Source organism: Trichosurus vulpecula, chromosome 4 (genome assembly GCF_011100635.1).
Source record: "Trichosurus vulpecula isolate mTriVul1 chromosome 4, mTriVul1.pri, whole genome shotgun sequence".
NCBI classification, from domain to species: domain Eukaryota; kingdom Metazoa; phylum Chordata; class Mammalia; order Diprotodontia; family Phalangeridae; genus Trichosurus; species Trichosurus vulpecula.
Window position 1 is genome coordinate 404293765 of NC_050576.1, and position 144179 is coordinate 404437943.

The 144179-nt window shown below is 38.0% G+C and overlaps 1 protein-coding gene across 1 annotated transcript; it reads left to right on the forward strand.

Annotated features, from left to right (window-relative positions):
• Nucleotides 1–36685: 36685 nt before the first annotated feature.
• Nucleotides 36686–102517, forward strand: LOC118847328 (max-binding protein MNT-like). Its single transcript, XM_036755801.1, is given in 5 exon segments — nt 36686–36766; nt 100520–101017; nt 101019–101159; nt 101161–102153; nt 102155–102517. Coding segments are annotated over 5 exon segments (2076 nt in total).
• The last annotated feature ends 41662 nt before the right edge of the window (nt 102518–144179 follow it).

Here is a 144179-nt window from a genome sequence, read left to right on the forward strand (position 1 = left end):
CTTGAGACTGGGTTCAACTCGGGGGAGCTGGGTCCCCTACAAGAGGATTAAGACTCCTTTCCTCACTCTCTGGCTCCTTGTGCCCTGACTCTAAAACTGCAGTGAAGATTACTATAAACTTAGGTTGATTCAAGTCTTGGATTTCTTTTTTTTCTTTTAAATTTATTTCTTTTTGGTTTACAATATTCAATTCCACAAGGTTTTGAGTTCCATATTTTTTCCGCCTTCCTCTCCTTCCCCATCCCCGCCTAAGATGGCAGGAAATGCAGTAGTCACATTAAACATATGTTCACAATAGTTAAGTTTAAAGAAGAATTATAGCCAATGGAATGAACCATGAGAAAGAAGAAACAATAAACAAACAAACAAATGAATGAATGAATGAATGAATGAATGAATAAAAGACAGAGCAAATAGTTTGCTTCAATCTGCATTCAGATTCTCCAATTCTTTTTCTGTATGTGGGTAGTTTTTTTTTTTTTTTCCATCATGAGCCTTTTAGAGTTGTCTTAGAACTTTGCATTGCTGAGAGGAGCCAAGTCTATCAAAGTAAGTCTCTAATTGTGGACAATGTTCTCCTGGTTCTGCTCCCTTCACTCAGCATCAATTCATGTAAGTCTTTCCAAGTTATTACGAAGCCATCTACTGCTCATTTCTTATAGAAAATAGTATTCCATTACATTCATATACCACAACTTGTTTGGCCATTCCCCAATTGATGGGCATCCCCTTGATTTCCAATTCTTTGTCACCACGAAAAGAGCTGCTATGAATACCTTTGTACATATGGCTCTTTTTCCCATTTATATGATCTCTGTCGAATACAGCCCTAGAAGTGGTATTGCTGGGTCAAAGGGTATGCACATTTTTATAGCCCTTTGGGCATAGTTCCAAATTGCTCTCCAGAATGGTTAGATCACTTCACAATTCCAGCAACAATGTAACAGTGTTCCAATTTTCCCACATCTTCTCCAACATCTTAAGGTTAATCAGGGTGGGACTTTTTTGCTGTTTTTTCTCTTGGAGCACTTATGTAATCAAGTGCCTTTGATAAATCTGGCCTTTGTTTCTTTGATTAAATCAGGAGTCTTTGATGACCTGCTTACCTCAAGCTAAAGCCTAGTTTACATGGGTTTAGTCTCATGTTTGTGACTCCCTTGCACCCTGAAGAAACTTTTAGGTCATGTGGGTTTGAGTCACATGGTTGTGATACTCTTTGACCCTGAACAGGGGATATAAGCTCAGAGGTTAGTGTTTTGTTGGGGGCTCTCACTCACTGGAAGAGTGTTGATGTGGAGACTCTGGGTGGCTTCTGGAGCCCCCCGGCTTTGAAGGAAATCAAGATGTTGGTGCTTATCTGTTTAATAACTATGTATGTGATGTCCTGATTAGAAAACAGGGTGTCTGGTGAATTGTTTTACTTGACCTGTCAATATTTTCTGTTTGTAATTTCTATTTGTATTTGCTCTGAAGTTCAGGGTGCTGGCTTTTCCTCCTGAACTAAGTGAATGATATATGTATGTTTGATTAAAGTGAGATTGTTAACCCCTCAAAGTTTCTTTCCTTATAAAAGCAGAAAAAAGAACTGTGCTACCAGCTCTTGTAATTGGTCTTGTTGAGTCTTACACCCTTACAGCAGCTGCTAGCCACATTGTTGTTACAAACATTTATCATTTTATGATTTTGTCATGTTAGCCAATCTGACAGGAGAGATGTGATACCTGAGAGTTGTTTGGATTTTCATTTCTCTAATCAAAAGTGATTTAGAGCATTTTTTCATATGACTATATGTATCTTTAATTTCTTCCTCTGAAAACTGCTTGTTTGTATCCTTTGATAATTTATCAATTGGAGACTTACTTCTATTGCTATAAATTTGACTCAGTTCCCTGTATATTTTAGAAATGATGCCTTTATCAGAGACACTGGTTGTAAAAATTCTGTGCCAATTTTCTGCTTCCCTATTAATTTTTGTTGCGTTGGCTTTGTTTGTAGAAAAACTTTTCATTTTAACATAATCAAAATTATTCATTTTGCATTTCGTAATGCTTTCTATCTCTTGTTTGGGCATAAATTCTCCCTTCTCCATAAATCTGATAGGTAAGCTACTCCTTGCTCTATCAAATTGCTTATAGTATCATCCTTTATAACTAAACTGTGAACCCAGTTTGACTTTATTTTGGTGTACCATGTACCTTGTTTCTGCCATACTGTTTTCCAATTTTCCCAGCAGTTTTTGTGAAAGAGTGAATTCTTAACCCAGAAGCTGGACTCTTGACTCTTTGGATTTATCAAAGACTAGATTGCTATATTCATTGACTACTGTGTCTTGTGTACCTAACTTATTCCACTGATCTACCACGCTATTTCTTAGCCAATACTAGGTAGTTATGATGATTACTACATTATAATACACTTTAATATCTGGTATGGCTAGGCCACCTTCCCTAGCATTTCTTTTCATAAATTCCCTTGATATTCAGGACCTTTTGTTCCTCCAGATTAATTTGTTTATTAATTTATCTAGCTCTATAAACAAGAAAGTAAATTCATTTAGGTAAAATTGGCATTTTTATTATATTAGCTGGGCCTAAACATGAGTAACTTATTTTTTTTCCATTTATTTATATCTGACTTTATTTGTGTGAAAAGTGTTTTGTCATTCTGTTCATATAGTTCTGGGGTTTCTTTTTGGTAGACTCCCAAATATTTTGTAGTGTTCATAATAACTTTAAATGGAATTTCTCTTTCTATCTCCTGCTGTTGGGCTTTGTTAGTAATGTATAGGAATGCCAAAGATTTACGTGGGTTTGTTTTATATCTTGCAACTTTCCTAAAATTATTTATTATTTCAAGTATTATTTTACTGGATTCTCTAGGATTCTTTAAGTAAATTATCATATCATCTGCAAAAAGTGAAAACAGTTTCTTCTTTGAATATTTTAATTCTTCCCATTCCTTTTTCTTCTCTTATTGCTAAAGCTAACATTTCTAGTACCTAATTGTAAAATAATAATAAACATCCTTGTTTCACCCTTATTATGGTAATTAGGGTGAGACTTTTTTTTTTTTAACTGTTTTCTCTTTCGGAATGCTGAGGTAATCAAGTACCTTTAATGAGTTTTGCCTTTCAAATATAATAGCAAGCAACGTGGACTTTTAGTCGTCTTTGTTTTGGAGTGCTTCTCAGCACTAAGGAATCTTTGATTGAATTGGGAGTCTTTGATGATCTGCTCAGGTCAAGGGAAGGCCTAGTTCTCAGATGATTGTGACACCCTCTGACCCTGAGCAAGTGTTTAAGTCACAAGAAGGCATAGGTCACATGGCTTTGAGTAGCAGGGTTACGATGCCTTTTGACCCTGAAGAAGTGTGTATAAACTCAGAGGTTAGCAATTTGCCTTCAGGGACATACTCATTAAAAGAGTGTTGATGACAAGTCACTGGAAAGCCATTGAAGCAGCTGACCCAGGCTTTGAGAACACATATGTTGGTGCTTCTCTGGCAACTAGGTATTGTGATTTGCTTAGACAGAAATGTTGATCTGTTTATATTGTCTCTGTTTGAAATTTCTGTTTGTATTTGCTCTGAAGTTCAGTATGCTGGCTTTTCTCCCTGAACTAAGTGAATGGTATATGTATGTTTAATTAAAATAAGATTGTTAACCACTTAAATTTGCTTTCCTTATAAAAGCAGATCAAAGAACCTGTGCTAGCAGTCTGTTTGTGTGCTGGTGTGGTTGGTCTTAAACAGCCACGGTATTGGCAAGGAGTATTGTTGTCGCAGCCCACAATCTTATTGGAAATGCATCTAGCTTATGGTATAATGCTTGCTGATGGTTTTAGGTAGATGCTACTTATCATTGTAAAAAAGAATTAAATTATTTCTACGCTTTCTAATGTTTTTTTTTGGAGGGGGGGGAATTTATCAAGTAATATAATATAGATCATTATCATTATGTGCTTACCATGCACTATGTTCCGGGAATACAAACACAGGCAAAAAGAAAGACATTCCCTGCCCTCATGGGGCTTGCATTATTTTTAATTAAGATTTTTTATTTTTAGTTTACAACACTCAGTTCTGCATATTTTTGAGTTCCACATTTTCTTCTCCTCCCTCCCCCCCACAACCAAGACAGCATGGAATCCAATATATCTTCTACATATACCTTCACATTAACCTTATTTACACAATAGTCAAGTTTTAAAGAAGAATTATGACCAATGGAAGGAATCATGAAAAAGAAGAAACAAAACCAAAAAATAAAATACAGAAAGGAGAGATCAAACAGTTTGCCTGAATCTGCATTCAAAATTCATAGTTCTTTCTCTGGATGTAGATAGCTCTTTCTATCATGAGTCCTTTGGAGTTGTCTTTGAACCTTGTATTGCTGAGAAGAGGCAAGTCTATCAAAGTCAGTCATCACAGAATCAATATATCTGTTGTGTACAATGTTCTCCTAGTTCTGCTCTGCTTATTCAGCATTATGTTGTGTAGGTTTCTCCAGGTTATTATGAAGTCCATATCTTCCCAATTTCTTATAGCACAATAGTATTCCATTACATTCATATATCACAACTTGTTTTGCTGTTCCTGAATTTATGGGCATCTCCTTGGTATCCAGTTCTTTGCTACCACAAAAAGAGTTGCTATAAATATTTTTGCACATACGGGTCCCATTCCCACTTGTTTGATCTCTTTGGGATAGAGCCCTGGAAGTAGTATTGCTGGGTAAAAGGGTATGCATATTTCATAGCCCTTTGGGCATAGTTCCAAATTGCTCTCCAGAATGGCTGGATCAGTTCACAGCTCCAACAACAATGTCACAGTGTTCCAACTGTCCCACATCCTCTCCAGCATTTATCATTTTCTTCTTTTGTCATGTTAGCCAATCTAACAGAAGAGATATGGTAGCAAAGAGTTGTTTTGATTTGCATGTCTCTAATCAGTAGTGATTTAGAGCATTTTTTCATATGCCTATAGATATCTTTAATTTCTTCCTCTGATAACTGCCTCTTCATAGCGTTTCACCATTTCTAAATTGTAGAATGACTTATATTCCTATAAATTTGGCTCAGTTCCCTCTATATTTTAGATATGAGGCATTTATCAGAGATAATAGTTATAAAGATTTTTCCCAATTTTCTGTTTCCCTCCTAATCTTTGTTTCATTGGCTTTTTTCATACAAAAAAAATTCAATTTAACATAATCAAAATTATCCATGTTGCACTTTGTGATGCTCTCTGTCTCTTGTTGTACCATGAATTCTTTCCTTTTGCATAAATCTGATAGGTAAACTATTCCTTGTTCTCCCTAATTGCTTATAGTATCAGCCTTTATTCCTAAATCATGAACCCATTTTTAATTTATTTTGGTATACAGTGTAAGATATTGGTCTATGCCTAGTTTCTGCCCTACCATTTTCCAATTTTCCCAGCAGTTTTTGTGGAATAGTGAATTCTTAACCTAGAGGCTGTATTCTTTGGGTTTATCAAAAAGTAGATTGTTATAGTTGTTGACTGCTGCATCTTGTGCACCTAACCTATTATATTGATCCACAACTCGGTTTCTTAACCAGTACCAACTACTTTTGATGACTGCTGATTTATAGTACAGTTTAATACCTGGTATGGTATTAAACTAGACTAAACTAGACCACCTTCCCTATCATTTCTTTTCATTAATTCCCTTGATATTCTGAACCTCTTTTTCTTTCAGATGAATTGGGTTATTATTTAATCCAGCTCTGTAAAATAATTTTTGGTGGTTTTATTGATATGGCACTGAATAAGTAAATTAATTTAGCTAAAATTGTCATTTTTATTATATTAGCTCAGCCTAAACATGAGCAGCTGATATTTTTTTTTCATTTATTTAGATCTGTCTCTATTTGTGTGAAAACTGTTTCTTAATTATGTTCATATAAGCCCTTGGTTTGTATTGGCAGGTAGACTCCTAAGTATTTTATAATGTCTACAGTAACTTTAAAAGGAATTTCTCTTTCTGTCTCTTGCTGTTGGACTTTGTTAGTAATATATAGGAATGCCAAGGATTTATGTGGGTTTATTTTATATCCTGCAACTTTGTTTATTATTTCAAGTATTTTTTTTATTTTATTCTCTAGGATTCTCTAAGTAAATTATCATATCATCTGTGAAAGTGATAATTTAGTATCTTCTTTGCCTATTCTAATTCCTTCAATTTCTTTTTCTTATGTTATTGCTACAGCTAACATTTCTAGTACCAAATTGAATAATAGGGGTGATCACCCCTGATCTTTTTGGGAAGGCATCTAGCTTATCCCCATTACATATAATGCTTGATGATGGTTTTAGGTAGATGCTATTTACAATTTTAAGGAAGGCTCCGTTCATTGCTATGCTTTGTAATATGAATGGATGTTGTATTTTTTCAAAGGCTTTTTCTGCATCAATTGAGATGTTCATATGGTTTTTGCTAACTTTGCTGTTGATATAATCAATTATGCTGAAAGTTTTCCTAATATTGAACCAACTTTCCATTCCTGGGGTATATCCTACCTGGTAGTAGTGTATTATTCTCATGATAAGTTGTTGTAATCTTTTTGCTAGTATTTTATTTAAAATTTTTGCAACAACATTCATTAGGGAAATTTGTCTATAATTTTATTTCTGTTTTGACTCTTCCTGGTTTAGGTATTTGTACCATTCTAAGGCATAAAAAGAATTTGTTAGGACTCTTTCTTCACCTATTTTCCCAAATAGTCTATCTAGTATAGGAATTAATAGTTCTTTAAATGTTTGATAGAATTGGCTTGTAAATCCATCTGGCCCTAGATATTTTTTAATAGGGAGTTCTTTCATGGCTTTTTTCAAATTCTTTTCCTGAGAGGGGTTTATTTAAGTATTTTGCTTCTTATTTTGTTAATCTAGGCAAGTTATCCTTCTGTAAATATTCTTCCATTTCCCTAAACTTGTCAAATATATGCATATACAATTGGGCAAAATAATTGCTAATTATGGTTTTAAATTCTCCCTCATTGGAGGTGAATTCTCCCTTTTTATTTTTGATACTGGTAATTTGGTTTTCTTTCTTTTTTTTAAATGAAATTGAGTGAAGTTTATAAATTTTATTGTTTTTTCTACATAAAACCAGTTTTTAGTTATATTTATTCTTTCAATAGTTTATTTGATTTCAATTTTATTAGTCTCTTATTTGGTTTTCAGTATTCCTAATTTTTATTTAATTGTGGATTTTGAATTTGGTCTTTTTCTACCTTTTTCAGTTACCTGCCCAATTCATTCATCCCTTTTTTCTCTACTTTATTCATATAAGCATTCAGAGATATGAAAGTTCCCCTAAGAACTGTTTTTGCTGCATCCCATTAGTTTTGGTATGTTGTCGCATTATTGCGATTCCTTTGAATAAGGCTATTGATTGTTTCTCTGATGTCTTGCTTTAGGTTTAGATTATTTATTTTCCAATTAATTTTTAGTCTATCTTTCCATGGTCTTTTATTACAAATAAATTTTATTGCATCATGATCTCAAAAGGATGCATTGACTATTTCTACCTTTCTGCACTTGATTGTGAGGTTTTTATGCCGTAGTACAAAGTAAATTTTTGTGTGTGTGCCATGCACCACTGAGAAAAAGGTACATTCTTTTTATCCCTATTCAGTTTCCTCCAGAGGCCTATCATATATAACTTTTTAAAAATTCTATTAACCTCCTTAATTTCTTCCTTCTTTATTTTGAGGTTAGATTTATCAAGTTCAGAGAGGAGGAGGTTGAGGTTCCCCACTAGTATAGTTTTACTGTGTATTTCTTCCTGTAACTCCTTGAACTTCTCTAAGAATCTGGATGCTGTACCACTTGGCATATGTATGTTAAGTAATGATATTATTTCATCGTCTATGGTGCCTTTTAGCATGATATAATTTGCTTTCTTATCTCTTTTAATTAGATCTATCTTTGCTTTTGCTTTTCTTAGATTAGGATTGCTACCATTGTTTTTTTTTACTTCACCTGAAGCATTATATATTCTACTCCAGCCTTTTATCTTTACCCTGCGTACACCCCTATTTCACATGTGTTTCTTGTAAAGAAAATATTGTAGTATTTTGGTTTTTAATCCATTCTGCTATCTGCCTCCATTTTATGGGAGAATTCATCCCATTCACATTCACTGTTATTATTACTATCTGTGTCTTTCTCCCCATCCTATCCCCTTGCATTTATGCTTTTATTTCTCTCTTCTCGCTTCCACCCCTCAAAAGAGTTTTGTTTTGACTATCAGCTCCCTCAATTTTCTGTCTGTATAAACCCCCTCCCTTATCTTGCCCTTTTCCATTGCTTTTTCTGCCTTCCCTGCTAACCACTTCCCCTCCTTTTCTTTCTCCTTTCCCCCGCTACTGCCTGTAGTGTAAGTTTGATTTCTACACTTGACAAAGTATGTTATTCCATCCTTGAACCAAATATGAAGAGAGTAAAGCTGAAACACTGCTCTTCTCCCTTCCTCTTTTCCCTCTGCTGTGTTTTTGTGCATCTTCATGTCATGTAATTAACACTTTTCTTACTCCTCCTTACCTCTTTTCCTATTATAATCCTTTTGCACCACTCAATTAGGTTTTTTATCATCACATCAATTAATTTATATCCACACGTTCTCTATATATATCCCCTTTAAATGCTGTAACAAATATACCATTCTCAAGATTAATAAGTATCATCCTGCCATAAAGGCATGTAAGCTTTTTCTTCCTTTTTTTTCTTGTTCACATTTTTATTCTTGTCATTTCTATTGTATTTCAATATGAAATTTTCTGTTGATCTCTGGCCTTTTCTTTTTTTTGTTTTTTTATATTTATTTTACTTAATATATTTAATTTCAGCATTGATTTTCACGAGACTTTGAATTACAAATTTTCTCCCCATTTCTACCCTACTGCCAACTTCAAGATGGCATATATTTTGGTTGCTCCATTCCCCAGTCAACCCTCCCTTCTGTCACCCCACTCCCCTCCCATCCCCCTTTCCCTTCTTCTCTTGTAGGGCAAGATAAATTTCTATGTCCCATTGCCTGTGTATCTTATTTCCTAGTTGCAGGCAAAAACATTTTTTTGTTGTTTTTGAACGTCTGTTTTTAAAACTTTGAGTTCCAAATTCTCTCCCCTCTTCCCTCCCTGCAAACCCTCCCTAAGAAGGCAAGCAATTCAACATAGGCCACATGCATATTATTATGTAAAACCCTTCCACAATACTCTTGTTGTGAAAGATTAACTATGTTTTGCTTCTTCCTAACCTATCCCCCTTTATTGAATTTTCTCCCTTGACCCTGTCCCTTTTCAAAAGTGTTTGTTTTTGATTACCTCCTCCCCCATCTGCCCTCCCTTCTATCATCCCCCCTTTTTATCTTCTTCCTCCTTCTTTCCTGTGGGGTAAGATACCCAATTCAGTGTGTATGGTATTCCCTCCTCAGGTAAAATTGTTTCTTTCTGGCTGCTTGCAGTATTTTCTCCTTGATCTGGGAGCTCTGGAATTTGGCGACAATGTTCCTAGGAGTTTTCTTTTTGGGATCTTTTTGAGGAGGCGATCTGTGCATTCTTTCAATATATATTTCACCCTCTGGCTCTAGAATATCAGGGCAGTCCTCCTTGATAATTTCTTGAGAGATGATATCTAGGCTCTTTTTTGATCATGGCTTTTAGGTAGTCCAATAATTTTTAAAATATCTCTCCTGGATCTATTTTCCAGGTTGGTGGTTTTCCACATTGTGTTCCACTTTTTCATTCCTTTGCTTCTGTTTTATAATATCTTGATTTCTCATAAAGTCACTAGCTTCCACTTGCTCCAGTATAATTTTTAAGGTAGCATTTTCTTCAGTGGTCTTTTGGACCTCCTTTTCCATTTGGGTAGTTCTGCCTTTCAAGACATTCTTCTCCTCATTGGCTTTTTGGAGCTCTTTTGCCATTTGAGTTAGTCTGTTTTCTAAGGTGCTGTTTTCTTCAATATTTTTTCAATATTTTTAGGGGTCTCCTTTAGCAATTCATTGACTTGTTTTTCATGGTTTCTCACATCATTCTCATTTTTCTACCCAATTTTTCCTCTACTTCTCTAATGTGCTTTTCCAATTCCTTTTTGAGCTCTTCCATGACCTGAGACCAGTTCATGTTTTTCTTGGAGGCTTTCTCTGGGAAAGAACTGAGGGTTGGAGGGATTGGAAATCTAACAGGTATAAGGATGTCTAAAAGGGTTTGGAGTGGCAAGGAATATTGAATTAGATATTTGTTTTAAAAAAATTGCTTCACACAGTGCCTGGCACATAGTTGGCACAATACAAATTCTTATTTCATTTCTTTCCAAGGGAAAGGAAAATATAGAATGACAACAGATTATGTCTAAATGTATATGGAATACTTGTAGGTGATAGCAACAACTGTGGTGGGGTGGAACAATAAGTCATGGGAAATAAGTAAGTTAAGGTAGAAGGAGGTTATGGTGTTTGTGGGAGTATCAATACACATATTGATGTACCCTTGTATGTGGGGAGGAGTTGGGAAGGAGAGAAAGACTCTGAGCCAGGTTCTAAACTCCTTGAGGAATATAATCTATTTGGAGTTCAGCAATAATCCCCTAACCTAAAGTAGAAACACACTGTTTCGGAGCCAACAACAGACATTAAGCTGTGAACTTAAGTAGAATAACGTGGGATAATTGTGTGCTGTATAAGTGACTGGGAATTGAGCAGATAAAATGTTTGGTTATTTTTCCAGAAGCTCATATTTCCTTAGTAAAAATTATACAGAATTCATAATTTCCCATGCCTGTTCCTTTATAAAAAAATCTGTTAATTTTCTTAGTCAAGCAATCCAGTCCCCTGCTGGTTTTTAAAAATAGATTTTATTGATGGTTTTTGTCTTTAAATCATGGTCATTTCTAGAAATTTTTCCTGTCTTTCACATTGAAAATTCTTCTGCAATGCAGAAAAATCATGAAACAAACACAGTTTAGTGGCCACATATGAGAATGTAAAACACTACTTTGTGTCTTTGCTATGAGGTATATTTTCTTTAGGTCGCTGTTGATTTTTGTTTACTTGGAGATCAAAGCATCTTTTAATCATATTTTTTATCTACAATTTTTAATCATCCATGTGGTCCTTTTGATTCTGATTATTATTTCGGTTTGTTAATGTTCATATAAATCTTCCCATATTTCTTTCAGCTCCTAATATTTGTCATAGTTACATCACAGTTTTTGTTTACATTCACATGCCACATTTTCCCAGCCATTTTCCCACTCTATTTTTATTTTTTTGCTACCACAAAAAGTATAACTATGGATATTTCCACATCTTTTGGATGTTTATATCTGTCTTTAACTTCTTTGGGGTATATACATAGTAGTGGGATCCCTACGTTAAAGGATATTTTGTCACTTTTGGTCACTTTTCTTGTATAACTTTAAATTAACAGCCAGAAAAATTGGGCTAAGTCACAGTCCCACCAATAGTGTATTAGTATGCCTGTCTTCCCACAATTCCAACAACAACTATTCCCATTTTGGTGATCTTTGCCAATTGAAACCTTAAAGGTGGTGAAATCATAGAAATGTTTTAATTGCCCCTTGCTATCTTTAATTTTAAAATCCTACTCTTTAGGATTCAATCAATCTTGATTACGTACTCTATTCCCTGAAGAATTTTATATTCCTTTGATCATTAGTTGCTCATGGAATAGTGTCATTTACTTTTGATATTATTATGACTTTGAGGGTAACATACTTTTGACTTTACGGTAAGTTAACCTCCATCTTTGTTGGCATGTATGCTCTGGGACAATCTTATGATATCATTTACTCAATATAATAGATGGTTTTGTTTGATGTACATGTTTGTTTGAAGTGCATGCCTTGATTTATTTTTTTCATGCCTTAATTTAAAAAGGAAACAAGACAAAAGAAACCTGTCCAAATTGCCTAATATTTATCAATAGAAATTTTGATTTCTAAGAATGAAATTAAATTTAAAAATTCTAACTTTGAAAAGAAATAAAGCACTGTCACACAGCTTTAATGAGTTTATATTGTTAAAAACTTGTTTGTTCCCTTGAGAGTCAGTTTGGAAATATGGAAAAAGTAGTTGCCATAGAAATAAGAATACCTCAGCCTAAGTCCTGCTTCTGATACATACTGGCTGTATTACCACGTAGAAGTCACTTAAAGTCTAAATGCTCTATGTAACACTCAAACACAAGAAACTGCAGGGGAAAATGTTGAGTTATATTGGTAGAAGTGGTTTCCTTTATCCAAAAACTCCCTATAGCAATAAAATTAGTGATCTAGCCCCTATCCCTTGTTCTTTTCTTGTCTCTTTCTGGTTTTATGTAGAACTGCTTTAAGACAGACAAGTGTAATATGAGCTAATAAAAGCTTGAGGTCAATGAAAGCACCATATAGTTTCCTATCAAATTCAGTTTGCTATCTTCCTCACAAGTAATTTTCCTTCATCACAATGGCAAACTGCTTTCCTAAGAATAGGTCTACAAGGTTTGGACTTCACTTTATAATAGCAATAAGGAGATTATATGTCATTCATCCTATCAAACATTATAGAATGACTTATTATGACATTGATATATATTTTATGCTGTATTATTTATTATTGCATATTATGTGTTATGTTATAAATTGAATATCGTGTAATATATTAAAGTAGTGAAGTCAGCAAAACTAATTCTTTGATGTTATAGTAACCAAGGACTTTTCAATAGTATTAGAACATGCTGGTTTTTTGGTCACATGACAAGCAAATGGCTTTCTCTGGAACGCTTTCATTTTCTAACTTTATGAAAATAAAAGAAAAGAAATCACGGGCTGGCAGTAGAAAAACTACAGTGATATGCACAAAACAAAGAAGGGACAATTGTAACAAGTAAGATCCTTTTTAATTGATGTCAGAGAACTCTAACACTTTAGGTTTTCACTCAGCACCTCTTCCCTATCAGCATCCATATTTCTGAGAAGAAGACACTAGCTGTAGGGACAATCAAGGTAGCCCTTCATCTAGTTTTAACAGTTCTCATGTAAAACTTTTCAACATGCCATATTTATGCCCCCTCAATTACTCATCTCCTACTTATTAAACTTGCTCATTTCTAATTTTCCCCTACTACTAGGTGGCTCAGTGGATAGAATGCCAGGCCTGAAGTCAAGAAAACTAATCTTACTGAGCTCAAATCAGGTCACAGACAGTTTCTAGTTCTGTGACCCTGGGCATATCACTTAAACCAGTTTGTCTCAGTTTCTCATCTGCAAAATGAGCTGGAGAAGAAAATAGCAAACCACTCCAGGGTCAGCCAAAAAAACTCTCTAAATCAGGTTATGAAGAGTTGGAAATAACTAAAGTAACTGAAAAATAACTATTATTCCACCCTATCTTAGCCAGACACAAAAGGTGGCATCTTTGAACTTGTCAGTTTATCATATTACCAAACTTGCCCTCCCAAGTCTGAAAATTCTATAATTCAAGGTGGGTGGAGCCAAGATGGTGGCTGGAAAGCAGGGACTTACCTAGGGGTCTCCCCCAGGACCCTCTGAACACTGATAAAAAATGGCTCTGAACAAACTCTAGAACTGCAGAACCCACAAAATAGCAGAGGGAAGCAGGGCTCCAGCCCAGGACAGCCTGGATGGTCCCTGGGTAAGGTCTATCACTCACAGAGCAGGGAGCAGAACAGAGCAGAGCTCAGCATGGGCTGCACCCGAAACAACCAGACAGGAAGCTGGGCAGAACAGGCCGTAGTGCCCTGAATGAGTGAGCTGTGGCAGTTACCAGACTTCTCAACCCACAAACACCAAAGACAACAGAGAAGGTGAGTGGGAAAAGCTGCTGAGAGAATGAAAGGAGTTCACATTTCAGCCACTGCCCAGGAGGCAGTGGAGGTGGTGCAGCTGCAGAACTACAGCTTCAGTTTCTTCCAGACCCAGGCCCACCTGTTGGGAGGAATTAAGTGTCAGATCAGAGTGGGAGTGCAGAGCCTGCTTATGATCTCAATCAGGTCCCGGTTGGCGGTTCTTGGGGGAGGAGGAGAGCTGGTGTGGCAAAGCTTGCTATATAGAAATAGCTGTGAAAACAACAGCGCAGCCTCTCAAGCTTGGAAAAAAGTACTCTTTACTCTACAAGCAGTCATACCCTGATGAAAAACTCAAGGGTCAAGTAGTAGGCTGGGAACATGGCCAGGCAGTGAAAACAGGCTCAGATTCAGACTCAGACTTTGAAATCTTTCTTTGGTGACAAAGAAGACCAAAACATACAGCCAGAAGAAGTCAACAACGTCAAAAAGCCTAAATCAAAAGCCTCCGAGAAAAACATAAACTGGTCTCAGGCCATGGAAGAGCTCAAAAAGGATTTGGAAAAGCAAGTTAGAGAAGTAGAGGAAAAAATGGGAAGAGAAATGAGAATGATGTGAGAAAACCATGAAAAACAAGTCAATTACTTGCTACAGGAGACCCCAAAAAATACTGAAGAAAAGAGCACCTTAAAAAATAGACTAACTCAAATGGTAAAAGAGCTCCAAAAAGCCAATGAGGAGAAGAATGTCTTGAAAGACAGAATTAACCAAATGGAAAAGGAGGTCCAAAAGACCACTGAAGAAAATACTACCTTAAAAATTATACTGGAGCAAGTGGAAGCTAGTGACTTTATGAGAGAGCAAGATATTATAAAACAGAACCAAAGGAATGAAAAAGTGGAAGACAATGTGAAATATCTCATTGGAAAAACCATTGATATGGAAAATAGATCCAGGAGAGATAATTTTAAAATTATTGGACTACCTGAAAGCCATGATCAAAAACAAGCCTAGATATTATCTTTCAAGAAATTATCAAGGAGAACTGCCCTGATATTCTAGAGCCAGAGGGTGAAATAGAAATTGAAAGAATCCGCCAATCGCCTCCTCAAAAAGATCCCAAAAAGAAAACTCCTAGGAATATTGTCACCAAATTCCAGAGCTCCCAGATCAAGGAGAAAATACTGCAAGCAACCAGAAAGAAACAATTTGAGTATTGTGGAAACATAATCAGAATAATACAAGATCTAGCAGCTTCTACATTAAGGGATCAAAAGTCTTGAAATATGATATTCCAGAGGTCAATGGAGCCATGATTAAAACCAAGAATCACCTACCCAGCAAAACCGAGTATCATGCTCCAAGGCAAAATATGGATTTTCAATAAAATAGAGGACTTTCAAGCTTTCTCAGTGAAAAGACCAGAGTTGAATAGAAAATTTGACTTTCAAACACAAGAATCAAGAGAAGCATGAAAAGGTAAACAAGGAAGAGAAATCATAAGGAACTTACTAAAGTTGAACTGTTTTGTTAACATTCCTACATGGAAAGATGATATGTGTAATTCATGAGACCTCAGTATTAGCATAGCTGAAGGGAATTTACATATATATATATGTATATATATATATATATATACACACACATACGTATACATAAATATATGTATGTATGTATGTATATATATATATATATAGAGAGAGAGAGAGAGAGAGAGACAGAGACAGAGACAGAGACAGAGACAGAGAGACAGAGAGAGAGAGAGAGACAGAGAGACAGACAGAGAGAGAGAGAGAGGGCACAGGGTGAGTTGAATATGAAGGGATGATATCTAAAGCAATAAAATCAAATTAAGAGATAAGAGAGGAATATATTGAGAGAGGGAGAAAGGGAGAGATAGAATGGGGTAAATTATCTTGCATAAAAGTGGCAAAAAAAATCAGTTCTGTTGGGAGGGAAGAGGGGACAGGTGAGGGGGAATGAGTGAATCTTGCCATCATCTGCTTTGACCTGAGGAGGGAATAACACACACACTGAATTGGGTATCTTACCCCACAGGAAAGAAGGACGAAGGGAATAAAAAAGGGGGGACGATAGAAGGGAGGGCAGACAGGGGGAGGAGGTAATCTAAAGCAAACACTTTTGAAAAGGGACAGGATCAAGGGAGAAAATTTGATAAAGGGGGATGGGATAGGAAGCAGCAAAATATAGTTAGTCTTCCACAACATGTGTTTTGTGGAAGGGTTTTTCATGATGATACACATGTGGCCTATGTTGAATTGCTTGCCTTCTTAGGGAGGGTGGGTGGGGAGGGAAGAGGGGAGAGAATTTGCAGCTCGAAGTTTTAAAATAAGATGTTCAAAAAAAGTTTTTGCATGCAACTAGGAATAAGGTATACAGGCAATGGGGCATAAACATCTATCTTGCCCTACAAGAGAGGAAGGGAAAAGGGGAAGGTAGGAGTGGGCTGAAAGAAGGGAGGGCTGACTGGGGAATGGGGTGATCAGAATATATGCCATGTTGGAGTTGGAGGGGAGGGTAGAAATGTGCAGAAAATTTGTAATTCAAACTCGTGAAAATTAATACTGAAAACTAAAAATATTGAAGAAACAAATAATGATTTAAAAAAGAAACTTGGATCACTTAAACCATCCATTGACTTTGCTCCTGCTAAAGAAAATCAAAATAGTGTGCTGATTGGGTCCACTACAAATTTATTTTGCATAACCTCAAATGGGTCTTTACTTCACCTCCCTACTTAACATACAATCCAACTAAGCACAGTGATTCTTCATCACTTCTCAAACCTTCCCCACCAATCATTCTTGAGTAATGAATATTTTTTGAGTAATAAATATTGAAGCTATTTGCCAAGAGCTGTATTTTATCCTCTCCCCTTTGTCATCTCATATCACTCAGACATCTTCTGCCATTATTTCTTCCTTTCACATGCAGAGCAGGCCCTTTACCTTGTGAAGACACCCTTCTAAATGTCCATGTGATCTCCCTCCATCCTGCCTCTTATCCCTTTTCTCTCATTTATCTTTCCCAGTATATTGACTGCTTCTCTACCATCTACAAACATGGCCACATCTACTCTACCCTTAAAAAATTTTTATAAGAATGTCAAAAAGTTCTGCTCTTTTTATAAAATTGACGTGTTTTTCTTTATTTCTTTAAGTAGCATTTTATAAGTGTGTTTGTGTGTGTGTGTGTGTGTGTGTGTGTGTGTGTGTATGTGCGTGTACTAGAGTCATGAAGACCTGAGTTCAGATTCAATCTCAGACCCTTTTTACCTGTGTGACCTTGCGCAAATCACATATGCTCTGCTTCATCTTTCTTATCTGTAAAATGGGGATAAAAATAGTATTAGCCTCAAAAGGTTTGACTAAGCAAAATATTCATAATGTGCTTAGCATAGCACCTGGCATATAGTAAGCACTATATAATGTTATTATCACTGCTATTATTAATTTTGAATGGCAGACTTAATACTAAGACACTGAAATGAATAGACTGCTTTAAAGGAGGTTACCTTCCTCTTTGCCATTGTTATTGCAAAAGGAGAAGGAGGCCACGAAAGACAATGAGGCCATTTTGTCTTTTTCTTTGATTCATAAGTTTTCATGGACAAATTACTCACTACCTAATTATCAGCTCATTGGTCACAAGCTTCTTTATAATACATTGTAAAATAATGCCCTTCTGACTCCATCATATTATCTATATTGTGATAATATATGTAACTAACTACATGGCAGTATGGGTGGGTCAACAGCTAACTGCACTTCCACTGAGCTCTGTGATAGATTTAGGAGAGTAGATCATATTTCTAAGTGGAATTAATTGTTGGGAAAATGGGCATTTAGACAGAAAAATGCCATTTTCTTACAAACTTATTCAAACCTGATTTTTTTGCTATTCTTCTTATAAAAGCAAGTACATTTTATTTAAACATCAGTGGTGTACATGGAAATAGGTTGGATTGGTTTGTAGTTTACTGCTTCATATTCCTGCTATAGAAAAAGGAATATAAAAAGGAGTGTAGCATGAGTTGGATGTCAAAATTGATCCAGTACTTTATTACTTCCATTGATAAGCATGCTGCTTTGAAATAGATAGCATGTTCCTATTCTAAAGACTTATTTTTAAAAAATTCTGAATTTCAATGCTTTGATGAATTATACTATTTCTTATATACAGTTCCTCTTTTGGACTGTGTGTAGTCTACTTGAGGATATCTTTATGGGTCTAGTGCCTTCTGATGGAACAGCTCAGTATAAATTTGGGGAGTAATTTTGTACTATTTTTCCCCTCGCTTTTTGGTTTAACCTTAAAAAACAAAAAAAGAACTTCACTAAACTCTCCCACACAATGACACATTTGTAAAGCTAGTTTTTAGAGGACATATGGTGAAGAGTGGTTACAGGGACTCAGTGTTTGCCAGGATCCCAAAGAATTCAGCACTGCTTGTGTGTCACACACATTATTGCTTCAGGGAAAACAATGACTTTCACTTGAAGGACATTTTTTGAACAGGTGTAGAACATATAAGCTTACGTGAAAGCTAAAGGACTAAAAAAACCCTCCAGACAATAAGATTGAATTCTTTTCTCTTGGTTCTTTTCTCATGGTTTTTACCTCTAGGGTGGCAAAATTTTAGCCTAAATGAAGTCAGCCCTGGAACTTCTCTGGGTTCTCATGACTTTGTTTTCATTTGAAATTATAATAATTGGGTTAAATAACCAATGTCATTGTAATGAATGCTATAGCTGCCTTCCTTGAATGGATTTACTGGTTTGCTATCAGGAATAATTAACCACTTTAATCCCTACATGCCCTAAAGCTTAATTAATCAGTCCGCATCTATTTGGCTCTCTTCCCATCCTCCTGGCTTCTGTCACAAATTTTATTCTCAACTGCCCTCCTCTCAATCAAAAATTTGATATTTTGTGGTAACAGAAAAATCTGGGGTATAAAAGAAGGGATTTACTGGAGCTCTCTCACAAATTCTGTCAGATACCTCTAAAAAGTGAATCTGAGAAGATTTGAGAGAGATAGAAGCCACTAGGAGACTGAGTGTGGCAGATTTCCAAGAAAAGAGAGTCCACAGAGTCTACAGGGCAGATCTGTGGACTGGGAGAGTGCTGAGCATGTGGAACTAAACCAGAATGGAGCACGAGGAGGAACAGGCTCAGGGCTGAAGTGCCTCCTACAGCAGCATTCCCCAGGCCTCTCAGCCCAGGATGGGGGTCTGTCAGAGCTACAGGAGACAGAAGCCCAGAGCTTGTAGGTGAGGCATAAGGTACTCCTGAGGCTTTCAGTCCACAGTCTATAGATTTGAAACTCACTTTCTTGAACTTCTGGGGACCATGATGACCAGGTAAAACAGCTCACATTCCTCCCTTCCACACCCAGAGAATATTTACTGGGGAGAAACCCAGGAATAAAGGAGCCAGAAGTGGGGCTTCAGTAGCCTTTTGCCTTGGGAGGATGGGGAAATGGCAATTCTTGTGGTGGCAGCAGTTCAGGAAGAGAGGTGACCCAGCAAGCCCTATCTCACCAGACCAGAGAAAGTTCCTGAGCCTCAGAGGGTGTGGAGCCAGCAAGTGTCAACACCAGGACCCCACAGGTGCCTACTCACAGCCAGGGGAAGTGGCAGATACCAGCACAAACAGCTACTGTACTGCATGCTGTACTGCAGCACTAAGGAAAGAGGAGATTTCCAGCATCAAGACCACCCCTCCCCCACACTTCACATGAGGAGTTTCAGTGTAACCCAGAAGAACTCAGGAAGATATCCACCTGGCCTCAACCTTCACACACCAGCCAGCTCCACCTCAGCACCGGGTGAGTATCAGCATTATATAGCCTCTAGCTGACAAAACAAGATGCCACAGCACACAAAACTAACTAGTATTAGTTAACTAGTAACATATACCAAGTCCACAGTTCCCACCACAAGAAGCTTGGGACAGAGCTCCCTGGGTCCCAGAGCGTAGATACATTTTAAAAGTCAGGAAAAAGACAACCAGCATGAAGAAGCAATCCAGAAAATCAAGGTCTACTGATTTGTATTATGGAGACAGGGAAGATCAAAATACCAATACATCTGAAACCTCAAGGGGGAATGTGAACTGGTCTTAAACCTGAAAAGCTTTCCTGGAAGAGCTCAAGGGTGATTTTAAAAACCAGAATAGAGGTAAAAGAAAAAAATGGAAAAAAAATCACCGAGGAGAAGAAATATTTAAAAAGTAAAATTGGTGAAATGGTTAAGGAGATTCAGAATCTAATTGGAGAAAATGACTCCTTGAAAAGTAAAATCAACTAAATGAAAAAGGAGGAACTGAAGTTAAATGAAGAAAACACTTAATTAAACATTAGAATTGTGCAAGTAGAAGCTAATGACTCTATGAGCCATCAAGAATCAGTGAAACCAAATCTAAAGAATGCAAAAATAGAAGAAAATGTGAAATATCTGATTGGAAAAAAAAATTGACCTGGAAAATACATCTAGGAGAGGTAAACTAAGAATTACTGGTATACCAGAAAGCCATGATGAAAACAAGAGCCTGGATAGTATCTTCCAAGAAATTGTCAAGCATATCCGCCCTGAGTGCCAAGAATGAGAGGGTAAAATAGTCATTGAACGAATCCAATGATCGCACCCTGAAAGAGATCCCAGATTGAAAACTCCAAGGAATAGTAATTAAGGTGGGACCTTTTGCTTTTCTTCTCTTAAGTGCTTTTAATGATTCTGGCGTTTGTTTGAATGGGGCAGAGAAAGTGGGATCTTTTTGTCTTGGAGTATTTCTCAGCACTGAGACAACTGGGAGTCATTGATTTGTATATGATGTGATCCTCAGATGGAGAACTTTCCCAGACCCAGCCTTGGAGCCCTCAGGGCTCCAAACTGAATATAATTGAGGAGAGCTTGGCATTTTACTTTTGGGGCACACTCATGGAAGATGTGTTGAGAATCTGGGCAAGCTGCAAACTGCCGCTTGGCTTTGCAACCCAGATGTTGGTACTGGTAACTATGTATTGTGATTTGAATCAGACAAGGTCTGTTTGTTGATGTTTGTAATTTCTGTTTCTATTTGCCTTGAAGTTCAGGGGGCTGATCTTTTCCCCCTGAGCTGTGAATAATATTTGTATGTTTGATTAAACTAAGATTGTTAACCCCTTAAAGTTGCTTTCCTTAGTAAAGCAGATCAAGGAATCTGTGTTGGCAGCTTTCTGGGTGCTGGTTGTTGGTAGATCTTGTACCCCCTAGCAAGATTGTTGCCAAATTCCAAAATTATCAAGTCAAGGAGAAAGTACTGGAAGCAACCAGAAAGAAACAAATCAGGGAACTACAATCAGGATCATGTAGGACCTTGCGGCATCTACATTAAAATACAGGAGTAATTGGAATATGATATTCTGAAAGGCAAAGGAGCTTGGACTACAACCAAGGATAAACTGAGCATAACTGAGCAACACTGAGCATATTTTTTCAGGCAAGGAGATAGATATTCAATGAAACAAGAGAACTCCAGGCATTGCTGATGAAAAGGCCAGAGCTCAATGGAGAATTTGATGTTCAAATTTGATGTAAAGAACATTAGAGGCATAAAAAATTAAATAGGGGGAAACAAGCTCGTTATTCAATAAGGGCAAATTGTTTACATCCTTGTATAGGATTATATACCTTTATATATGTTACACATATGTCAATTGTGAGAATGGTACAATTATTATGGCAATTAAAAGGGTTATACATAGACTGAGGGTGTCAGTATAAAGTAACTGATGTTTGTTAAGGCAATCAGACTTTTCCCTGTTCTTCCTTTTTGGGATGCTAAGACTATCAAGTCTTCAAGCCTCCCTTTTGTTTGAATGGTTGGGAAACCTTTTTGCTGTCTTTGCCTTGGAATTTCTCAGCATTAACACAATCAGGAATCATTGACTTATATATGATGTGATACTGGGGATGGGGAACTTTCACACACCCAGTCTGGGTGAGATCAGAGCCCCCAGGGCTCTGAAGAGGATATAATTGATGGGGGCTTGGGGCTTAACTTTTGGGGGAATACTCAAAGAAGGAGTGTTGAGACTTTGGGCGAGCCATCTTCTCTGGTAACTATGTATCATGATCTTAATCAGACAAGGTCTGTCTGTTGATGTTTGTAATTTTTGTTTGTGTCTTCCTTGAAGTTCAGGGGGCTGACCTTTTCTCCCTGGAATAAGTGAATGACGTATGTATGTTTGATTAAACTGAGATTGTTAACCCCTTAAAGTTGCTTTCCTTAGAAAAGCAGATCAAAGAATCTGTGTTAGCAGCCCTTCTGTATGCTGGTGTTATTGGTCTTACACAACCCTACAACAGCTGCTGGCAGATTGTTGCTACAATGTTATGATAAAAAATATAATTAAGTGGTACCAACGGATTGTTCTGTTAGAAGAGGTAAGGAAGAGGTAGAAAAGGGTAATTACATCACATGAAGAGGAAGAAAAACATATTATAGTAGGGGGAAAGGAGGGAGGGAGAAGAGCAGTGTTTGAGCTTTACTCTCTTAAGATTTGGTTCAAGGAAGGAATACCAAACTCAGATGAGTATAGAAATCTTACAGACAGAAGGAGGGGTAAGGCAAAAGAAAAGGGGGGTGGTTTGAAGGGAGGGAATAAGTAGCAAGGGGGAAAGGGTAAGATAAAGGAGGGGTGTAAATAGGGAGGGAAAATTGAGGAAGGTGGTGGTCAAAAGCAAAACTCTTTTGAGGAGTCGAAGGGAGAAGGGAGAAATTAAAGCAGAAACAAGGAAGGGAAATAGGATGGAGTAAAAGACACAGTTAGTAATCATAACTGTGATGTGAATGGGATGACCTCCTATAAAATGGAGGTGGATAGCAGAACGGTTTAAAAAACAAAATCTTACAATATATTCTTTACAAGAAACATATGTAAAACAGGGAGATAAGCAAAGGGTAAAGGTAAAAGACTGGAGTGTTATGCTACAACTGAAGTAAAAAAAAAAAGGTTAGCAATCCTAATCTCAAAAAAAGCAAAAGCAAACATAGATCTAATTAAAAGAGATGAGAAAGAAAAGTATAACCTGCTGCAAGGCACAATAGACAATGAAGTAATATCATTACTTAACATACATACACCAAGTGGTATAGCATACAAATTCTTAGAGGAGAAATTAAGAGAGTTATGGGAAGAAATAGACAGCAAAACGATACTAGTGGGGACCTCAATCTCCCTCTGTGTGAACTTGATAAATCTAACCTCAAAATAAACGAGAAAGAAGTTAAAGAAGTGAATAGAATTTTAGAAAATGTAGATATGATAGACTTCTGGAGAAAACTGAATGGGGATAGAAAGGAATATATGTTTTCTTAGCGGTACATGGCACATACTCAAATATTGACCATGTACTAGAGCATAAAAACCTCACAAACCAGTGCAGAAAGGCAGAAATAGTCAATGCATCCTTTTCAGAGCATTATGAAATAAAAAAAAATATTTGTAATAAAGGGCTGTGGAAAAATAAACTAAAAATTACTTGGAAACTAAATAATCTAATCCCAAAGAATGAGTGGGTGAAACAACAAACCATAGAAACAATTAATAACTTCATTCAAGAGAGTGACGATAATGAGAAAACATACCAAAACTTATGGGATGCAGCAAAGCACTTCTTATGGGAAATTTTATATTCTGAATGCTTACATGAATAAAATAGAGATGAAGGAGATCAATGAATTGGACATGCAGCTGAAAAAGCAAGAAAAAGAAGAAACTGAAAATCCCCAATCAAATACCAAATTAGAAATACTGAAAAAGCAAAGGGAGATTAACAAAATTGAATTCAAGAAAAATGATGAACTAATAATAAAAGTAAGAGCTGGTTTTATGAGAAAACCAACAAAATTGATAAGGCTTTGGTGAATTAAAAAAAAAAGAAAGAAGAAAACAAAATTACCAGTATCAAAAATGAAAAGGGTGAATTCATCTCCAATGAAGAGGAAATTTTTAAAAAATTAGAAATTTTTGCCCAGTTATATGCCCATAAATTTGACAATCTTAGGAAAATGGATAAATATTTACAAAAATATAAATTTTTCAGGTTAACAACAGAGAAAGTAAAATACCTAAATAACCCCATCTCATAAAAACAAATTGAGTAAGCCATGAATAAACTCCCTAGGAAAAAATATCCAGGGGTGACAGAAAATACAAGCACTATCTACCCCTAGGTCATAGCAAGTTACAATCTTTTCAGTCAATACAGAGTTTCCAAGTAAAGTCCTTCTTCAAGGTGCATCCTTCTCCCCACAGGTACCAGCATGCTTTAATGAGTAAAGTCCCAACACAAATAAAAAAGTCCAAATGAAGTTCTCTTGAGGGTCTGTTCTCCCCACACTGCTCTAGTCCTCTACTTCCAAGTCCTGAGGTGTAGCTGAGTAACAAAGCCAACAGGGTGGGTAATTGGGAGTCCATGGTACTTCCCCCCACCCACTATAGGCAACTCCATCTTCCCCCTGGGTCCCAAACCATCCCAGAAGAAGGCAGGAAAAAAGCACACTCAGTGCCTTGCTACAGAGCTTTCATCTTACCAGGTGATGAATTCTGAGCTCCGGGTTCCTTGTCTTCCAGCAGGAGCTACCCTCTCCTAGCTTATGCCTGAATCCCGATGCAGGCAGTTCTCTGTTTTTTCTCTCACCTCAGCAACCACTATTGCTGAATCTGTACAAAGGCAGTTCTCTGCTCCTGCTCAATAGCTCCACATACAATACAATCTCAGGACATTCACACCTCCAGCACAGTCTGGAGCTGGGCTAATTCACTCAAGCCCTGGCTCTAGCCATCTCCACCTGCCCCAAGCCTCTGCTTGTTTTACTCCAACAGCTCCTGCTCTGGTCTGTATCCTCAGGAGTGCTAGTGGGATAGGGAGGGGGAAGGAAAGATCATCTCCCAGGGATACTGCTCTAGGCACCAGGAAACTGTTCACTATTACTTGCCTGTTTTCCCATCAGGCTACTGCTGCTCCTGGGGCTCTATAGAACTATAGCCACCAAAACTTGGAAACAATGAACAAATATACCAGTCCCCATGCTTTCCTTTTAATTTGCAGATCCTGCCAACTACTTCATTTTGTAATAATGCTACTTGCTGCTACTGTGGCTGTGTAAGGCCAATAACACCAGCACACAGGAGGGCTGCTAGCACAGATTCTTTGATCAGCTTTTCTAAGGAAAGCAACTTTAAGGGATTTACAATCTCACTTTAATTAAACATACACATATCATTCACTTAGTTCAGAGGAAAAATCTGCACCCTGAACTTCAGAGAAAAAAATGAACAGAAATTACAAAGAGAGAAAATATAAACAGATCAACAGACAGGCTTTTGTCTGACCATAGCAATACATGCATAGTTACCAGAGAGAGAAGAACAAACACCTGGGTTTTCAAAGCCAGGGGGCTCTTAACATCTGGCCAAAGCACAAGACCACTCTTCCAATGAGTGAAAACCTCTAAAACAAAATGCCAACCACAGACCACACATACAATTCTCAGGGCCATGGGACTTAGTATATTCTCAGTAAAAGAGTGTGGGGCTTGGGGCCTGGGGATGTCTTGTTTCTAAAGCAGGTCATCAAAGGCTCTTGATTCAATCAAAGACTCTGATTGAAAGAAAGGCAAGACTCAAAGGAATTTGATTACCTCAGTGCTGAGAAGCATTCCAGAACAAACGAAAACAAAAATTCCCACTTTGCTTGTCATTACTTTTGAAAGGCAAGACTCATAAAAGGTATTTGACTGCCTTAGTGCTGAGAAGCACTCCTACAGAAAAAAAAAAAAAAAACAAAGGCAAAAAGTCCCACTCTGCTTCCCAGCACACAATTGCTCTCCAGGGAGGGGGGCGGGGGGGGGAGCCCTTCAACTCCTTTTTTTGATAATTTGGTATTTATTCAAAGACCCAAATCCATGCTTGCCTTATGTGATTATTATGAGGAAAACACCTTGCCAACATTGAAGCCATAAATAAATGAGTTATTATTATGATTTTTAAAAGATTATAGCTATTTACATTTAACTCCCTTTGTAATGTGGCCCCAACCTACTTTGTCAGAGTTATTATGCATTACTCCCTGTTTTATTGGCAATAATCCAGTCAATGACTTTTTCACTGTTACTCATACATGGCCCTCCATCTCTCACCTCTGTGGGAGACCGAAATGTGCACTTGCCCTGACTTTTTTCCATGCCTAGAACATCAACCTTCCTCACCTTTTCCTGAACCTTGTAGTGGCTAGCGCTATTATTCAAAACACCTCATCTATTTTGCATATACTTGTTGATGTACATGTTGTCTCCTTCAGGTGTAGTAGTGCTAGGACCCTGAAATTCAAGGGCAAGTGATCCAGGTCCTGCCTGCAATGAATTTGAATTAAGCCTTCTTTCAACCAGAGATAAGATTTATTAGAACACTGGTTTGGGTGGTGTAGCAACAATTTGGCTAGCTGCTGTTAGAGTGTGTAAGACCCAAAAAGATCATCAACAAGAGCTGCCAGCACAGGTGTTTTGATCTGCTTAACTAAGGAAAGCAACGTTAAGGGTTTAACACTCTTTAATATTTTATTATTTTTTAATATTTAATTTTCAGCATTGATTTCTACGAGATTTGGAGTTGCAAATTTTCTCCCTATTTCCACACTCCCCGCCACTCTAAGACAGCATATGTTCTGATTGCCCCATTCCTCAGTCAGCCCTCCCTTCTGTCACCCCACTCCCCCCATCCCCGTTTCCCTTACTTTCTTGTAGGGCAAGATAGATTTCTATGCCCCATTGCCTGTATATCTTGTTTCCCGGTTGCATGCAAAAACTTTCTTTTGAACATCTGCATTTAAAACTTTGAGTTCCAAATTCTCTCCCCTCTTCCCTCCCCACCCACCCTCCCTAAGAAGGCAAGCAATTCAGCATAGGTCACAAGTGTATCATTTTGCAAAACCCTTCCACAATACAGATGTTGCGAAAGACTATATTTCACTCCATCCTATCCTGTACCCCTTTATTCAGTTTTCTTCCTTGACCCTGTCCCTTTTGGAAAGTGTTTGCTTTTGATTACCTCCTCCCCCCATCTGCCCTGCCTTCTATCATCCCCTGTTTTTATCCCCTTCCCCCTTATTTCCTGTGGGGTAAGATACCCAATCGAGTGTGTATGTTATTCCCTCCTCAAGTCAAATCCGATGACAGCAAGATTCATTCGTTCCCCCTCAACTGCCCCCTATTCCCTTCCAATGAACTTCATTTTCTTGCCACTTTTACATGAGATAATTTACCCCATTCTATCTCTCCCTTTCTCCCTCTCTCAATATATTCCTCTCTCATCCTTTAATTTGATTTTTTAAGATATCATCCCTTCATATTCAATTCAACCTGTGCCCTCTGTGTGTGTGTGTGTGTATACATATATATATATATATATATATATATATATATATATATATGTATGTATGTATGTATGTATGTGTGTATGTATATTCCCTTCAGCTACCCTAATACTGAGGTCTCACGAATTATACACATCATCTTTCCATGTAGGAATGCAAACAAAACAGTTCAACTTTAATAAGTCCCTTATGATTTCTCTTTCTTTTTCACCTTTTCATGCTTCTCTTGATTCTTGTGTTTGAAAGTCAAATTTTCTATTCAGCTCTGGTCTTTTCCCTGAGAAAGCTTGAAAGTCCTCTATTTCATTGAAAATCTATATTTTTCCTTGGAGCATGCTACTCAGTTTTGCTGGGTAGGTGATTCTTGGTTTTAATCATAGCTCCATTGACCTCTGGAATATCATATTCCATGACCTTCAATCCCTTAATGTAGAAGCTGCTAGATCTTGTGTTATCCTGATTGTATTTCCACAGTACTCCAATTGTTTCTTTCTGGCTCCTTACAGTATTTTCTCCTTGATCTGGGAGCTCTGGAATTTGGTGACAATATTCCTAGGAGTTTTCTTTTTGGGATCTTTTTCAGGAGGTGATTGGTGGATTCTTTCAATTTCTATTTTACCCTCTGGCTCTAGAATATCAGGGCAGGTCTTGATAATTTCCTGAAAGATGATATCTAGGCTCATTTTTGATCATGGCTTTCAAGTAGTCCTATAATTTTTAAATTATCTCTCCTGGATCCATTTTCCATGTCAGTGGTTTTTCCAATGAGATATTTCACGTTATCTTCCACTTTTTCATTCCTTTGGATCTGTTTTATAACATCATGATTTCTCATAAAGTCACTAGCTTCCACTTTCTCCAATCTAATTTTTAAGGTAATATTTTCTTCAGTGGTCTTTTGGACCTCCTTTTCCATTTAGCTAATTCTACCTTTCTTCTCCTCATTGGCTTTTTGGAGTTCTTTTGCCATTTGAGTTAGTTTGGGGTCTCCTTTAGCAAGTCATTGACTTGTTTTTCATGGTTTTCTTGCATAACTCTCATTTCCCTTCCCCATTTTTCCTCTACTTCTCTTATTTGCTTTGCCAGATCCTTTTTGAGTTCTTCCATGGCCTGAGACCAATTCATATTTTTCTTGGAGACTTCTGATGTAGGCTCTTTGACTTTGTTGACTTCTTCTGACTGTATCTTTTGGTCTTCTTTGTCACCAAAAAAAGATACCAAAGTGTGAGTCTGAATCTGAGTCCATTTTCACTGCCTGTTCATGTTCCCAGCCAACTACTTGACCCTTCAGCTTTACGTTGGGGTATGACTGCTTGTAGGGTACAGAGTACTTTGTCACAAGCTTGAGAGGCTGCACTGCTGTTTTCAGAGCTACTTCTGCACAGCAAGCTCTGCCACACTAGTGCTCCTTCTCTCTCATGAACTGCCAACTAGCATTTCGGCCCAGATCCAGGCAGGGCAAAGCAGACTTAGCCCTCCCACTCTAATTTACCACTTAATTCCTCCCACCAGTTGGGCCTGGGGCCAGAAGCAACTGAAGCTGTAGCTCTGGAAGTGGCCTCACAGCTGTACCACCCCCACTGTCCCTGGGGCAGTGACCAACTCCTAACTCCTTTCAATCTGTCCCAACAGCTTTTCCCACAAACCTGCTCTGTTGTCTTTGGCCTTTGTGGTTTAAGAAGTCTGGTAACTGCTACAGCTCAATGATTCAGGGCCCTACGGCCTGCTCCACCTGGCTCCTGGTCTGGTTGGTCCAGGTGCAGCCCACGCTGGGCTCTGCTCGGCTCTCAGTTCCATGCAATAGACCCTTTCCAGCGACTATCCAGGCTGTCCTGGGCTGGAGCCCTGCTTTCCTCTGCTATTTCGTGTGTTCTGCAGCTCTAGAATTTTTCTGAGCCACTTTTTATAGGTGTTTGGACTGTCCTGGGGAAGAGCCAGAATGCAGATGTAGGCATTTCTCCACATTTGCACTCACCTCACCAAAGTTGGCTCCAAGGCAACTCATCACTCTCACCTTTCCAAAGTTCTCATGAGGCAATCAATATATTGACAACCACCTTCTGCTTCTCTCTCTCACCAGCTGCTCCCACCAAATCTGCATGAAGGCTTTTCTCCACTCCTGTTTCAAAACTTGTCATACAAGATAATCTCAAGACATTCACCCTTTCAGCATAATCTGGAGCTGAGCTTATGATCTCAAGCCCTTGCTCCCACTATCCACACCTCCTGCAAGCCTCTGCTTGTTCTCCTTCCACAGTTTCTGCTCTGGCCTGTCTCCTCCAGAGTGCTAGTGGGATAGGGAAAGGGAAGAAGTGGTTACCTCCAGGGTCCCTGTTCTGGACTCCTGGGAAACCATTCCCATCACTGCTGCTTGCCTGTTATCTTTCAGGCCTCTGGGGCTCCACAGAACCATAACCACAAATACAAAGAGCAACCCAATAACTGGGATACAACCAACCACTATCTCAGCACCCCACACTCCACACATTCCTTTTAATCTGCAGATCCTTCACAACTACCCCATTTGTAACAACAATATGGCTAGCAGCAGCTGTTGAGGTGTAAGACCAACAACAACCAGCACACAGAAGGCTGCTAACAGTTTTTTGATCTGCTTTACTAAGGAACGTAACTTTATGGGGTTAACAATCTCACTTTAATTAAACATACAAGTATCATTCACTTAGTTCAGGAGGAAAAGCCAGCACCCTGAACTTCAGAGCAAATACAAACAAATTACAAACAGAGACAATATGAGCAGACCAAGTCACAATTAAGAGTTACCAGGAAAGCATCAACATCTTATCTGTCTGGGTTACAAAGCTGGGGGGCAGTTACAGCTTGCCCAGTACCTCAACACTTCTTCCATGAGTGTGCCTTAAAAGTTCAACACCACGCTCCCCTCATTTATATCCAGTTTGGAGCCCTGGGGGATGTGACCTTACCCAGGTGGGTGGGTGAAAGTTCCCCGTCCCCAGCATCACATCACATACAAGTCAATGACTCCTCATTGTCTTAGTGCTGAGAAACATTCCAAGACAAAATCCTACTTTATTTGCCCCATTAAAACAAAGGCTAGAATCATTAATGGCACTTATGAGAAGAACAGGAAAATGTCCCATCTTACTATTACAAGTGGCCGAAATTTTAAGAATCCCAGCTAGTGGCCAAATTTTTAAAATCCGAGCATTTGTGATGGTTGTATTGACAAGAGGGCTACACTGAATCTGAGTATTGTCCAGACTCTTGAGGAATCTGAACACTTGTAGTGCCAATGAGATACCCACAGAGGCTGTGGCTGCTATGAATATGCTGGCATAGTTCTGATTTGCAAAATATAACAGACTCCACATGGAAGACAGAACGAAACCATTTATTCCAACACCAGAAAGCCAAATCCATCATAGCAACAAAGAACTCTATACACATTACTAATGCAGGGGCCACTGCCATCCCTAAGTCTTCCCTCTTTTATGGCCTCCCCATGAACAAGAGCAAAATAACTCCTCTCTCACTCACTCTAGCTACTCTGCCTGTGCCTGCCTCTCTCTCTCTCCAAGCTGCAACTCCCACTATTTCCCCTGAAGCTCTGACTGCTACAACTTCCTGCTCCACCCCTTCCTGCTCCAACCAGTATTCAGGCTCCTCCCACCACAGACTCATGGGACTCAGGCTTCCATGTGACCCAGGCAGGTCACATGAGCCTATTAATGGATGGGAAAGATCTTCCCATTTTCATTAACATAATATTAACAATACAGAACCTTAATGGAGGCAAAATGCACCTTTTTTGGGGAAGAACAAAGAAGATCTGGACATGATCTAGGGGTGGCCAAGTAGTGTGGAGTGACTGGGAGGTGACAGAGAAGGACCATGAAGGGCCAGGTGTCCCAAATGAATGTCAGGGACCTGAGCCACATGGAAAGGGTCTAGATGGAATTAAGGAGTGGTGGTCTAGGTTGTGGCTGTTGAGATTTAGGGAGCCATATGTTGAGGTTTAGGGGTGCCCAAGACCCCAAAATACTGACATTTCCAGTCCTGCTCAAAGGAATTTGACTCAAGCCTTCTTTTAGCCAAAGAGAAAAACAAAGTTTATTAAAGATTTGCCATATTGGGTAGAGTCTTAAGAAATCTCACCATTTGTTGTGCTTGTTTTGACAAACATGCCAGATTCAACTGAGGTAGATTGAATCTGAGCACTTTCATGGAGACAAGACGGATCTTATATACAGAAAGGTAGTGGGAGGGATATAGAACTAGTCTGGGGTGATGGGAAGAGGGGTTTAGGGAGGACTGGGATGACTAGGGTGAGGTCAGACTCCAGGGTGCTAAATAGCTGAAGCTACCTGAAGATAATAGACAACAGAGAGCTAGGGTGACAGACTTGGGTATAGATTTTTGATAGGATCAGGGGTGGGAAACACCAGAAGGCAATCTAGACATAGCCATACAATGAAAGGGTAGGCTATTTGGGTATGAAAAGCCAGATCAAGTGGGAAGATTTCAGGGAGAACTCAAGGGGGTTCCCAGAGTCTATATCCCATCAGTATCAGTAACATACACCCCATCAGGACCACAATGAAAACCCAGTTGAAAGGAATACTGGAATGGGTGTATGCCTCCTCAGGAAAATGCCAGAGACTCAGATGTGTGGGAAACTTCAAAGGAAGTTCAAGAGGGAATTTCCAGGGCCTATACCCATCATCCCCAGATAGAATTATAAACTCTTTGTGGTTGGGGACTGTTTCACTCTTGTCTTTGGAGCTCCAACATCTAAGGCTGTGCCTGGTATACAATAGATGCTCAATAAAGGCTTGCTGATTGATCAGTTTTTTGGTTTATGTGTTTTGTTGTTGTTTGTTTCAGCTGGTGTCCAACTCTTCCTGACCCCAATTGGGGTTCTCTTGGAAGAGATTCTGGAATGGTTTGCCATTTCATTCTCTAGCTCATTTGACAGATGAAGAAACTGAGGCAAATAGGGTTAAGTGACTTGCCTGGAGCAACACAACTAGTAAGTGATTGAGACTGGATTTGAACTTGGGAAGATGAATCTTCCTGATGCCAGTCCAAGCACTCTATCCACTGTGCCACCTAACTGAGATTTATGTCTTAGTTATACAAGTGAATTAGTATTTTAATGTATGTCATTATTATTATGTTTTACATGGGGAAATAGAGAGTGTGTAATGTTGGAATTTTTCTTTTTCAACTTTTCTTAGCAATTAAGGAGTAGGAAAACATAGTCTATAATTTGCTTTTGCTATCCTATCCATATGGAATTTCTTTTCTTTTAATTTATTTTTTAGTTTTCAACATTCATTTCCACAAGATTTTGACCTACAATTTTTCCCCATCTCTATCCTCCCTCCATCACAAGATGGCATGTATTCTGCTTGCCCCTTTTCCCAGTCCGCCTTCCCTTTGATCACCACACTCTCTCCCCCTGTAATATCAATTGAGTTAGGACTTTCTTACTGTTTTAAAATGATTAATTAAGTGTCTTTGAGTCTTACTAGGTACTAAGCCCCAGGCCCAAACGCCAATTAGGTGCTAAACCTATGTGGGTGTGAATTGGTAACAAAGGTGGGGCCACAGGTGGGGCTAATTAAGGGAGGGCCTAGTTTACACATGAGTTTGAGTGATAGGTTTGGGACATCAGAGGCTCTTAGACCACGTGGGTTTAAGTAGCCTCTTTGTGATGAGTTTAGGTCACATGGGTGAGTCACATGTGTGACTCACCCATGATGCTGAAAAAGATATAAAACCAGGGGTTGGCTTTCTCTTCCCTGGAGCTCTTACCCACAGCAGTGGTGGTCCGGTGACTCTGGGCCAGCCCTTGTTCTGAGCTCCCGGGCTGAACCTAGATGATGGTAACTATGAATCTGTATTTGGTCTGTCTGTCAATGTTTGTATTTTGCTCTGAAGTTCAGGGTGCTGTTTTTTTCCCCTGCACTAAGTGAATGATATTTGTATTCTGAATCAAAGTAAGCTTGTCAACCCCTTAACGTTGCTTTCCTTACTAAAGCAGATCAAAAGAACCTGTGCTTTTGCAGCGTGTTGGCAGCTTTCTGGGTGCTGGTTGTTGGTGGATCCTACACCCCCACAGAAGCTGCTAGCCAGATTGTTGAAACACCCCCTTATCCCCTTTCCCCTTACTTGAATTGAATTGGGGATGTTCCCAATGTATTGGAGAAGGCCTTTCTCTGGTCCTTTTACTATTCTCTAGGCACCAGTGTAGCAATCAAGCTGTTCATCTGTTTTTCCTTACACTTACAACATAACATTCTCACCACATTTTCCAGTAATATAGATCCTTGATAATGTCTTTTACACCATGTCTCACATGTAAGTCATCATTAGGGACATGCTACAGACTATTTACACCCTCCATATGTCTTTCCATTGCCCTCTGGGTCATCTGCAATTTTGTTCCTTCTAACAGCATAGCATTTGATGAATCACAGGCAGATCATCAGGAAAATACCAGAATGAAAAAGATGGATTTTTAAGCAAAGAAATGCTTGTGATTGTGCAAAGACCAGGGGTGAGATTAGACTATAATTGTGTTGCTCACTGGGAAGTGATCCCAGCAATTAGTACATTGAACAGAAAGCAGCCTTGAATATAGAATCTCAAGTAAAAACTGTAATGGAGCCTCCTGGGGAGGCAGAAAGAACTCATTCAATGAAAGTGCTATAATCCTCCCCTTCAGAGGAGAGGTTGGATAATCATTTCCCAATTTCAATGCATGGTAAACAGAATGTTGGGTGGCCCTGAATATAGTCAGAAAGGAAAAATAGATGGAGTAGGACATGAGGCCTAGAAAAGAGCAATAGAGATACAATGCTCAGTGGGGAGGAGTGGATTCATGATCAACCAAAAAATATTTGTTAACTTCTTCTTACATACCAGGAACTGTACTAGATGATGGGGATACAAATACAAAAATGAATCAATTCCTATGGGCAAGGAACTTACATTCTAATGGGGAGAAGTTCATTTGATATCATATCTAAGTATGTACAAAATCAAAATGAAGAGAATAAATACAAAGGAATTAAATACAAAATAGATAGGACTGGTATTAGCAATCAGTGGGATCATGGAAAGCTTCATGTAGAATATGGTACTTGAAAGAAGAGAGGGGAGGTAGAAGTAGAAGAGGTAGAAGTAAGAAGAAAGTTTTTTTCAGCAGTTTAAATTTAAGACCAGCAAAAGCAGATGATGGAAATAATCAAGGGCTGAGGTTTGTCAAGAGATAAGCAGCACAGAATGAGGAAATGAAGGATTTGAGAAGAGAAGACATAATAAACTGAAATACATAATTATAGAAACTATAATATTAACTAATGTGTTAATCAGTTAATTGATCAATTCTTAATCAATCAGGTAATTTTCCATCAACAAATATTGGGGATACAAAGAAAAAGTTAAAACAATCTCTGCTCCCAAGGACTATCAATAATGATGTCAATGCAATGAGTAAAATATCCAAAATGGAAGACTAAATGTATATAAGGAATTTCTTTTATTTGACTTCTACAGGATATGCCACCTTTGTCATTCACTAGTCTCCTAATTTTGTGCTTTGAGAGAAGATTATCTAACCTTAATCACTGACTGGATGCTGCCTCTACAAACTGAGACCTGGGAAAGACCTTAGCTTAAGAAGGCCAAGGTCTCCCAATGAATCTCGAGGGCCATCCCCAGTCCCCCTGATCTATATTTTGCCACTGCAACTGTATGGGTAGTGAGGAGAGAGGGAGGAGAGAGTGGTTTGCAAAGCCCTGCTTCGCTTAAATCCAATTCACTCACAAAACAAAACACCACCTTCCTGCTGTCATCAATCCTCCTCCAGAACAAAGGACAAACAACAACAACTGAGGTCCTCTTTGAAAATGAAGGAAAAACAACATAGAGATAACATACCCATTATCCTGAGATTTTTATGAATCTTACCTGTCGAAAGGGGCGGGGGGGCAGAGCCAAGATGACAGAGTAAAAGCAGGGATTTGCTTCGGCTGTCCCCCAAATCCTTCCGAACACCTGTGAAAATGACTCTAAATATATTCTAGAGCTATAGAACCCATGAAATCACAGAATGAAACAAATCTCCAGACCAAGATGGCCTGGATGGTGGTTGAAGGGTCTATGGCACTCTGCTGGGAGCTGAGTGCAGCCCAGTTTGGGCTGCACCAGCACGGACTAGTCTGGAGCAGATGTAGCAGTGCAGGCCTCAGGGCACTAATCACAAAGGTGTGGCAGTTTCCAGAATTCTCAACCCATAAAAGCCAAAGGCAATTTAGCAAGTGAGTGGGAAAACTATGCTGGACCTGGGTGAGAGAAGGGTGCTCTCTGCCCCAGTCCTGGGGTGGTGGACGTGGCTGCAGTTGTGGCAGCAGCAGCAGAAGTAGCAGCAGAAGCAGCAGCAGTACTGCTTCAGAAGCTCCAGGACCACAGACAGTGGGAGGAATCAAGGTGCTGATCACAGCGGGAGTGTAGGGTTCACTTTGCTGGAGCTGAGTCAAGATTCCCTTGCTTTGCCCTGCTTGGATCTGGTTCACAGTCCTGGTTTACAATCCAAGGGTTAAGAGGAACACTTGTGTGGCAGAGCTTGTGGTGACTGTGGAGAGGGAGTCCTCCTAGCAGTTTCAAGGCAGAATAGAGTGCTTGAGGTCACTCACAGACCAGAGAACACGCCAGTAGAGGAGTGAAGAACTCCCCCTGGATCGTACCACCTCAGAAAAACTGAAAATTTATAGGTACCTAGAAATAGCTTGGAAAACAGCAGCACAAAACCCTTGAAGCTTAGGACAGAGCACCCTGCATTCTGGAAGCAGAGTCCTACCTGGACAAAGAGCTCAAAAGTCAAGTAATTGGAAAAATGGGCAGACAGTATAAAAAACTCAGACTATAGAATCTTGCCTTGGTTACAAAGAAGATCAAAACATACAACCAGAAGAAGACAACAGAGTCAAAGATCCTACATCAAAAGCCTCTAAGAAAAAAATGAAATAGTCTCAGGCCATGGAAGGGCTCACAAAGGGTTTTGAAAATCAAGTGAGAGAAGTAGAGGAAAAATTGGGGAAAAAATGAGAGGGATGCAAGAAAGTCATGAAAAAAGAGGCAACAGCTTGCTAAAGGAGATCCAGAAAAAAATACAGAAGAAAATAATACCTTAAAAAATAGACTAGGAGTTAGAAACCACAAGCACTCTGAATGGGGCAAATTTCCAAGCCAGGAGAATCTGAAAGGCTGAAGGAATGAATCTGTAGGCCTGGAGTGCGCTCAGAGTGTGGAGCTGCATAGCACCAAAGCAGAAGCGGCCAGCCAGGAAACCAACATGAGAGACAGGCTGGGAGAAAGCTGGGTGCCTGAAACCGGTGGAGATCCCCAGGCCTCCCAACATGGGATGGCACTCTGTGGAAGCCATGAGAGGCAGTGCAATGCCACCAGCTATGAGACATCATCTCCTGAGGCTTGCAGCCCAAAGGTATGAAACGCATCTTCTTGAACTTCCAGGAGACATAATGGCCAGGTAAATGGCTCTAATCCCTGCCCCCCTCACCCAGAGAATTCCTCAGAAAAAAAAAGAACGCTGGAATAGAGGAGATAGAAGTGGGGCTTCAGTGGCCGAATAGTAGGAGTTCCTGAGTCCCAGAGCGGCAGAGCCAGCAGGGGTCAACACCAGGAGCCCAAATGTACTCTTGCTCCCCCAGGGGAAGTGCCAGAAACCAACTCAAACAACAAAGAGCTCAGACCATTGCTGAAGAGCAACAGTGCTGGAGAGCAACTGTAGGGGAAGAGACTTCAGAGAGCCAGACCCCTCCCCCACCTCTCAGGAAACTGAAGGCCATAATTCCCAAAGCCAACAACTAGACTCACAATCTCCAGAATAAGAAAGCTGGGACAGAGAGCCCTGAGCCCCCAAAACAGATATTTATTGTAAAGCCAGGAAAAGGCTAACCAACATGAAGAAGAACACAAGAAAACCAAAGACTATTGATTCTTTTTATGGAGACAGGGATGATCAAAATACCAATTTGGAAGAGGGTAGCAATGACACTATACCCACATCTGATACCTCAAAAGGTGATGTGAGCTGCTCTCAAGCCCAAAAAGCATTACTGGAAGATTTTAAAAATAAAATTAGGAAGATAAAGGAAAAAATGGAAAAAATCCACTGATGAAATCAAGTCCCTAAAGAATAAGATTGGTGAAATGTCTGTGGAGATTCAGAATCTAAATAGAGAAAATGACACCCTGAGAGGTAAAATCAGCCAATTGGAAAAGGAGACTTAAAAGCAAAATGAAGACAGTAACTCATTAAAAATTAGAGTTGAGCAAGTAGAAGCTAATGCCTCTATGAGGCATCAAGAAGTAGTAAAACAAAATGTAAAGGATTAAAAAATAGAAAAAAAATGTGAAATAACTGATAAGGAAAACAACTGACCTGGAAAATAGATCCAGGAGAGAAAATTTAAGAGTTGTTGGTCTACCAGAAATCCACAATGAAAAAAAGAGCCTTGACAGTATCTTCGAGGAAATTATCAAAGATAGCTGCCCAGAGGTCCTAGAACCAGAGAGCAAAATAGTCATTGAAAGAATTCACCGATCACCCCCTGAAAGAGATCCCAAACTGAAAACACCAAGAAACATTATAACCAAATTTCAGAATTACAAAGTCCAGGAGAAAATACTGCAAGCAGCCAAAAAGAAACAATTCAAATATTGTGGAACTACAGTCAGGATCACGCAGGATCTCCCAGCTTCTACACTAAAAGACAGGAGAAATTGGAATATGATATTCCGAAAGACAAAGGAGCTGGGACTACAACCGAGGATCAACTACCCTGCAAAACTAAGCATAATTTTTGAGGCAAGAAGATAAACATTCAACGAAATAAGGGAACTCCAGGCCTTCCTGATGAAAAGGCCAGAACTCAATGGAAGATTTGATCTCCAAATACAAAACTCAAGAGAGACATAAAAAGGCAAACAGGGGGAAAATCCCCACAAACCTTATTAATCAATAAGGGTAAATTATTTGCATCTTTATATAGGATCATATCATCTTATGTATGTTTTATATATATATATACATATATATGTCAATCTTGAGAATAGTACAGCTATTATGACAATTGAAAGGGATACACATAGACTGTGAATGCTTGTATAAATTAACTGATATAAGGATAAAAAACATAATTAAGAGATGTAAAGGGAGGGCTATGAGAGAAGAGGTAAGGAGGTAGTAGAAAAGGGTAAATTACACCAAATGAAGAAGCACAAAAACACCATTTTAGTAGAGGGAAAGAAGGGAAGGAGAAGAGCAGTATTTGAGCTTTACTGTCATCTGATGTGGTTCAAGAAGGGAATAACATACCTTGATAAGTATAGATATCTAATTTGTCCTACAGGAAGTAGGAGGGGAAAGGGGGAAAAGGGAGGGGGGTGGTCAGAAGGGAGGGGAGAAGTACCATGTGGGAAATGGTAAGATAAGGGAGGGGAATCAAGAGGGAGGGTAAACTGAGGAAGGTGGTGGTCAAAAGCAAAGCTTTGTTGAGGAGTGGAAAGGGAAAGGGAGAAATAAAAACATAAACAGGGGGGAATAGGGTGGAGAAAAAGACACTGATAGTTATCATAACTGTGAATGTTAATGGGATGAACTCTCCCATAAAATGGAAGCAGATAGGAGAATGGATTAAAAACGATAATCCTACATTATGCTGTTTACAAGAAACACATTTGAAACAGGGGGATACAAAACGGGTAAAGGTAAAAGACTGGAGCAAAATATATTGCACCTCAGCTAAAGTTAAAAAAGCAGGTGTAGCAATCCCAATCTCAGACAAAATAAAAGTAAAGACAGATTTAATTAAAAGAGATAAGGAAGGTATGGCATACAAATTCTTAGAGGAGAGGTTAAGGCAGTTACAAGAAGAAATAGAGAGCAAAACTGTAATATTGCGAGACCTCAACCTCCTCCTTTCTGAACTTGGTAAATCTAACCTCAAAATAAATAAGAAAGAAGATAAGGAGGTAAACAGAATTTTAGAAAAGGCAGATATGATAGACCTCTGGAGAAAACTGAATGGGTATAAAAAAGAATATACTTTCTTCTCAGCAGTACATGGCACATACTCAAAAATTCACCATGTACTAGGGCATAAAAACCTCACAATCCAGTGCAGAAAGGCAGAAGCAGTCAAAGAATACTTTTCAGTTCATGAAGCAATAAAAATTGTTTGTAACAAAGAACCATGAAAAATAAGCTAAAAATTAAATGGAAACTAAATAATCTAATTCTAAAGAAGGAGTGGGTCAAAGAACAAATCAGAGAAACAATTAATAACTTCATTCAGGAGAATGACAATAATGAGACAACATACCAAAACTTATGGGATGCAGCAAAAGCAGTTCTTAGGGGAAGTTTTATATCTCTAAATGCTTATATGAGTAAAGAAGAGAAAAAGGAGATCAATGAAAAAGGAGATGCAACTGAAAAAGCTAGAAAAAGAACAAATTGAAAATCCCCAATTAAATACAAAATTAGAAATACTGACAATTAAAGGAGAAATTAATAAATTTGAAATCAAGAAAACTATTAAATTAATAAATACAACCAAAACCTGGTTTTATGAAAAAAACAATAAAATTGATAAACCTTTGGTCAACTTGATTAAAACACAGAAAGAAGAAAATCAAATTACCTGTATCAAAGATGAAAAGGGTGAGTTCACCTCTAACGAAGAAGAAATAGAAACAATAATTAGGAATTATTTGGCCCAATTGTATACCCATAAATTTGACAACCTTAGAGATATGAATGAATATCTACAAAAACATAAATTGTCCAGGTTAACAGAAAAGGAAGTAAAATTTCTAAATAACCCCATCTCAGAAAAAGAAATTGAGCAAGCCATCAATTCATTCCCTATGACAAAATCTCCAGGGCCAGATGGTTTTACATGTGAATTCTATCAAACATTTAAAGAACAATTAATTCCTATACTTGGTAGACTATTTGGAAAAATAGGTGAAGAAAGAGACCTACCAAATTCTTTTTATGACACAAATATGGTACTAACACCCAAACCAGATGGAGTCAAAACAGAGAAATAAAATTATAGACCAATTTCCCTAATGAATATTGATGCAAAAATTTTAAATAAAATATTATCAAAAGATTGCAGCAACTTATCACCAGAATAATACACTATGACCAGGTAGGATTTATTCCAGGAATGCAAGGCTGCTTCAATATTAGGAAAACGATTAGCATAATTGACCATATCAACAATAAAAGTAGCAGAAACCATATGATCATCTCAATAGATGCAGAAAAAGCCTTTGACAAAATACAACACACATTCCTATTAAAAACACTACAAAGCATAGGAATAAATGGAGCCTTCCTTAAAATTATAAATAGCATCTACCTAAAACCATCAACAAGCATTATTTGTAATGGGGATAAGCTAGATGCCTTCCCAATAAGATCAGGGGTGAAACAAGTATGTCCATTATCACCCCTATTATTCAATTTGGTACTAGAAATGTTAGCTGTAGCAATAAGAGAAAAGAAAGAAATTGAAAGAATTAGAACAGGCAAAGAAGAAGCTAAATTATCACTTTTTACAAATGATATGATGATTTACTTAGAGAATCCTAGAGAATGAAGTAAAAAACTACTTGAAATAATAAACAACTTTAGCAAAGTTGCTGGATATGAAATAAACCTATATAAATCCTCAGCATTCCTATACATTACTAACAAAGCCCAACAACAAGAGATAGAAAGAGAAATTGCATTCAAAGTAACCGTAGACACTATAAAATATTTGGGAGTCTATCTGCCAAGACAAAACCAGGGGTATAAAAACATAATTATGAAACACTTTTCACATGAATGAAGTCAGATCTAAATAAATGGAAAAATATCAGTTGCTCATGGTTAGGCCGAGCTAATATAATAAAAATGACAATTTTACCTAAATTTATCTATCTATTCAGTGCCATATCAATTGAACTACCAAAAAATTATTTTACAGAGCTGGATAAAATAATAACAAAATTCATCTGGAAGAACAAGAGGTCTAGAATATCTAGGGTATTAATGAAAAGAAATGCTAGAGAAGGTGGCCTAGCCATACCCAATATTAAACTGTACCATAGAGCAGCAGTCATCAAAACTACCTGGTATTGGCTAAGAAACAGAGTTGTGGAATAGTGGAATAGCATAGCTACACAAGATGGAGAAGTCAACGACTACAGCAATCTACTCTTTGATAAACCCAAAGAGGTCAGCTTCTGGACTAAGCACTCACTCTTTCACAAAAACTGCTGGGAAAATTGGAAAATGGTAGGGCAGAAACTAGGCATAGACCAATATCTTACACCATATATCAAAATAAATTCAAAAGGCATTCATGGTTTAGGAATAAAGGCTGATACTATAAGCAATTTGGGAGAGCAAGGAATAGTTTGCCTATCAGATTTATGGAAAAGAAAAGAATTCATGACCCAATAAGAGATAGAGAGCATTACAAAATGCAAAATGGATAATTTTGATTATGCTAAATTGAAATGTTTCTGTACAAAAAAAGCCAATGCAACAAATATTAGGAGGGAGGCAGAAAATTGGGAGAAAATCTTTACAACTAGTGTATCTGATAAAGGCCTCATCTCTAAAATATAGAGGGAACTGATGTAAAGATGATATTTGTAATTCATGAGACCTTTCTCAGTATTAGGGTATTTGAAGGGAATACTTATATCTATATGTATATGTATATCTATAGATATATATTTTATATATATACATAAATATTAGATAGATAGATATAGATATGTAGACCTATATAGACAGAGGACACAGGATGAATTGAATATGAAGGGATAATATCTACGAAATAAAATTAAGGGGTGAGAGAGGAATTATATTGGGAGGAATAGGGAGAGATAGAATGAGGTAGTTTATCTCATGTAAAAGAAGTAAGAAAAAACTGTTATAATGGAAGAGAAGAGGATAGAGGTGAAAGGGAATGAGTTAACCTTACTGTCATTGGATTTGGCTTAAGGAGGGAATAATATACACATTCAGTTTGGTATCCTACCCTACAGGAAAATAGGGGGGAATGGGATAAAGGGGAAGGATGATAGAAGGGAGGACAGATTAGGGAAGGGGGTAGTCAGAAGCAAACACTTTTGAGAATGGGAAGCTTCAAAGTAGAAAATTGAATAAATGAGAATTGGGATAGGATAGGAGGAAATATAGTTAGTCTTTCCGAACATGACTATTATGGAAGTGATTTCATAACAATACATGTGTAACCTATATTGAATTGCTAGGGAAGATGGGAGAGAATTTGGTAATCAAAGTTCTAAAAACAAATGTTAAAAACTGTTTTTATATGGAACTGAGAAATAATATAGACAGGCAATGGGGTATAGAAATCCATCTTTCCCAACAAGAAAATAAGGGGTAAGGGAATAAGGGGAGGGGAGTGGGGTGATAGAAGGGAGGGCAGACTGGGGAAAGGGAGAAGAAGAATACATGCCACCTTGGGGTGGGGGGAGGGGAGATATGGGGAGAAAAATATGTAATTCTAAATTGAGAGGAAATGAATGTAGAAAACTAAAAATAAATAAATTAATCTTAAAAAAAAAACAACAGAGGAGCCAAGATGGTTCCTGGAAAACAGAGACTCCCTTAAGCTCTACCCCAAATCCCTCCAAACACTTGTAAAAAAGGCTCTAAACAAGTTATAGAGCTTTAGAACCCATGACAAAGAGGAAAACAAGTCTCCAGCCCAAGACGGCCAGGATGGCCACTGGGAGGGGTCTATCATACCATGCTAGGAGCAGGACACAGCCCAGTGTGGGCCACTCCAAGACCCACCAGACCAGGAGTCAGGCAGAGCAGGCATCAGGGCCATGAATCACTGAGCTGTGGCAGTTACCAGGCTTCTCAACCCACAGACCCCAAAGACCATGGAACAGATCAGTGGGAAAACTGCTGGATCTGGGTGAGAGAAGTGTGTGGTCTGGCCACAGACCAAGGGTTGGTGGAGGTGGTTCAGCAAAAGCAACAGGAAGCTCTTGAAACTGCTTCCAGAGCTCCAGTAGAGGCTGCTTCTGGTCCCAGGTCCACCTGGTGGGAGGAATCAAGCAGCAGAGCAGAGTCGGAGTGCAGGGATTGCTTTGCTGGCACAGAGGCCAGGTTACCTTGCTTCCCTCTACTTGGATTTGGGTCACGTTCCTGGTTGGCAGTTCTCGGGGGAAGAGGAGCACTGGTGTAACAGAGTTTGCAGTGACAGTGGAATAGAAGTAGCTCTGAAGACAGCAGCACAAGTCCCCTAAAGCTTGGGACAAAGTACTCTCTACTCTAAAAGCAGTCATACCCTGACAAAAAGCTCAAGGGTCAAGTAGTTGACTTGGGAACATGAGTAGGTAGTACAAAAAAAGAATCAGACTCAGACTCAGACTACAGAATCTTTTTTTGGTGACAAAGAAGATCAAAACATACAGCCAGAAGAAGTCAGCAAAGTCAAAGAGCCTACATCAAAAGCCTCCAAGAAAAAGACAAATTGGTCTCAGCCCATGGAAGAGCTCAAAAAGGATTTGGAAAATCAAATAAGAGAAGCAGAGGAAAATCTGGGAAGAAATATGTGAGTGATTTAAGAAAATCATGAAAAACAAGTAAACGACTTGCTAAAGGAGACCCAAAAAATACAGAAGAAAGCAACACCTTAAAAACAGACTAACCCAAATGGCAAAAGAGCTCCAAAAAGCCAACGAGGAGAACACCTTAAAAGGCAGAATTAGCCAAATGGAAAAGAAGGTCCAAAAGCACACTGAATAAAATACTACCTTAAAAATTAGATGGGAGCAAGTAGAAGCTAGTTTCTTTATGATAAATCAAGAAATTTTAAAACAGAACCAAAAGAATTAAAAAATGGAAAAGAAAGTGAAATAACTCATTGGAAAAAGCACTGACATGAAAAATAGATCCAGGAGAGATAATTTAAAAATTTTTGGACTACCTGAAAGCCATAAACAAAAAGAGATCCTAGACATCATCTTGCAAGAAGTTATCAAGGACAACTGCCCTGATATTCTAGTACCAGAGGGTAAAATAGAAATGGAAAGAATCCACCAATCACCTCTTGAAAAAGATCCCAAAAAGAAAACTACTAGGAATATTGTAGCCAAATCCCAGAGTTCCTAGGTCAAGGAAAAAATGTTGCAAGCAGCCAGAAAGAAACAATTTAAGTACTGTGGAAACACAATGAGGATAACACAGCATCTAGCAGCTTCTACAGTAAGGGATCGAAGTACTTGGAATATGATATTCCAGAGGCCAAAGGTAGTAGGATTAAAACCAAGAGTCACTTATCCAGCAAAACTGAGTATAGTACACCAAGGCCAAATAGGGATTTTCAATAAAATAGAGGACTTTCAAGGTTTCTCAATGAAAAGATCAGAGCTGAATAGAACACTTGACTTTCAAATACAAGAATCAAGAGAAGCATGAAAAGTTAAACAGGAAAAATAAATCATAAGGGACTTACTAAAGTTGAGCCACTATTTTTACATTACATTTCCATGGAAAGATGATATTTGTAACTTATGAAACTTTTCTAGGTATTAGGGTAGTTGAAGGGAATAGAGATAGGGCAGAGGATGAGTTGAATATGAAAGATTGTTATCTAAAAAACAAAATAAAATCAAGAGGGGGGAGAGGAATACATCCAGAGAAAGAGAGAGAGAGATAGAATGGGGTAAATTAGCTCACATGAAAGTGGCAAGAAAAAGGAGTTCTATTGGAAGGGAAGAGGGGGCAGGTGAGGGGAAATGAGTGAATTTTGCTCTCATTGGATTTGACTTAAGGAAGGAATAACATACACACTCAGTTGGGTCTCTTGCCCCACAGGAAAGTAGAGGGGAAGGGGATAAGACAGGGGGGATGATAGAATGGAGAGGAGATTGGGGGAAGAGGTAATCAAAAGCAAACACTTTTGAAAAGGGACAGAGTCCAGGGAGAAAACTGAATAAAGGGGGACAGGATAGGATGGAGGGAAAATAGGTAGTTTTTCAAAACATGACTATTATGGAAGTGTTTTGCATAATGATACATGTGTGGCCTATGTTGAACTGCTGCCTTCTCAAGGAGAGTGGGTGAGGAAGGAAGAAGGGAGAGAACTTGGAACTAAAAGTTCTAAAAAACAAATGCTCAAAAAATGTTGTTTTTTACATGCAACTGGGAAATAAGATATACAGAAAATGAGGTATAGAAATCTATCTTGCCCTACAAGAAAGTAAGGGGAAAGGAGATTTGGGGCTGACAGAAGGGAGGACATACTGGGGAAAGGGGTAATCAGAATATTTACCAGCTTTGGGCAGGGGGGGGGGGCGAGGAGAAATGGGGAGAAAATTTGTAACTCAAAATTTTGTGGAAATCAATGTTGAAAACTAAAAATGTTAAATAATAAAAATGCAAAAAAAACCCAAAAAACAAAAAAGAAACTACTGAAGGACTGAGATGATTTTTTTTTTCTTTTGAGGGAAAGGGGAAAGAACAAGCATTTTTAAATGCCTACTACATAGGCACACTATAAGCACATTACATACTTTTTCTCATTTGATTATCATTTTTTGTCTTGGTATCTCTTACATCTAAGAATGTCTTGCAACATAATGAACAAATTATTACTTATTGAATTAAATTGTAATTGGGAATTATCTGCTTTAGCTGGATCTTACCCTAAGCTTTCTGTAGGCTCATTTCCCCTTGCATTAAATTTTGAGATAATATTGCTTTTGGTTTTCTATTGTCCTCCTAAAACCTTTTTCCACTTGGGCCTATCCTCTAAATGAATATTTCTTTAACTGTCCTGCCTCTACATTTGGCAAGGAGATAGGTGAGTCAGTAATTTCTAGACTGTTTTGGCCTCCATGGGGTAATATCTCTTTAATATAAAATTAATTTCCCTAGGAAATAGTGATAAGCAAAGGCAATGACATTTTTTTTTTCATTTCCAGTTTTTCTCAAACTAAAAGTCTTTTATATAGGTTGTATTGTAACATTTTAAATTGCTATAAGAAGTCTTTCTCTATTAGGCTATGGGCTATTGTAAGCTTCTTGAGGGAAGAAATTGTCTCATTTTTTATTTGTATTCCCACTGCTTAGTGTGCCACATAGCAGGTCATGAACAAATGCTTCATTATTTATTCATTCATTCGTCATTTATTCTATACAAGATTTATGCAGAAACCTTAAGTAATAATGCCACAGGGTAATGAGGTGTGCAGGGGTTCCTATCTGCATTTGGAGAAGATTTAATGGTGATGATAATGATGATAAGAATATCTGACAGTTATTTAAAACTCACAACCCTTTACATATATTATGTAAATTAAACATCATAATGATCCTGTGAAGTAGATATTGCAGGTTCTCCATTTTACCTATGAAGAAACTGAGACTCAGGTTAAGTGACTCACTCTTTTATTGATACTTGATGAAATCACCCACTAAAGTAAAAGTAAGAGGTACTTGAAATTCTCTCACAGGAAGATAGACCAGGAGTGTGTGTGTGTGTGTGTGTGTGTGGTGTGGTGTGTGTGTGTGTGTGTGTGTGTGTGTGTGTGTGTTAGCAAGCTGCTTTTATGGCTATTGGAAAATATTGTTCTCATCCACCTATTTCATCAGGGGAAGTCTTCATGTACTTGGTGCAGACACTCCCGTAAGGTCTCTCTCAAGAACTTTGGAATTGATTGTGTGATTTTGGGAGATGCTGGCACGGAACCACTCATCATGGTGTGCCCACATCAGAGAAAGTGCTGTGCTCTGTGAGCAAAGAGAATTAAAATGGCTCAAAGGAAACATAGGATGTGCAAGTTTAGATTATCCACCTCAAATGTTCACACAGATTATTTGTGCCTGACCTATGGTGAAGCATTCTGACATCATATTGGTCTGATCAGCCACAGTTGGACACATTGAAACTTGACTCTAGCATAGTGATGTCATTTTGGTTCTCTTCGAGACCAAAGGACAACAACCAACCAACCAATCAATATACATATATTCATATGCATAAATATATATCTATATACAAATACGTATATGTACACGCATATATACATATGTACACATGTGTATATATAGGGTGTCCCAAAACTTTATGTTTATTCTACTAAAGCTTAAAACTTCACTGGGACATTTGGCACATCTTGTATATGTGGGTATATTTGTATAATATATACATAAAACATGCCTAATATGTATAAAACAAAATTAATATGCATAATGTCTATGTATCATATGTAAATAAACTTTTGTTAAAAGCAGTCAAAAACAGCTGTTTTCAAGATATAACAGAAACTTTGTCCTCTATCAAGTGGGAAAATTTGCCAATCATTCTTTTGATTTTAGAATCAAACCTATGACAATGAACCTATCAATGACAAATAAAAACCTTTAATATCAAAAGGAACAGAATTCAACAATTACTTCCCTTTTGGATATGAGACAGCCTACATTAAAAAGAAAAGATAAGAAAAGAAAAGTGAAAAAAATCACCTATAATTAATCATTATAGAATATAGTTAATCATAATTTGATATTCAATCCGTGTTTAGAATAGTTTCTTTTCCTCTTCCTGCTATTCCTTAGTCTACCTAACCTTCTATACTAAATTCATTCAACTTAAGTTGGACCATGGCACCATTTCATTCATACAAGTAAGACATCTTAAGGAACATTTTATGTAAAGAAACAATCAAACTGGTGAGGTCAAATGATGAGATGAGAGAATCCAAGAAGAGTTTCCATCTCAATTAACATTTTTGTCTAATGTTGATTTACCCACTTCTTCTTCCACACTGTCAGACAGTATAATCCAGAAACCACCTGATAACCTGTTCCCCTATAGCCCACTAAGCAGTTTAGGTGGTTAATAGACACCAAAGTTGCTCCTTTAAATGAAGCCGGTAGGTTAGCATAACATAAAAGCGTATCTGAACAGACTGCCGAGTACTGCTCTGAAGCATTGGATGTGCCAACACATGCTGTGAGAAAACTATTCTACATCAACATTAATTTTTTTAATACCTTGCTCATTTGAATAGAAAAGGCCAAATAGCCTCAGGGAGATAGATGTCCAATTTTGTATTGCTCCAGGAAAGCAGGAGGGAGAGGAGAATGGCACAGATGCTAGGGGGTGGTTATTGGATGAAGGTGTCACCTATGAAATAACAAGAAATGACTTTTTACGGATCCACCTTCTAGCTGCTGGTAATCAAGCTATACAACTCCTTGGCTGACTTCCTAATAAACTACAGGTGGGCAGGGGTGGAGGTTGTGCCATTACAGATGATCATCTGTTAGATCAAAGTGCACAGGGAAGAACTGCAGGTGTGTGGTATTAATAGCTATATTTATCTCTCCAGTCACTTAATAATTGCTTCTAGTGTGGCTTCCATGTAGCACATTGCCTCACAGATTCAAAGAACATTTCTGAGGAATTTTAATGTGTTCCATGCTGGCCTGGCTCTATGTGCTAAGTACATTGTGTGCATGCTCCTTTTCCTAATAAGGCCCTAGAAACATTGAAATTGTTATAGGAACCACCCACTAGTTAGTCACCATCAAGGATGCACTCAAGGGGCTCTTCCTTCCAAACTCACCCTATTCCATAATAAAAGAAATGTGATTCATCCTGTGTTTAGAAGTCTCTCTTTGCATTTGAGATGGATATGATTAACTATTTATGAGTAAATGAATAAGAGATATCATTATACACTTCCAATTTAATTTTTTAAAATCCATTCTTTTATTAATGATTTTGAAAATAAATTACTGTCATTTCTCAGTGACTCCCCTCACCACATACAGAACACTCATTTTTAAAAAGAACCAAAGTTAAGAAAAAAACGCTTTGGATATATCTAATATACATTTGACAAAGTATGCCTTATTTTGCACCTATAGTCCACAATATCTCTTCCAAGAGGAGAGAGATATGTGTCATAATTAAATTCTGAGAGACAAAGTTCCAGGTATGATTTATTGATTTATTAATTAGGTTAGCAAATAATCAATAAGTCTAGGTCAGTGATCTCTTGGTGATCAAAGATCCCAAGGGCCCATCCAAATCCAGGTCTGTCTTCATGACAGCACATTATTGGGACATCCCCTGACAAGCAAAAGGCAACTCTGATTGGTGGACACTTAATGAGGCGGTGGGCTAAGATCTCTCAATTCCTCCCAATTATTTAATCATTTTTGGGTGGAGGGTGGGAGGGATCCAGTTTAGGAATGTGGTCTGGTCATGAAATTCAGGAGCTTCCAGCAATCTGGGCAAGGAAAACCAACCCACTCAAGATCTCTCTGGCTTTTGATTAGAAATCAAGGACACAAGAGTTGCTTCTTAGTGGTGTTGGCTCATGTTTATTGGATAAAAAAATTAAGAGTCCTTGTCAAGGAAGATGCCTTGGGGCTGGTAATTGTTGTATTCCTCAGCTAGGGAGAGGTCTCTTTTGAGCTAAGAGATAAAGATTTTTAAAGAAAAGGGAATTATACAGATTGATATTAGTAATCAAGTGATACAGCATTAAAACTAATTTTCCTCACGTGCTTCACTGTTATTACTGTAAATTAAAGATTGATGACTTCATTCATCAGATCTCTCATATCTTTTGCTATGGCTTTCTTTTGTGTTATTACAGTGATTGAATTGTTTTCTGCATCTGCTTATTTCTCTCTCCATCAGTTCATACAAGTCTCATGTTTGTCTAAATTCCTCATACTCCTAATTTCTTATTGTTCAATAACTTAATTGCATTTATATATCACAATGTATTTAAGTGATTCTCCAATTGATAGACATCTACTTTGTTCTACCACACAAAGTAGTGATAGAAATATTTTTGTATATATAGATATTTTCCTTTTATCTTTTGCCTCCTTGAGGCTAAAGCAATATTGTCCAGGTATGTCCAAGGGTGGTATTGGGGGGGGGTCAGATAGCTTATGGAGTTTAGTAATTTCTGTAGATCAACTGTTAACTGGCACTACTAATTACTAATTTCACCCTATTCAACTCTAAAAATTTAAAACTGGGCAATCCCATTCTCATTGTCACGATTATGTGCATGCAGGGGAAAGCGCCAAACAAGTCTTAGGTTTTCTATGTTTCTCATAGACTGAGGGACTTGTCTTTCTAAACTCAGGCCCACCTCATTATGTAGGGGGTGAAGATTATTGTGGCTTTACCAAATCAGAAATCACCTCTTGAGCCCCACCTCCTGGCAAAATGATATATTTCATTGACTTCAATTATTTCTTTGAGTCCTAGTCCTGTGACTTTGGGATAATGGAGTCATTTTCCCCATAAGCCTACAAATATGCCTAATGGCATATAGTATTTACTCCTGGTACAATACCTGAAAAAAACGTGCACAATAGCAATAAAACAATGAAAGCAATATAGCATAAAACTTCTACTTATAAAGATGCTCCTGTAGCCTCTCTCAGATTTTGGTTATTTCACAGAACATATAAAATGCTTATAATGCAAAGGCTCTAAGAAAAGCACAATAAGTTTAGTTGTCTTCCCAGTGCCAGCAGAGAAACAAAGTATAAAATACAACACAGTTCTCACTCAATGTGTCACTTATGTACACAGCCAATTATCAGATGATTCAATAACTCTTCAGGAAATGGACCTGGGTAACACCACAGGAGGACAAGAATCCCAGATATATGAGATTTGGAATCTCTCTGACATGTATTCATAGACTTGAGTGAAGACAGAAGCTCTCCAAAATGGGGTTTTCCTCAATTCTATTCTGCTGCTGCTGGCAGAGAACTCTCACATTTTCTCACCAGGTATTGCTTCCTTGATGCCTTCATTTTTGTCGCTGGCTCTGATAACCATCTACTACTGCAATGCTGCACAACTTCCTATGACAAATTATCTCTTTCATATCTTATTCCTAAAGTAAAAGAACAACCACTTCTAAAAGTTGGGAGAGGAAAAGACAGAGAAAAGGTATCCTATATTAATATTGTTCCAAAATAGAAATTATTTCAAAATGAAGTTATTAGTGTGCCTCCTTATTATGTTTGTATTACCATATGAAAAGGCTGAAAATCAATAAGATGTTAGATTTGGCACTTTTATGAAATCCCATTAACTCTCACAACCCCCTTCCAAAAAAATGCAAGAAAGTATTTAGGTGACAAATGTAAAGCAACTGTAAGTAAATTCATGAGACAAAGAGAAGAGAACATGAACAAGGTAGAATCCTTATGAGCGAACAAAGTAGAACATTTATTCTTAGAGCTTAAGCAGTGTTCCTCCTCTACAATTCCCATATAAGATCTTAGATTTGGAGCTTAACCAAACTTCAGACTCCATATGGTTCATTCTACAAAATACATTGATTCACTATCAGGGGTTGCTCCGTATTCATGGGTGAAGTAACTGAGACCTGAGGAACTTAAATGACTTGACCAAGGTCAGATAGGGAGTATCCTGGCAGGGGCACACAAACTGATTGACATTTTGTGCTGCTGAGGACCCTTCTAGCACTAGGTCTATGATTTCATGATGCTTTGATCCTGGAGATTATTTTTTTTAAAGATAGAGGAAAAAATGATGCACATGGTTAAAAATAAAAAAGGAGCATCAAAAGATTTTTTTTTAAATTACATAAGAAGATAAAAGATGTAAAAGGAACTTGAAAATAGCAGTGGAGATACAGGAAAAACACTAAAACATGATTAACTAAACTGCACGACTCCCTAAAGGTAAACCAATGTATGTTGTGGAATCAAATTGAAAGGTTGGAAATTGCTTGCATAGGGAGAAAGGAAGGGGAACACAGAGGAGAACAGATAATGTACAGTGATGTACAATTTTCAAATCTATGGGTGACTAGCAAAGGATTCTTATAATTTCTCAGCAAGAAAATGAGTGGCAGGACAAAGGGAGACTCATCAGAAAGTAGGTTTGAATCTGGGGGAATAAAAAGAGGAGGTACTCAGTCAAATGAGAAGTCCCACTGTGGAAAATTCACAAAGTAGCAAAAGGTATATGAGAGATGGAGACTTCATGATGAGTTTAAAGAGATCTGATATACTGAGAGATCACATTCTCTGAGATACTGTTGTGTCCCTATGGACAACATTCTGGCCTAGAAAAAGGGCTATGTAAGCTCCTGGAAACAGTTAGCTACTAGAAAGAAAGTGGGGTAGGGAGGTAGACACACTAAGAGAGTTGGAATGTCTAGGAGAAAGGAAAATGATCATAAGGTGGGGGGCGAGAGGGTAGAATTGAGTCATAGGATTTGGAACACAGAGTTAATTCTACCACATGGCATTGCTTCTCTTCATACTTCTCTCACACATTGATACCTCCATGAATGAGGCACAGTAGGAAAAATGAGATGATGGGAAAAATTTTTAAAAGGAAAAAACAGAAATTGGTTAGAAGGAGCTCAAGCCCAATACTTCAGAAATTTTAACACTATATGGAACACAGATTTTAAAAAGAAAAATAATGGAATATATAGATCACATACAAGAGAATATACTTCACAATAGATTAGAAGGAAAGATAATAAAGAGAACAGAGCAAAGAAAAAAAAACAGAGAAATCAGGAAAAATATTAACAAATATAAGTATTTGGAGGAAAAAAAGAAAAAGATATTTTGAACTAGCCACATAAATGCAAGAGGAAAAGGGAATGGGGAAGAGGGGAAGAAATGAATAACTAAATAGACAAAAGAAAGAATAAGAAATAAAATATAAAATCATGAAAAGGGTTGAGTTAAGGCAGAATGGGAATGGGGCATAAGAGTTGCATCAAAGTAGTTTAAACAAGACTAAACTTAGGGATAAAGTATTGATTTAAAAGAGGAGTGGAATAAAATAGATGTATTTTTAAAGGAGGAAAGCAGAAATCTAAATTTAATGATGTGAAATGAAAATAGAATAAAGAATAAAATGAGAGCCTTACAATATGGATAAGAAAATAAGATCCAATAATTTGTTTTTTATTAGAAACATGTCAAAACCACACACACAGACACACGCACATAAACACACACAGGGAAAAGAACACTAAAGTTTGGGAAAACATTTCCTATGCATCAGGTGAATCCAATGAAGCAGGAATTGCAATACATTCCAAATAAAACTCACAATATCAATAGAAATAAACAAGGAAATTACATCATGCTCAAAGGAAAAAATGGCAATGCACCAATACCAATATTAGCTGCATATGCAACAAATGGTATGCCATACAAATTCATAAAGAAAAAAAATAACTGAATCACAAAAAATAGCAGTAATAATAGCAGGAGACTTTAATGTTCCTCTCAGAGCTGGGCAAATTTAGCAAAAATGAAAACAAAAACCCTCTTAAATCAGAACCCTTCATACACACACACACACACACACACAGGCTGTAGAACTGATAAAATAAAATGAAGACCTGATTCCTTAAGAAGTTTAGCAAAATTGGTAAAGCTTTATCCAACCCAATTAAAAACAAGGAGAGCAATGACATGAGCACATTAAAAAATGAACAAGATGAAATTACAGTTATTCCTACTTTCTAATGACATGGTGGTTTACTTAGAAAATCCTAATGAATCAGCATAGAAATTAATCAACATAGTAGGCTAAATCAAACTATAAGCTGGTGGGGGGTGGGTGGGAGGGGGCACAGAGCCAAGGTGGCAGCTGGAAAGCAGAGACTTGCTTAAGCTCTCCCCCAAATCCCTCCAAACACCTGTAAAAATGGCTCTGAACAAATTCTAGAACTGCACAACCCACGAAATAGCATAGGGAAACAGGTTTCCAGCCCAGGACAGGTCAGATGGTCGCTAGGAAGGGTCTATCACATGGTGCTGGGAGAGTAGTGTAACACAGCATGGGCTATGCCAGGACCAACAAGACGAGGAGTTGGATGGATGTTTCAACAATCTGCTAGCGGCTGCTGAAGGGGTGTAAGACCCACCAACAACCAGCACACAGAAAGCTGCTAACACTGTTTCTTTTTATCTGCTTTACTAAGGAAAGCAACGTTAAGGGGTTAGCCATCTTACTTTAATCCAGCATACAAATATCATTCACTTAGTTCAGGGGAAAAATCCAGCACCCTGAACTTCAGAGCAAACACAAACAAATTACAAACATCAACAGACAGATCTTGTCTGATTCAAATCTCGATTCATAGTTACCAGACTTTAACCAAGTCTGAACATCCAGGTTTACAAGCTGGAGGGCTCTCAACTACAGCTGCCCAGAGTCTCCACATCAGCACACCCCCTAGAGTGAGAGCCCTTTGCAAATAACTCTGTTCTTTCTTTATATACACTCTTTAGCCACCATCAAACATCATCTGAGCGACTAGAACTCAGTCTCTTACTATTGGCTCTGGCCTTAGCAACTCCCCTTAGGACCCTAAGGGCTTCATGCCCACATAGGCTTAGCACCTAGTAGATAGGGGTTTGGGCCTGGGGTTTAGCACCTAAAAGACTCAATCAAAGACACCTAACTCAATTGATATTACAGTGGAACAGGCGTGAGGGGCATGAATCATTGAGCTGTGGCAGTTACCAGACTTCTCAACCTACAAACACCAAAGACAATGGAGCAGGTTAGTGGGAAAACTGAGCAGATCCAGCCAAAGCCCTGGGGGTGGTGGAGGTGGTGCAGCAAGTAGCAAGAAAATCCCATGGCTGCTTCTAGAGCTCCAACATCAGCTGCCTCCTGAGCCCCTGGGTCACACAGTGGTAGGAAACAAGTGGCAGATCTGAGCAGGAGTACAAGGAGTGCTTTGCTGGCACAGAGGCAGGTTCTCCTGCTTGGATCTGGGTTGCAGTCCTAGTTGGCAGTTCTTGGGGGAGGAGGAGCGCTGCTGTGGCAGAGCTTGCAGTGACAGTAGAATAGAAGCAGCTCTGAAAACAATAGCACTGTCCTTAAAGCTTGGGTAAAGGTATTCTCTACTCTACAAGCAGTCATACACTGACAAAAAGCTTAAGATTCAAGTAGTTTACTGGGAACACGAATAGGCAGCAAAATGGACAAAGAGTATTGAATCTTTTTGGTGACAAAGAAGACCAAAACATACAGCCAAAAGTCAACAAGGTCAGTGAGGTTACATCAAAAGCCTACTAGAAAAATATGAATTGGTCTCAGGAAGAATGATGAGCTCAAAAAGGATTTGGAAAAGCAAACAAGAGAACTAGAGGAAAAATTGGGAAGAGAAATGAGAGTGATGCAAGAAAACCATAAAAAACAAGTCAATACACCCCCCAAAATACTGAAGAAAAAAGCACCTTAAAAATAGACTAATTCAAATGGCAAAAGAGCTTCAAAAAGCCAATGAGGAGAAGAATGCCTTGAAAGGCAGAATTAGCCAAATGGAAAAGGAGGTCCAAAAGACCACTGAACAAAATACTACCTTAAAAATTAGATTGGAGGGGCAGCTAGGTGGTGCAGTGAATAGAGTACTGGCCCTGGAGTCAGGAGGACCTGGGTTCAAATCCAGCCTCAGACACTTGACACATGTACTAGCTGTGTGACCTTAGGCAAGTCACTTAATCCCAATTGCCCTGCCAAAAAGCAAAAAAAAAAAAAATTAGATTGGAGCAAGTGCAAGCTAGTGACTTGATGAGAAATCAAGATATTATAAAACAGAACCAAAGGAATGAAAAAATGGAAGACAAGGTAAAATATCTCATTGGAAAAAACACTGACCTAGAAAATACATCCAGGAGAGATAATTTAAAAATTATTGGACTACCTGAAAGCCATGATCAAAAAAAGAGCCTAGATATCATCTTTCAAGAAATTATCACGGAGAATTGCCCTGATATTCTAGAGCCACAGGGCAAAGTAGAAATTGAAAGAATCCACTGATCACCTCCTCAATTAGAGCCCAAAAGAAATCTCCTAGGAATATTGTTGCCAAATTCCAGAGCTCCCAGATCAGGGAGAAAATACTGCAAGCAGCCAGAAAGAAACGATTTGAGTATTGTGAAAACACAATCTGAATAACCCAAGGTCTAGCAGCTTCTACCTTAAGGGATTGAAGGGCTTGGATTATGATATTTCAGAGGTCAAAGGAGCTAAGATTAAAACCAAGAATCACCTACCCAGCAAAACTGAGTATCATGCTCCAAGGCAAAATATGGATTTTCAATACAATAGAGTACTTTCCAATTTCCTCAGTGCAAAGACCAGAGCTGAATAGAAAATTTGACTTTCAAACACAAGAAACAAGAGAAGCATGAAAAGGTAAACAAGAAAAAGAAATCACAAGGGACTTACTAAACTTGAACTGTTTTGTTTACATTCCTACATGGAAAGATGATGTGTATGATTCATGAGACCTCAGTATTAGGGTAGATGAAGGGAATATGCATATACATGTATATATATATATATGTATATATATGTGTGTGTGTATGTGTGTGTGTATGTATGGATATATGTATGTGTATGTGTGAGTTGAATATGAAGGGATGATATCTAAAAAAATAAAATCAAATTAAGGGATGAGAGAGGAATATATTGAGAGAGGGAGAAAGGGTGAGACAGAATGGGATAAATTATCTCACATAAAAGTGGCAAGAAGAAGCAGTTCTGTAGGAAGGGAAGAGGGGGCAGGTGAGAGTGCATGAGTGAATCTTGCTGGCATTGGATTTGACCAGAGGAGGAATACCCTACACACTCAGTTGGGTGTCTTACCCCACAAGAAAGAAGGAGGAAGAAGATAAAAAAGGGGGGATGATAGAAGGGAGGGCAGATAGGGGGAAGAGGTAATAGAAAACAAACACTTTTGAAAAGGGACAGGGTCAAGGGAGAAAATTCGATAAAAGGGGATAGGTTAGGAAGGAGCAAAGTATAGTTAGTCTTTCACAACATGAGTACTGTGGAAGGGTTTTACATAATGACACGCATGTGACCTATGTTGAATTGCTTGCCTTCTTAGGGAGGCTGGCTGGGAAGGGAAAAGGGGAGAGAATTTGGAACTCAAAGTTTTAAAAACAGATGTTCAAAAACAGAAATAAAAAAAAGAAAAATCAAAGGCAGCAGTCCCCTTAGCAAGTACAGATACAGCACCTTAAAGGACTCAGAAGTCTGGTCTCATACAGCTGTCTAGGGTGGGGAACATGATCTGATGAAGTTTTCTGGTCTGGGTGCTGGTCCAGCCATCTCCAGCACAGCATCTTCATGTCATCTTATTGCAGAAATGCTCTTTTTTGTATGCATTTTCCTTCAAAATTGATCTTTATACAATTTTAAATGACCATTCAACCCTTATGTCTCTATTCTTAAAAAGTCAAAATTGGAACCTTGGCCAATACATTCCCCCATCAGGAGGTTGAGATTCCACTAAGGAATTAATAACAGGTTCCGATACATACATAAATATATTAAGTAATAAATTTTAACACAATACATATCATGTCATAAAGCAATTCCAACTTCTGTTCATGTTATGCTTCTTTTAAGGCATTTACAAGACAAACCACAAATGATTCTTCTTTTAACATTAACTAATTGTATCAAAACTGAGACAAGTATGACATTAACTAGGTAACAGTATAATATCCTGATTTCACAAGCCATTAATCTAATTATCTCCATACCATTACAAAGAATTAAAGGACCCTAACTTACACCAGAACATATATATACATATACACACACACTACTAACAGATGTCAAGGCTGAATAGTTAGCTGTTATTTGGGCTAAAATTCTAGGCCAAAATAGATAAATCTTATGTTTACATTTTACTGTAGTAATCTCGGATGTTCTAGTATCAATTTATTACTTAACAGATTTGTTATTGTGCTTACAAAACTGTTGATTATAGAAATTTGCCACAGAAGAGTAGGGACTTGACTAAAGTAAGGGAACAACATTTGCCTAACTTTATGTCAGTTCCAGGCAGAAATTCTATAGACTGCAAACTGCATTGGGCCAGGTTTAAAGTCTCCCAGGTATGATAGTGAGGAAATTGAGTCAGGAGAATCCTACCTCAGCTCATGTGAATTAGTCATTCCTCCAACCTTCGCATGCCCTCTTTGGTTCATAGATTCATTTTATGGACCTCACATGGTTGTTGGCATCATGGATCAATGGCTCAACCTTATTTCCTGATAATCTTACCTGGTATCAGACTCATAAAACAGTTAGTTAACAGTCCCATAAAGTTTTGAATAACAAATTCGAGTAATCAGTTTCAGGTGTGATTATAATCTTACTTGGTTAGTGAACATCTTTAAAGTGAGCCTTAAGTAGCTTGCTTGCATTTCTACACTTGTTGTGGTTCCTGATTAAATAATAATATAAATTCAAATTTCCCACTGAGATCATAAGCCACTGTTCTAATAGATATGCATCTATTTCTCAAGTTTATTTATCCTTCTCTAACTGTGTTCAATCTGAAGAATGAAATACTTCAGGAATTGAACCTTATACATATGATAAGTTCAAACAGTAACTTTTACACACTTTTAGGTCATGAAATGAACCACCCTTGTTCTATTCCCTGCTCTCCCAGTTTGCTTGTAGTATCAGCCTTTGTATCTATATCATGTACCCATTTTGACTTTATCTTGGAATAAGGTGTAAGATGTTGGTCTATGCCTAATTTCTGCCATACTATTTTCCAATTTCCCTCACAGTTTTTGTTAAATAATGAGTTCTTATCCCAGATACTGGAGTCTTTGGGTTTATAAAACAGCAGATTAATGTAGCTGTTGATGGCCATGTCTTGTGTACCTAACCTGTTCCACAGATCCACTACTTTTATTCTTAACCAGTACCAAATAGTTTTTTTTAATTTTTAATTATTATTTATTTAATATTTTTAGGTTTCAGCATTGATTTCCACATGAGTTTGAATTAGAAATTTTCTCTGCATTTCTACCCTCCCCCCACTCCAAGATGGCATATATTCTTATTACCCCATTCCCCAGTCAGCCCTCCCTTCTGTCACCCCACTTCACCCATCCCCTTTTACCTTACTTTGTTGTAGGGCAAGATAGATTTCTATGCCCCATTGCCTATATATCTTATTTCCTAGTTGCAAATAAAAACTTTTTTTTAACATCTGCTTTTAAAACTTTGAGTTCCAAATTCTCTTCTCTCTTCCCTCCCCACCCACCCACCCTAAGAAGGCAAGCAATTCAACATAGGCCACATTGTGAATCATTATGCAAAACCCTTCCACAATACTCATGTTGTGAGAGACTAACTATATTTTGTTCCTTCCTATCCTGTCCCCTTTTATTCAATTTTCTCCCTTGACCCTGTCCCTTTTCAAAAGTGTTTGCTCTTGATTTCCTCCTCCCCCTTTCTGCCCTCCCTTCTATTGTCCCCACATTTTTAGCTCCTTCCTCCTTCTTTCCTGTGGGGTAAGATACCCAATTGAGTGTGTATGTTATTCCCTCCTCAGGTCAAATCCAATGAGAGCAAGATTCACTCATGCACTCTTACCTGCCCCCTCTTCTCTTCCTACAGAACTGCTTTTTCTTGCCACGTTTATGTGAGATAATTTATCCCATTCAATCTTTCCCTTTCTCCCTCTCTCAATATATTCTTCTCTCACCCCTGTTTCAACAATCCAGCTAGCAGCTTCTCTGGGTGTGTAAGATCCACCAACAACCAGCACCCAGAAAGCTGCCAACACACTGCAAAAGCACAGGTTCTTTTGATCTGCTTTAGTAAGGAAAGCAATGTTAAGGGGTTGACAAGCTTACTTTAATTCAGCATACAGATATCATTCACTTAGTTCAGGGGAAAAGACCAGCACCCTGAACTTCAGAGCAAATACAAACAAATTACAAACATACATTTGTAAACAGACCAAATACAATCCATAGTTACCAATATCTGAGTTCAGCCAGGAGATCAAAAACGACTGGCCTGGAGTCCTGTATCACTACTGCTGTAGCTCAGAGCTTCTAAGAAAGAAAGGCACCTCCTGGTTTTATATATCTTGTTCATGGTCAAAGGTGAGTCACACATACGACTCACCCACATGACCTAAAATCCTCACAAAAATGTGACTTCAACCCACGTGGTCTAAAAGCCTCTGTGTCACAAACATGTCATTCAAACCCATATAAACTAGGCTTTCCCTTGAGGAAAGGAGGCCATCAAAGACTCCTAATTTAATCAAGAAAACAAAGGCCAAACTCTTCAAGGGCACTTGGTTGAGTAAGTGCTAAAAGCCCATCTTGATTCCCAATACACAGCCTTACCTTCTTTCTTGTTTATTTTCTTGTTAGAAAATACTACTTCTGAGAGGTAGAGGTTGAAGTTCCTTACTAGTATCATTTTGCTGCTTATTTCTTCCTGTAACTCACTTGAATTTTCCTTTAATAATTTGGATGTTGTACCACTTGGTGCATATATGTTTAGTATTGATATTACTTCATTGTCTATGGTAGGGTGTAGTATGTGATTTCCTTCATCATCTCTCTTAATTTGTATTTTTGTTTTTTCTTTGTCTGAAATGAGTATTACTACACCTGGTTGTTTGTCTGTTTTTCACTTCAGCTGAAGCATAATATATTCTGCTCCAACCTTTTACATTTCCTCTTTCTGTATTTCTCTGCTTTAAAAGTCTTCTTTAAAATTAATTAATTTATTTTTTAGTTTTAGTCTACAACACTCAGTTTCTCAAGCTTTTTAATTTCAAATTTTCTCCCCCTCTCTCTCTTACACTCTCCCCACCAAAGATGGCATAAAATCCAATTACAGACTCTACATATTCCTTCACATTAAGCATATTTTCACAACTGTCAAGTTGCAAAGAAGAACTACAACCAATGGTATGGACCACAAGAAAGAAGAAACAAAACAGAAACAAAAACAAAAAAAAAAGAAAAAGACAAAGAGAGAGCAAATAGTTTGCTTCAGTCTGCATTCAGACTGTAATTCTTTCTCTGGATGTGAATTGTTTTTTCCATTATGAGTCTTTTAGAGTTGTCTTACAGACCTGCATTGCTGAGAAGAGCCAAGTCTATCAAAGTTGGTCATCACAGATACTGTGTATCTACAATCATGTATAATGTTCTCCTACTTCTGCTCCCCTTATTCAGAACTAGATCATGTGATTCTTTAGAGGTTATTATGAAGTCCATCTGCTCCTCATTTCTTATAGCACATTATTATTACGTTACATTCATATACCACAATTTGTTTAGTCATTACCCAATTGATAGGTGTCTGCTTGATTTCCAATTCTTTGCCATGAATAAAAGACTTGCTATAAATATTTTTGAACATATGGGTCCTTTTCCTCCTTGTATAATTTTAGGGGAATACAGCCCTAGAAGTGGTACTGCTGGGTCAAAGGGAATGCTCAGTTTCATAGCCCTTTCTGCAAAGTTCCTAATTTCTCTCCAGAATGACTGCATCAGTCCACAACTACAATGCATTAGTGTTGCAATTTTACCACATCCTTTCCACAATTTATGATTTTCCTGTTTTGTCATGTTAGCCAATCTGACAGGAGAGATGTGGTAGCTAAGATTTGTTTAGATTTGCATTTCTCTAATCAATATTGATTTAGAGCATTTCTTTTCATATGACTATAAGTATCTTTAATTTCTTCCTCTGAAAACTGCCTGTTCGTATCCTTTTACCATTTACCAATTGGGGAATGACTTATATTCTTATAAATTTGACTCAGTTACCTGTATGTTTTAGAAATGAGGTCTTTATCAGAGACACTGGTTATAAAAAAAAATCTTTCCCAATTTTCTGCTTCTCTCCTAATCTTGGTTGCTTTGGCTTTGCTGTAAAAAAAAAAAACTTTCCAATTTAATGTAATGAAAATTATGAACTTTGCATTTCATAACACTGTCTATCTCCTGTTTGGTGAAAAATTCTTCCATTCTCAATAAATCTGACAGGTAATCTATTTCTTGGTCTCCCAGATTGCTTGCAATATCAGCCCTTATATCTAAATCACGAACTCATTTTGAATTTATTTTGATATATGGTGTGAGATATTGGTCTATGCCTAGTTTCTGCCATACTATTTTCTAGTTTTCCCAGTAGTTTTTTTTGTCAAATAGTGAGTTTTTATCCCAGAAGCTGGATTCTTTGGGTTTACCAAACAGTAAATATCTATAGTCATTGACTACTGTGTCTTGTGTACCTAACCTATTCCACTGATCCAGCAACCTATTTCTTAGCCAGTACCAAGTGGTTTTGATGAATGCTGCTTTAAAATATTGTTTCAGATCTGGTATGGCAAGGCCACCTTCCCTAGCATTTCTTTTCATTAATTCCCTTGATATTCTGGACCTTTGTTCCTCCAGAAGAATTTGGTTATTATTTTTAATAACTCCATATAATAAATTTTGGTAGTTTAATTGGTATTTCAGGTAAAATTGTCAATTTTATTAGCTCAGCCTAACCACAAAGCAACTGATGTTTTTCCATGTTTTTATCTGAATTTATTTGTGAGAATGGTGTTTTGTAATTGTGTTCATACAGTTCCTGTGTTTGTTTTGGCAGGTAGATTCTCAAACATTTTATAACGTTTACAGTAATTTTAAATGAAATTTTTCTTTCTATCTCTTGCTTTTGAGCTTTGTTAGTAATGTATAGGAATGCTGATGATTTATGTGGGTTTACTTTATATCTTCTAACTTTGCTAAAGTTATTTACTATTTCAAGTAGTTTTTTATTTGATTCTCTAGGATACTCTAAGTATATCATCACATCATCTGCAAAGAGTGATAGCTTAGTTTCTTCTTTGCCTATTCTAATTTCCTCAATTTTTTTCTTTTCTTATTGCTAATTCCAACATTTGTAGTACTATATTGAATAACAGTGTGATAATAGATATTATTGTTTCACCCCCGAATCTTATGGGAAATGAATCTAGGTTATCCCCATTACATATAATACTTGCTGATGGTTCTAGGTAGACGCTATTTATCATTTGAAGAAAGATTTCATTTATTCCTATTCTCTCTGGTGTTTTTAATAGGAACGGGTATTGTATTTTGTCAAAAGCTTTCTATGAATCTATTGAGATAATCGTATGTTTTTTCTAGTTTTGTCGTTAATATGATCAATTATGCTGATAGTTTTCCTAATATCGAATGAGTCTTGCATTCCTGGAATAAATCCAACCTGGTCATAGTGTATTATTCTCATGATAATCTCCTGCAACCTTTTTGCTAATATTTTATTTAAAATTTTTGCATCAATATTCATTAGGGAAATTGGTCTATCATTTTCTTTCTCTGTTTTGACTCTTCCTGGTTTAGGTATTAGTACTGTATTTGTGACATAAAAAGAATTTGGTAGAACTCCTTCACCTATTTCCTCAAATAGTCTATAAAGTATGAGAATTAATTGTTATTTAAATATTTAATAGAATTTACTTGTAAATCCATCTGGCCCTGGAGATTTTTTCCTAGGATGGCTTGATGGCTTGCTCAAATTCTTTTTCTGACATGGGATATTTAAGTATTTTACTTCCTCTTCTCTTAATCTGGGCAATTTATATTTTTGTAAATATTCATCCATTTCTCTAAGATTGTCAAATGTATTGGACAAAACAATTCCCAATTGTTGTTTTAATTTTCTCTTCATTGCAGGCGAATTCACCCTTTTCATTTTTGATACTGGCAATTTGGTTTTCTTCTTTCTTTTTTAAATCAAATTGACCAAAGATTTGTCAATTTTATTGGGTTTTCATGAAACCAGTTCTTAGTTTATTTATGAGTTCACTAGTTTTCTTAGTTTCAATTTTATTAATCTCCCCTTTGGTTTTCAGTATGTCTATTTTTTGTATTTAATGAGAGATTTTTAATTTGTTCTTTTTCTAGATTCCTCAGTTGCATGTGCAATTCATTGATCTCTTTTTTTCCCTCTATTTTATTAAGTATTCAGAGATATAAAACTTGCACTAAGAACCACTTTTGCTGCATCCGGGAGGTTTTGTTTTGTTGTCTCTTCATTGTCATTCTCTTGAATGAAGGTATTGATTGTTTCTTTAATTTGTTGTCTGACCCACTTATTCTTCAGGATTAGATTGTTTAGTTTCCAAATAATTTTTAGTCCATCTTTCTATGGCCCTTTATTACATATAATTTTTAAGGTATATTCCTTTCTCTCCCCCTTCAGTTTTCTCCAGAGGCCTATTATATCTACCTTTTCTTAAATTCTGTTCACCTCCTTATCTTCTTTGTTTATTTTGAGGTTGGGTTTAACAAGTTCAGAGAGGGGGAGGTTGAGGTCCCCCACTAGTATAATTTTGCTGTCTATTTCTTCCTGTAATGCCCTTAACTTCTCCTCTAAGTATTTGGATGCTATACCACTTGGTGCTTATATGTTAAGTAATGATGTTACTTCATTGCGTATGGTGCCTTTTAGCAGGATATACTTTCCTTCCTTATCTCTCTTAATTAGATCTATCTTTGCTTTTGCTTTGTCTGAGATTAGGATTGCTACCCCTGATTTTTTTACTTCAGCTGAAGCATAATATATTCTACTCCAGCCTTTTACCTTTACCTCATGTGTATCCCTCTGTTTGAAATGTGTTTCTTGTAAACAGCATATTGTAGGATTATGCTTTTTAATCCATTCTGCTATCCTTCTCCTTTTTATAGGAGAGTTCATTCCAATCACATTCACTGTTATGATTACTATCTACCATCCTATTTCCTCATCCCTGTTTATGGTTTTACTTCTCCCTTCCCCTTCCCCCCCAAAAGAGTTTTGCTTTTCACCACTGTCTCCCTTAATCTTCCCTCCTTATCTGCCCCCCTCCCTTATCTTACCCTTTTCCATTACTACTTCTTCCCTCCCCTCTAACCACCACCTGCCTTTGCTTTCCCCTTTCCCCTAGTACTGCCTGTAGGGCAAGCCAGATTTCTATACTTAACAGACTTTGTTATTCCCTCTTTGAATGTAAACCAGTGAGTAAAGCTGAAATAGTGCTCATCTCCCTCCTTTCTTTCCCTCTACTATGTTTTTATGCCTTTTTATGCGGTGTGATTTACCCTTTTCTGCTTCCTCCTTTACTCTACTCCCATTACAACTCCTTTGTACCCATTAGTTAGGGTTTTTTATCATCCCATCAGTTCATTTATACCCACACACTCTATGATATATATCCATTTTAAATGTGATAATAAATGTACAATTCTCAAAATTAACAAGTATAATCCTCCTATGTAATAATGTAAACCATTTGACCTTATTGAATAACAAGTTTATTTTTCCTATTATTTCCAGTTTACCTTTTTATGAGTCCTGTATTTGAAGATCAAATTTTCTACTGGGCTCTGGTATTTTCATCAGGAAGGTCTGCAAATCCTTTATTTCACTGAATGTCCGTCTCCTTGCTTGAAAGATTATGCTCAGTTTGCTGGGTAGTTGATCCTTGGTTGTCATCCAAGCTCCTTTGCTTTTCAGCGTATCATATTCACCCCTCCAATATTTTATTGTAGAAGCTGCAAGATCCTGTGTGACCCTGACTGTAGTTCCTTGATATTTGAATTGGGGTTTTTTGGCTGCTTGTAGTATTTTCTTCTTGACCTGATAATTCTGGAATGTGGCTACAATATTCCTTGGAGTCTTAGATTTGGAATCTCTTTCAGCAGGTGATCAGTGGATTCTTTTGATGACTATTTTATCCTCTGGTTCTAGGACCACAGGGCAATTTTCCTTGATGATTTCTTGGAAGATACTGCTCAGGCTCTTTTGTCATCATGGCTTTCCAGTAGACCAATAATTCTTAGATTTTCTCTCCTGGATCTATATTTCAGATCAGTTGTTTTTCCAATGATATATTTTACATTTTTTTCTATTTTTTCATTCTTAAATTTTGTTTGACTGATTCTTCATGCCTCACAGAATTAGCTTTTACTCACCCAATTCTAATTTTTAACAAAGTATTCTCTTCAGTAGGCTTTTGTACCTCCTTTTCCATTGGGTCATTTTTTTTTCTTTCTAGGAGTTATTTTCTCCAAATATGTTCTGTGCCATCTTATACATTTGGCCAATTTTACTTTTTTCTTTCTATTTATTTATTTAAATGTATTTATAACATTCATTTTTGAGTTCCAAATTCTCTCCCATCTAATAGCTCTTCTGTTACCCATTGAGAAGGCAAGAAATATGATACCCATTATACATGTTGAAGTCATGCAAAAATATTTCCATATTAGTCACATTACAAAAAGGCAAGAAAAATGAAGAAAGTGAAAAAAATATATTTAAAACCACACTCAGAGTTCCTCCGTTCTCTCTCTCTTGATTAGATAACATTTTTCATCATGTCATTTTGAATTGTCTAGAATCATTGCACTGATCTGAGTAGCTAAGTCTTTCACAGTTGATCATGATTAACAATAGTTCTATTGCTATGCACAATGTTCTCCTGGTCATGCTTGGTCTTGAATTTTTTTTTCTGCAATTTAATCTTATTTTAGACTCAAGGGCCAGAACACAAATACAGAACAGAGAATAGAAACAAAACATATTATAAACTTAAATATTGAAACAAATCCAAAGTAAGAAAGGAAAAAAACATGTCGTGTGCATAGCAAAACAGAAGAGAGGAATCAAAATATATAACAAGAGATTTTCATTTCAAGAAAGCCTATATGATAAATAATAAATGTTGTTTTGAGAACTGTCCATCTTTTCTTTGCTTTCTTGTGAGTTTTATTTTGTTCCTTCCTGTGCACTTTTTTACTTTTTTCTTTTTATTTCCCTCCTGCAGCCCCTCAGAAGGCTACAATAAAGTTTAGATAAGTTTCTCTATAGCTATAGATATACACATACACATGTACATATGTACATAAATATATAGACACATACTTTCCCAAACATACTCTACTTCAATCTTTATTTTTATGTTAGTGTATATTTTTTAGTTTCGTATTCCTCTTGACTCCTCTACTTTACTTCTGCCTATGACCTTGCCCTCCTATTATTTGCCTACCCCACTCCAAGAATCCCTCCCCTATCCTCCCATTGTCATAAATCTAAACACCCTTTACTTAATCCCTCATTCTCCCCTCTAAAAATCCCTCCATTGTCTTCTCCCCCCTCTCTATACCCTTACCATTTTATTTCTTCTAAATTTAGAAGACTTTTATACTCGTCCAAATATATATGTGTTGTTCCCTCTTAAACCCATTCCTGATGAAAGTCAGTTACCAGAACTTTTAACTCTCGTCTGCCATCTAAGTGCTCTGTATCCTGTCTTCCTCTTGTACCTCATTTTTATAAAATAATTACTCTTTTTAGCTGTCTCTAAATGTTTTTATTTTTTAAATTCAAATCATAGTCCTTCTCATGAAGTTGACCCATCATTAATAAGAATCTTAGACATACATTTTATATTTTACTTTATATAAAAGGTAAACAGTCTGTCCTTATGAATTCCTTGCACTCACTGGGCCTGTGCTGGTTCCTTCTCACCCCCACCACTCTTCCAAGCACAGCTGAGTCTGGCATTCTTCATCGGCAGAGGTTCCCTCAATCTTCCTGGGCTCAAATACCCAACTCCCCCCACTATCCCTGGCTGAAAAGTTCTGTGGCTGGGGATGAGGCAGCCTTTCAAACCAACCAACTCCAGGACTTGCTGTTAGTTAATATAATATTTAAATTGTTTTCATCTTGATGCTTTTAATATTTTATCCTTGAGCTGGAGGTTTCAGAATTTAACTATGATATCCCTATGAGTTTTCCTCGTAGGATCTCTTTTAAGTGTTGATTGATGGATTTTTTCCATTTCTATTTCCCTACCTTGTTCTAATGCTTCAGGACAATTTTCATTAATTATTTCTTGTATTGTTGTATCAATATTCTTTTTTGATCATAACTTTCAGTTGTCCACTTATTTTTATATTTTCTCCTTTTGATCTGTTCTCTAAATCTGTTGTTTTTTCTTATAAGATGTTTCCCTTTCTCTTCTTTTTTTCATTATTTATGTTTTGTTTAATTCTTTTTTGACCTCTTATAATTTCTCTGGCTTCCCTTTGCCCAATTCTAATTTTCAAGGTATCATTTTCCTCCATAAGGTTCTGGATCTCATTTTCTAATTGGTTGACTTTCCTTTCATAACCTTCTTGTTTTTCTTGAATTATTTTTTTTCAGTTTTTCCTTCATCTCTGTCATCTGATTTTTAAAGTCTTTTTAAAGATCTTCTGTGAGTCCTTTTTGGGTAGATGACCATTTGATGTTATTCTTTGGGGGTTTCTTTACTTCATTATCCTTTTCTGAAGACGAACCTTGGTCATCTCTATTCCTGTAACAGCTTTCTATGGTTGGATTCTTTCTCCTTTGCCTGTGCATTTTTTTTGTGGTAATAGCTTGATTTTTGTAATCACCTCTAGGCCCGGGCCAGAAATGGTGAAATGGTGCCACTTGCCCCAGATCTTCAGTTCTGCCCTCTAGCCTGGAGCCGAAGCCAAATCTCCAACCTCCTGTAAGTGCCCATAGCCATGGGCTTTCTGCCCCACTGCTTCTTCACTCACTGAGCCTGTGCTGGTTCCTTCTCACCCCCACCACTCTTCCAAGCACAGCTGAGTCTGGCATTCTTCATCAGCAAAGGTTCCCTCAATCTTCCTGGGTTCAAATACCCAACTTCCCCCACTATCCCTGGCTGAAAAGTTCCCATGGCTGGGGATGAAGCAGCCTTTCAGACCAACTAATTCCAGGACTTGCTGCTTGTTAAAACAGAACCTAGACTGGAGGTGTTTACTCTTTGCAGGGATCAAACCTGTCCTGGGGTTTTTCTTCAGATCTTCTCAAATTGTCCCAGGACAATAAAATTGTCCCTATGTTGTGCTCCCATTCTTGTTTGTCTCCACCCACACTTTGTTCTCCCTAAGCTGCTATTTTAACTGTTTTGTGGGGGAAAATCTTGAGAGCTTGGAATTTTCTGATCTTCTCTGCCATCTTCCCAGAATACTCTGCCAACTTTACTTTCAAAAAAATTGTGGTTTTGAGTGATTTTTTTCATTTTTTTAATTTGTATTTTTAAAATTATTGGTCAATTTTTGTTCTACCTCTCTAAATTGGTTTGTAAATTTCTTCTTGAGCTCTTCCAAGAATTCTTTTTGGGCTTGAGACCAGTTCATATTTGCTTTTGAGGTTTCAGATATGGGTATGCTGTCTTCTTCTGAATTTGTATTTTGATCTTCCCTGTCCCCACAGTCAGAGTCTATGGTCTTTATTTTTCTAGTATGCTTCTTATTCATGGTGCTTGACTTTTTCTTGGCTTGTAAAGTGGATCTGTGCTTCTGGAGCACAGGGGGCTCTGTTCCATGCATCTTGTCATGGGACCTAGAGCCCTGATTACTGCCTTTGTGTACTGCAACCTCTGGTTCTGTCAGCTAATAGGTATATATACAATGTTGCTGTTCACCTAATGCTGAGCTGGAGCTAGCTGGTATGTGCTGAGGCCAGGTCTTTCTGAGTTTCCACAGGGTTACACTGAAGCTCACAACATGAGGTGTAGGGGGAAGGGTAGTCTGGCCACTGGAAGTCACCTTTTCCCCTGGGGCTCGCTATGATCAGCCCCTGGTTCATGGACACTCTGGTGTCTGCCAATTCCCTTGGCTGTGCAGAAGCATGCCTAGGGTCCTGGTGTTGGAGCTTGCCAGCTCCACCCTCATTTGCCTCAGGATCTCCTGCTGGTCTGCTGAGGTGGGGCTTACTGGAAGGACTCTGCTTCTGCCCTGGACCTGTTTAACAACCACAGGAAGGACCCTTTCCTTCAACCTCCCTAGCCTCCTGAGCTAAAAGATTGCTGTAGTCCTAGGATCCACTATTCCAGGATTTTTCCTGGGGCAATATTCTCAAAGTTTTTCAAAGTTAAGAAGAGGGAAAAGAGAGTACTTACTTTACTCTGCCATCATGACTCCAGGAATTTCAAGTATGTGACTTGTCTGTGGGCTGATATCCCCAGGAGCAGCTGCTGTCATTACTGTAGGCCCTGTGGTTCTGACTCCCCCACTTCCAAGACAACCCCATCCTGTGCTGAAAGGTTTGTGGATCACTACTGCTACCACTGATTAAGTTCACCAGGGCCAGGCCTGCTTCTGCTCTGCCATGGCCGGATCTGCCCTGCCATGGCCGAATCTGCCCTGTGCAGTCTGCAATCTCCCAGCCTGGCCCAACAGATCCTTCCTGTTGACCTTCCTGGCCTGTCCTGGGCTGGAAATCTACCACACTCTATCTCCCAGTAGATTCTGTCTCCTCAAAATTTGTTCAAATTCTCTTCTTACAAGAACCCAACAGAATTTATGGGAGAGCTCTGGTGGGTTGCTGCTTTCACTCAGCCATCTTGGTTCTGTGTTTCTTGTAAACATCTGCATGGTAGGATTATGGTTTTTAATCCATTCTGTTATCCACTTCAATTTTATGGAAGAGTTCATCCAATTCACAGTTATGATTGCCAAATGTGTCTTTCTCTCCATCCCTTTATGCCCCTGTTTATGCTTTTCTTTTCCCTTTCCTTCCCCACAAGTGTTTTGCTTCTGACCACTGACTCCCTCAGTCTGCACTCCCTTCTATCAGTCCCCCCTCCTTTTTCTTTCCCCTTTCCTTTGCTACTTCTTCCCTCTCTTCTTCCCCCCTTCTATCTACCTCCTCACTTTTCTTTCCCCTTTTCCCTCTTACTTCCTACATGGTAATATAGATTTCCATACCCAAGTGTGTGTGTGTTGTTACCTCTTTAAGTCAAATTTGATGCAAGTAAGTATCAAGTAATGCTTGCCTCCCTCCCTCCCTTTCCCTCTACTGTGGTAGGTCTTTGCATCTCTTCATCTGATATAATTTACCCTTTTCTGTCTCTTCCTTTCCTCTTCCCTCATCCTTTTTCACTCCTTAATTATTTTTTTTGTCATCACATCAAAGTAAACTTATACCCCCATCCTCTGTCTATGCATACCCCTTCTAAATGTCATAATAAAGATACAGCTCTCAAGAGTTACAAGTATCATCTTCCCATGTAGGGATGTAAACAGTTTGCCCTTGTTGAATAACATGTATTTTTTCTTTCCTGTTTACCTTTTATGTCTCTCTTGAGTCTTGTATTTGAAGATCAAATTTTTCTGTTGAGCTCTGGTCTTTTCATTGGGAAGTTTTATCCCTCTCCTTCTTTGAAAGATTATGATCAATCTTGCTAGGTAGTTTATCCTTGGATGTAATCCAAGCTCCTTTGCCTTCTGGAAAATCATATTCCAAGCTCTCTGATCCTTTAATGTAGAAACTGCTAGGTTCTGTGTTGTCCTGACTGTGCTTCTATGATATTTAAATTGTTTCTTTCTGGCTGCTTTGCAGTATTTTCTCTTTGACCCAGTAATTCTAGAATTTGGTTACAATAGCTGATTGCATTTTCATTTTGGGATCTTTTTCAGGAGGTGGCTGATGGATTCTTTCAATTACTGTTTTACCTTCTGGTTCTAGGACCTTGGGGCAGTTTTCCTTGATAATGTCTTGAAAGATGCTGTTGAGGATCTTTTTTTTTTGACCATGGCTTTCAGGTAGACCACCTTGCAATTTTCAAAAACTTTATTAATGCTGTATTAAAATTCTAATCTAACCCTTTTTATTGGATTCTCCCAATCATCAAATCAGTTCCATACCAAACAATCAAATCTATTTTTTTTCTCTTTTCCACTCATTCAGTGGCTGTCCTTTATAAAACCATATTGGAAAGGCAACGAAAATGTCAAGATCTTTGAAAATGCAAGGCACTAGGGCAGGGAGTCTTGGCTGTTTCTGTGCCATGGATCCTTTTGGTGGTCTAGTGAGACCTATGACCACTTCTTGGAACAATGTTTTTAAATAATTGAAGAAAAAGTTACATTTTACTTAAAGATGAGTGAAAAATCAAGATATAGCTGTTATTTTTCTCATTCTTCATAGATTCAATGATATTTCTCTGTAGACCCAAGGTTAATAACCACTGTGCTGAGAAAAGAATTTTCTATTAAATAGCTTACTATATTTACTTCACAAATTCTATTCAAATGCCTGATCATGGGGTGGTTGTGACTGGGTTCTCAAGAGCTCTGGGTAACAACAATTTGACTGGCAGATGCTGTAGGGGTGTAAGAAACAACAACAAGACCAGAAATAAGAGCTGTCAACACAGGTTCTTTGATCCACTTTTCTAAGGAAAGCAACTTTAAGGGGTTAAAAAATCTCAGTTTAATCAAACATACTTATATCAAGCACTTAGTTCAGGGGGAAAAGCCAGCACCCTGAACTTCAGAGCAAATACCAACAAATCACAGACAGAATATAAACAAACCAAATCACAATTCATAGTTACCAGAGAAGAACCAATGGGTCTGGGTTAGCAAAGCTGGGGGGCAGTTACAACAGCTTGCCCAGAGTCTCAACACTCTTTTCATGAGTAAGCCACAAAGGCAAAATGCCAACCTCTGAGAGACTCTCTGTTTAGGGTCAAAGGGTGTCACAACATTCTACTCAAACCCATATGGCCTAAAAACTTCTGGTGTCACAAACATGTGACTCAAACCCATGTAAACTAGGCTTTCCCTTGAGGTAAGCAGGTCATCAAAGACTCCTGATTTAATTTAAAAAAAGCCTAACTCATCAAGGGCATTTGATTAAATAAGTGCTCCAAAAGAGAAAATAGTAAAAAAGTCCCACCTTAATCACTTTAACACTCTCTCAGCTGAATCCAAGTTCTAGTACAGTTTACTCTGGAGAAAAATAAACCTTAAGTAAGGAAACAACAATTGATTCTGCTTGCTATTTAAGAAACAGTTCCAGTAATATCAGTAAGAAGAGGCATATTAGCAGTGCTCTGCCCATTTGGTAATTATTTCTTTGACCACCTTAATCCATGAAAAAATAACAGAAACAAACTAACCATCAACAAAATACAGGGCCCCAGCTTCTATAGTCACCATGGCAGAGTGGTGAAAAAGGTGAGCACTCAATACTAAGAATCACAGTTTTTAGACTATCTTGGCACATTAACTTAACTATTGAAATTCCACACATGAGATCCTTGTCCAGTGGCCATACTAATGGAGGAAATTAAGCTTATAAATGTTGGCCTTCTCAATATAAATGAAACCAAGAGACAAGGAGGAAAAAAGATGCCACTAAATGAAAGGATGGCACACACTCCCAATAGGTGTATTAGGTCCACAATTAAAAGGTAATAAGTTAGTGGGTTGAATTGCATTTCAATAATTGCATGGTGCTTTTAATGACATCCCAAGCCTCTCCCTTGCAAAGGTCCATCATTTTTAAGCAGCATACTGGTAATGCTTTATGGCCATGAGCTATGGAGCAAAGGAGTTATACTAAATTCTTGATTGGTCTTTATGATAACTTTATCCTTCATAAAGTGGAGAAGTCAATGGGAAAATTCTATTCTGGAACTAATTTTCAGTAATGGCAAGATGATAACTAGAGTTTGAGAATGATGAGATCTTGAAGAGGAATCACCGCTCCTTCTTAGAGTTTGTATTAGGGAAAGAGGTGGAAGACAGGTATAGTCTGACAATGGACTAAAGATTTTGAGACAGCTGATTTGAAAGCCTTCATAAAAAGAATGGGGAACATTCTTCAACTAAAATTCTATAGGAAAATTCAACCCAGGAAGGAATTATAAAGTCCAAAGGATGAAATTCTTTTCACAAAGGGAAGACACAAAGGGAAATGATCCTAAAGAGGAAGAAAAATAAGAGTTGCCTGAAGAGATTTATGTGAATTTGTGGAGAACTCACTGTAATGGCAAATAAAGTGGAACTTTTTTTTGTCTTTTGTTTTGGAGTGCTTCTCAGCACTAAGGCAGTCCAGTGCCTTTGAGTCTTGCCTTTTTTTTCCAATCAAGAGTCTTTGATTGAATTGGGAGACTTTGATAACCTGATTAAGTCACAGAAAGACCTAAGTGACATGGGTTTGAGCCACATGGTTGTGACACCATCTGACCCTGAAGAAGTGTATATATACTCTGAGATTAGCCTTTTGCTTTGGGCTCACTCGTTGGAAAAGTATGGTGTGATTTGACCAGATGAGACTCTGGGTAGCCCTTAAGGAGCCCCCCGGCTTTGAAAGACCCAGATGTTCATGCTTCTCTCTCTGGCAACTATGCATGTAATATCTTGGTTAGACAGCTAGAAGCCTGTCTTTTGATTTGTGTTATTTTGCTCTGTTTATGTAATTTTGCTTCCAATTTCTGTTTTTGTTTTCTCTGAAGTTCAAAGTTCTGACTTTTCCCCCTGAACTAAGGGAATGATATATGTATGTTTAATTAAACTAATATTGTTAACCCCTTAAAATTGCTTTCCTTAGAAAAGCAGATCAAAGAACCTGTGATAGTAAGCCCTCCTGTATGCTCGTGTCATTGGTCTTATACCCCATAGCAGCTGCTACACTACAGTTGTTACACTCACAAACTAATTCAATTTAAAAAAAAATATGTACAGATGTTGAGAACAAGAGCACATAACCTTATAAACTACTGTGACTTCCATTTTTACTCCATTGCAGTCATACACAGGGAGAACCATTTCCTTAATCATATCCCCACCCAAAACTCTTTTACTTCTTTTATCCTGAACACTGAAATATGTCATTCTTACTGTAATTTCACATCATTTTATTTTCTCCTCTCCTTTATTTATTTTGGATCTATTCTTCATTTTCCCTTTAATTTCCAGTTTTTTTCAATGCCTTTGCACTCTCCTGCTTTGGCCCCTATTCTACCCTGCACAATCTTGAAATTATACTTGACCAACTAATACATATATTATCAACTACCACTCTACCCTTGACTCCATGTTTTATCACAATTTATACCTTGCCAAATCTCAAACCTCTATGAATTCCACCATCCTACTGGTTTTCTCCCTGAAACCATACAGAGTCATAGAAACCAATCAGGTGCCCATGAGGTTTAAGTACACAGAAACAGCTGAACAGCTCTCAGCTAAATGAGTCTTTCTCCAGCAATCAGCAAAGCAATGCCTCTTTCCCAGTAAGTAGAACTTTCCAGACTCCACCAATACCACTGCTAGTAGTGGCCATGAAGGTGGTTGAAGCAGGTTCTGTGGAGTGCTTAGAGCTTGGTCAGGCAGCAGTGATGCCAGGGTCATCCACTGCATCACAGGCCATCACCAGATGTCTTGACAATTTTCTTGACGCTGGACTTTGATGACTGGAAGAGAGGGTAAGGCTGATAATTTTGCACAATTCTGCCTCACTTAAATCCAATCTCAAGGGGTCAAGGATAGAGTGGACCTATCTCTGGCTCACTCACAGGTCTACTTTTCTGTCAAGTGTGAGCCTGAAAGTCTTTATATGCTCTTCCCACAATCCCCAAACAGTTATTATATTTATAATTTTGTCAGTTATAATCTTCAAAACCTAAAAACATTCACATGAAAATATGATGAACCACAACTGCCTCCAGCCATCATTACCTGAATCATTGCTCTGACTTCAGGCAGAGTACATTGAAGTACATGAATTGTTCCTCAGAAAAATCAATGTTTCTCCTCAACAGTTATCTAAAACGTTTCTTCTTAAGTTGGTTTTGTTGATTTCTTTACCTGAATGTTCTTTTTCTGCCCATTTCAGCAACAAAACCTTTCATAAAATGTGTACTACCTTATACATACAATCATCTCTAATCTCTCCTGAATTTCAATCCTCTTTTATGAACTCTATGTTTAATACCTCCACATATATAGCCTATACTCATTTTAAACTCAATATGTCCAAAATGGAAAACACTATTTGTCCCCATTTCTGCTTCTCCTCAAAATTTCATTATTTCTGTACAGGGTACTGCAATACTTTCAGAGACTCAGGTTCAGAACTCTGGAATCATCCTTGACTCTTGTCTCTCATCCCACATACCCAATCCGTTACTCTGACTTTTTGATTCTACCCCCATAAAATCTCCCTGATCTGAACCATTTTTTATATTCATACAGCTCTGAATGTTGTCCATGGTTTTAATACTTCTTGCCTGTATTTATTCCATATCCTCCTAAGTGTTTATCCTGTTTCTAGTCTATCCATCTCCAAACCATTTTTCACCAAACTATAAAACTGATAGGACCAAAATCCAAATTTGAGATGTTACTTCCCTACTCAGAAAATTTTCAGTGACTCCCTAATGCAACTAGGATAGATGCAAAGTACTCAGTTTAGTTCTTTTACAATGTCTTCCATCTACATTTTCCATATTATTTCATGGGAAATGTTTTATTTTATCCACTCTCCTTTCTATTTTATATTTGTGGCATAACACTTCCCATTTCTAGCCCCACTGCCTTTGCATAGATTGTGACCCGCCCCAATTTCTGGAAAGCACTACCTTCTCACCTCTGCCTCATAGAATTCTCACACTATATGAAAATGCAACTCAGGTACCACCTCCTAGTGAACACCTTTCTTAATTCCAAGTCTTAGTGTTCTCTTATCCTTGGAACTTTCGATATTACCTTGTGCATACTTATATTTGCTTATCTGCATATATGTCATTTCCACCCCCCCCAGTCCAGGGGTAGGGAACATTTTTATGTTGGAAGAATATATTAATATTTAGCTGTAAGGCCACTTTCAAGAAACTTTAATTAGATATACTTTAAAATGTACATTATTTTGTAAAAATATAATTCCTTAATAATTTCAAAAAATGAAAATTATTTGTTAATTTTAAAGTTCGTTTAACCTTTTAATGACTTTGTTGTGTCTACTTTTTTTGGAAAGCATTTTAATATTTTATTGCAGCATAGAGGTGCACAGTTTCAATTGATCCTCTAGATGGCTGTGAGTCATTTATGAGCTTCAGGGCATCTTTATTTGCAAGAATAAGTGACTGAAAAGCAAGAAAGCATTTTTTTTCAGGCATGTTGCTGAAGGTGTGGGTATTCTCCTGCATTTGCTCATATTTCAATGGGATCCTTTTTAGAATCAAATAATGACTTTAAAATGTCATTTAATGAGAGCTCAAACAATTCTATCTTTAGTTCTTTAGGTGACTTTTTGATATCAACTAGGTCAGGTTGAAATATTAATTTGAATGTGATGGCATGATTTTTGAAGTCAGTGAACATTTCATTGTAGTCTCCAATTAATAGGTCTATAACAATTGTGTATTCTTGAAATGATTTGCATATATAATCTGGCTCATCAATGACCTTTACTAACTGGGGAAAATGTTCATCCAAAATTTCCTTTTGAAGGAATGTTTCGAAAAAAGAGAGCTTTTTTTTTTGAAATGCTGGGACTTTTAGCCACATATCTAATATAGACTTAGTTTTAACTTGCGAAGAAATATTCAAGTCATTTTGATTTGATATACCACACAGAAATGCAGCATTCTGAGAGAAATCTTTTTTCAATAATTCACATTGCTGATTCTATTGTTCATAAAATTTAACTACTTGTTCTTGAAGAGATAAAATTTTGGCTAACATCTGTCTCTGCTATAGCCAAGACACTAGAATAATAAAGCAAGTCCATGTTGAATACATCATTGATCAACTTTAGCATGTTACAAAACTGATGATGTTGTGTTACATTTGCATGAATATCATTCAAAAATACTTATAAGTTGTTGCAATATGTCAGTTAAAATAGTAGCTTTAGCATAGAGATTTTGCTAATGCAAGATACAATGAAAACAAATGAGAGCATCTAGATCTGTTAATACTTTTTTTTTAATCTGTGCAATAAATCCTTCAGGTTTTCCTGTCATGGAAGGTGTGCCATCTTTACACAAACTCACTAAAATTACCAAATTCAGCCAAACTTCACAATGTTTTTGGTGAAAGTTATTGAAGACTCCTAGTAATATTGTCACCAAATTCCAAAGCTCCTAGATCAAGGAGAAAATACTGCAAGCAGCCAGAAAGAAACAATTTGAGTATTATGAAAGCACAATCAGGATAACACAAGATCTAGCAGGGTCTATATTAAGGGGTCGAAGGGCTTGGACTATGATATTCTGGAGGTCAATGGAGCTAGGATTAAAACCAAGAATCACCTACCAAGCAAAACTGAGTATCATGCTCCAAGGAAAAAAATATGGATTTTCAATAAAATAGAGTATTTTCAAGCTTTCTCAGTGAGAAGACCAGAGCTGAATAGAAAATTTGACTTTCAAACAGTAGAATCAAAAGAAGCATGAAATGGTAAACAAGAAAGAGAAATCAAAAAGGACTTACTAAAGGTGAACTGTTTTGTTTACATTCCTACATGGAAAGATGATGTATATAATTCATGAAACCTCAGTATTAGGGTAGCTGAAGGGAATACACACACACACACACACACACACGCACACACACACACACACACACACAGAGGGCACAGGGTGAGTTGAATATGATGGGATGATATTTAAAAAGTAAAATCAAATTAAGGGACGAGAGAGGAATATATTGAGAGAGGGAGAAAGGGAGAGATAGAATGGGTTAAATTACATCACATTAAAGTGGCAAGAAAAAGCAGTTCTGTAGGAAGGGAAGAGGGGGCAGGTGAGAGAGAATGAGTGAATCTTGTCCTGATTGTATTTAACCTGAGGAGGGAATAACATACACACTCAACTGGGTATCTTACCCCACAGGAAAGAAGGAGGAGGGAGATAAAAAAGGGGGGCAAATGGGGGAGGAGGTAATCAAAAGCAAACACTTTCAAAAAGGGACAGGGGTCAAGGGAGAAAATTGAATAAAGGGAGATAGGATAGGAAGGAGCAAAGTATAGTTAGTCTTTTACAACATGAGTGTTGTGGAAGGGTTTTGCATAATGATTCACAATGTGGCCTGTGTTGAATTGCTTGCCTTCTAAGGGAGGGTGGGTGAGGAGGGAAGAGGGAAGAGAATTTGTAACTCAAAGTTTTAAAAGCAGATGTTCAAAAAAATTTTGTATGCAACTAGGAAATAAGATATATAGGCAATGGGGCATAGAAATCTATCTTGCCCTACAACAAAGTAAGGTAAAAGGGGATGGGTGAAGTGGGGTGACAGAAGGGAGGGCTGACTGGGGAATGGGGTAATAAGAATATATGCCATCTTGGAGTGTGGGGAGGGTAGAAATAGGGAGAAAATTTGTAATTCAAACTCTCATGAAAACCAATGCTGAAAACCAAAAATATTAAATAGATAAATAATAAAAGAAAAAAAAAGAAAGTTGTTGAAGATATCTATTCCTCATGTCCTATTCACAAGAGCGTCAAAAGTGAGTAACTCTTTGTAGCAAAGAAAATTTGCTGTTATGACCCGAATGAAGTATAAAACTTGTCTCAAGTCAGTAGTGTCAGTTGATTCATGGAAAGTGATTGAAGAATACATATTTTCCTTTTGGTGTATTGCATGAAGTTTTTCTGTTACATTGAAGGTTAATTCATGTTGCCAATCAGTTAGGAAAGAGGCAATTGTTCATACTTTGAAAGTTTATCGGGGACTATGTATCCTACAACTTTGAGAATGAATTCTTTCAAAATTTCTATATCACTGAATGGCTTCCCATTTCCCTGCAAGTATGTAAGCTACTTTATAAGTTGCTTCATTGGCATTATTTCTAGTTCTTATTTCTGCTTGAAAGAATTATCTTTGCTTTTGCTTTTCATCTTTTAATTTCTACAATACAACCTTACAGGCCTCTCCCTCTAATTTAAAATATTTGTGGTCCTTACAAGTGTTACAATTCTGATGACCATTGACTTTCTTTAATCTTGATATTGCAATGTCACAAAGCAAGCAAATCCTGTCGTCTTTAGCAAAAACAATATAATATTGCAAATCCCAATTCTCATTAAAAATCTGTTTTCCTCTTTCAGTGTTTTCTTGGTCTCCTCTCACATGATGGCCTATGAAGCAGACAGAATTGAAAGTTACTGTCGAAGGGGCAGAGCCAAGGTGGAGGAGTAGAAGCAGGGACTTGCTTGAGCTCTCCCCGCAAACCCTTCCAAATACCTGTGAAAAAAATGACTCTAAATAAATTCTGGAGCTACAGAAACCACAAAATGACAGAGTGAAACAAATCTCCAATCCAAGACAACCCAAAAGATCCACAGGAAGGATCTATCACACTAGGCAGGGAGTGGAGTACAATCCAATGGGGACTGTACCAGCACAGACGGGGCTGGAGTAGGCTTCAGGACACTGAGTCACTAGCAGTTGTGGCACTTTCCAGACTTCTCAACCCACAAACAATGAAAAAAACTTAGCGGGTCAGTGGAAGAATTGTCATGCCTGGGTGAGAGAAGAATCTTATATGGCCTCAGCCCCAGGGTTGGCGGAGGTGGTGGTAGTGGTGGTGGCAGCAGTGGTAGTGGCTGCTTTTGGAGCTCCAGACCCACAGATGGTGGGAGGAACAAGTGGTTGATTAGAGAGGGATTGCAAGGATCTCTTTGCTGGTGCTGAAGCAGGAATCTCTTCTTTTGCCCTGCTTGGATCTGGGTTGTAGTCCAGGGGAGTGGTCCTGGGGTGAGGAGGAGTGCTGGTGTGGCAGAGCATGTGGTGGCTGTGTAGAGGTAGTGCTCACAGTTCCAAGGCAGAAAAGAGTGCTTAGGGTCCCTCACAGGCCAGGGCGCAGCCCAGGAGAGGAGTAAACACCTCTTCATGGGTCATACTACCTCAGAAGAACTGAAAATTTACAGGTACCTAGAAATAACTCTGAAAAGAGCTTTGCAAAACCCCTGAAGTTTGGGATGGAGCACTGTCCACTCTGAAAGCAGAGTCCTATTTTGACAAAGAGCTCAAAAGTCAAGTAATTGGCTGGGAAAATGAGCAGAAAGTGTAAAAAAGCTCTGACTATCGAATCTTACATTGGTGGCAAAGAAGATCAAAACACACAACTAGAAGAAAGCAACAAAGTCAAAGATTCTACATCAAAAGCCTCCAAGAAAAGAACTGGTCACAGGCCATGGAAGAGCTCAAAAAAGATTTTGAAAATTAAGTAAGAGAAGTAGAGGAAAAACTGGAAAAAGAAATGAGTAGGATGCAAGAAAATCATTTTAAAAATGAGGTGACAGCTTACTAATGGAGAACCCCAAAAATACTGAACAAAATAACACCTTCAAAAATAGACTAACCAAAATGGTAAAAGAGGTGCAAAAAGCCAATGAAGAAAAAAATGCCTTAAAAAGCAGAAAGGGACGTATGGAAAAGGAGCTCCAAAAGCTCACTGAAGAAAATAATTCTTTAAAAATTAGAACAGAGCAAATGGAAGCTAATGACTTTATAAGAAATTAAGGAAATTTAAAACAGAACAAAAAGAATGAAAAAATAGAAGACAACATCAAATATCTCATTGGAAAAACCACTGATGTGGCAAATAGATCCAGGAGAAATAATATAAAAATTATTGGACTACCTGAAAGCCATGGTCAATTAAAGAACCTAGACATCATCTTTCAAGAAATTATCAAGGAAAACTGCCCTAATATTCTAGAACAGAGGGTAAAATAGAAATTGAAAGAATCCACTGATTGCCTCTTGAAAAAAATACCAAAAGAAAAACTCCTAGGAATATTGTCACCAAATTCCAGAGTTCCCTGGTCAAGGAGAAAATATTGAAAGTAGGCAGAAAAAAAGAATTTGAGTATTATGGAAACACAATCAGGGTAACACAAGATCTAGCACTTCTACATTCAAGGATCAGAGGGCTTGGAATATGATATTCTGGAGATCAAAGGAGCTAGGGTCACATACCCAGCAAAACAGAGTATAATACTTCAGGGGAAAAAATGGATATTCAATGAAATAGAGAACTTGTAAACATTCTTGATGAAAAGACCAGAGCTGAATAGAAAATGTGACTTTCAAATACAAGAATCAAGAGAAGCATGAAAAGTTAAACAGGAAAGAGAAATCATAACGGACTTATTAACCTGAATTGCTTATATTCCTACATGGAAAGATGTCTGTGTTTGTCTGTGGGGGCGGGGGGCAGAGGGCACAGGGTGAGCTGAATATGAAAAAGGTGAAATCTAAAAAAATAAAATTAAGTGGTGAGAGAGAAATATATTGGGAGAAAGAGAAAGCGAGAGATAGAATGGGGTAAATTATCTCAGATAAAAGAGGCAAGTAAAAGCTGTTACAATGGAAGGGAAGAGATGAATGGTGAAAGGGAATGAATGAACCTTACTCTCATAAGATTTTGCTTAAGGAGGGAATAACACACACGCTCATTTGGGTTACTTACTCTACAGGAAAGTAGGGGGAAAGATGATAAGAGGGAGCCAGATTATAGAAGAGAGGGAAGATTGGGGGAGGCGATAGTCAGAAGTAAACATTTTTGGAAAGCAACAGGGTCAAAGGAGAAAACAGAATAAAAGATTGGTGGGATAGGATGGAAGAAAATCTCACAGCATGAAAAAAGAGCCTACAGAACAGCACACCATGCCTGTGTAAAAGATAACCATGAGATTAAGAGTCACACTAAATTCAATTAATTGTTTATCACTCAAATGAAAAGAAATGCATGAAAGTGCCCTAAATTTAAAGTTTTACAATACAGAAATCCAACTAAAAATTATTGTTTACCACTTCTAGGGTTGTATCCCAAAGAAATCACGCAAGCGGGAAAAGGACCCATATGTACAAGAATATTTATAGCAGCTCTCTTTGTGGTAGCCAAGAATTGGAAATCAAAGGGATGCCCATCAATTGGGGAATGGCTGAACAAGCTGTGGTATATGAAGGTGATGGAATACTATTGTGCCATAAGAAATGGGGATGATGCAGACTTCATAACAACCTGGAAAAACCTACACGACATAATGCTGAGTGAGCGGAGCAGAGCCAGGAGAACTTTGTGCACAGCCACAGATATATGGATTCCGTGAGGACCAACCCTGACATACTGCGCTTTTCTCAGCAACCTAAGGGGCAAGGACAACTCCAGGGGACTCACGATGGAGAATGCTATCTTCATCGAGACAAAGAACTGCGAAGTTTGAATACAGACTGAGGCACACTACATGCTCGCCTTTTCTGCTTCTCTTTTGTTTTTGTTTTTGGGTTTTTTTTTTTTGGTTCTGTTTCTTCTTTCTCATGATTCATTCCATTGGTCAAAATTCTTCTCCACGACTTGACTAGTGCATAAATTAATTCAATGCGAAGTTATACATGACAGTTATATGAGACTTCATGCCGTCTTGGGGAGAAAGAAATTTTTTAAAAAAAAAATTATTGTTGAGCTATGCTCAACACAAATTCTGCTTCAAACAGAAACACTGTGTGCTGTAATCAAAAGCTGCTAATAGACTGGTATACTTGATCCCAATAAACTCTCACCAACCAGCCTTGTGTAATAGTGACACCAGGCAGGTGGGGAAAGTTAGAACTAATAATGAGCATAGCAGCCATCAGTTTTGCCCTTATTGTTTACTAGTAGTCTAATTGTGCTGGTCAGTCTGGGAGGATTATGTCATTTAAACTTTTTTTTCTTTGGTATTTTAAATAGTCCATTTAAAAATAAAATAAAATAATATGACAGACCAATAAAAATAAAAGGATTTGTTCTGTAAAATTTGGATTCAGCCAAAAGGCTACACTTAAGGACCTAGAAGGACACATGTAGCCTTAAGACCACACATTCCCCACCCCTGCCTTGTCCATGCTTTATCCTCCCTAGCTGAATGTAATCTTGAGTATAGGGTTAGTTTTATTTTTGTCTTCATATTTTCTGCTTAATATCATGCTTTGTATGTTGTAGATCCTTAATATATATTTGCTGAATTGAAATAAATTATCGAATTAACAGAATGACCCCTCACATTGGTCTAATGCCTTGTGAAGGATTTATTGGAGGATATGGACAACAGTCACAAAGGCTTGCCAACGCATGGAATAGCTTGTGATCAGCACTACTGGAGAGAATAGCCATCTAAATTGTTCATTGAAATATTGAAGTAACCATGTGGATCACCAGAACCCCAACAAACCTTGCAAGCAGGGATCTCTATGGAAGATCAGGTGCATCACCTTATGAAAGAGATGAGTAAACAGCCATATACAAAGCTTTGTTCATAGCAGAGACTCACTTGCACCTGTTAAACTATTTGAAATAAGGAAGATGTCTATTAATTTAAGCCAGAAGGTGTTGCTTTCTGCCAGTTCCACTGTGAAGTAACTTACAGACAGGTCAGCAAGCAATTCTTTCTCCCCAAGTCTCACTTAAAATAACTAGAGGGGAAACAAACAATCTGTCACTTTTGCCTATTTTTCCTTGCCAAGCAGCTGTATTTACAAAAAGCAATGGGCTGATTTTTTCACCTGGAGAATACTAATTGAGTAGTTTGGTGTTCTAATTTTTCTTGTACATCAAGTTCAACAAAAGGCTTAGGACCAGGGTGGCTTTGTACCTTTCTTCCTCTTTTTCTCACCCATGCCATTCCATCATTTATTATGAATCTTTCTATTCTTGCCTGACTCCACTGACATTGATGCTGGTGAAAGCAGTAGAAATAATCAAGTGCAGACTGAGGCTCAGCCAAAAAGCTACTCATGGCTACAAACAGATGTTTCTGTTTTGGAGGCCAAAGGAAACTTTATAGGATTTTTCCTCCCTTCCAGGGAAAATTGCCAAAACAGTCAAGAAATGGGAAATATATAGGCCAGCTCACATTTCTAAGCCTGGAGGGAAATTATGAAATCGGCTTGGTAAAAGGAATTTTGAAGAAGAGGAATTCCTGAAGGCACTGTCTCTCCATAGCTCTGTAAAATGTTCACCAAGAAAGAAGAAACTGAGAAAACTTGCTTGGGTTTGGATTTCACTGTAAATCAAAAGCTTATCCTCCATTTGAGGAGAATGTTTGAATCTTGGAATTAAACATAGTCCCCATTTGCAAGAAGAAAAAAAAAACTTACCTGTGACTCATCCTGGCTCCATCCACCAAATTTCAGAGATGCTGAAGATCCCAGAGCTGAGAGCATCTTCTCATTGATCCTGCCTCTTTGTCTCATGTGGACTAATCAAAAGTATGCACCCACTGGAGAGTGTCTGGGTCTCTATGTTGTGCATCATCTAGTATGTTTGGAAGCACTTCTAAAATATTATAATATAGCTTTTCTTTGAATGTGTAGCCATGTGATTCTCAGCTATGGTAAATTACTTTTACTTAATGTTTGGGGTTATTTTAGAATCCCCAAGGAAATCTGGATGGCAAAATAATGTAAATTCACATGAGAGAAAATAGTCATATGAATCTCCTACAAAGTGAAACCATGAAGTTGTTTGCAGCTCCAGTTCTGGTGATTAAAATGTTGACTTACAGAATAAACGCTGAAGTTTAAGGGAAAGGCCTATCAAGCCACTGAAAATCAAGTTTATATAATTGTAGATGAAGAAGAACCAATTAAAATATGGTTGGGGTGATTTTCAGTACTGTGATGTTCATTTCAACATCTAGAAAGGAATAACCTAACTCTATGAACTGATTTTCACCTCTAGCTCCCTTTTGTGTTTAGTCTTCCCATGTTAGAAAGTAAGTTCCTTGAAAGTAAGGACTCTCTTGCATGTTCCTTTCTTTTTGTATCATCAGCCTTTAACTCAGTGGCTGGGACATAATAAGCATTTTAAAAATCATTTCTCATTCATTCATTCAAGTGTTTCTATTTTATGATCTAATTGTATTCATATTGACACACATATTATTTATAGTTCTTGATTTATCCTATGAGGTCAATATGCTTATAAAGACATATTTTTTAGACAAGACGCATTTTTAAAAATTAGCATTTGACCGACATTTTCTTTTCTCTTCAGGCTGAAAGGGATTTGAAGGTGTAAGGAACTCAAATGCTTAATTGAAAAGGAGGGTAGATTCAATAGAACTCTGATAACTGAGCATTTTTTCTCATTAAAAAACTAATCTGTTGTGGATTCCTGGGAAAGGGATAGAATGGAAACATTTATAAGTTAATGTAATTGAAAGAATGTTAAGAAAAATTAATAAATAAGAAACTTTCTTCTAATTGACAAAACATTTAGGCCTGATTGAATTGAAAACTTTACCTGGTTTAACTGTGAAAGGAGAGATGAAAATGCTTTGGAGTATAACTTTGATCTTTCTTACTTTGATGGGATCATTCAAATGACCCACACTGGACTTCTACAGTTGACTGTTTGCTGTAGGAGCTTTGAAGAGGTAAAATAGTCCTAGCCAATCTTTTCTTTAAAAAATAGCCATTACTGATGAAAAGCTATCAATCATAGTTATTTTAGTCAATAAAATTTGGGCTGTTTTCCTTGGAAAAAAAGGTAGAGAGATGATTTTAAGTTTGACCTGAGGTATAAATCAAAGAACCTCTTTTAATTCACTGTGACATAGTGGGCATAAGTGGGCAATACATTCCCATTTATGACTCATGTACAAAGGCAGTGAAAGACATTACTAATATTGTATAAGGCCTGGAAAGAGGCAAACTCTTTGGGGCAACGAAGACAAGAGATGAGCACTCTTAGTGGAGCAATCATAGCCCCAAGGGGGTATTTTGTTTGTTTGCTTGTTTTGTTATGTTTTATTTATTAGCAAAGACAAAACAGGAGCCAGAGTTGCATGGGAAAGGGTTATAATCTGTATGTGGTGGGGGAGGGGTATCCTTATACTTAGGACATAACGAATTATTGTCAGTATGAAGGTAAACTGAACAAACAAGCTAGAAATAAATAAGAATGAGCTTGGAACAAGTTCCTGAAACAAATATTAACAATGTAATAGGGGCAGAGCCAAGATGGTGGTATGAAAGCAAGGACTTACTGGAGCTCTCTTCCAAATTCTGTCAGAAAAGTGAATCTGAGCAGATATGAGAGAGATAGAAGATACTAGCAGACTGACTGTGGCAGATTTCAAAGCCGGTTGAGTCCACAGGGTCAACAGGCCAGATCTGTGGGCTGGGAGAATGCCAGGCACTCAGAACTGCTCCTGATCACACACAAATGTGAATAGCAGGGGAACCTAGCCAGCAAACCAGGCTGGGAAAGAGCTGGGCACATGGAACTAAACCATACTTGAGCAGGAGTAGAAGCAGGCCTAGGGCTGAATAGCCAGCTGCAGTAGCAATTCCCATGCCTCTCAGCCCAGGACAGAATTCTGTTGGAGTTGCGTAAGACAGCATCACAGAGCCTGCAGCTGTGGCAACTTCTGAGGCTTTCAGCCCATGGTCTAAAGGTTTGAAACTTGCCTTCTTGAACTTCCAGGAGCCATGATGACTAGGTAAAATGGCTTGCATTCCTCCCTTCCTCACCCAGAGAATACTACCCTGGGAGGAACCCTGGAATAGTAGGGCTTCAGAAGTATTATAACTCAGGAGGCTGGAGAAATGGCCCCTCTTGTGATACCAGAAGGAGAATAGTATAGGAAGAGAGGTGTCCCAGTAGACCCCACCTCAGCAGACCAGCAGGAGCTCCTGACCCCCAGTGGGGTGTAGCCCACAAGCATCAAGACCAGGCCCCCAGATGTGCCTTTTCAGAGCCAGGGAAAGTGGCAGACACCAGTGCAGATAGTGGCTGAGACCACCCATGCTACAGAACAGCCTTAGGGGAAGACGAGAATTCGAGCAGTCAAACCACCTCTCCCTCACACCTCACACCAGGAGCTTCAGTGTAACCTAGAGGAACTCAGAAAGACATTCACCTTGCTTCACCCTTCACATACCAATCAGCTCCAAATCAGCACCAGGTGGGTGGCAACATTATATAGACTTTAGCTGACAAAACCAGAGGCCACAGCACACAAGGCCAGTAACCAGACCCATATTTCCTGGGATAAGAAGCTTGGGACAGAGCCCCCTAAGCTCCAGAAGCAGAGATCCACTTTAAAAGCCAGGAAAAAGACAACCAGCATGAAGAAGCAACCCAGAAAATCAATTCTTATTTGATTCTTATTATGGAGACAAGGAAGATAAAATTCCAATTCAGAAGAAGACAGCATTGACACACACATATACATATATACATATGTATACATACATATATACATACATATATATTGTATATCTATATATGTATATATATAGTACATCTGTATATATAGTGTATATATGTATATATACATATATGTCAGTCTTGAGAATGGTACAGTTATTGCAAAAATTGAAAACATATATATAGAGAGACTATGTCAGTATAAAGTAACTGATTTGATGATAAAAAGCAGGATCGAGGGGTACAAAGGGATTGTTCTGCAAGAAGAGGTAAGAAAGAGGTAGAAAAGGGTAAATTGCATCACAAGAAGATGCATGAAAACATGTTATAGTGGAGGGAAAGACAGGAAGGAGAAGAGCAGTGTTTGAACTTTACTTTCCAACATTTGGTTCAAGGAGGGAATAACATACTATGATAACTATAGAAATCAAAATTGTCCTACAGGCAGTAGGAGGGGAAAGGTGAAAGAAAAGGGTGGGGGTTGTTAGAAGAGAGGGAAGAAGTAGCAAGGGGACAAAGGAGGGGTATCAATAGGGAGGGAAAATTGAGGAAGGTGATGGTCAATGGGAAAACTTTTGAGGAGTGGAGGGGAGAAATAAAAGCATAAATGGGTGGCAATAAGATGGAGAAAAATACACAGATAGTAATCATAAATGTGAATGTGAATGGGGCAAACTCTCCCATGAAACAGAGATGGATAGCATAATGGATTTAAAACCACAATCCTACAATATATTGTTTACAAGAAATACATTTGAAATGGGGGATACACACAGGGTAAAGGTAAAAGGCTGGAGTAGAACATATTATGCTTCAGCTGAAGTAAAAAAAAAAAACAAGGGTAGCAATCCTAATCTCAGACAAAGCAAAAGCAAAGATAGAACTAATTAAAAGAGATAAGAAAGGAAACTATATCCTGCTAAAAGGCACCATAGACAATGAAGCAATATCATTACTTGACATACATACACCAAGTGGTATAGCATACAAATTCTTAGAGGAGAAATTAAGAGAGATATGGGAAGAAATAGACAGTGAAATTCTACTAGTAGGGGATCTCAGTCTCCCTTTCTATGAACTTAATAAATCTAACCTCAAAATAAACAAGAAAGAAGTTGAGGAGGTGAATAGAATTTTAGAAAAAGGTAGTTATGATAGACCTCTGGAGAAAACTGAAAGGGGATAGAAAGGAATATACCTTTTTCTCTGCAGTACCAGACACATACACAAAAATTGACCATGTACTAAAGCATAACAACCTCACAATCTAGTGCAGAAAGGCAGACATAGTCTATACATCCTGAGATCATGATGCAATAAAAATTATTTGTAATAAAGAACCATGGAAAGATAAACTAAAAATTAATTGGAAACTAAATAATCTAATCCTGAAGAATGAGTGAGTCAAAGGACAAATCACAGAAACAATTAATAACTTCATTCAAGAGAATGACAGTAATAAGACAACATACCAAAACTTATGGGATGCAGAAAAAGCCATTCTTAGGGGAAGTTTTATATCCCTAAATGCTTACATGAATAAAATAGGGGAAAAGGAGATCAATGGGCATGCAACTGAAAAAGCTAGAGAAAGACCAAATTCAAAATCCCCCATTAACAGGTTAGAAATACTGAAAACCAAAGGAAAGATTAATAAAATTGAAATCAAGAAAATTATTGAATTACTAAATAAAATTAAGAACTGGTTAGGTGAAAAAAAAACAATAAAATTGATAAACCTTTGGTCAATTTGATTAAAAGAAAGAAGAAAACCAGATTACCAGTATCAAAAATGAAAAGTGTGAATTCACCTCCAATGAAGAGGAAATTAAAAAAAAATTAGAAATTATTTTGGACAATTGCATGCCCATAAATTTGACAACCTGAGGGAAATAGATGAGCATGCAGAAAAATATAAATTGCCCAGGTTAACAGAAGAGGAAGAAAAATACTAAAATAACCCCATCTGAAAAAAAAAGAAATTGGGCAAATCATCAATGAAATCCCTAGGGAAAAATCTCTGGGGCCAGATGGTTTTACATGTGGATTCTATCAAACATATAAAGAACAATTAATTCCCATACTTTATAGACTATTTGGAAAAATAGGTGAAGGAGTCCTACCAAATTCTTTTTCTGACACAAATATGGTACTAATATCTAAACCAGGAAGAGTCAAAACAGAGAACGAAAACTATAGACCAATTTCCCTAATGAGTATTGATGCAAAAATTTTAAATAAAATATTAGCAAAAAGATTGCAGCAACTTACCACAAGAATAATACACTATGGCCAGGTAAGATTTATACTAGGAATGCAAAGCTCATTCATTATTAGGAATACTATCAGTGTAATTGATCATGTCAACAACAAAACAAGCAAAAACCATATGATTATCTCAACAGATGCCGAAAATGCTTTTGACAAAATACGATACCCACTCCTATTAAAAACAATAGAAATCAGGGGCAGATCCAAGATGGCTGCTCTCTCACAAGTTCTGTCAGATACCTCTAAAAAAGTGAATCTGAGCAGATTTGTGAGAGTTAGAAGCCACCAGTAGACTGAGTGGGGCAAGTTTCCAAGCCAGGAGAGTCTGCAAGGTCAACAGGACAGATCTGTAGGCTGGGAAAGCACCTGCCTGGCAGAGCTGCACCAGACCACACCAAAGGGAAAGCAGCTGTGGAAACGAGCCAGCAATTGAGGCTGGGAGGAAGCTGGGCACTCACAACCAGTGGAGATCCCCACGCCTCCCAACACAGAATAGGAGTCTGTTGAAAGGACAGAAGGCAGCAGCGCAGTGCCTGTGGCCAGGAGGCATCTACCCCTAAGGCTTGCAGCCCAAAGGTTTGAAACTTGCCTTCTTGAACTTCCCAGGAGACATAATGGCCAGGTAAATGGCTCTTATCCTTCCCTCCCTCCCTGACCCTGAGAATACATTGGGAAAAACCCTGCAATAGAGGAGCCAGAAGTGGGGCTTCAGTAGCCAAACAGTGGAAATTCCTGAGTCCCAGAAGGATGGAGGGAGCAAGGGTCGACAACAGGAACCCAGACATGCCAGGGGAAGTGGCAGACACCAGGTTGAGACCAACTGTGCTGGAGAGCGGTCCCAGGGGAAAAGGAGACTTCTGGCACCCACATGACCCATCCCCCACACCTCAGGAAACCAAAGGCCACAACATATAAAGCCAGTAACTAGGCTCACAATTCTCAGAATAAGAAACCTGGGACAGAGCTCCCTGAGCCCAAAAGCAGAAATCCACTGCAAGCCAGGAAAAAGCTAACCAACATGAAGAACATGAAAAAAACCAAAGACCACTGATTCTTTTTATGGAGACGGAAGATCAAAATACCAATTCAGAAGAGGATAGCATTGACACTATATGGACATCTGATACTGCAAAAGGGAATGTGAACTGGTCTCAACACCAAAAAGCATTCCTGGAAGAGTTAAAGGAGGATTAAAAAAAAAACAAATTAAAAGAAAAAATGAAAAAAAAAACCACTGATGAAATCAAAGCTTTAAAAAACAAGAGCGGCAAAAGGGCTAAGGAGATGCAGAATCTAAATAGAGAAAATGACACCCTGAAAGGTAAAATTGACCAATTGGAAAAGGAGTATCAAAAGCAAAACAAAGACTGTAATTCATTAAAAATTAGAATTGAGTAAGTGGAAGCTAATGTCTCTATGAGGCATCAAGAAGTAGTCAAACAAAATGTAAAGAATGAAAACAACAATAGAAGAAAACATGAAATATATGATTGGAAAAATAATTGACCTGGAAAATAGATAGAGGAGAGATAATCTAAGAATTATTGGTCTACTGGAAAGCCATGATGAAATAAATGAGCATGGACAGTATCTTCGAAGAAATTATCAAAGATAAGTGCCCAGAGGTCCTAGAACCAGAGGGGAAATTAGTCATCAAAAGAATCCACAGATCACCCCGTGAAAAGATCCCAAATTGAAAACTTCAAGAAATATTATAGTGAAATTTCAAAATTATCAAGCCAAGGAGAAAATACTGCAAGCAGCCAAAAAGAAACAATTCAAGTATCGTGGAACTACAGTAAGGATCATGCAGGATCTTTCAACTTCTACATTAAATGACAGGAAAAATTGGCATATGATATTCCAAAGGGTGAAGGAGCTTGGACTACTTCCAAGGATCAGCTACCCAGCTAAACTGAGCATAATTTTTCAGGCAAGGAGATGACATTCAACGAAATAAGGGAATTCCAGACCTTCCTGATGAAAAGGCCAGAACTCAATGGAAAATTTGATCTCCAAATACAAAACTGAAGAGACACATAAAAAGATAAAAAAAGGGAAAAAAACCTCACAAAACTTGTTAATCAATACAGGCAGATTGTTTACATCCTTATACAGGATTATATTGTTTTATATATGTTTATATATATATACACATATATACACATATGTATACATATATGTCAATCTTGAGAATATTACAGTTATTATGACAATTGAAAGGGATACACATAGACTGTGGGTGTCAGTATAAAATAATTGATATAATGATAAAAACATAACTAAGGGATGTAAAGGGAGGGTTCTGTGAGAAGAGGTAAGGAGGTAGTAGAAAAGGGTAAATTACATCACATGAAGAGGCACAAAAACATATTATAGTACAGGGAAAGAAGGGAGGGAGAAGAGTAGTATATGAGCTTTACTCTCATTGAGTTTGATTCAAGAAGAGAATAACATATTCTTATGAGTATAGAAATGAAACTTATCCTACGGGCAGTAGGAGGGGAAAGAGGAAGGGAAAGGGGGAACTGGTCAGAAGGGAGGGAAGAAGTAGCAAGGGGAAAAGGGTAAGATAAGGGAGGGAAATCAAGAGGGAGGGTTAATTGAGGGAGACGGTGGTCAAAAGCAAAATTCTTTTGTGGAGTTGAAGGATGGAGGGAGAAATAAGAGCATAAACAGGAGGGAGGGGAAAACAGGATGGAGAAAAAGACACAGATAGTTATCATAGCTTTGCATGTGAATGGGATGAGCTCTCCCATAAAACAGAGACGGATAGCAAAATGGATCAAAAACCATAACCCTACAATATGGTTTTTACAAGAAACACATTTGAAAAAAGGGGATACACACAGCATAAAAGGAAAAGGATAGAGTAGCAAAAGTAAAAAATAAAAGCAGGAGTAGCAATACTAATCTTGGACAAAGCAAAAGCAAAGATAGATCTAAGTAAAAGAGATAAGGAAGAAAACTATATCCTGCTAAAAGACACCATTGACAATGAAGCAATACCATTTTTTGACATATATGCAGCAAGTGATGTAGTATGCAAATTATTAGAGGAGAAATTAAAGGAGTTACAGTAAGAAAGAAACAGCAAAACCATTCCGGTGGGGGACCTCAACATTCCCCGTTATGAACTTGATGAATTTAACCTCAAAATAAACAAGAAAGACGTTAAGAAGGTGAACAGAATTTTAGAACAGGCAGATATGACAGATCTCTGGAGAAAACTGAGTGGAGATAAAAAGGAATATTTTTTTTCCTCAGTGGTACATGGCAAATACTCAAAAAATGACTATGCGCTAGGGCATAAAAACTTCACAATCTAGTGCAGAAAGGCTAAAAGAGTCAATGAATCCTTCTCAGACCATGATGCAATAAAAATTATTTGTAATAAAGGAACATGGAAATATAAACTTAAAATTAGTTGGAAACTAAATAATCTAATTCTAAAGAATGAGTGGGCCAAAGAACAAATCATAGAAACAATTAATAACTTCATTCAAGAGAATGACAATAATGAGACAACATACCAAAACTTATCGGATGCAGAAAAGTTTTAAGTGCAAGTTTTATATCTCTAAATGCTTACATGAATAAAATAGATAAAAAGGAGATCAATGAAATGGTCATGCAACTGAAAAAAACTAGAAAAAGAACGAAATGAAAATCTCCTGTTAGATACCAAATTAGAAATACTGAAAATCAAAGGAAGGATTAATAAAATTGAAATCAAGAAAACTATTGACCTGATAAACAATACTAAAGGCTGGTTTTATTAAAAACAACAATAAAATTGATAAACCCTTGGACAATTTGATTAGAAAAAAGAAAGAAGAAAACCAAATTACCAGCATCAAAAATTAAAAGGGTGAATTCGCCTCCAATGAAAAGGAAATTAAAACAATAATTAGGAATTATTTTGCCCAATTGTATGCTCACAAATTTGATAACCTCAGGTAAATGGAAGAATATTTACAAAAAATACAAATTACAAAGGATAACAAAAGAGGAAGTAAATTACCGAAATAACCGCAGCTCAGAAAAAGAAATTGAGCAAACCATCAATGAACTCCCTGGGAAAAAATGTCCAAGGCAAGATGCTTTTACATGTGAATTCTATCAAACATTTAAAGAACAATTAATTCCCATACTTTATAGACTATTTGGGAAAATAGGTGAAGAAGGAGTCCTATCAAATACCTTTTTCATGACATAAATATTGTAATGATGCCTAAACCAGGAAGAGTCAAAAGAGAGAAAGAAAATTATAGACTAATTTCCCTAATGAATATTGATGCAAAAATTTTAAATAAAATATTAGCAAAAAGATTGCAGAAACTTATTAGGAGAATAATATACTACAACCAGGTAAGATTTATTCCAGGAATGCAAGGCTGGTACAGTATTAGGAAAACTATCAGCATAATTGATCATATCAATAACAAAGCTAGCAGAAACCATTTGAATATCTCAATAGATGCAGAAAAACCTTTTGACAAAATACAATGCCCATTCCTGTTAAAACATTAGAAAGAACAGGAATAAACGGAGTCTTCCTTAACATTATAAATAGCATCTACCTAAAACCATCAGTCAACATTATATGTAATGGGGATAAGCTAGATGCATTCCCACTAATATCTGGGGTGAAACAATAATGTCCATTATCACCCCTATTATTCAATTTGGTACTAGAAATGTTAGCTTTAGAATTAAGAGAAGAAAAAGAAATTGAAGGAATTAGAATGGGCAAAGAAGAAACTAAATTATCACTTTTTGTAGATGATATGATGATTTACTTAGAGATTCCTAGAGATTCAAGTAAAAAACTACTTGACATAATAAACATCTTTAGCAAAGTTGCAGGATATAAAATAAACCCACATAAATCCTCACCATTCCTATATATCAACTAACAAAGTCCAACAGCAAGAGATAGAAAGAGACATTCCATTCAAAGTTACTGTAGCCACGATAAAATATCTGAGAGTCTTCCTACTGAGACAAACCCAGGGTCTATATGAACACAATTAGGAAACATTTCTCACACAAATAAAGTCAGATCAAATTAAATGGAATAACATCAGTTGTTCATGATTATGCAGAGCTAATATAATAAAAATGACAATTTCACCTAAATTAATTTATTTATTCAGTGTAATACCAATCGAACTGCCAAAAAATTATTTTACAGAGCTGGAAAAATGATAACAAAATTCATCTGGAAGAGCAAAAAGTCTAGAATATTGAATTAATTAATGAAAAGAAATGCTAGGGAGGGTGGTCCAATCATACAGATATCAAAATGTACTATAAAGCAGCAGTCCTCAAAACTACCTGGAACTGGCTAAGAAACAGAGTGGTAGATCAGTGGAATAGCTTAGATACACAAGATGCAGTAGACATCGACTATAGCAATCTACTCTTTGATAAACCCAAAGAATCCAGCTTCTGGGTTAAGAATTCACTATTTCACAAAAACTGCTGGGAAAATTGGAAAATAGTATGGCAGAACCTGAGCATAGACCCATATCCTACACCATTAACCAAAATAAAGTTAAAATGGGTACATGATTTAGGAATAAAGGCTGATACTATAAGCAATTTGGGAGAGCAAGAAATAGTTTAACTGTCAGATTTATGGGAAAAGGAAGAACTCATGACTCAACAAGAGATAGAGAGCATTACAAAATGCAAAATGGATAATTTAATTATGCTAAACTGAAAAGTTCTTGTATAAACAAAGCCAATGAAACAAAGATTAGGAGGGAAGCAGAAAATTGGGAGAAAATCTGTACAAGCACCATCTCTGATAAAGGCCTCATATATAAAACATACAGGGAACTGAGCCAAATTTATAGGAATACAAGTCATTCCCCAACTGAGTAATGGTCAAAGGATAGGAACAGGCATTTTTCAGAGGAAGAAATTAAAGATATCTATAGGCATATGAAAAAATGGTCTAAGTTACTATTTATTAAAGAAATGCCAATCAAAAAAAACTCTTAGGTACCACATCTCTCCTGTCAGATTGGCTAACATGACAAAACAGGAAAATGATAAATGCTGGGGAGGATGTGGGGAGATTGGAACATTAATAAATTGTTGGTGGAGTTGTGAACTGATCCAGCCATTTTGGAGAGCAATTTGGAACTTTGGATGCCCAAAGGGCTATCAATGTGCATACCCTTTCACTAAGCAATATCACTTAGAGGGTTGTATCTCAAAGAGATCACACAAGTGGGAAAGTGACCTGTATGTACAAAAAATATTTATAGCTGCTCTTTTTGTGGTGGTAAAGAACTGGAAATCAAGAGAATGCCCATCAATTGAGGAATGACTGACCAAGTTGTGGTATATAAATGTAATGGAATACTATTGAGCTATAAGAAATGGGGAAGATACAGACTTCATGATAATCTGGAAAGAACTACATGATCTGATGCTGAGTGAGAGGAGCAGAACAAGGAGAACCTTATACACAACAACAGACATATGGATTCTATGAAGACTTGGGTCTTCTCAGCAATACAAGGCTCAAAGACAGCTCCAAAGGACTCCTGATGGTAAAAGCTTGCTGCCTCCAGAGAAAGAACTGTGGAGTCTGAATACAGATTGAGGCAAACTATTTGCTCTCTTTTTTTTCCTCCTTTTTGTGGTTTTGTTTCTTCTGTCTCATGAGTCATTCCATTGGTCATAATTCTTCTTTGCAACTTGACTATTGTGTAAATAAGTTTAATGCGAAGGCTTATGTAGAATCCATATCGGGCTGCGTGCCATCTTGAGGGGTGACGGGGGGAGTGGAGGGAAGGGAAGAAAATTTGAAACTCAAGAACATGCAAAACTAAGTATTGTAAACTAAAAACAAAAAATCTAATTAAAAACACTAGAAAGAATAGGAATAAACGGAGTCTTCCTTAAAATTATAACTAGCATCTACCTAAAACCATCAACAGACATTATATGGAATGGGGATAGATACATTCCTAATAATATCAGGGGTGAAGGAAGGATGTCCATTATCACCCCTATTATTCAATTTGGTACTAGAAACGTTAACTTTAGCAATAAGAGAAGAACAAAAAACTGAAGGAATTAGAACAGGCAAAGAAGAAAACAAGTTATCACTCTTTGCAGGTGATATGATGATTTACTTAGAGAACCAAGTGAAAAACTACTTGAAACAAAAAAAAAGTTATTAAAGTTGCAGGATATAAAATAAACCCCCCAAAATTCTCGGCATTCTTTGATGTTACTAACAAAGCCCAACAGCAAGAGATAGAAAGAGACATTCCATTTAAAGTTACTGTAGCCACAAAAAAAATTTGAGAGTCTACCTGCCGATGAAAAAAACCCAGCACCTATATGAACATAATTATGAAACACTTTGCACACAAATAAAATCAGATCTAAAGAAATGAAAAAAAATCAGTTGCTCCTGTTTAGTCTGAGCTAATACAATAAAAATGACAAAATTACCTAAATTAATTTACTTATTCAGCGCTATAACAATCAAACGACCAAAAAATATTTTAAAGAGCTGTATAAAATAATAACAAAATTCACCTGGAAGAACAAAAGGTCCAGAATATCTAAGGAAATAATGAAAAGAAACGGAGGGAAGATGGCCTAGCCATACACGATCTTCTACTGTATTATAAAGTAGTAATCATCAAAACTACTTGGTACTGACTAAGAAACAGAGTGGTGAATCAGTGGAATAGGTTAGGTACCCAAGACTCAGTAGGCAATGACTACAGCAATCTAATCTGTGATAAACCCAAAGAATCCAGCTTCTGGGTTCAGAATTCACTATTTCACAAAAACTGCTGGGAAAACGGGAAAATAGTATTGCAGAAACTCCACATAGAGCAATATCTTACACCATATACCAAAATAAAGTCAAAATGGGTTCCTGATTTAGTAATATAGGCTGTTACTATAAGCAATTTGGGAGAGTAAGGGATAGTTTATCTATGAGATTTAAGGAAAGGGAAGAATTCATGACCCAAAAGAGATAGAATTACAAAAAGCAAAATGGATAATTTTTATTATGTTAAATTGAAAAGTTTTTGTATAAACAAAGCCAATGCAACAAAGATTAGGAGGGAAGCAGAAAACTGGTTAAAAAAATCTTTATAACCAATATCTCTGATAAAAGCCTCATATCTAAGATATACAGGGAACTGAACCAAATTTATAGGAATATAAGTCATTTCCCAATTGAGAAATGGTCAAAGGATATGAACAGGTAGTTTTCAGAGGAAAAAATTAAAGATATCTATAGGCATATGAAAAAATGCACTAAATCTCTACTGATTAGAGAAATGCAAATCAAAACAACTCTTAGGTACCACATCTCTCCTGTCAGATTGGCTAACATGACAAAACAGGAAAATGATAAATGCTGGAGAGCATGTGGGAGAATTAGAACATGGCTGCATTGTTGGTGTAGTTGTGGACTGATCCAGCCATTCTGCAGAGCAATTTGGAACTATACCCAAAGGGCTACAAAAATATGCATACCCAGCAATACCACATCTAGGGCTATATCACAAAGAGATCACACAAGTGGGAAATGGACCTGTATGTGCAAAAATATTTATAGCACCTCTCTTTGTGGTGGCAAAGAATTGGAAATCAAAGGGATTCCCATCAAATGGCAAATGGCTAAACAAATTGTGGTATATGAATGTAGCAGAATACTATTGTGCAATAAGAACTGAGGAACAGATGGACTTCATTACAACCTGGAAAGACTTATATGAACTGATGCTTTGTGAGGGGAGCAGAACCAAGAGATCACTATACATGGTTACAGACACATGATCTCTGTAAGAACTAACTTTGATAGACATGACTCCTCTCATCAATACAAGGTTCAGAGACAGCTCCAAAGGACTCATGACAGAAAAAGCTATGCACACCCAGAGAAAGAATTAAGGAGTCTGAATGCACAGTGAGGCAAACTATTTTTTCTCTTCTTTTTCCTTCTTCTTTCATTTCATTTCTCCTCTCTCATGATTCATTCCATTGGTTATTATTCTTCTTTACAACTGGACTATTATGTAAAAAAGTTTAACGTGAAGATATATATAGAACTTACATTTGGATTGCATGTTGTCCTGTGGGGGAGGGGGAAAGAGAGGGAGGAAGGGAAAATTTGAAACCCAAAAAACTGTGGAACTGAATGTTGTAAATAAAAATTTACAAAAAGAAATTAATAAAAGGAACTAGCTTTCAAACCTAGAATATCTAGGTTCAAGCATCACTTTTCTCATGTAATAGCTGTTGTACTGGGCAAGTCACTTAAACAGTCAGTGCACTAGGTAACCTTCTGAGACAAGTTAAAGAAACAATACTAACCTGCTTTGTGAGAAGATCAAGAATTTCCCTATATTAATGAAATCACAAGTCAAGTCTTTATACCCTTTCTCCTCAACACAAAGTTATTAAAAATCTCTAGCTTTTCCAATTCTCTTTGCTATATCAAGGATTCACTGACTTTTCGCCTTCTTAGTAATATTAAAATGCCAACTCTGCATGGGATCATGGGATCTTCATGAGATCTGCGTGGGTTCAATCTTCTCATTTAAAGGTAAAGAAATTGGAACTTTTCAAAGTGGCTGATACTATGCCCTGGATGGCACTGGGTTGATCCACAGGGGTAATAATAGCCTGAGGTGCAACTGAGGGTCCATCGGATAAAAATAAAGGGATGGTGAAAGCATATGAAATGAAAAGAAGAGAAGAAAATTTTTTTAAAAATTGTATGTATTTTATTTGTTATGTAACAGAGTTAAAATCATAGTGATTACATTATTCTCTAAATAAACACGCAAAATCCAAGTTTTAACAAATCAGCAATCAATTTGATGATAGGTCTTAACAAGCAAGTATTAGCAGGCAAAAGTATCATTCATTGTTGGGAATTCCAGCATGCATCTTCAGGAATGTGTGTGCATATTGACTTATTTGAAATACAGTACTAGCTTCTTGTCGGCGGGACTCGCGGGGGCCGTGGGGCGGAAGGCACCTGGCAGGAGGGGCGGGCGGGAGGGAGGTGGCGCCGCCTCGGAGGGGGCGGGGGGAGATTCTGGGGCTGCACCCAAGCATTTTTTGCATTTTTATTTTTTTGCAACTCCCATTTTCGGGGGCCGCTTTTGGGGAGCATCTTTCCCGCTATCCCCCGGCGGGGTGCCCCGCGGCCTGCGGGGTGCCCCGGGGCCTCCGAAGTACGCCCGCCCGGCCAGCCACAGCCCCCGAGGCCCGCCTGCCTGCCTGCCCCGCGGCGCGACCCCGCCGCCCCAGCGATAAGCATTGAGACGCTGCTGGAGGCGACCCGCTTCCTGGAATGGCAAGCGCAGCCACAACAGAGAGCACGTGAGAAAGATGAGAAACATCGGCTGGAGCCGGAGCCGGAGCAGGAGCAGAAGGCCAGCGCCACGATGGTTAATCATATGCTGCCCCCTGAAGAACCCCGGATTGAGCCCCCCCCCACTTCCCTTGTCCCCTCCGGCCCCACCACCTGCACCCCCACCCCCTCTAGCCACCCCAGTGACAGTCATCCCTATCCCTGTGGTAACAGGCTTCCCACAGCCGATGCCACCGCCACCTCCCCTCCCACTGACCCCCGCCCCCAGCCCAGCCGCTAACCCTAGCCCCGCGCCAGCCAGCCTTGGTCAGTGCACCTGGACTCAGTATCAAGGACCCCATCCCCCCACTTCCCAGGCCACCAGCCACTGCCACCCCACTCCTGCCGGACTCGAAGGGCATCGCTGCACCCACAGGCAAACCCTTGCCGCCCTTCCCCACACCCATCCTAACAATCGCCCAGCACCATGCGGTCCAACAGCCCATTCAGCGCCAGCTGCCACCCCCGAAGCCACCTCCGCCAACAAAATTGGCAGCTCTGAAGTTGGCGCGGGCCGAGGAGGTGAAGCCAAGTGAGCAGAAGAAGCGGCCTGGGGGAATCGGAACCAGGGAAGTCCACAACAAATTGGAGAAGGACAGGCGGGCCCATCTGAAGGAATGCTTTGAGACTCTGAAACGAAACATCCCCAATGTGGATGATAAGAAAACATCGAATCTAAGCGTCCTCCGCAGTGCCCTGAGATACATTCAGACGCTGAAACGGAAGGAGAAGGAGTACGAGCATGAGATGGAGAGTCTGGCTCGGGAAAAGATAGCCACACAGCAGCATCTGACAGAGCTGAAGCGTGAGCTGAACCAGTGGATGGACGCACTCGAGATGGAGCGGGTGCTGCAGCAGGCAGGGCAGCCCGAGGACTACCAGGTCTCCACCTCCACCGCGTCAGAAGGTGAGGACAACATGGATGAAGACATGGAAGCCATGGGCCTGCCCAAGCTGAGCCAGCGACCACAACCTGAGCTCCTGAAACCAGCTCGCCTGCCTCCTAGCCCCTGCTGCCCCAGCCCCTCACTCCCACCCTGAGGTTCTGCGGCAGAAGCCCCCTCCCTCCCCTCTCCAGCAGCTGCCACCCAGACCCTCGTATCGGCCCCCGCCCACCTCGTGGCCACGGTGGGACGGGGCTCAACGGTCATCGCTCACACTGCCACCACCCACGCCTCAGTCATCCAGACTGTGAACCATGTGCTTCAGGGCCCCGGGGGGCAAGCACATTGCCCACATTGCCCCTTCGGCCCCCAGCCCCGTGCAGCTGGCACCTGCCACATCCCCCGTTGGCCACATTACTGTCCATCCTGCAGCCCTCAACCACGTGGCCCACCTGGGCTCCCAGCTGCCACTGTATCCACAGCCGGTGGCCGTGAGCCACATTGCCCACACCCTTTCCCACCAGCAAGTCAATGGCACAGGAGGGCTGGGGCCGCCAGCCACGATCATGGCCAAGCCAACTGTGGGTGCCCAGGTGGTCCATCACCCCCCGTTAGTGGGCCAGACGGTCCTAAACCCAGTGACTATGGTCACCATGCTATCCTTCCCCGTCAGCACCCTGAAGCTGGCCTGAAGGAGGCATCACTTGGAGGTCCCTGACACTCCTCCCCACCAAGCAACTCCACACATTCCGGCCCAGCCCCCTCTCCCGCCCTCAGGGGAAGTGCAGAGTGCAGAGACTAAGCCCCAGAGAGAGAAGAGAAGGGACGACGGCGGTGCTGACCCCCCCGCCCTACTCGGCGCTGGGCCAGGAGGGCACGGGGGGAAAGGACTGGCCCTGCTGAATTTGGATTTGACAAAAAATCCAAGAGACCCTTTGGTGAGCGTGGTCCCCGTGGCTCTGGTGGCTGCCCCAATTTCTGTTCTCGTCTTGTTCTGTCCCCGCCTCGCCTCAATTGCCCGTGTAATCAGTGAGCTGTGGATGTGACGTTCTTGGTTTTCGTACCTTGTCCCTCCCTCCTTCCCACCCCCCTCACGTGCTGCTGATGCTGCTATTCGTCTGTAGGGTGAGGCGGCTGAGCTCCGGGGGGCCCTCCCTGCCCAAACCCAGGCCGGGGCCAGGGGTGTGCCATGGAGGTCAGTCTGTGCAGATAACCGTTTTATATATCTGGGTGTGAACAAAGGTGATGGCAAGCAGATGGTTCAGTGGGCCGGAGGGACAAAGGAGCTGGGTGGGGAGGAGGAATTCAGTAGGGACTCCGATATCCGGGGGTGCCCCCAACACCCTTTCCCTCAGCCCACACTACAGTCAGATTGATCCATCTGAGGTCAGTGTGATTTGTTACAGTAGAAACTATTTAAGACAATTCTCTACTAATAATAAACCAAATGAAAGAGCAAGTAGTGAGATTCCCGTGGAGGTTTGTCGCTGATGTGTTCTTCTGTCCTTCACCCCCCGCCCCAACCCCTGACACCTGATTTTGAGGAATACAGTGACTGATTGACCTTAGAACCCCAAACTGATTTGGGGTCTTTGGGGTGGGCCCAACATGGTCCTTATGGATCTGGGCCTCCCTAGCCCTAATCTGGAGGAAGATGCAGAGATAGGGCTTGCTAGCTTGGCCCTGGCCCTGGATCCTTCCCTTCTCTCTGCTATTCTCTGGGCCCTTTCCTCCAGGCAGATTCTTTCAGGTAGAGGGAAGAGAGCCGGAGCATGGGAGGAAGGAGGCTGAGGGGCTGAATCCACAGCTGTGAGGAAGCGGCTACAAGCCTTCTGGGTCCCCTCTCCTTCCTGTTGCTCAGATACATGGAGTTGTAACTGGTGGACGTGTGCATGTGTGTATCTGTGCATGCTCAGTCTGTGTGCATATGTTCGTGTGCAGGTATGCGTGTGTGTTTCTTGGTACCCCCCCCCCCCCCACCATGCATCGAACTTGAGGAAGGGCTTTGTGGTTTGGGTTCTAGGGTCCCAGATTCTTCTCTGGGCTGAGTGCAGGGGACCTTGTGGCCAGATAGTTGTGACCATGGGGGGGTGGGTGAGGCTGCAACGATGACCCCACTCCCAGCTCCTACCTAGGTCAGACTTCTTTCTAGGTCCTGGGAAGGCCTGAGGATCATGTCAGAAACTGGCCTTTTTGACATTAAGACTAAAAAATAGGCAGTGACTGTAGCCTGCCCCCCCTTTCCTTCTAGTTCTCCCCTTATACCTTCCTTCACCCCTCTTTCTCTCCCCTCTCTGGTTCACTTTTGATGCTTTGGACTGAGCCTGGGGAACAGTCACCTTAGCATCCTGCTGCCTCAGTTTGTCTCTGAGGATGGCTCTGAGGCATTCCTCCAGAGGGGAAAGAAGGGGAAAGAGACCACCCATACCTCTGCCCTGTCCCCCCGAGCCCAGCTCGAGAAGAGCTAGGGCTTGGAATGGGGCTTAGGATGGAGGAGAGGAGGGCCTGCTCCCCCCAGCCCCGCCCCCACCTGCTAGTGAGTCTGCCTTTGGGGACAGCTTTGGTTTCTCTTCTCTTTTCACATAGTTATTACAAGTGACCTTGTGTAAAACACATGCACATACATGTACACTCAGATACCCATTTAGGCACATACTATATCTTCATATACATACATACATACATACATACTCGTTGCCTTCATGGGGGCTGTTTGGCAAGGTATCCTAAGGATAGAGTCGGGCACCTGAGCTTCCCAGGAGTGTTGGTGACTTAAGTTGTGTGTGGCCTGGGGAAGAAAGCGCTGTAGGGAGGCCTGGGGGTCCCGTCTTAAGTCTGTGGTGCCATTCTGGAGGCTGACTTCATTAGCTATGGCGTCTTGGGCGTCAGGTCAGAAGATGGGGCAATGTGAACACCTCAAAGGTCCCAAAGCAGATTCTGTCTGGAAGGAAACCCACTCCGTCTTTGGACTGGGAGATTGGGAGACTGGGAGGCATTGGGGTTCCTTCTTGTATTTGGTGTATTTGCCTTTTGGGGAGTGTACAAACAGTTCATTCCATTCAGTCCCTGGCCTGGGGAGAGAGGCTGGCCTAGATGATAACAGCATGTATTACTCAGGACTGGCTTCCCTCCCTTCCAGTTGCAGCCTCCACCCTACACCTCCTGTCATCATTGGAGTCCTTAGCTCCACTTTGTCCTCTGTGGAACTGCCTGGTAGGCATTAGGCCCTTGGGGGCAGGGCAGGGCCAAGTAGATGGGTGTGGAGGCCAGATGGATGGGGAGACTTGGCTGTCCGGCCTCTCCTCTCCTCCCTCCCTTCTCCCACTTTCAGCCATGCAGCCATCATGGCCAGACAAGAATGGAATTGAAATTGTGCCTCCCCCCACACTCTGGGGCTTGTGCCCAGATACCTCATGCAACCCCCACAGCACCTGGGGCAGGCGGGGCTCTGTGTTGTGCTAACTGTGTCTTGAGTGGCTCTGGTGGGTGTTGTTACCGTAATGTTCTTCTGTTGTTTTCTGGTGAACGCTGTGATGCCATAACATTGGGGGGCTGTCGTCCCCCTGCTTTCCCAACCTCATCCTTGTGAAGTGTCTCCTTCAGCAGCCACCAGGACCAGGCCTAGCCCTGGCCCTCCCCGCCCTTGGGATACTGAGCCCTGCCTCTATCCCCAGACCTTCTAACTTGGGACACACACACACACATACACACCCACACAGACACCCACAGACACTCACACATCTTACCTCTCATGTTGATAGTTTTATGTTCTCTAAGCGACTAGGAGGCTTTATACCTCAATGAGCTCCGGTCCTCAGGGGCCTGGGGAGGAGGGGCCAGTGGGCAGGGCAAGCACAGTGGGGTGCTTTGGGGCCACACTTAGGCCCTGCCCTCTCCAGGATGAGCCCCCGTCACTCCTCAGGGTGTGCCCCTGTCCCCAAAGAGGTGGCCCTTGTTTACAGTGAGGACTCAGTCACTGTGTCTCTGTTTCCGGGAATCTGAACCCTCAAGACCCCGGATTGTAGAGATTTTTATGTGTTTGGATACATCTGTTGTGTAAAAAAAAAAAAATCAAACAAAAAAAACCCTACAAAAACCCTAATTTTGTACATATTGTATTTTTACTATTGAGCTGCACTCTAGTGGCTGTTCATGCTCTAAGATTTTAGGTATTGGGACATGAATACTCTCCATGTAAAAAAACACTTGCCTGGAATGAAACATTGAAACAAATAAAAAATAAAATAAAATAAAATACAGTACTATTCAGTTACATGACACGATATTGTGTCATCAGAATTTCAATGCAGGAAAAAAACCTATAAATTTACAATAAATTATGAAATTTAAGGTGCATTATTTAAAATATATATATATATATATATATATATATATATATATATATATATAATTTTTGAAATGACTCACATTTCAAAGAAAATATTAAAGGATTAAAGAAAGTAGATTCCTGGGTGTGGGGGGAGCTGAGAAAATTCTTTTTTTTTTTCTTTTTTGGAAAAGGTGATGGTAGGCCAAATAAGTTTGGGAACCTCTGACTTATGCTGTAAGTTTGCTAGTTGCAGAATGAGGATTAGAATGAGGGCAGAATGAAAGCTCAATTCTCTTAACTCCCAAATTTAGTTGTTTTCTATATATCACATTAATTTTTAGCTGAGCATTGATACTACATCTGCAAAGATGTTCTCTCTATAGAATGTAAGATTAGGGCAGCACGTAAGTACAGAAGGGTGAGAATGCCCAAGAAAGGTAATGAGATCTATTTAAAATGATAGGTAGGTAGATAGATGGATAAATGGATGAATGGATGGATGGATATAGACATGTATACATACATGTCTATATCTATATCTATCAGCCAAATTCTGTTTATTATCCATGAAAATAAGTACAGGTGATCATATGGTGATCTGGGAAAGCAACAGTAATTCACATGGTGCCAGGGACTCAATTCTCAAAGGAATTCATTATTCCATTGAATTATAGCCCTAGATATTATGAATTGTACCTGACTGATGAACTTTTTTTTAAATTTAAGAAAAGCATTCATTAGAAAAACTAACTCAACCCCCCTTTCTGTCCACTCCCCCCCCCCATACACAGGTGAAAATTTCCCAGGAGAATATTATTTTGTTCTGTAAAGGAGCTCTTTCCATCACCTGTTGCTCTGCAACTGTGCTGCAAAAGAGATAGGTTATGATCCCTAAACGTAACAGTTGTCTAAAGGTGGAGCAGAATAGCTACAGTGCTGAAAACTGGTGTATTTCAGCAACACAAGAATTGTGTTTTATAATAGAAGAGTATTAATGCCTAGGGACTACCCCATCTAACTGAAACATCTGGCCTACAATGTACGTCTGGATTTCTTTTCATTGCGTTTCTTTCTCTAAACCTGCCTCTCTTCTCCCTCTCTACTCTTACTTCTATCCCAGATTCCTGCCTTTTTAATCTTGGATGCTGACAAAAGTGAAGGAAGTGATGGCAATGAAGTCTCTGGACTGCACTTATTGGCTGGGGTTCAGCCAGCAGAACATTGTGCCAGGTGCTCCCTTTTGACCCCATTGTGACTGCAATATTGATCAAAAGAGAGTTTTCTCTCCTGGGAGAGGAGATAACGTAGTCTTATTTCTGACACAAAGCATCTTCTTCCCTGAGGCTGCCAATTCAGCTGTGGTCTGTATATAGAATCCTCCAGAGATGAGCAGAAACAACCAAACTCTTTTCTCTTGGAGTTTCTCATGAGATGCACATATTGGCGGGAGAACAGAACTTAAGTAGCTGTTTCCAGTGATTTGCAGCTCTCCCGAATACTAGAAGAAAAATTAATGGAAACTTTTTAGCCCAGCAGGCCCTTTAATTGAGCATTTTAGAGAATTTTCCATTGCTTCTGACTGCATAAAATAATTTTGTGAATAAATAAGTACTTTAGAATCTGAAACCTTTTGGGACCACTAAATTCATTTTCAGATGAAAAATTCCCCCTGTGTTAAACACCAACATGTACCATTTATTGCAAAGACATAAAATGTCCACAAAAAATAATATCTGATTTAAAAAGAAGCATATTTCTTTTCATTTGTGATACCAATGAGTCAAACTAAGCATAAATACATTTTAATCATAAATCTTTCGCTGTAGAAACTATTTTTAAAGATAATCTGTTTTTTATGATACAAATATGGTCCTGCAACCTAAACCAGGAAGAGTCAAAACAGAGAATGAAAATTGTAGGCTAATTTCCCTAGTGAATGTAGATGCAAAAATTTTAAATAAAATATTAGCAAATTAATCTCTGCTTAGAAAACCCCAAGATGGTGTCACAAATAGTTGAACATGACTGAAAAATGGCTAAATAACAAATAAAGACTGTTGTGCAATGAGGTTTATTCATTTATTTGTCCATTCACTTATTCAGGTCTACTATTGTCAAACAGTAATAATATCAATCCAACAAGCACACAAAATAAATGATCATTGTTCACTTTTTATACCCCTGTCCAAAGAACCATGTCATCAGGGCAGAGCCAAGATGGTGGAGTAGAAGCAGGGACCTGATAAAGCTCTCCCCCCAATCCCCTTGAAACACCTGTAAAAATGACTCTAAACAAATTCTAGAGCAGCAGAAGCCACAAAATGACGAAGTGAAGCAGTTTTCCAGCCCAAGACAATCTTGAATGATGACAGGAAGGGTCTATCCCACCATGTTCAGAGTAGAGCACATCCCAGTGCAGATCACACCAATGGGACTGGAGCAGGCCTCAGGGCACTAAATCACTGAAAGCTGCAAGGAAGATGAAAATACCAAATCAGAAGAAGATAGAATGGACACTATATCCACATTTTAAACCTCAAAAGGGAATGTGAAGGGGTCACAAGCCCAAAAAAGCATTCCTGGAAGAGCTCAAGGAGGATTTTAAAAATCCAATTAGAGAGGCAAAAGAAAAAATGGAAAAAATTCACTGATGAAAACAACTTTCAAGACTAAAATTGGCAAAATGGCTAAGGAGATTCAGAATCTACTTAGAGAAAATGACACCCTGAAAAGTAAAATAAACCAAATGGAAAAGGAGGCCCAGAAACAAAATGAAGCAACAATTCATTAAGAAATAGAATTGAGAAAGTAAAAGCTAAGGACTCCATGAAACATCAAGAGTCATTCAAACAAAATCTAAAGAATAAAAAAAAAATAGAAGAAAATGTGAAATATCTATTGGAAAAACAACTGACTTGGAAAATAGATCCAGGAGAGACAGTTTAAGAATTATTGGTCTAATGGAATGCCATGATGAAAAAGAGAGCCTGGACAGTGTCTTCCAAGAAGATATCAAAGACTCTGAGGTCCTAGAACTAGACGCAAAATAGTCATTAAAAGAATCCACCTATCACCCCCGCCCCAAAGAGATCTCAAATTGAAAACTCCAAGAAATATTATAGCCAAATTCCAGAACTACAAGTTCAAGGAGAAAATACTGAAGTCAACCAGAGAGAAACAATTTAAATATCATGGAACTACAGTCAGGATCACACAGAATCTTTCAGCTTCTACATTAAATGACAGGAGAAATTGGAATATGATATTCTGAAAGGCAAAGGAACTTGGACTACAACCAAGGATCAATTACCCAGCTAAATTGAGCATAATTTTTCAGGCAAGGAGATGGATATTCAATTAAATAAGAGAATTCCACATGTTCCTGATGAAAAAGCCAAAACTCAATGGAAAATTCGATCTTCAAATACAAAACTCAAGAAAGACATAAAAAGGTAAATGGGAAAAAAACCTTGTTAAACAGTAAGGGAAACTATATTCATATATAGGATTATATTGTTTTATATATGAAATTATATATATATATACATATATATGTCAGTCTTGAGAATAGTACAGTCATTATGACAATTGAAAGGGATATACATAGATTGTTGATGTCAGTATAAAATAACTGATACAATGATAACAAACATAAGTAACAGATGTAAAGGGATGGATCTGGGAGAAGAGGTAAGGAGGTAGTAGAAAAGGGTAAACTACATCATGAGAAGAGGCATAAAAACAGTATAGCAGAGGGAAAGAAGGGAGGAAGAAGAGCTATATTTGGGCTTTACACTCATCAGATTTGGTTCAAGAAGGGAATAACATACTCAGAGAAGTATAGAAATCAAACTTGTCCTACAGGCAGTAGGAGGGATAAGGAGAAAAAAAGGGGGGTCAGAAGGGAGGGAAGAAGTAACAAGGAGAAAAGGGTAAGATAAGGGAGGAATATCAATAGAAAGGGTAAACTGAGGGAGGTGGCAGTCAAAAGCAAAACGCTTCTGAGGAATGGAAGGGAGATGGGAGAAATAAAAGCATAAATGGGGGGAAAAAGATGGAGAAAAAGACACAGATAGTAATCATAACTGTGAATGTGAATGTGAATGGGATGAACTCTCCCATAAAAGGGAGGTAGATAGCTGAATGGATTAAAAACCACAATCAAGAAAATGTTGTTTACAAGAAACACATTTCAAACAGGGGGACAAACTGGGTAAAGGTAAAAGGCTGGAGTAGAATATAGTATGCTTCAGCTAAAGTCGAAGGGAGGGGTTGCAATCCTTATCTAAGACAAAGCAAAAGCAAAGATAGATCTAATTAAAAGAGATAAGGAAGAACACTATATCCTGCTAAAAGGCACCATAGACAATGAAGCAACATCATTACTTAATTTATACGTACCAAGTGGTATAGCATGTAAAATCTTAGAGGAGAAGTTAAGGGAATTGCAGGAAGAAATAGACAGCAAAACAATATTTGTGGGGGACCTCAACCTCCCCCTCTCTGAACTTGATAAATCTAACCTCAAATAAATAACAAAAAAGTTAAGGAGGCGAATAGAATTTTAGAAACGGCAGATATGTAGACCTCTTGAGAAACCTAAATGAGGATAAAAAAGAATATATGTTTTCCTCAGTGGTACATGGCACATACTCTAAAATTGACCATGTACTAAAACATAAAACCTCACAATCTAGTGCAGAAAGGCAGAAATAGTGAGTGCATCATTTTTAGATCACAATGCAATAAAAATTATTTGTGATACTGTTTGTGTGAAAACAATGCAAAAAGTAATTAAGACAAATTCAGTCTCTTTTTATTCAGGAACAGGGGATACAATAAAGGCTCACATATGCAAATTCTTGACAATGCTGTGAGCTTGTTGAAATTATTATTTTGTTAATTGGATTCTAAGCACCTAGTTTGTAAGTAGGTGTGTACCTGGTTGAAAGACTGCATGTGTTACATTTTTGCACTTTCTAAAGTTTGGACACTCAATTACCTTACCCTAGTTAAGGCTATGATAATGCTGTCTAGCACTAGATTCAATGGAAAAGAATGATAACTGACTGAGCTTTCTCTGATAATAGAAGTATTTGCAAAAGTATCTAAATTATTCCCCCAGCTCTTGTAGTCCACCATGATCTGTCTCCTGAATTCTTACAACATTTACTTTCTGAATTCCAGAGTTTAATTATTGAAACTATTTTTCTTCATAAACATTCTGATATTTCTTTAGTCTTGTCTTCCTAACTAGAATGTAAATACCTTGAGAACATGGATTATGTCACTAGATAGATAGATAGATAAAAAGATAGAGATATACATATATAATCACACACACCTTAACATACTTGAATACAGTAGTTGTTCGAGTTGGAATACCTGCTTAGAAACTTAGACGAAACAGCACCAAAATGATTGTGACAATTTAAAATTGATTGATGTAAATCAATTCAACAAACTTTTTTTTTCATGCATCTACATGCATACTATGGAGTTAGTATGGCATGATATAAACTACGCTCTCAGCTCAGTGTCAAGGAATAGAACTTTGGATACCATTTCTGATATCCATGAGCTTGGTGACCAAGGGTCAGTTGCTTGACATCCCTGAGTCCAAGTTTCCTTATATATAAAATTGCAAGTAACAATGCAGTATCTATCTTAAAGTTTATGAGTGATGTTGAAGTTGATGATGTTATGTAAGGTAGTATGTTAAGGATAAAAAGATGCAAGGAAAAATAATCCCTACCTTTAAGAAGTTTAATATTCAATGAAAGAGACACAATGCATACTCAGACAAACATGATGGAATGGAGAATGTAACAAGGGTAAAAGATAGGTATGGAAGAAATGCTATGGGACAGAGGGGGAGAGAGGGGGGAGAGAGAGAGAGAGAGAGTTTTTAATAATTAAGATTTTTTATTTTAATTTGCAACACTCAGTTCCACATAATTGTGAGCTCCAGATTATCTTCACCCCTCCCCCATCCTTCCCCAAGACAGTATGGAATCCAATGTATCTTCTACATATAACTTTTCATTGAACTTATTTACATAGTAGTCAAGTTGTAAAGAAGAATTATGACCAATGGAATGAATAGAAAGAAGAAACAAAACAAAAAAAACCCAAAAACAAAAACAAAAGAGAAAAAAAGGGAAAAAATGGACAGCACACAGTGCTCAATCTGCATTCAGACTCCATAGTTCTTTCTTTGGATGTAGATAGCTCTCTCCATCATGAGTCCCCTGGAGTTGTCTTTGAACCTTGTATTGCTGAGAAGAGCAAAGTTTTCAGGATTAGTCATCACAGAATCCATATATCTGAGGTTGTGTATAATGTTCTCCTGGTTCTGCTCTGCTCACTCAGCATTATATCATGTAGGTTTTTCCAGGTTATTATTAAGTCCGTATCTTCCCCATTTCTTATAGCACAATAGTATTCCATTGCCTTCATATACCACAACTTGTTCAGCCATTCCCCAAATGATGGGCACCGCCTTGATTTCCAGTTCTTTGCTACTACAAAAAGAGCCACTATAAATATTTTTGTACATATGGGTCTTTTCCCCACTTGTGTGATCTCTTTGGGATACAACCCTAGAAGTGGTATTGTTGGATCAAAGGGTATGAACATTTTTATAGCCCTTTAGGCATAGTTACAAATTGGAGAGAGAGACTTTTAATATGGGGAATAGGGAAGATTTCACAGAGGAAATTCTAAGATATAATTTGAAGGAACAGAATAGTTTCAATGAATAGATATGGGAAAGAGGTATGTTTCAGGCATAGTCAGTTGCCTGCACAATTCAAACAGAAGGAGAGGTCGAAAAGATTATGAAACAATTAGTAGTTTAATTTGTCTGGAAGGGAGAATGAACAAGAAAGCAAAGTGAAATAAGCTTACAAAAAGAAATTGGAGCTAGACTATAGAGAAACTTAATGGGAAGGCTAAGGAGTTCAAATTTTAAAAACTAAACACTAAAACACAAATACAGAATAGAGAAAAGAAAAAAAAAGCTATCATAAACTTAAGTATTGTAAATTAAATACAAAGTAAGAAAAGAAAAAAGCATGCCATGTACATAGAAAAACATTCACATACATAGTAATAAGTTTTTTCAAGAAAGCCTATATAATAAGTACTACACATGTTGAGAGCCTTTCATCTCTTCCTTGCTTCCTTTTAAGTTTTCTTTTGTTCTCTGCTTTGTACTTTTTGCTTTATTCTTTTACCCCCATTCCTCCACACACACCCAGAAAGCTACAATTAAATGATGATTAATTTATACATAGATATAGATCTATACATATACGTATACAATACACACACACATACATACATATGTACATATATAGGCATATACTTTTCCTAACAAATTCTATTCCTGATCTTTGTTTTTATGTTTGTGTGTATCTTGTATTTCCTATCACTCTTGACTCCTCTACTTTACTTCTACCTACTACCTTGCCCTCCCATTACTTAGCCTATCCCTCCTTCTAAGGATCCTTCCCATTACCATGAATCTAAAAATACTCCTATAACCCCCTATAAGTTATTCCTTTACCATCCCCTCTAGAGATCCCTCCCTTATCTTTCCAAGGATCCCTCCCTTATCCTCCCATTCCCATTGATCTAAACAGCTTTCTATACTCCCCTTTAACCTATTGTCTCACCCTCCCCTCTAGAGATTTCCCCCTTGACCTGTCCCCTCTCCCTATCCCCTTATCATTTTATTTCTTCAGAATTTAGAAGACATTTATATTATTTTAGATATAGATATGTATATATGTATATGTGTGTGTGTGTGTGTATTGTTCCCTCTTAAACCCATTCTTATAAAAGTAAGTTACCAGAACTACCTGCCTTCCTCTCCCATCTAATTCTTCTGTGTTCTCTTGCACCTCATTTGTATAAAATAATTACTCTTTTTAGCTGTTCCTAAATGGTTTTGCTTTTTAAAGTCATATTATATGTAGGTCTACCCAAATCTTTCTTACCAACTACCCAATTAATAATGACAATTTTAGACATATGTTTTATATTTTTACATATATAAAAGTTAAATGCTCTGTCCTTATTGAATCCCTTATAATCAGTCTTTGGTATGTACCTTATGTTTCTCTTGGCTCTTGTATATCAAATCTTCTATTAAGTTACTTTTTAACAAAGTCCTGAAAGTCTGACAGCTGATCAAATGTCCATTGTTTTTTCATTCAAGATTATGCTTAACTTGCTGAGTATGATATTTTCAACCAGAGCCCCAGTTCTTTTGCTCTTCAATATATAGTCTTCCAAGACCTGTGGTCCTTCAGTGTCTCCACTGTTAGGTCTTGTGTGATTCTAACTGTGGCACTGTCATATTTAATTGTTCTCTCCTTGTTGCTCTTAATATTTTATCTTTGAGCTGGAGGTTTTGGAATTACTTATAATATTCCTATGTTTTCCTCATAAGATCAAATGGTGATCTGTGGATTTTTTTCTATTCCTACTTTCACCCCTTGTTTTCATGCTTCAGGACAATTTTCTTTAATTGTTTCTTGTATTATTGTATCAAGATTCTTTTTTTCATCATAACTTTCAAGTAGTCTGATTATTCTTTTTTTTCTTCTTGAACTGTTCTCCAGATCAGTTGTTTTTCTGATAAGATGTTTCACTTTCTCTTCTATTTTTTTCATTCTTTATATTTTGTTTAATTATTTCTTGATCTCTTATAACTTCACTGGCTTCACCTTTTCCAGTTCTAATTTTCAACGTGTCATTTTCCTCCTTAAGATTCTGGATACCCTTTTAAAAATTGCTTGATATTCTTTTCATAATCTTTTTCTTGGATTGTTCTTATTTTTTTTTTTTTAGTTTTTCCTCAATCTCTCTCATCTGATTTTTAAAGTCTTTTTTAAAGTTCTTCTATGAATTCTTTTTGGGCAGGTGACCATTTGATGTTATACCTTGGGGTGGAAGAGGGTTTCTTTACTTCAATATCTTCCTCTGAATATGAAACCCAGTCTTCTCTACTCCCACAATAACTTTCTATGGTTGCATTCTTTCTCCTTTGCCTGTGCATTTTTTTGTAGTAATAGCTTAATTTTTGTAGTTCTCTTTAGCCCTGGGGTATGGAGAATAGTGTTTCTTGCCTGAAATCTTTAGTTTTCCCCTCTGGACTGGAACCAAAGCCAAACCTCCAGCCTCCTCTAAGTGCCCACAGTGAGGGATGTTTCACCCCACTGCTTCCGCTGTCACCGGGCATGTGCTGTTTGGTTCCTTCTTGCCCCCACTGCTCTCCACAGAGCAGCTGGGTCTGATGTTCCTTGTCAGTAAAGGTTGCCTCAACCTTCTCCAGCTCAGAGGCCCAATTCCCCTCACTATCCTGAGAGGTAAAATTCAGGTGGCTGGGCAGAGGCAGCCTCCCAAACCAGCTACTCCCAGGTCTTGTAACTTGTTATTAACTAGCCTGGAGGTGTTCACTGTTCACAGGGACTAAACCTCATGCTGGAATTTTACTTCTGATCTCTCTGATTATCCAAGGAGGACCACTGTGGTGCCTCTATTCTTACTTATTTTACCAGCATTTTGTTCACCCTGAGGTGCTATTTTATCTGTTTTGGGGGGGAAATCTTGAGACCCTGCAATTTTCTGACCTACTCCACCATCTTTAGGATGCTGGTTTTTTGAACAGAAAAAGGAAACTTGAGAGAAAGAGGTTTTGGTGGAAAGATTGGTTCAGAATTCATTTTATATTTAATTCAATGGACAACCGATATAGAGGTTCTATTAGTAGCATCCAGGTGCCTCCTCTGAAGGATGATGGACTAGGGGTGGAATTATATGAGGTGACTGGGCTAAATTTTCATTGATAAGTTGCACAAAGTTTTTAATGATTTCAAGCTTCTCACTGAAACAAAGGCCTATATTTTTATACATCAATCTTTTTTTGCTGATTTATAACTGAAGGTCATGGAATATTACTCTTTGAAGAATTAAAGTTGTAGTTATCCAAAAGGCACTTGGGAGGCACATAATGAGTATGCATAGGTTACAACATGTGACATGATTATGTCAATGACCACATGAAAACTATGTCCACCAATATATATCAGAATATATCTTTAATTTAAAGTCTCAGAGAGTTACCTGAAGACCCAAAAACTTAAGTTACTTGACCATACCCAAAGAGCTAGTAAGTGTCAGACATGTTCTGTGAACCCAGGTTCTCCTGCCTTCAAGTCTGACACTGTTCACTATACTGTCTAGTCTCTCCATTTTCTATGTGATATATTACTAGGAAACTTCATAGGAGAAACAGTATAATGAAGATAATCAGATAAAAGTAAGACTAGAATAGGATGTCTTTCAGTCATATAGCGAGAGTGGAGGACAACTGATGGCTCAACCATTTTCCACTCATATCCACCCAATGTCAAGTGATGTAGAACAAGCTCCACACAAAGGATGAGAAAGCATAGACTTACCTGCCTCCTAACTTTGGGGGATGACAAGGATAGCATGTTTGACAGTATTTTCCAGGTGAATTTATTTGAACCAGTAGTTCAAGCTGGTAATCTGCTTCTATAGGAAGCACTGACCCTTGAAAGTCCACAAAATATGCCAGAAAATAGTAATGTTATGTTTTGAATAAAGAAGTGAAGATTAAAAAAAAATTCATTTGGTATTTTATAGATACCAACTCCATGGTTATATAATTATGTAAGATTCCTGTGGTTGGATTTTGTCATTAGTACTTTGGATAATTAGGTATAACTTTTAGAAAAATATAAATTTGGCATCAACCAACTATGATATCAATAGGTCTTAATTGTGCCTTAAACTTAGTGGTGGTGATCCCTTATTCATATGGTGATGTTCAGTAGCTGCTAAATATATTCCTTGAGATGAGTTTCTCTGTATTTTGAAGGGGGGGGGCAAAAACATTCAATGAAATCTGATTTAAAATATTTAAGTTAAATTAGCGGAGGGGATACCAAGCCACCAAATTAAAGATTAGGCTCTTACCATTTAATGCAAATTATTATTGGTAAAATGATTTCTTCTGCATATTGGCCAAAAAGGGAAATTAAGCCACCATATTCTCCTCCAGAAAACCTCTTCTAAAAAATCTAGGTAAGGAAAAAAAATTAGATACCTAATTTTTATTGTTATTATAAAGCAAAATGTGACTGATATAAATGCTTCACACTGACAGATGATTGAGATGGAGATTATTTGTTAAATATGTTTATGAATCAATGCATCTTAGTTTGATTTTCATTAAACAGGCAGCTTACAACTTAGAAATGTATTGTGATACAATTTTAAAATTTGTTGTTTGGAATTCATGACACATTTTCCCATAAAATAAGAAAACATGAATGATGGTTAGGATATCAATGCCAGCCCACAAAAATGTATTGAAACTTAAAAGTAGTTGAACAAGTTCTAACCTAACTAGCTTGAGTTATAAATCCTAGGAACAAGTAGCATGTAGACTGAAAGGAGAAGAGAATTCTTTCTCTTTTGAGAAAAGGATAGGTCTTAGGCAAATTCTTGAAATGGTCACAATTTTTCCCAGACTCCTTCACAGCTCACTTTCTGTACCCTTCTCTTGGTTTTTAGTCTCTCCAGCTTTCTATGTGCCCTAATCTTCTTATACTTTGTTCCCCACTGAAGGAACAGTATCAACACACATCTTATAATGCAAAGTACTCCATGCTAAAATATCACATGGATTGCCTCTCCTCCCAGTTCCCCCAAGCAATAATATTGGAAGGAGAGGAATATGGATGAACTAATTCGTGAAATATGCTTCATCACCAGTCTTTAGGAGTCATGACCAATCACAGCATTAATAAAAAACATTAAGTTTTTCAAAATTGTTTCCTTTACATTATTGTAACCATACTCTGTTAAAATTAGATCGTGTTCAGGTCCCTCTCACCACCCTCTCACTGTTATAGTCAATATGGTAAGTGTGTTATTAGCCAGTATGAAAGTAATAGCAAGCAATAAGTTGGAAAAGAGGAACCTGAAAGTTATGAATAAAGTGTCCAAAAGATCAATTTGCAAATAGGATATATATTAATGAAAATTCACATCCTCATAATATGTGCTGATTTAAGGGAAACAATCTACATGCTGTTTGTCAAGTTTTTTGTCCTATAATACTAAATTCCTGAGAAAAACCAGACCTCCCCAGCACCAGACCAACAGAATTGTAAAAAAAGTGCTGATAACTTTGAGATGATGAATTTGAAGTTTTGCTTTGAGAAAATTTGGATATGTTAAGGAACTAACCCCAAGGTAGCACAGATAGGAGTTGGTCTATTTTCCCCCCAAACCCTACAAAAATGAGACCTCAGATTCCTGCTCCCTGCACACTCTTCCATCTCAATGAGGTCCAGGCCACCAAGTACTCCCAACTCTAATCCATTCCTTATATGAAGGACAACTTTCTGCCTCTCCTGCAAATCCATCCACTGCCCCATCCTGCCTGCTTTCTTTCACCACCCAATCCCCTGTTCCTACACTGTTTGTCTCTGTAGTACTTTTCATGCTTATCTTTGTGCCTTATTAAAGTGTTATTACCTTCATACTTTCCACTGTTGATTGTTGTCTTTCTCAATGAGTACTCGAAGAACTGGGTGTGCTTGCCTCTATTTTGTAATTTCACAAATTATCAATTCATTTTCAAATTCTTCTACTTACTCTGCTCACTTCATTCTGCATCAGAATCTCAGGTACTCTGAATGTATCCCATTCATAATTTTGATGGCATAATGATATAACATTATTGTTTTTGATGGAATACTAGTGTGCTCTAAGAAATGATGAGCAAATGGATTTCAGAAAAACCTGGAAAGACTTACGTTAACTGATGCTGAGTGAAGTGAACAGAATCAGAATATTGTACACAGTAACAGAAACATTATGTGATGACGAACGTTGATAAATTTAGATCTTCTCAGCAATGCAATGATCTAAACAGTTTCAAAGGACTCATGATGGAAAATGCTGTCCACATCCAGAAAAAGAATTATGGTGTCTGAATGCAGATCAATAAGTACCATTTTCTCTTTTTTTCTTGTGGTTTTTTCCCTTTTGTTCTGATTCTTCTTTCACAAAATGACTAATAAGGAAATATGTTTAATATGATTATTCATGCAAAGCCTATATTAGCCTGCCAGCCATCTTGGGGAGTTGGGTAGGGGGAGGGAGAAAAAAATTATAACTCAAAATCTTGTTAAAGTGAATTTTGAGAACTATCTAAAAGTAATTGGAAAAAAATTAAATAATAATATGTGGGGAAAATGATTCTAAAGAAATTCTAGAGCTACAGAACACACAAAAAGATGGAGTGAAACAATTTTCTAACCCAAGCCAACTTAGAAGTTTGGTAGGAAAGTCTGTTTCACCAAGTTGAGCACAGGTGATACCAGCAGATTCTTGGCCCCAGCAAACTAGAAGCAGGGCATAGGGTGACTAAATTGGTTTCAACAGTGGCAATTTCCAGATACATCAGCCTACAGATGGTAAGGGGATTGAACGACTGATCAGAAGGCGATTCCAGGGGTCTTTTTCCTAACACTGATGCAGGTGCTTTGTCCATATTCAGATCTGGGATAAAGTCCTAGAGGGAACTTCCAGGGTAAGGAGGAGCACTAGCATACCAGAATTTGCTGCCACATTGGAGCAGAGACCCTCCTCACAGGTCCAGGGCAGAAAAGATTGCTTGTGGTCACTCACAGACCCAGAGCACAGGCCAAGAGAGTCTCATTTTAGGTCACATGGGTGAGTCTCATGTGTGACTCACCCTTGACCCTGAAAAAGATATAAAACCAGTGGTTGCCTTTCTTTTTTCGGTGCTCTGACCCACAGCAGGAGTATTGCGTAACTCTGGGCCAGCCCTTGTCGAGCTCCCGGCTGAACTCAGATGTTGTTAACTATGAATTTTATCTAGTCTGTCTGTTGATGTTTGTAATTTGTTTGTATTTGCTATGAAGTTCAGAGTGCTGGCTTTTCCCCCTGAACTAAGTGAATGATATTTGTCTGCTGGATTAAAGTAAGATTGTTAACCCCTTAATGTTGCTTTCCATAGTAAAGCAGATCAAAAGAACCTGGGCTTGCAGCATTCTGTGAGCTGGTTGTTGTTGGCTTTTCACCCCCACAGCAGCTGCTAGCCAGATTGTTACAATACCTCCCTTATTCTATCCCTGTCCTGCTTTTCTGTAGGGTAAGATATCTAATTGAGTGTGTGTGTTATTTCCCCCTTAAACCAAATCTGATGAAAGCAAAATTCACTAATTCCCTTTCACCTCCTCCCTCTCCCTTTTTTCTTCTCTCTTTTAGGTGAAATAATTTACCCTATTATATCTCTCCCTTTCTCCTTCTCCCAATATATTCCTTTTTCACCCCTTAATTTTATTTTTTAGATATCATCCCTTCATTTTCAACTCACTTTGTGCCCTCTGTCTGTATATACATGTATATTCCCTTCAGCTACCCTAATACTGAGAACAGTCTCATGATTTAGTAATATCATCTGCCAATGTAGAAATGTAAACAGTTCAACTTTAATAAGTCCCTTATGATTTCTCTTTCCTCTTTACCTTTTTATGTTTCTCTTGATTTTTGTGTTTGAAAATCAAATTTTCTATTCGGCTTTCTTCTTTTCATCAAGAATACTTGAATCTCCTCTATTTCATTGAAAGTCCATTTTTCCCCCTGAAGTATTAGACTCAGTGATGCTGGTTAGGTAATTCTTGGTTTTAATCCTAGCTCCTTTGATCTCTGGAATATCATATTCCAAGCCCTTAGATCCCTTAATATGTTATCTTGATTGTGTTTCCACAATACTCAAATTGCTTCTTTCTGGCTGATTGCAATATTTTCTCCTTGACCTAGGAACTGTAGAATTTGGCTACAATACTTCTAGGAGTTTTCCTTTTGGGATCTTTTTCAAGAGACAATGGGTGGATTCTTTCAATTTCTATTTTACCCTCTGGTTCTAGAATATCAGGGCAGTTTTCCTTGATAATTTCTTGAAATATAATGTGTAGGCTCTTTTTTGATCATGGCTTTCAGGTAGTCCAATAATTTTTAAATTATCTGACCTGGATCTGTTTTCCAGGTCAATGGTTTTTCCAATGAGATATTTCATATTGTCTTCTATTTTTCCAATTTTTCAGTTATGTTTTATAATTTCTTGATTTTTCATGAAGTCATTAGTTTCCATTTGCTCCACTCTAATTTTCAAGGAATTATTTTCTTCAGTGAGCTTTCAGTGACCTTTTCCATTTGCCCAATTCTGCTTTTTAAGTCATTCTTCTCCTCGTTGGGTTTTTGGACCTCTTTTGCCATTTAGATTAGCCCATTGTTAAAGGTGTTATTTTTTTTCAGCATTTTTAGGTCTCATTTAGCAAGCTGTTGACTCATTTTCCACGATTTTCTTCCATCATTCTCATTTCTGTTGCTAATTTTTCCTCTACTTCTCTTACTTGATTTTCAAACTCATTTTTGAGCTCTTCCATTGCCTGTGACCAATTCATATTTTTTTGGAGGCTTTGGATGTAGGAGGCCTGCCCTGGCCAGATCTGTGCCAGCATGCCCCATGCTGGATTGCACTCTGCTACCAGCCCAGTGCAATAGCCCCTTCCTATCAGCATCCCAGGTTATCTTGGGTTGGATACTTGTTTCACTCTGTCGTTTTGTGGGTTCTGTAGCTCTGTAATTTGTTTAGAGTCATTTTTACAGGTATTTGGAGGGGTTTGGGGGAGAGTTCAAGCAAGTCCATGCTTTTACTCTGCCATCTTGACTCTACCACCCATTTTATATTTTTCTTTGGAGGCTTTGGATGTAGGAGCTTTGATTTTGTTGTCTTCTTCTGAGTCTGTGTTTTGATATTCCTTGTCACCATAGTAACTTTCTGTAGTCATATGGTTTTTCCATTGTTTGCTCATTTTCCCAGCCTATTACATGACTTTTAACTGTTTGTTAAAGTAGGACTCTGCTTCCAGGGTGAAAGGTGCACTGTCCCAAGTTTCAGGGATTTTGTGCAGCTATTTTCAGAGACATTTCTAAGAACCTATAAGTTTTCAGTTCTTTCAAGGTGGTATGATCTAAGGAGAGGTGTTTTCTACTCTCATAGGCTGTGTTTTGGTCTATGAATGGCCACTAGAACTCTTTTCTTCCTTGGAATTATGAGGAGGGTCCCCCCTCCACAGCTTTGTATTTTTACAAGCTCTGGTGTGCTAGTGCTCCTCCTCACCCTGGGAGTGCCATCTAGAACTGCACCCTCTATCTGAGTATGATAAAGCAACAGATTCCTACCTCAGTGCTAGCAAAAAGACCTCTGTAATCTCCTTCTGACCAGTTGTTTGACTGTCTTACCATCTCTTGGCTTAGAGCTCCAGAAGCAGCCACTGCTGCTGCTGCTGTGGCTGCTGAGGCTGGTGCTGCTGATTCAGTCAGTCCCAAGCCCTGTTCTTGTCTTCCTGGAGCTTGGTACGTGCTTATGTGGCCTGTGCTGGACTGTGCTCTTCTTTTACCCTGCTGCAACAAGCCTTTCCTGCTTCCCTTGCAAATTATCTCAGTCTGGATGTTTGCTTCACTCTGTGGGCTCTACTGCTCTAGAATTTGTTTAGAATGATTTTAGATGTATTTTGAGGGATTTAGGGGAGAGCTCCACCATCTAGGCTCTGCCAGATGACTATCTTTTTTCTAATCTTCTGGGGGAGATAAGTCTTCATTCTCTCTCTCAGGAGCCAAGGTAAAGCATTTGGCCCAGTTGGGATGTCTTGGCCAAGAGTGATATCTTGGCATGGGGGACATCTTCCTCTATGTCATGATTCTCTGCACACCAACAGTTTTGGAAGGATGGTGCTATTAAATTTTGGGGCGAGGGAAATAAAACCATGAAGGACAAAATTTCTCAGTACCAAAATAGAAATATATGTCTCTTTATTTAATAAGATCCCTCAAGTGGAGATTAGACCTACTGTAGGAGTACCTACTGCTGACCTTGCTCCTGCCTGTCACCCATAGAAAATTTCCTCCATACCTAATACTTCACATTATATTGATGATATGGATAATTGGCATCTCAAAATTTTAGTCAACCAGGATATTTCCCTCTTTTGTGAAAATAAGGCTTAAATTTTGTATTTAAATATGGGGAATTTTTCTGATTAAGGACTGACAACCACTTTATGTGGTTCATTTGATTGATTTTCTAACATCTGGTGAGTCAGCTGTGGATGAGTTTCCTTAGAAGGGAAAACTAACAAAACATTACAGAAAACTTAAAAGCTTGTTGTTTCTTCAAAGAAAATTCTTTGGTTTAGAAAATCTTTCGGCAAGACAAGATGAAAATTGAAGAAATAAAACAGAAAAATACCATATTACAGAAAGCTTTTGAGATAAATTGGCATCTGCAAATTGAATGGGGAGTAAATTTAGACTGTCCCCTGAAGTGTGCCAACTGAAGATGAATTGATCACTAGTCAAGATGCAGTAGAAAGTATTTCTACTTTGTGTGGGATGATGGATCTCCAATGACCTATTTAGCTCTAATATTTGATGATTCTGTGATTGTAGAAGTTATATTCCACAAGAAGACATGGAGAACAACAAAACATTCAGAATAGAAATCTGAAGAACTCAATTAGTTTAAAAAAGAATTTGAAAGGCGTTTGAAAGTCCTACTATAAAAAGAGGACAATGAGAAGTATGTTTTTTCTAGCAAAGTAATAGCAAACTACAGTGAAGTTGAAAAAGGCTATATCTGCATACTGGAGCATTGTACTTTTGCTTATGTTCACTCTCCTATTTGCAAAAAATCTCAGTGGATTCAGACTCTACATTCAGATTTCCTTAGTGAACACTGACAGATGGAGGATGTACCTATAAAATCTGTTCAGAGCACAGTTCCACACAACAAATGGAGAACATCCATTAACAGGTATAAGTTAACAACACACAACCATGGAAGGGTTTATTCTTGGTTCAGCTATTTCCATAGCAGACTACGCAATAATATTAAATTTAGTTATATAATTGGCATAAATATCTTTGTAGATTTTGTAGATTTTCTAAACTAATTGGTCACTCCTTATTCTGTGCCTTCCTACGAATTTCATTTTGTGCGTTGTAAAACATTATTCTGAGAAGGGTTCTGCAGGTTTCACCAAACTTCCACAGGGGTCCATAACATATAATAGGTCACCAAACCCAATCTGTCTTGAATCAAGATGGACACACAGGAGATTTAGGACAAACTGAAGATATAGAACTTTATGGAGGTGGGACTTTGAATAAGTATAATCCTTCTTCCCCATTACAATTATCATGGATTATGCTGCCCACTTAGTCTTCACTTCTTCCAGCTAAACTTTCCCAGCTCCTTTAATTTTCACATGGGTTTATCACCCTAAATGCAAAACCGCACTGGGACCAGTAAATTCCCCAAATCACTTCTTTAAAAATTTATTTATTTTCAGTTTTCAACATTCACTTCCACAAGATTCTTAATTCCAAATTTTCTCCCATCTCTCCCCTCCCCCCACTCCAGTACAGTGTGCATTCTGATTACCCCTTTTCCCAGTCTATCACACACTCCCTTCTATCACACACCCCCATCCTTTTCCTTTACCTTCTATTTTCCATTACCCCATTCCCTCTATATCTTATTTCCCAGTTGCATGTAAAACAATTTTTAACATTCATTTTTAAAGCCTTGAATTCCATATTCTCTCCCTTCTTCCCTCCTCACCTACCTTCACTGAGAAAGCAAGAAATTTAATATAGATTATGCATGTATAGTCATGCAAAATACTTCCATAATAGTTATATTGTGAAAGACTAACTATAATTCCCTCTATCCCATCCCACCATCCATTTATTCAATGCTCTCCTTTGACCTGTCCCTTTACCCCTTTCCCCAATCTACTGTTCCTTCTATTATCTTCTCTCTCTTATCTCCTTCTCCCCTGATTTCCTTTAGGGTAAGATAGATTTCTTTATACAATTGAGTGTGTACATTATTCCCTTCTTAAACCAAATCTGATGAGAGTAAGGCTCACTTATTCCCTCTCACCTTCCCTCTCTTCCCCTCCATTGTCAAAGCTCTTTCTTGCCTCTTTTATGTGAAATAATTTATTGCATTACTCTTTAAGGAGGTGATTGGTGGATTCTTTCCATTTCTCTTTTAGCCTCTGGTTCTAGAATATCAGGGGAGGTTTCCTTGACAATTTCTTGAAAGACGATATCTAGGCTCTTTTTTTGATCATGGTTTCAGGTAGTCTAATAATTTTTAAATTATCTCTCTTGAATCTATTTTCCAAGTCAGTTGTGTTTTCCAATGAAATCTTTTACATTGTCTTCTATTTTTTAAATTCTTTTGGTTTTGTTTCATAATTTCTTGATTTAGCATAAAGTCATAGCTTTCATTTGCTCCATTCTAATTTTCTATACATTTATTTTTTTAATTTTCTGTTTACAACCCTCATTCCACAAGTTTTTGAGTTCCAAATTTCTTTCCCTCCCTCTCTTCCCCCCTGCCCCTCAAGATGGCATGCAGTCTGATATAGGTTCTACATGTACCTCATAAACTCATTTACATAATAGTCCAGTTGTAAAGAAGAATTACAAACAATGGAATGAATCATGAGAAAGAAGAAACAAAACCTAAAAAAGAAGGGAAAAAGAGAGAGCAAATAGTTTGCCTCAATCTGCATTCAGACTCCATAAATCTTTCTCTGGATGAGGATAACTTTTTCCATCATGAATCTTTTGGAGTTGTCTTTGAACCATGCGTTGATGAGAAGAGCCAAGTCTATCAAAGTTAGTCCTTACAGGTACCATGTGTCTGCAATCATGTATAATGACCTCCTGGTTCTGCTCCTTTCACTCAGCATCAGTTCATATACTTCTTTCCAGGTTATTATGAAGTTTTTCTGCTCCTCATTTCTTGAAGCACATGAGTATTCCATTACATTCATGTACCACAACTTGTTTATCCACTTGCCAATTGATGGGCATCCCCTCAATTTACAATTCTTTGCTACCACAAAAAGAGCTGCTATAAATATCTTTGTACATACTTGTCCCTTTCGCACTTATGTGATCTCTTTGAGATACAACCCTCTAAGTGATATTGCTTGGTGAAAGGGTACGCACATTTTTATAGCCCTTTAGGCATAGTTCCAAATTGCTCTCCAGAATGGCTGGCTTAGTTCACAACTCCATCAAAAATGTAACGATGTTCCGATTTTCCCAAATCCTCTCCAGAATTTATGACATTCTGGTTTTTTCATGCCAGCCAATCTGACAGGAGAGATGTGGTACCTAAGAGTTGTTCTGATTTGCATTTCTCTGATCAATACCGATTTTAACAACGATGTTGCTAGCAGCTACTGTGACCGTGTAAGACCAAAAGTAACAGCACAAGGAAGGGCTGCCAACACCGTTCTTTGATCTGCTTTTCTAAGGAAAGCAACTTTAAGGGGTTAACAATCTCAGTTTAATTAAACATACATAATCATTCACTTAGTTCAGAGGGAAAAGATCAGTTCCCTGAACTTATGGGCAAATAAAAACAGAAATTACAAATCATGTACAATGAAGCACATAACACAAACCAGTCTATTAATAGCAATATATATTTACCAGAGAAGCACCAACAGATATCTGTCTGGGGACGCTGTTTTAATGGCTTGCTCAGAGTTTCATAATTCTTTCAATGTGTATATCCCCAAAAGTCAAATGCTAACCTTCCAGTACAGATACCCTGTTCAGGACCCTGAAGGCTTGAGGCTCTCCATTTAGGGTGTGGGAAAGCACCATATCATATACAAATCACTGACTCTCCACTGTCCCAGTGCTCAGAAGCATTCCAAGACAAAAAATCCCACTTTACCAACCCCATTCAATCAAAGGCCAGACTCATTAAAGGTACTTGATAGCAAAAAAAAAAAAAAATCTGTCCCTATTACCATTATAGTAATTTAGGGCATGTTTTCATATGACTATAGATGTCTTTAATTTCTTCCTCTTAAAACTGCCTGTTCATATCCTTTGACCATTTCTCAAATGGGGAATGACTTGTATTCCTTTAAATTTTACTCAATTCCCTGTATATTTTAGATAAGAGGATTTTATCAGAGACACATATTATAAAGATTCTTTCCCAATTTTCTTCTTCCCTCCTAATCTTTGTTGAATTGGCTTTGTTTGTACAAAACTTTTCAATTTAACATAATCAAAATTATTCATTTGCATTTTGTAATGCCCTCTATCTCTGATGTTCAGGGTACTGGCTTTTCTTCCTGAACTAAGTGAATGGTATATGCATGTTTGATTAAAGTGAGATTGTAACCCCTTGAGGCTGCTTTCTTTAGAAAAGCATATTGAGGCATCTGTGCTGACAGCTCTTGTTGCTGGTCTTGTTGGATCTTATACTGCTATAGCAGCTGCTAGCTGCATTGTTGTTACAAAAGGGAGGAAAAGCCTGCACTGTGAACTTGAGAACAAATTCAAATAGAAATTACAAACAGAAAATATCAATGGATCAAATAACACAATTTAACAGACAAGCTTTTTCTCATCAAGATATCACATATATAGTTACCAAAAACAGAAGCACCCACATCTGGGTTTTCTTCAAAGCCAGGGGGCTCCAGTGGCTACCTAGTCTCCACACTAACCCTCTTCCAGTGAGTGATAGCCTCAAACAAAACGCTAGCCTCTGAGTTTATATACCCTCTTCAGGGACAAAGGGCATCACAAACATGTGACTCAAACCCATATAAATTAGGCTTTCCCTACAGGTAAGCAGGTCATCAAAGACTACCAATACAATCAAAGAAACAAAGGCCTGGTTCCTCAAAGGCACTTGATTAGATAAGTGCTCCAAAAGAGAAAAGAGTGAAAAAGTCCCACCCTGCTTAACCTTACAAATCTGATGTAGCTTCTCCATATACCTTCACATTAAACTTATTTTCACAATAGCCGAGTTGTAAAGAATTGTAACTAATGGAAGGGACCAAAGACACAAAACCAAAAAAGAGGAAAAACAGAGAGAGAAAGCAAATAGTTTACCTCAATTTGCATTCAGACACTGTGGTTCTTACTCTGGATGTGGACAGTTTTTTCCATCATGAGTCCTTTAGAGCTGTCTTTGAAACCTTTCATTGTTGAGAGGAGACAAGTCTAGCAAAGTTAGTCCTTACATATACTGTGTCTGTAATTGTGTCTAATGTTCTCCTGGTTCTCCTCCCCTCACTCAGCATGAGATCACATAAATCTTTCCAGGTTATCATGAAGTCAGTCTGCTCCCCTTTTCTTATAGCGCAATAGTATTCCATTACATTCATATACCACAACTTGTTTATCCATTCTCCAATTGATGGGCATCCCCTTGATTTACAATTCTTTGCCACCACAAAAAGAGCTACTATAAATATTTTTGTACATACCGGTCCTTTTCCTACCGGTATGATCTCTTTGGGATATAGCCTTAGAGGTGATATTGCTTGGTGAAAGGGTATGCACATTTTTACAGCCCTTTGGGCATAGTTCTAAAATGCTCTCCAGAATGGTTGGATCAGTTCACAACTCCACCAACAATGTAACAGTGTTCTTATTTTCCCACATCTCCTCCAACATTTATCATTTTCCTGTTTTCTCATGTTAGCCAATCTGACTGGAGAGATGTGGTATCCAAGAGTTGTTTTGATTTGCATTTCTCTAATCCATAGTCATTTGGAACATTTTTTCATATGACTATCAATGTCTTTAATTTCTTCCTCTGAAAACTGCTTGTTCATATCCTTTAGCATATCATTTAGCAGTTTGGGAATGACTCATAGTCTAATACATTTGACTCAGTTCCTGTATATTTTAGAGACAAGGCCATTATCAGAGGTACTGGTTGTCAGAATTCTTTCCCAGTTTTCTGCTTCCCTCCTAATCTCGGTTGTGTTGGCTTTGTTTGTACAAAACTTTTCAATTTAACATAATCAAAATTATCCACTTTGCATTTTGTAACACTCTTTATCTCTTATTTCATCATGAATTCTTCTCTTCTCCATAGGTCTGACAGGTAAACTATTCCTTGCTTTCCCAAATTGCTTATACTATCAGCCTTTATATCTAAATTATGAACCCATTTTTACTTTATTTTGGTATGCAATGTGTGATATTGCTCTATGCCCACTTTCTGCCATACCATTTTCCAGTTTTCCCAGCAGTTTTTGTGAAATAGTGAGTTCTTCTGCCAGAAGCTACACTCTTTGGGTTTATCAAAGGGTAGATTACTATAGACATTGACTACTGTATCTTGTGTACCTAACCTATTCCACTTATGCACCACTCTATTTCTTAGCCAGCACCAAGTGGTTTTAATGACTGCTGCTTTATAATACAGTTTAATATCTGGTATGGCTAGGCCACCTTCCCTAGCATTGCTTTTCATTAATTCCCTTGATAATCTGGAACTTTTGTTCTTCCAGATGAATTTTGTTATTATTTTATCTAGCTCTATAAAACAATTTTGGTAGTTTGATGGGTATAGCACTATATAAGTAAATTAATTTAGGTAAAATTGTCATTATTATATTAACCTGGCCTATGCACAAGCAACCATTTATTTATATCTGACTTTACTTGTGTGAAAAGGGTTTTGTAAATGTTTTCCTATAGCCCCTGGGTTTGTGTAATGGTAATCAGAGTGAGACTTTTTTTTTTTACTATTTTCTCTTTTGGAATGCTGAGGTAAAAAAATACCTTTGATGAGTCTTGCCTTTCAAATGTAATGGCAAGCAAAGTGGGACTTTTTGATTTTTTTGTTTGAGGGCTTCTCAACACTGCAGTAATCAAGTGACTTTGAGGTTTTGATTGAATCAAGAGGCTTTGATGACCTGCTTAAGAAACAAGAAAGACACAAGCCCCAGGCCCCACACCCTTTTTCAAAGGAGGGACTCAGCCCCAGGGTACTGAGATTTGTATATAATATCTGAGGTTGGAGTTTTGTTATATTTTTGTAAATATTCATCTATTTCCCTAAGATTGTCAAATTTATGAGCATGCAATTGGGCAAAATAATTTCTAATTTTTTTTCATTCCTACTTCATTGGAAGTGAATTCACCCTTTTCATTTTTGATACTCATAATTTGGTTTTCTTCTTTCTTTTTTAAATCAAATTGACCAAAGGTTTATCAATTTTATTGGTTTAAGTTTTAGTTTTATTTATTAGTTCAATGGTTTTCTTGATTTTATTTTTATTAATCTCTCCTTTGGCTTTCAGTATTTCTAATTTGGTATTTAATTGGGGATTTTCAATTTCTTATTTTTCTAGATTTTTCAGTTGCATGCTCAATTCATTGATTTCCTTTTTCTCTATTTCAGTCATGTAAGCATTCAGACATATGAAACTTCCTCTAAGAACTTCTTTCACTGCATCCCTTAAGTTGCAGTATGTTGTCTCATTATTGGCATTCCCTTGAATGAAGTTATTGAGTTTTTGTATGGTTTGTTGTTTTACTCACTCATTTTTAAGAATTAGAATATTTAGTTTCCAATTAAGTTTTGGTCTATCTTGCCATGGTCCATTATTACAAATAATTTTTTTTTGCAGCATGATCTGAAAAGGATACATTGACTATTTCTGCCTTTCTGCACTGGATTATGAGGTTTTTATGCCCTAGTACATGGTCAATTTTTGTGTATGTGACGTACCACTGAGAAAAAGATATATGCCTTTCTATCCCCATTCGTTTTTCTCCAGAGGTCTATGATATCTACCTTTTCTAAAATTCTATTCACCTCCTTAATGTTTTTCTTGTTTATTTTGAGGTTAGAGTTATCATGTTCAGAGAGAGGGAGGTTGAGGTCCCCCACTGGTATAGTTTTACTGTCTGTTTCTTTCTGTAACTCCCTTAACTACTCCTCTAAGAATTTGGATACTAAACCACTTTGTGCATATATGTTAAATAATGATATTATTTCATTGTCGGTTGGTGCCTTTTAGCAGGGTATAGTTTCCTTCCTTATCTCTTATAATTAGATCTGTCTTTGTTTTTCTTTGTGTGAGATTAGGATTCCCACCCCTGCTTTTTTGACTTTAGCTGAATCATAATACATTCTAATCCATCCTTTTCTCTTTACCCTGTGTGTATTCCCCTGGTTCAAATGTCTTTCTTGTAAACAACATATTGTTGATTGTGGTTTTTAATCCATTCTGCTATCTCCCTCCATTTGATGGGAGAGTTCATCCCATTCACATTCACAGTTATGATTACTATCTGTGTTTTTTTTTCCATCCTATCCACCACCACCACCCCCCCATTAATGCTTTTGTTCTTCCCATTCCCCTTACCCTCCTCAAAAGAATTTTGTTTTGACTACCACCTCCCTCAATATTCCCTCCCTGTTGGGCCACCCTTTATCTTACCCTTTTCCCTTACTAACCTTCTGACCTCCCTTCTAACCCCCCCACTTGTGTTTCCCTTTCCCTTCCTACTTCCTATAGGGCAGGTTTGATTGTAGCAGAGTATGTTATTCCCTCCTTGAAGCAAATCCAATTAGAGTAAAGCTCAAAGACTGCTCTTCTTTACTTTATTCTGGCACTCTCAGTCTATCAATTCATTGATCTCCTTTTTCTTTTTTTTATATAAATTTTTATTGTTAGTTTACAACATTCAATTCTACATAATTTCGAGTTCCAGATTTCCTTCCCTCCCTCCCCCCTCCATCCCCAAGATGGCATGGAATCCCATATAGCTTCCATGGATAACTTTGCGTTGAATTAATTAACACACTAGTCAAGTTATGGAGAAGAACTGTGATCAATGAAATGAATCATGCGAAAGAAGAAACAGGACCAAAAAAAAAAGAAAAAAACCAACCCAAAAACAAAAACAAAAGAGAGAAAAGGAAAAAAAAAGGAGGGGGGGGAAGGCTAGCATGAAGTGTACCTCAATCTGCATTCATACTTCATAGTTCTTTCTCTGGATGTAGATAGCATTCTCCATCGTGAGTCCTTTGGAGTTGTCTTTGTACCTTGTGTTGCCGAGAGGAGTGAAGTCTGTCAGGGTTGGTCCTGGCAGAATCCATGTATCTGTGGTTGTGTATATGTTCTGGCTCTGCTCTGCTCACTCAGCATTATGTCGTGTAGGTTTTTCTAGGTTGTTATGAAGTCCGTATTATCCCCATTTCTTATGGCAAATAGTATTCCATTACCTTCATATACCACAGCTTGTTCAGCCATTCCCCAATTGATGGGCATCCCTTTGATTTCCAATTCTTAGCTACCACAAAAAGAGCCGCTATAAATATTTTTGTACATGTAGGTCCTTTTCCCACTTTTGTGATTTCTTTGGGACACAACCCTAGAAGTGATATTGCTGGGTCAAAGGGTATGAACATTTTTATAGCCCTTTGGACATAGTTCCAAATTGTTCTCCAAACAATTCCCTCCTAATTTTTGTTGCATTGGCTTTTTTTGTACAAAAACATTTCAATTTAACATAATCAAAATTATCCATTTTGCATTTTGTAATGCTCTCTATCTCTTGTTGGGTCATGAATTCTTTTCTTTTCCATAAATCTGATAAGTAAACTATCCCTTGCTCTCCCAAATTACTTATAGTATTGGCCTTTACTCCTAAATCATGAATGCATTTTGACTTTATTTTGGTATATGGTGTAAGATATTGGTCTATGGCCAGTTTCTGCCCTACCATTTTCCAATTTTCCCAACAGTTTTTGCGAAATAGTGAATTCTTAGCCCAGAAGCTGGCCTCTTTGGGTTTATCAAAGAGTAGATTGCTATAGTTGTTGACTTCTCCATCTTGTATTCCTATCCTATTCCACTGATCCACAGCTCTGTTTCTTAGCCAGTACCAGGTAGTTTTGATGACTGCTGCTCTATAGCATAGTTTAATATTGGGTATGGCTAGGCCACCTTCTCTAGCATTTCTTTTCATCAATACCTTAGATATTCTAGACCTCTTTTTCTTCCAGATGAATTTTGTTATTATTTTGTCCAGTTCTGTAAAATAATTTTTTGGTAGTTCAATTGGTATGGCACTGAATAGATAGATTAATTTGGGTAAAATTGTCATTTTTATTATATTAGCTTGGCCTAACCATGAGCAACTGATATTTTTCCGTTTATTTAGATCTGACTTCATTCGCATGAAAAGTGTTTCATAATTATGTTCATATAGGCCCTGGGTTTGTCTTGGCAGATAGACTCCCAAATATTTTATAGTGTCTACAGTAACTTTGAATAGAATTTCTCTTTCTATCTCTTGTTGTTGGGCTTTGTTAGTAATGTATAGGAACGCTGAGGATTTATGTGGGTTTATTTTATATCCTGCAACTTTGCTAAAGCTGTTTGTTATTTCAAGTAGTTTTTTACTTGATTCTCTAGGATTCTCTAAGTAAATCATCATATCATCTGCAAAAAGTGATAATTTAGTTTCTTCTTTTCCTATTCTAATTCTTTCAATTTCTTTTTTTTCTCTTGTTGCTACAGCTACTGTTTCTAGTACCAAATTGAATAATAGGGGTGATAATGGACATCCTTGTTTCACCCTTGATCTTATTGGGAATGCATCTAGCTTATCCCCATTACAAATAATGCTTGTCGATGGTTTTAGGTAGATGCTGTTTATAATTTTAAGGAAGACTCCATTTATTCCTATGCTTTCTAGTGTTTTTAACAGGAAAGGCTTTTTCTGCATCTATTGAGATGACCGTATGATTTCTGCTAGTTTTGTTGTTGATGTGATCAATTACTTTTCTTAATATTGAACCAGTCTTGCATTCCTGGAATAAATCCTACCTGGTCATAGTGTATTATTCTCATTATAAGTTGCTGCAATCTTTTTGCTAATATTTTATTTAAAATTTTTGCATCAATATTCATTAGGGAGATTGGTCTATAATTTTCTTTCTGTTTTGTCTCTACCTGGTTTGGATATTACTACCATATTTGTGTCATAAAAAGAATTTAGTAGGACTCCTTCTTCACCTATATTCCCAAATAGTCTACAAAGTATAGGAATTAGTTGTTCTTTAAATGTTTGATAGAATTCACATGTAAAACCATCTGGCCCTGGAAATTTTTTCCTAGGGAGTTCATTGATGGCATGCTCAATTTCTTTTTCTGAGATGGGTTTATTTAGAAATTTTGCTTCCTTTTCTGTTAACTTTGGCAATTTATATTTTTGTAGATATTCATCCATATCTCTAAGGTTGTCAAATTTATGAACATACAATTGGGCAAAATAATTCCTAATTATTGTTTTGATTTCTTCTTCATTAGAGGTGAACTCACCCTTTTCATTTTTGATCCTAGGAATTTGATTTTCTTCTTTCTTTTTTTAATCAAATTGACCAAAGGTTTATCAATTTTATTGGTTTTTTTCATAAAACCAGCTCTTTGTTTTGTTTATTAATTCAATAGTTTTCTTGGTTTCAATTTTATTAATCTCTCCTTTGATTTTCAGTATTTCTAATTTGGTATTTAATTGGGGGTTTTCAATTTGCTCTTTTTCTAGCTTTTTCAGCCATATGCCCAGATCATTGGTCTCCTTTTTCCCCATTTTATTCATGTAAGCATTTAGAGATATAAAACTTCCCCTAAGAACTGCTTTTGCTGCATCCCATAAGTTTTGGTATATTGTTTCATTATTGTCATTCTCTTGAATGAAGTTCTTAATTGTTTCTCTGATTTGTTCTTTGGCCCACTCATTCTTTAGAATTAGATTATTTTGTTTCCAATTAATTTTTGGCTTATTTTTCAATGGTTCTTTGTTACAAATAATTCTTATTGCATCATGATCTGAAAAGTGTGCTTTGACCACTTCTGCCTTTCTGCACTGGATTGTGAGGTTTATATGCCTTAGTACATGGTCAGTTTTTGAGTATGTGCCATGTACCACTGAGAAGAAAGTATATTCCTTTTTATCCCCATTCGGTTTTCTCCAGAGGTCTATCATATTTGCCTTTTCTAAAATTCTGTTTACCTCCTTAACTTCTTTCTTATTTATTTTGAGGTTAGATTTATCAAGTTCAGAAAGGGGGAGGTTGAGGTCTCCCAATATTATAGTTATGCTGTCTATTTCTTCCTGTAACTCCCTTAACCTCTCCTCTAAGAATTTGTATGCCATACCATTTGGTGCGTGTATGTTAAACAATGATATTGCTTCATTGTTTATGGTGCCTTTTGGCAGGATGTAATGTCCTTCCTTATCTCTTTTAATTAAATCTATCTTTACTTTTGCTTTGTCTGAGATTAGGATTGCTTAGGATTTTTTTTACTTTAACTGAGGCGCAGTATATTTTACTGTAGCCTTTTACCTTTACCCTGTGTGTATCCCCGTGTTTCAAATGTGTTTCTTGTAAACAGCATATTGTAGGATTATGGTTTTTAATCCATTCTGCTATCTGCTTCCGTTTTATGGGAGAGTTCATCCCATTCACGTTCACAGTTATGATTTCTGTGTCTTTTTCTCCATCCTATTTCCCCCACTTATGCTTTTATTTCTCCTTTTCCCCTTCCCCTCCTCAACAAAGTTTTGCTTTTGACCGCTGCCTTCTTCAGTTTACTCTCCCTCTTTATTCCCCTCCCTTATCTTATCATTTCCCACTTGCTACCCTCCCTTCTGACCACCCTGCTCTCTTTTTCCCCCCTTCCCCTCCTACTTCCTGTAGGACAAGTTAGATTTCTATACTTATCGGGGTATATTATTCCCTTCTTGAACTAGAACAGATGACAGTGAAGCTCAAATACTGCTCTTCCCCCTCCCTTCTTTCCCTCTACTATAATATGTTTTTGTGCCTCTTCATTTGGTGTAATTTACCCTTTTCTACTACCTCCTTACCTCTTCTCTCACAGCCCTCCCTTTACATCTCTTACTTATGTTTTTTATCCTTATATCAATTATTTTATACAAGCATTCACAATCTATGTGTATCCCTTTCAATCGTCATAATAGCTGTACCATTCTCAAGACTGACATATATATATATATATATATATATATATATATATATATATATATATATATATAACATACATAAGATGATATAATCCTATACAAAGATGCAAATAATTTTCCCTTATTGATTAATAAGGTTTGTGGGGAGTTTTCCCCCTCTTTACCTTTTTATGTCTCTCTTGAGTTTTGTATTTAGAGATCAAATTTTCCATTGAGTTCTGACCTTTTCATCAGGAAGGTCTGGAATTCCCTCATTTTGTTGAATGTCCATCTCTTTGCCTGAAAAATTATGCTTAGTTTTGCTGGGTAGTTGATCCTTGGTTGCAGTCCCAGCTCCTTTGCCCTTTGGAATATCATATTCCAATTTCTCCTGTCTTTTAATGTGGAAGTTGAGAGATACCTGTGTGATCCTGACTGTAGGTCCATGATATTTGAATTGTTTCTTTTTGGCAGCTTAAATTATTTTCTCCTTTACTTTGTAGTTCTGAAATTTGGCTATGATATTTCTTGGTGTTTTCAGTTTGGGATCTCTTTCAGGGGGTGATCAGTGAATTATTTCAATGACTATTTTACTCTCTGGTTCTAGGACCTCTGGGCAGTTGTCTTTCATAATGTCTTCAAATATACTGTCAAGGCTCTTTTTTCCATTGTGGATTTCTGGTAGACCAATAACTCTTAAATTGTCTCTCCTGGATCTATTTTCCAGGTTAGTTGTTTTCCCAATCAGATATTTCACATTTTTTTTCTATTTTTTCATTCTTTACATTTTTTTACTACTTCTTTGTGCCTCATATATTCATTAGCTTCCACTTGCTCAACCCTGATTTTTAATGAGTTAGTGTTTTCATTTTGCTTTTGAGTCTCCTTTTCCAATTGGTTGATTTTGCCTCTCAGGGTGTCATTTTCTCTCTTTAGATTCTGTATCTCTGTAGCCATTTCACCAATCTTATTCTTTAGGGACTTGATTTCATCTTCTTTTAGCTCCCTAATTTGGTTTTTAAAATCCTCTTTTAGCTCTTCCAGCAATGCTTTTTGGGCTGGAGACCAGTTCACATTATCTTTTCAGGTATCAGACATGTCTATAGTGTCATTGTTGTCCTCTTCCAAATTGGTATTTTGATCATTCCTGTCTCCATAAAAAGAATCTATAGTCCTCAGTTTTTTTGTGTTCTTCTTCATATTGGTTAGCGTTTTCCTGGCCTCACAACAAATATCTGTCTTTAGGGCTCAGGGCTCTTTGTCCCAGCTTTCTTATTCTGGGGATTGTGAGTCTAGAATTATAGCCTTCAGTTTCCTGAGGTGTGGGGGAGGGGTATGGCTCCCTGACTTCTCACTCCCTATGGGTGGTCTCCAGCACTTGCTTTTCAGCAATAGTCTCAGCTGTTTGTTGTTTGAGCTGATGTCTGGCACTTCCCCTGGGGGAGCAAGATTACGTCTGGCCTCCTGGTGTTGACCCCTGCTGGCTCTGCCCCTCTGGGACTAATGAACTTCTACTATTTGTCCACTGAAGCCCCACTTATTTCTCCTCTGTTCCAGCCTTCTTCCCCCCCCCCCAGGAATTCTCTGGGTGGGAGGGGAGGGATTATAGCCGTTTACCTGGCCAGTATGTCTTCCAAAAGTTCAAGAAGCTGTGTTTCATTCCTTCAGGCTGCAAGCATCAGGAGTCAGTGTTTCATGGCCAGTGTCATTGCACTGCCTCTCGTGGCTTCCACAGACTGCTGTCCTGTGTTGGGAGGACTGGGGATCTCCGCCGGTTTCGGGGGCCCAGCTTTCTCCCAGCCTGTCTCCCACGTGGGTTTCCCGGCCAGCCGCTTCCGAAGCCTACAGATTCGTGCCTTCGGTCTTTCAGACTCTCCCAGCTCAGAACTGCTCACAGTTTCTAACTCTCTCAAATCCGCTCAATTCACTTTCTTATAGGAATCTGGCAGACCTTGTGAGAGAGCTCTGATAAGATGCTGTTTTCATGTGGCCATCTTGGCTCCGCCCCCCATCTCCTTTTTCTCTATTTCATTCATGTAAGCATTCAGAGATATAAAACTTAAAATTAAAAAGGATACCCCTTTTATTTGTTGTAATAACTCAAGATTGACATATATGTATATACATATATATATATATACGTATCAATATAACCATATATAAGGATGTAAACAATTTTCTCTTATTGAATAACAAAGGTTTTTTTTTTCCTGTTTACCTTTTTAAGTCTCTCTTGAGTTTTGTATTTGAAGATCAAATTTTCCTTTGAGCTCTGGCCATTTCATCAGGAAGGGCTGGAACACCCTTATTTCCTCGAATTTCCATCTCCTTGCCTGAGAAGTTACACTCATGTTTGCTGGGTAGTTGATCCTTGGTTGTAGTCCAAGCTCCTTTGCCTTACAGAATATTATATTCCAATTCCTCCTGTCTTTTAATGTAGAATTGCTAGGTCCTGCATGATCCTGCTATAGTACTGTGATTTTTGAATTACTTCTTTCTGGCTACTTGCAGTATTTTGTTCTTGACCTGATAATTCTGGAATTTGGCTACAATATTCCTTGGATCACTTTCAGGGCATGATTGGTGGATTTTTTGATGACTATTTTAGTCAGTGGTTCTAGGATCTTGGGGCAATTTTCCTTGATGATTTCTTGGAAGATACTGTCCAAGCTCTTTTTTTCATCATGGCTTTCTGGAAGACCAATAATTCTTAGATTATCTCTCCTGGATCTATTTTCCAGGTCTGCTGTTTTTCAAACAAGATATTTTACGTTTTCTTCTATTTTTTTTTCATTCTTTGGATTTTGTTTGACTGATTCTTGATGCCTCATAGAGTCATTAGCTTCTACTTGCCCAATTCAAATTTTTAACAAATTGTTTTCTTCAGATAGCTTCTGCATCTCTGTTTCCATTTGGCCAATTTTACTTTTTAAGGAGTCATTTTTTCATCTTAGATTCTGTAATTTTTCTTTTGCCTCTCTAATCTTGCTTTTAAAATTCTCCTTGAGCCCTTCCTGGAATGCTTTTTGGGCTTGAGACCAGATCATATTCCCTTTCTAGGTTTCAAATGCAGACGTATTGTCAATGCTGTCCCCTTTTGAAATCATATTTTGATCTTGTCTTTCCTCGTAATATAATTCTATGGTGGTTTTTTTTTACTTTTCTAGCTTGCTTCTTCATGTTGGTTGCCTTTTTCCTGGCTTTTAAAGTGGATCTCTGCCTCTGGGGCACAGGGGTCTGTGTCCCATTCTTCTTGTATTGGTAGCTAGGGGCTTGGCTATTAGCTTTGTGTTCTGTGGCCTCTGATTTTATCATCTAGAAGCTATATAATGCTGCAGCTCCCCTGGTGCTGAGCTGGAGCTGACTGGTGTGTGCCAAGGTCTAGGCCCAGTGAAATCTTTCTGAGTTTCCCCGGGATTACAGTGAAGCTCACAGCATGAGGTGTGAAGAAGGATTGGTGTGTCTGCTGGAAGTCTCCTCTTTCCCTATGGCTGCCTTATTTAGCATGGTCTCATCCAGAGGTCTGTGCTGGTGTCTGCCAATTTCCCTGGCTCTGCAAAGGCATGCCTGGGTTCTAGTGTTCGCACTTGAAAGGCCCACCCCCTGGAGCTCAGGAACTCTTGGGGGTCTGCTGATGTGATGCTTGCTGGCATGTCTCTCTTCCTGCACTGATCTCCTTCCAACACAGCAAGATGGTCCTGTCTCCCTAGCTTCCTGAGCTAAAAGACTGCTGCATCCCTTCTTCTGGCTCCACTATTTCTGGGTTTTTCCTAGGTCAGTATTCTCTGGGTTATTTAAGGGAGAGGTGAGAGCACTCACGTGGTCCTCTTGGCTCCCAGAAGTTCAAGAAGGTGACTTTGAAATATTCAGTCTGTGGGGTGATAGCCCTAGGAGTAGCTGCTGCCACATCTGAGCTTCTGTCTCACCTCACTCTGACAGACTACCACAAACTCCTGTCCTGCACTGAGATGCCTGGGTATCATCACTGGGGCTGGTGATTCAGCTTGCTCAGGTTGCTCCTGCTCACTTTTTAAGAGGTAACTGAAAGAATTTGTGAGAGAGCTTGGGTATGTCGCTACTTTCACTCCACCATCTTGGCTCTGACCCCTAGAGTTATTTTTTGCAGATATTTTGAAGGATTTGGGAAGAGAGCTCAAGCAAGTCCTTGCATCTACTCCACCATCTTGGCTTTGACCCCCTCCATCACTTTCAAAAGAACTGTCTTGCCATGACCCTCCAATCTTTTCCTTGTAATGTTTATTTTTTGTGCCCATGTTTAAGACTCAATTTTTTTATCCCTATTGATTTTCACCACTAATTTTCAGTATCTTAGGCTGCAGCATTCTTTTTCAATTCTGAATGTTGTCTCTCCCATCTTTGTCTTTCCAAATTTGACAAGCATGCTATTTATGCCTTTGTCTAAGTTACTGTTAAAAATGTTTCATCGCCCTGCACCAGATACTCTACTAGAGTTCTTTCAAGTTCACATCAAACCATAAATCACCATAATCATAAATCTTTGGGTTCAGTGCATTTAGAACTGAATTGTACCAGCCATTAAATCTACCCCACATTGATTCTTGTCTGTAAGATTAGCATGAGAGATTTTATCAAGTTTTTTGTTGTTGTTAAAAACTAAGTAAACAATATTTATATATGTACCCTATACTATCAGTCTGGTAACACTGACAGAAAAAAGGAAATGAGGGTAGTATAGTATAAACCATTCTTGAATCCATACTGTCCTTTTTGTTACTACTATTTTCTAACCTAATAGGTTCATTAGCTATCTACTTAACTATATGTTGTAGAATTCTGCCAATAATTAAAATTAAGTTCACTAGCCTGTTACTTGCAAGCACCAAAATATTCCATTTGTTTTGAAAATTGTGATGATATTTACCCTTTCCTAGTTCTAGGGAACCTCTAGCATTTCCTATAATCTTTCAAAAGTCAGAAATCCTATCTGTCAATTCTTTCAGTTCCTGAGCTGAAGTTCATCTGTGCCTTGGACAATCAATTCATTGAGAATATCTAGGTTCTCTCTTACTATCTTCCTAGTTATATTGGTTTCAACTTATTTTGAGGTACTTTTGTTTTGACCATTTCTATCCAAAGAAATTTATCCTTGGAAGATCAGACAGATATAAGAGGAGCTCTACTTTCTCTCCATCATTCACTATAATCTTTCCATCCTATTTTAGTAAAAATCCTAATCCTTCTTGGATCCTTCTCTTTTTTGCCAAAAAAGCTTAAACAGAAAGTTTTATATACTTCTCCATAACTTTGCCCAGAACCTTGGTATTTCCTGAGCTTTAATAGTAAAATATGATATTTATATAGTCCAGTAGTGTCTGCAATGCACTTTATATGCTTTTTCTCCTCTGGGCATCATAACAACCTTGCCAAGTAGCATTTTTAGGTATGATTAAACCAGTTTTTAGATAATGAAACAGATGCTTAAAGAAGTGATTCAAAGACCACCCGCTAGTTGCACAGTCAGTAACTAAATAAGAAAGTAAGTTTGCCTCCCCAAAAGAAGTCAAACTCAGAGTTTCATGACCCCAAGTATAATATTGTATCCATTATGCTGTGCTTCTGATCACTCCTGACATGATTTTCCAGGACTATACCTTCATTCTCCATAACTTGCTATTGCTGTCATCTTCTATATACTTTTTAAAAACTCAAATGACCCCTCCTTTTCCTAATTATCAGGATTATTTCACTGTATTTTAAAAATTATTCTTGACAGCATCAAATTGCTGCTGGTCTTATCTCCCCTGTAGAATTTTAGACCACAACTATTCTTTTTCAAATACATTCAAAACAGGTTTGCTCAAATCAGAGATGCATAGTAGATGATACACAGTTTTCTTTTCATCTTTTTCATAAATTCTAAAACAAAGTAGGCACTTCTTTTGTGTTTAAAGCCCTTTGAATTTGGCTTATTAATCTTCAGTTATGTAAATTTTTCTACTTTTCTTTTTTATGTGAATTTAATATTCCTCAACAAATTTGAACCCTTTTGTATACAAAAAAGAGCAAGAAGCTCTTACTCAAAGTTTGTTTCTTGTAAGAAATATGTATAGATATACATGTCCATGTACATACATGTATTATGTATGTATGTGTGTATATATCTGTATATATATATACAGTTATATAATTTTATAGAGTTAATAAAACTGTTCTATTTGTTCAAATTTACTTCTGCAGTTTTCCTTTTTCTTCTGTACTTTTAAAATATTTGATTAATGCTCTTTTTTTCTCAAATCTATTACTACCCATGAATGTGTCACCTTTATCTTGTCTTCCTTAGTAGAAGCCCACCTTTATAACAAATATGTGAAGCATGCTGTATTGACTCCAATAGCCTTTACAACTCACTAAACAAACAAAAAAATCGAAAGAAGCTCAGAAATTCCTGTCATCTGGTTAGAGTAGGACTAGCATTAATGGCTCAAAGCCCCTTTTCTGCCAAGGACCTTTGAATATCAACTAGTCACCAAGTCCACAGGAGACTTCTCTCCCACTATTAGCATGAATCAGTACCAGCCCCCAGGTCCAGGTTCTTTGCTCCCTTCGTCCCTACTTGCCATCCCTTCACCTGTTGATGCCTATTCCTTACAGACCCACGTAGACCCATATAGAACACCAGACTTTCCTGGTTTGAGAGACCTTGGTCCATTCCCTTCAGGTACACAGTTTAATCCCATATCCATCTTTGCTGACTTACCCTTTGTTTTTTGAGTATTTCTGCTCAATAAAACTGGAACTGGCTTGCTTTACCCTATTGTTGTGAGCCTCATGTTTTATTTGACTGTTATTCTGGTTTCTAAATACCTCTAAGTCTTCACTAAGACACAGACCAAAATAAATCAACATATTGTTTACGGCTGAAGATCCTATTTCTTTCTGCCTCTCATGTCCATTATCTCTCTGTCAAAGGCGAGAAGTACATTTCATCATCAGTCTTTTGAAGTTTATTGTTTACTACTTTGATCAGAATTCTATGGTCTTTCAAAGTTGTTTTGACATAATGTTATTGTTGTTGTGATAAAATTGTTTTCCTTGTCCTGATGATTTTATTCCATTGGTTTATATATGTCTGCTCATGTCTCTCTCAATCTTTTGTCTTTCATTTCTTATGACAAGATAATATTCCATTACACTAGTACACCACAATTTAGCGTATTAATTCCCAAACTATGGAAAGCTATTTTGCTTTTACATTTTAGCTGCACTGCATTCCTGGTCAGAGCCTATCATTCCTATTTTTCAAGCCTGGTTCACCAAATTAAAATACTGTTATCAGTTACCATCTTTTAGACTTTCTAGACTTACCAAATCTAGCCCTAAGTTTAATCAGCAATAGTGATGAAAAACCAAATTGTGTCCCAAAGGGCTTCAGGTCTATTTCATTTTTCACAGAACTTCTTAATTGTTAGCAATCTTACTTGTTTCTTTCTAGCAAAATTGGTTATCTTTACATGTATTACTGGAGGTGCAGAGTAGTTGTCACCTTTTTCAGGACATAAGGTGATCTCTGTTACATCTTGATCTCATGCCCCTAGGAAAACAGCAGATCTTTTTATATGGTTATTATCTGGTCAACAAAATCTCCTTCATTACCAAAGGAGTCACCAGCCACACTACTAGTCTTAGCATTTCTCTGATATTTACTACAATCAACAACTATTTATTCCATTTATTAAGTACCTATTCTAGGTACCTACTAAGCACCTACCACGCTAGGCATGTGCTAGGTGCTGGAGATACAAATTAAAAAAGTATAATGATCTCTGCATTCTAGAAGCTTATATTCTAACATGTACTACCATACACATGGTACTTAATACAAGATACACACACAGTATGCACAATGACAATGGGGGGTAGAAGGACCAACAACTTAGAGAATAAGACAAGCCTCTTTGAAGGAGATAATATTTGAGCTGGTGCTTGAAGGCAACTAGGGCTTTCCAGAAGCAGAAATAAGGAGCAAAAATATTCTAAGCATAATGAAAAAGCATCCTGTGCAA